At 34.1% G+C, this 122,939-nt stretch overlaps 13 protein-coding genes, 2 long non-coding RNA genes and 1 pseudogene across 44 annotated transcripts; 9 read left to right on the top strand and 7 right to left on the bottom strand.

The window, feature by feature from the left end:
* The first annotated feature begins 7,955 nt into the window (after positions 1-7,955).
* Positions 7,956-8,405, top strand: LOC106434388. Its single transcript, XM_013875247.2, has one exon. It carries the CDS (start codon positions 7,956-7,958, stop codon positions 8,403-8,405), a length of 450 nt encoding a protein of 149 aa, XP_013730701.1.
* A 302-nt stretch (positions 8,406-8,707) lies between these two features.
* Positions 8,708-10,264, bottom strand: LOC125575407 (annotated as a pseudogene).
* Positions 10,265-10,333: 69 nt separating this feature from the next.
* On the bottom strand, positions 10,334-11,429 carry LOC106434389. Its single transcript, XM_048774860.1, has 4 exons — positions 11,406-11,429; positions 11,018-11,135; positions 10,650-10,800; positions 10,334-10,569 (listed from the first exon to the last, which is right to left on the bottom strand). Exons 1-4 carry the CDS (start codon positions 11,427-11,429, stop codon positions 10,356-10,358), a joined length of 507 nt encoding a protein of 168 aa, XP_048630817.1. The 3' UTR covers positions 10,334-10,355.
* Positions 11,430-16,957: 5,528 nt separating this feature from the next.
* Positions 16,958-19,780, top strand: LOC106434392 (plant UBX domain-containing protein 8-like). Of its 4 annotated transcripts, none has more exons than XM_048774858.1 (10): positions 16,958-17,205; positions 17,446-17,507; positions 17,589-17,811; positions 17,915-18,010; positions 18,083-18,204; positions 18,317-18,509; positions 18,634-18,945; positions 19,089-19,232; positions 19,336-19,392; positions 19,524-19,780. In XM_048774858.1, exons 1-10 carry the CDS (start codon positions 17,062-17,064, stop codon positions 19,629-19,631), a joined length of 1,461 nt encoding a protein of 486 aa, XP_048630815.1. In that variant the 5' UTR covers positions 16,958-17,061; the 3' UTR covers positions 19,632-19,780. The 4 variants fall into 4 exon arrangements, with proteins under 4 accessions (XP_048630815.1, XP_022569171.1, XP_022569170.1 ...); XM_022713450.2 differs by having other exon boundaries at positions 17,589-17,820; XM_022713449.2 differs by having other exon boundaries at positions 17,589-17,823.
* Positions 19,781-19,955: 175 nt separating this feature from the next.
* On the bottom strand, positions 19,956-21,171 carry LOC111203389. Its single transcript, XM_048774859.1, has one exon. It carries the CDS (start codon positions 20,393-20,395, stop codon positions 20,048-20,050), a length of 348 nt encoding a protein of 115 aa, XP_048630816.1. The 5' UTR covers positions 20,396-21,171; the 3' UTR covers positions 19,956-20,047.
* Positions 21,172-22,301: 1,130 nt separating this feature from the next.
* Positions 22,302-28,045, top strand: LOC111212069 (dehydrodolichyl diphosphate synthase 5-like). Of its 20 annotated transcripts, none has more exons than XM_048774850.1 (8): positions 22,302-22,424; positions 22,523-22,681; positions 22,813-22,878; positions 23,146-23,340; positions 23,547-25,025; positions 26,966-27,188; positions 27,294-27,361; positions 27,424-28,045. In XM_048774850.1, exons 5-8 carry the CDS (start codon positions 24,871-24,873, stop codon positions 27,866-27,868), a joined length of 891 nt encoding a protein of 296 aa, XP_048630807.1. In that variant the 5' UTR covers positions 22,302-22,424; positions 22,523-22,681; positions 22,813-22,878; positions 23,146-23,340; positions 23,547-24,870; the 3' UTR covers positions 27,869-28,045. The 20 variants fall into 20 exon arrangements, with proteins under 20 accessions (XP_048630807.1, XP_048630804.1, XP_022569177.1 ...); XM_048774847.1 differs by having other exon boundaries at positions 23,438-25,025; XM_022713456.2 differs by having other exon boundaries at positions 22,774-22,878; positions 23,438-25,025.
* A 19,196-nt stretch (positions 28,046-47,241) lies between these two features.
* LOC125604469 lies at positions 47,242-50,210 on the top strand. Its single transcript, XM_048774861.1, has 3 exons — positions 47,242-48,686; positions 49,462-49,582; positions 49,674-50,210. Exons 1-3 carry the CDS (start codon positions 47,832-47,834, stop codon positions 50,174-50,176), a joined length of 1,479 nt encoding a protein of 492 aa, XP_048630818.1. The 5' UTR covers positions 47,242-47,831; the 3' UTR covers positions 50,177-50,210.
* A 5,014-nt stretch (positions 50,211-55,224) lies between these two features.
* On the top strand, positions 55,225-57,819 carry BNAA02G21600D (nuclear pore complex protein Nup50). Of its 4 annotated transcripts, none has more exons than XM_013837431.3 (10): positions 55,228-55,485; positions 55,735-55,862; positions 56,017-56,104; positions 56,250-56,580; positions 56,670-56,714; positions 56,805-56,902; positions 57,118-57,243; positions 57,318-57,407; positions 57,494-57,600; positions 57,680-57,819. In XM_013837431.3, exons 1-10 carry the CDS (start codon positions 55,426-55,428, stop codon positions 57,702-57,704), a joined length of 1,098 nt encoding a protein of 365 aa, XP_013692885.1. In that variant the 5' UTR covers positions 55,228-55,425; the 3' UTR covers positions 57,705-57,819. The 4 variants fall into 4 exon arrangements, with proteins under 4 accessions (XP_013692886.1, XP_013692885.1, XP_048630800.1 ...); XM_048774843.1 differs by having other exon boundaries at positions 55,229-55,485; positions 55,735-55,857; XM_013837432.3 differs by having other exon boundaries at positions 55,225-55,485; positions 57,494-57,819.
* LOC106393376 lies at positions 57,797-62,916 on the bottom strand. Its single transcript, XM_048774842.1, has 15 exons — positions 62,608-62,916; positions 61,628-62,187; positions 61,313-61,561; positions 61,112-61,227; positions 60,938-61,036; positions 60,755-60,842; positions 60,426-60,655; positions 60,164-60,348; positions 59,883-60,082; positions 59,456-59,788; positions 59,279-59,380; positions 58,896-59,193; positions 58,661-58,809; positions 58,299-58,583; positions 57,797-58,140 (listed from the first exon to the last, which is right to left on the bottom strand). The coding sequence occupies exons 2-15, from the start codon at positions 62,144-62,146 to the stop codon at positions 57,952-57,954; spliced, it is 3,042 nt and encodes a 1,013-aa protein (XP_048630799.1). The 5' UTR covers positions 62,147-62,187; positions 62,608-62,916; the 3' UTR covers positions 57,797-57,951.
* Positions 62,917-74,556: 11,640 nt separating this feature from the next.
* On the bottom strand, positions 74,557-77,809 carry LOC106396919 (hydroxymethylglutaryl-CoA synthase). The gene is made up of 12 exons (XM_048774844.1): positions 77,591-77,809; positions 76,904-77,010; positions 76,690-76,822; positions 76,455-76,598; positions 76,207-76,365; positions 76,064-76,137; positions 75,903-75,978; positions 75,760-75,815; positions 75,592-75,679; positions 75,370-75,510; positions 75,113-75,262; positions 74,557-75,019 (listed from the first exon to the last, which is right to left on the bottom strand). The coding sequence occupies exons 1-12, from the start codon at positions 77,651-77,653 to the stop codon at positions 74,825-74,827; spliced, it is 1,386 nt and encodes a 461-aa protein (XP_048630801.1). The 5' UTR covers positions 77,654-77,809; the 3' UTR covers positions 74,557-74,824.
* A 3,168-nt stretch (positions 77,810-80,977) lies between these two features.
* On the bottom strand, positions 80,978-81,961 carry LOC106382296. The gene is made up of 4 exons (XR_001276844.3): positions 81,778-81,961; positions 81,432-81,690; positions 81,236-81,326; positions 80,978-81,156 (listed from the first exon to the last, which is right to left on the bottom strand). It is a non-coding gene; the product is annotated as an uncharacterized LOC106382296 (long non-coding RNA).
* A 140-nt stretch (positions 81,962-82,101) lies between these two features.
* Positions 82,102-89,268, top strand: LOC125604467. The gene is made up of 4 exons (XM_048774845.1): positions 82,102-82,888; positions 82,962-83,154; positions 83,259-83,321; positions 83,425-89,268. Exon 4 carries the CDS (start codon positions 87,572-87,574, stop codon positions 88,382-88,384), a length of 813 nt encoding a protein of 270 aa, XP_048630802.1. The 5' UTR covers positions 82,102-82,888; positions 82,962-83,154; positions 83,259-83,321; positions 83,425-87,571; the 3' UTR covers positions 88,385-89,268.
* A 9,075-nt stretch (positions 89,269-98,343) lies between these two features.
* LOC125604468 lies at positions 98,344-100,301 on the bottom strand. The gene is made up of 2 exons (XR_007336229.1): positions 98,632-100,301; positions 98,344-98,541 (listed from the first exon to the last, which is right to left on the bottom strand). It is a non-coding gene; the product is annotated as an uncharacterized LOC125604468 (long non-coding RNA).
* A 3,946-nt stretch (positions 100,302-104,247) lies between these two features.
* LOC106390672 (YTH domain-containing protein 1) lies at positions 104,248-109,931 on the top strand. Of its 4 annotated transcripts, XM_022703739.2 has the most exons (9): positions 104,553-104,922; positions 105,376-105,473; positions 105,548-105,759; positions 105,844-106,095; positions 106,177-106,253; positions 106,314-106,575; positions 106,882-106,938; positions 107,024-107,076; positions 107,155-109,931. In XM_022703739.2, the coding sequence occupies exons 2-9, from the start codon at positions 105,380-105,382 to the stop codon at positions 107,213-107,215; spliced, it is 1,068 nt and encodes a 355-aa protein (XP_022559460.1). In that variant the 5' UTR covers positions 104,553-104,922; positions 105,376-105,379; the 3' UTR covers positions 107,216-109,931. The 4 variants fall into 4 exon arrangements, with proteins under 4 accessions (XP_013686645.1, XP_013686647.1, XP_013686646.1 ...); XM_013831193.3 differs by having other exon boundaries at positions 104,265-104,922; positions 106,177-106,575; XM_013831192.3 differs by lacking the exons at positions 106,882-106,938; positions 107,024-107,076; positions 107,155-109,931 and having other exon boundaries at positions 104,270-104,922; positions 106,314-106,864.
* Positions 109,932-113,917: 3,986 nt separating this feature from the next.
* LOC106396917 (zinc finger A20 and AN1 domain-containing stress-associated protein 7-like) lies at positions 113,918-115,284 on the top strand. 2 transcript variants are annotated; one of them, XM_022703734.2, is made up of 3 exons: positions 113,941-114,167; positions 114,426-114,494; positions 114,587-115,284. In XM_022703734.2, exon 3 carries the CDS (start codon positions 114,615-114,617, stop codon positions 115,131-115,133), a length of 519 nt encoding a protein of 172 aa, XP_022559455.1. In that variant the 5' UTR covers positions 113,941-114,167; positions 114,426-114,494; positions 114,587-114,614; the 3' UTR covers positions 115,134-115,284. The 2 variants fall into 2 exon arrangements, with proteins under 2 accessions (XP_013692880.1, XP_022559455.1); XM_013837426.3 differs by lacking the exon at positions 114,426-114,494 and having other exon boundaries at positions 113,918-114,167.
* Positions 115,285-119,728: 4,444 nt separating this feature from the next.
* LOC106396916 lies at positions 119,729-122,694 on the top strand. The gene is made up of 5 exons (XM_048774846.1): positions 119,729-120,236; positions 121,087-121,239; positions 121,493-121,629; positions 121,702-121,951; positions 122,028-122,694. Exons 1-5 carry the CDS (start codon positions 119,819-119,821, stop codon positions 122,531-122,533), a joined length of 1,464 nt encoding a protein of 487 aa, XP_048630803.1. The 5' UTR covers positions 119,729-119,818; the 3' UTR covers positions 122,534-122,694.
* Positions 122,695-122,939: the final 245 nt, after the last annotated feature.

Here is a 122,939-nt window from a genome sequence, read left to right as displayed (position 1 = left end):
TGACACATAATGTTAGAACAAAACCACATTATTTACAATCTGGATAGAGAAAGATCGTTTAAAATCTCTTCTCTTTAGTTTTAGTTAAAACAACTTGAAAAAGCCCCAAGAAGACTGAAATTGTTATGTCTTGTAAATCCCAAACTGACACAAAAAAAAACAAAGAATTACTGAATAAGAGCCAAATGATCCAGCAATCCAATTTTTGTTTACTGGTAACCGACATCGGTGGTTGAAGCTTGAGGACGCTTTTATGACGACGGTGGAAGATGGAGACCGTGGTGGCACAGGCCAAGGTGGCGGCAATGGTGGATGACTAATGGGAATCTATAACTCTAGGGTTCTTTGCGTCTCATCTTATTCATTAATGTGCGGATGATTATTTATTTCGCTATAAACTCGGGCTTTAAAAGTTATTTTAAAACTAAAAGTGATTGTTACCTTTAATGAATCTTTATATGTATAACCTATTATAGAATTAACATTAACATAAACCTATGTAAACAACGACAAGGAACAAATGCATTCCCGAACATTCTTTAAATAAATTACTATTCATAAGAAATAATTTTTCCTTCTCATTCCCTACCATTCCTTCTTTTGTAGACAAATAAAGAATAAATTAATTCTTTATTAAATATGGGATGAAACAACCATTCTTTTTCATTCCTCTAATTCAATTCCTCTACGTTCATTTTCTATTCGTTCCTCTTGTTTCCAGAATGGTCACCAGTCGAAAGAAGAATTTTATGTATGTTGTATCCTTATCTGAAAATAAAAATTTTATTCATAAAATTACAAAATTTAAAATAGAAAATGCATAATTAAATAATAATCATTTAAAAATAAAATTTTGTAATCAAATTAAAATTATAATTTTGAATACTTTATTCCTAGGTGTTCTGTCTGCACATGCGGGCATAGTGTTTTTATAGATATTTATCTTTTTATAAATATTAAATCAAAACCAACATAATAAATTATTAATTATATTTTTAAAAAGATAAATCAAAAACTAAGCTTTATATTTTATATTTTATAATAAAAAATATCATTTCAGATAAAAACACAACATATTTAAGAATTATCTTATGTTTTAGAAATATATTTTATTTTTGAAAATTTTATTATATTTACTTATAGTCAATTATCAGATATAACATATAAATAAAATATTATTAATATATATTCATTACTTTTTATCAAAATATATATATGTTTATTGTTGTGTTAAATTTTAAAGACATTCACATATATTTTAGAAAATATATTTATTTGTTCGATTAGCAAATAAATATATTTATTTGTTCAATTAGCAAATAAATATATTTATTTGTTCGATTAGCTTTAAATTATAAATTGTTTTATATGTAACTATAAACTTTATAATAAAATATTATTTTCAGATAACAACAGAATATATCTAAAAATTATCTTATGTTTTAAAACATTTTTTAATAAAATATTATTTTCAGATAACAACAAAATATATCTAGCAATTATCTATTGTGTTTTGTAAAATAATATGCGGAAGCTTAAACCTAAATATAAATGTGAAATATTTGTAACTATTTTCGGTCATACTTTTTTAACCAAAAAAATTATCTATTAAAAAGGAAAGTCAATTACCTATAAAACAATAAGAGTACTTTTAAAATTTTCTTTTAATTAGGGTTTTCAAAAAGTCATATTATTTATTTAAAAGTTAGTTTTTATTCATGTTTTTTTCTAAATAATTTATTGTACTTGTAGGATTTTACAATTCATTTTTGTTTAACATTTTTTCTTAAAAGTTAATATTTATCTTTTATAATTCTCTATCTTTAGTATCTCTTAAAACAAACATTATAATAAATAATGATAATAATAAGACTATATTAAATAATTTTTTTATAAAAAAAATCGTCTTATTATTTTAGTATATATATTTTTGATTATGAGAAAGTTGAACACATATCACATTTTCAAATATATAACTAACATTGTTACAGTCATGTAAATTAGCAACTTTGAAAAACCAAATTTTTTATAAAAAATACTAAAAATAATAACACTATTAAATAATATTTATAATTAATATGTGGAAGCTTAAACCTAAATATAAATGTGAAATATTTGTAACTATTTTTGGTCATACTTTTTTAACAAACAAAATTATCTTTTAAAAAGGAAAGTCAGTTACATATAAGACAATAAGAGTACTTTTAAAATTTTCTTTTAATTAGGGTTTTCAAAAAGTCATATTATTTATTTAAAAGTTAGTTTTTATTCATGTTTTTTTCTAAATAATTTATTGTACTTCTAGGATTTTACAATTCGTTTTTGTTTAACATTTTTTTCTTAAAAGTTAATATTTATCTTTTATAATTCTCTATCTTTAGTATCTCTTAAAATAAACATTATAATAAATTATGATTATAATAAGAATATATTAAATAATTTTTATTTTATTTTTAAAATCGTCTTATTATTTTAGTATATATATTTTTGATTATGAGAAAGTTGAACACATATCACATTTTCAAATATATAACTAACATTGTTATAGTCATGTAAATTAGCAACTTTGAAAAACCAAGTTTTTTATAAAAAATACTAAAACTAATAACACAATTAAATAATATTTATAATTAAGTTTTAAGAAAAAAAAATTTCACTATTTTAGTGTATATATTTTTTATTATGAGATAGTTTAAATATATAATTGTCATGTGTCCCGATCATGTTAATTAACAATTTTGAAGAACCAAGTTTAATATAATATTTTATAATTATATTTTCATTAAAATTTTAGAAAAAGAAAATTATATTAAATAAATTATTTTCAAATATTTTTTTAGGTTTTTGAAAAAAGAAAAATTCTAAAATAATTACTACTAAATATCTTTTAAAATATATTTTTATTATTAAATAATTTTTAAAAGTAGTTTTTATCAAAATTCGTCTTTATTATCTTATTATATATGTTTTTAATTATTATATATTTAAACACATGTCACAATATTATAAGGAAAATTATCATCAAATAGTCTTTTGCAATTATCTTTTGATTAGGATATAAAAAAGAAAAATTACTACTAAATAATATTTTAATAACTTTTTAATAAAATTTTTTTTATTAATATCTTAATATATATATTTTTAATAATGAGATAGATTAACACATGTCACATTTTTAAAATATATAATTGCCATGTGTCGCTATCATGTTAATTAACAATTTTGAAGAACCAAGCTTTTAGAAAAGGAAAATTCTATTAAATAAATTGTTTTCAAATTTTTTTTTAGGATTTTGTAAAAAGACATTTTCTAAAATAATTACTGCTAAATATTCAAACAAAAATTACTTTAAATAATTTTTAAAAGTAGTTTTTAATCAAAATTCGTGTTTATTATCTTATTATATATATGTTTAATCATTATATATTTAAACACATATCACAATATTATAAGAAAAATTATTATTCCCTCTGTTCCTAAATATAAGATGTTTAGGTAGAAATACATATATTAAGAAAACTATTTTTTGTCTAGAAAATATCATTAAAACTATAAATTAATAGTATTCAACCAAGTATAAAATAGACTATTAAAATATAATTGGGTAAACAGTTTTTAATAAAGTAAAAGTTACCTAAAAAATGAAAACTTCTTATGTATTGGATCATCAAAATTCTGTAAAACATCGTACTTTTAGGAACAGAGGGAGTATCAAATAGTCTTTTGCAACTATCTTTTGATTATGATTTTAAAAAGGAAAATTACTATTAAATAATATTTTAATTACTTTTTAATAAATCGTTTTTGTTAATATCTTATTATATATATTTTTAATTATGAGATAGATTATCACATGTCACAATCATAAAATACATAGTTGTCATATGTCGCGATCATGTTAATTAGCAACTTTGAAGAACCAAGCTTTATATTTTTTTTTTTGACAACAATAACTAATCTATGATAAAAAACCTACTGGCTCGGAAAACCAAACCGGTGGGGTAGAATCAACATAAAACACAGCTGAAGGGGAACTCCGAGCACCTCGTGCAAGCTTGTCCGCCACTTGATTAGTTGCTCTTGGTATATGTTGAATCTTGAAGGAAGGGAAGAAACACTTACTGCGTCGAAACTCCTCCATGTGTGTAGCAAAAGCTGGCCATTCGTCTGGTGAGGACACCATCTTCACCAATTGAGAACAGTCTGTTGCAAAAACTACGTCTGAAAAATCTAGGGTCTTCATGCACTCCATAGCCCATATCAAAGCTTCACATTCGGCATGTAGAGCTGATAAGCTTCTTCGGAGATTCATCGCCCCCATCATCTTCTCTTCTGATCCTACTACTCTGCAGAACCATCCCTGTCCCGTGAATTTGTCATTCTCTTTCCACGCACCATCTATAAAACAGATTCTTGACTGTCCCAATGCTTGCCATTCAAAGTTTTGTGGGCCCCAAACTTGTCGTTCTGGAATTGTATTCTGAGCCTCCGCCCATACCTCGCTCTCCACTTCTGCATATCTAAGTATTTCCTGAGGATTTCCATCTCTATTATTGAAAACTTTATTATTTCTATTTTTCCAAATGTACCACATAATCCATGGAAAGTTACTAAAATCATACTCCTTTGGCAATCGCCAGAAGAGATAATCCATATTGGTAAATACCGAATTTGTTGGAAAAACACCAGGAGCTGATGGAATTTTTGATAAAGCCCAAGTTTGCAGAGCTGGAGGATATTCAAATAAAGCATGATTAACTGACTCTTCCTCTGCGCCACAAATACTACATCGGGTATCACAATTAATCCCCCGTGACCTTAAATTTTTTGCAACCGATATAGTACATGAGAGAACTTGCCAAACAAAATGTCTCAATTTCGGGGGACATTTAAGTTTCCAGCAAAAAGCCAAAAGTGGTTTGATATTTGGACCATAAAGACCTAAATCATGTGCTTTATCTGGAAATAATGATTCAACCCTATATCCAGACTTAACAGAATATTTCCCTGACTCTGTGAAGGACCACTCATAAGAATCCTTCTTATCGTTCCGGCTTATAGCCAGGCCTCTAATAATCTTGACATCATCCGGATGTATGTATGCATTGAGCAAATCCACATTCCAAGATTTAGTCAACGGATCGATGAGATGATCCACCTTCAAAGAAGGATTTAAAAATTGGGGAAACTTTTTTGGTTTAGCTGACCTCGGGCGAGGAGCAGGAATCCACGGATCATTCCATACGAAGATGGTCTGTCCTGTTCCCACTCTTTTGATTAGCCCTTTATTAACCAGAGATCTAGCTGAGCAGATACTTCTCCAACCATAGGAAGGTGAATAAGATCTGTGAGGATCCAATGGATCAGTATTCCGAAAATATCGGCCTTTAAATACCTTTGAAAACAAACACTCTGGTTTATCTATCAACCGCCATAGTTGCTTAGCCAATAAGGCTGTATTAAAATCTTGAAGATCACGAAAGCTAAGACCTCCCTCCTCCTTAGATTTACATACTTTATCCCAAGAGAACCAATGTATACCTCTTTTATTGTTACCACTACCCCACCAGAAGTGAGAAATTGCCCCTGTAATTTTCTTTATAACTGTTTTTGGTAATCTGTAACAAGACATAGTATGATTTGGCATTGTCGACGCCACTGAATTTATCATCACCTCTTTTCTGCCTTTAGTTAGGAACCGGACCGTCCAACTGTTCACCTTATTATTTACTCTTTCATTTAAAAAACCAAAAATTTGTGTTTTAGATCCACCCAAACTTTCTGGTATTCCCAAATAATTTCCCATACCACCCAATTTAGTTATGCCCAGTTTATTTTGAATTTCCACCCTTTGTGACTCTGGTACCTTATGACCAAATTGCAAAGATGATTTATCAAAATTTATCAGTTGGCCCGACACAGCTTCATAGTCTTTGAGGAGCTTGAGGATAACATCACATTCAATCACATTTGCCTTACAAAAAAACAAACTATCATCTGCAAAGAGCAAATGTGAGACCGCAGGTCCTCCTCGCGATATTTTAAGCCCTGTTAACCTTTTATCTCTCACCTCTTTCTTAATATTTGCAATAAGAGCTTCTGTACATAAAATGAATAAATACGGAGATAGGGGATCCCCTTGTCTCAAACCCCTTTCTGGAATAATGCTTCCTTTAGGTTGACCGTTAAGTAAGACCTTATAAGAAACCGAAGAAATGCATGTCATCACCCTGGCAACCCATATTGAACAAAACCCCATTTTCAATAATAACTGCTCCATAAAGGACCATTCTACCCTGTCATAAGCTTTACTCATATCTGTTTTTATTGCCATAAATTTTTCTTTACATGCCTTATTCGTTCGCAGTCCATGAAACATCTCCTGAGCAATAAGAATATTATCTGAAATTAACCTTCCTGAGACAAATGCCGATTGGGTTTCTGATATAAGATTTGGCAATAAAATTTTTAATCGCTGACACAAAACCTTGGATATAATTTTGTAGCCGACATTACAAAGACTAATAGGCCGCAACTCCGTCATCCTATTTGACCTTACTGTTTTAGGAATAAGGCAAATATTTGTCATATTTAGCCGATCATCAAAACTTCCCGAGCTAAGGAAGTCATTAACCATATTAACCACATCCATCTTAATTACTGACCAAGATTGCTGATAAAATAAAGCCGTCATCCCATCTGGGCCAGGAGCTTTTTCAGGATGCATCATAAATAGAGCCGTTCTGACTTCTTCCTCAGAAGCCAGAGCTGTGAGCCTACGATTCTGTACATCTGTTACCAACTGGGGAACTTCCGCTAGAAAGCTATCAAACTCCGAAGGTGAGGTAGAGTGGAACAAATCCTTGAAATATTTCACCGCCACTCCTTCAATGTCAGCTTCAGAGTTAAGCCAGTCCCCATCCTCATTGTATAGACCAATAATTCTATTCTGTATACGCCTCTGTTTGGTCAAAGCATGATAAAATTTTGTGTTCCTATCTCCACATGTATGCCACAGAGTCCTACTCTTTTGTTCCCAGTATAATTCCTCATCTCGATATGCTTCTTTTAATTTTCGGGAAACTTCAACCACCTCTTCATAAGATTTCGTCATGTCATTTTGAACTTCCTCCAGAGCCTTCTCTAGGGTATCAATTTTTTCTTTCCCATAAGATGGATTATCCTTTCTCCAAACCGAAATCTCATGTCGACAATTATGGATCTTATCTACTATACTCCTTCGAACCAAGCTTTATATAATAAGATATATTAAGATATATATTAAGTATAAAATTTATATTAAATAATCTGATATAAAAATCTGGTAAATTTTCAGCTATTTATTATACTTTTATCGAATCAGTCCGTCAAAACAGCTTCTACTATCAAACTAAATACCAAAATAAAACAAGTATCCTAACATCCATAAACACATAAAAACTACAATAAAACAGAATTTAATTCTATTGGCACTTACCACCGATACCAAATATATCAAATAGCTTGCATTTCAAAATACCATTATCTCCAAATCAAAATACAATGCTTATACCACAAATATAATACAATGTGCGTGTAGCGCAGACACATCCCTAATCATTAAATATAATTAGACAAGTCAAAAGCGAAAGTGGAAAGTCAGAACTTAGAAAGAAGGAAATCTAAAATAATAATAATAAAAAAATATAATTAGACAATTCAAAAGCGAAAGCGGAAAATCATCAGAACTTAGAAAGAAGGAAATCTAAGATAATAATAATAAAAAGGAAAAAAGGAAAGCGCCTAAACGGAAAAGAGGAAATAAAACCTAATATAAATATGAGTATACTTCTCGACCTCTAAACAAGTGATTCAGAGTTCAACTCTTTCTGTTCTCTTTAAACTCTCTCTCTATTCTCGTCCCTAAACAACGAATCCAATTTGGCATTCATAAATCTTTCTTACAATAACAAATCATGGTTTGGTATGGGTACTGCGACGACGAACCCGACACCTTCATCTCCTTCGAACCAGTCTTCACCGACACTCAACATAACCTAAAAAACCCTAACTTCTCCTTTGTCTTCGATTTCGAATTGGTTTACAGGCGAGCCCCCGAACCAAACTCTGATTCAGATTCAGACGAAGATCTATACAATTTAGAAACTCGAATCCTTCGTCAAACCCACGAGTTCGATAGAGATTGGCTCATCGGTGGCGATAGGGAGCAGATACAAGCCAACGTGTTTCAGATTCTTGAGATGATCCAAGTCCCTTCTTACTCTGACATTGTTTATACGTTAACTTTCAAAATCTTTGATTTAAAGAAGCGCGAGTCCGAGTCTGATTCGCCGGAGATTGAGAGGATACGAGTCGGGATTGATGTTATCGTCCCGAGGTTTCCCGGTGCTAACGATGACGTTTGATATGTAACTTGAGCGATGAGGTGGTTGTTGGGAACGACCAAGGCTGTGTTAGGTTTTTCTTTTACTGTTTAAAAAGTGTCTTTGTTGATTTCATGTTGTTCCTTGTTTCTTTTTGTCATTATGAATATATTCAATAGAGTGTGCGACTTTCAAATTTATCAATACAATAATGTTTGACAATTGTTTGTCACAAGTGTTCTTTTCTTTTCGCTAAAATTGTCACAAGTGTTCTCTTAGGAGCAGAAATAGAAGAAGCTAAAACTAAAAAACAATGGTAGTGGGGAATAAAGGCTACTTGTCTATCTGAAGAGATAAAACTAATCAATCTTCATGCAAAGCTCTCACAAATAGTCAAAAAGGTTACTCGGCGGATCAATCCAGAGGCTCTTTTGACTAGGGATAAGTTCTAACCAGTTAAGACTTGCATTAGGCGGATTAAACCTGCTTTTATCAAAAAAGTAGGATACACAACGCTTGCGCTTGTCACCAAACCATGGGAAGCAGAGGTTGTTCCTCATCAATGGGATATTACTTCTCAACTCAGAGTTATAAGAACTGAAGAAGGTTGTGAAACCATCAAGCTTAGTACTAGTCACCTCCTCCCATTGCAAAGAGCCTAGTTTAAACACTAGTGGCTTCTCCTTACTGCATGCAAACATGAGAAAGAGCTCTCCTTTTCTCTCTGCCAAGAAAATTTCTCTCTTGTCCCATTCACCTCGTAGTTGATGATACACATATGCATCTTGATGACAAACCCATGTCCGGGAAGATGGGTGAAAAGAATACAAGTAGCCTCCTCCTCTGGTAAAGCAATAAAATTGTTCATTGAGATAGACAATTTTGCTATGCCTATAAAACGGCAAAACAGTAGGAAAGGCCTCGGTGGTCCACTCAGTTGCTCCAAGATGGCATGTGCTGATAACTATCCTTCTCTCTTGAACTGATGTAACAAAGTCTAACGCTACCAACACACAATTATCCGATGTTGGAGGACTAGAGAACGCGACTGCCTGGAATGGCAACGAGAACTTAGGCAAGCTTACGAGCTCCCGAGAAAACGGGTTGAAGAAAAACATGTCCTTGGAGCTAGAAGTGTACATAAGTAACCAACCGTCTTTTATGTAACACACGGCTAATTCAGCCAGCTCTTGCAGATGCAAAGTGTACAATTTCGATCGTACCGGATCACGTAGTTCAAACAAACTGCAACGATTATCAAAGCACAGAAGCCAAGGATGCTTTTCCTCTAGTAGAAAGTGCAGCTTCACACCATGACTTGCAAACAGCTGATGCACATATGTTGTCTTTTAAGACAAGACGAGACATTATTACTTCCAAGAGAATGGATGGAAGATCTAAGATACTCGTATTCATTGCCTCTTCCTCACTCTTAGTTTTAGTTCTACAAAACAACAATCATGAATCAGCCCCAAAGAAGCAAAAGTGAATGCTGTTATGTGTCATTGGTCAAACCTCAAACTGACACAAAAAGAAAAACAAAGAATACAATTTCCTAGAGAAAGATGGTAAAACATATTCCAATGAACTTGTCAAATCCACTACAACTGAATATTATAGGCTGTAGAACTGCTTGAGAATGACGAACCTTTTACTGGCGACGGTGGTTGAAGATGGAGACGGTGACGCCATGGCCAGAACGGTGATGATGACTAAGAGCATCATTATCCATGATACCCATTAAGGGTCTCTTAACCAATTTTTATTAGTATTTAAGGAGTTTATTAGGCTAAGAGACTTTGTTAAGAAATTTTTACTTTTATATCCTCCATTGCAAGTCTCTAATTTTAGAGTTCTTAAAAAAAATTGTGTATTTCTCTTAACATCAATAATTTTGTAGATGATCTTTTTGTGTTACAAGTTACGTTACAGAAACTGGATTTGGATGGAGAAACAATGTAGTAAAAAAGGAGAAGAAGGTTCTGAAGCATACTAATTGAAATGTTGCCTTAGTTGCATCTCGGTTTCACTTTTCCAAGAAGCGTGAGAGGATTGTCCTCTCATTCTTTTGCTCTTCTCTTTATCTTTGATCGCAGAGCCTCTCTTCTTGGCGTCCGAGTCCGGTAACGGCCGGTCACCACAAACCGGGCATACCATCCCTCTCGCGCTTGTATATGTTTTCGGCACTCCACATTGCAGACACATCCTAAAGTCATGAAAAGAAAACACTAATGAAGCTCGGATTTGATAATAGGAAAGAATATGATGAAGAGACTTAATTTATACCTTAAGAGATCTGCAGCTTCTTCTGCATTAGGATTGGTTGCAGTAGATATCCGCTTCTCACCATTCTCTGAAGATGGTGGTGGTTCATCGATATCGTTTCTTACTCTCTCATGGATCCCTACTAGTTGAGGTTTTGCTTCCACGACAACACCTACAAAACCAGCTGAAACAGTCAGTGCTTAACCGAGAAAACCAAACTAGATAGAGACAACAAACTCAGTTCCTGGTTTGCTATTTCACCATACGTATGCTTTAAGGTGTACCCAAACAAGCTACTAAATCAACCTTTCACATCTATTTTCATGTTATCCCTCTATGATCCAGTGAACCTACTAAACATGGGGATGTGAATGGCACTGGTGGGGTACCTTTAGGTTTAGCTTTCTTCTTTTTGCAGGTAAGACGCTTAGCGTGCTCAGCATCTCTAGCTGTAGCTTCTTCATCAGCTTCTATACAGTTGTTTAGAAACTCAGGTGGCCCTGATATCTACACATAGAAGCAACACTATAAGCTTTCTCTGGTAACACAACCAGTTCACACACTTGAAAATGGGAATCTATAACACTCTAGGGTTGTTTGCGTCTCATCTTATTCATTAATGTGCGGACGATTATTTATTTCGCTATAAACTCGGGCTTCAAAAGTTATCTTCTTTTAAAACTAAAAGTGATTGTTTTTTTTTTGGTAGGAACTAAAAGTGATCGTTACCTTTAATGAATATTATATATGTATAAACTATTATAGAATTAACATTACCATAAACCTATGTAATGTAACCATAACATTAGAGAATTTTATGTATGTTGTATCCTTACCCGAAAATAAGAATTTTAATCATAAAAATTACAAAATTTAAAATAGAAAATGCATAATTAAATAATAATCAGTTAAAAGTAAAAAATTTGTGAGCACCGCGTGCTAAGCTATATGCCCTTGTGTTTTGAGTCCGGGATACATATGTGATTGCAAAATTTGAGAAACTTTCTTTGATCCGTTGTATTTTTTCGAGATAAAATGCAAAAGCAGACCAATCTCCTGGTTCATAAATTATCTTCACCAACTTAAAACAATTTGTTGCAAACATCACATGGAATTGTTGTAGATTTTTCATGCATTGCATTGCTCAAATAAATGTGTGATCCGCCTGTAAAGGGGAATGGTTATTCCTTATATTTCTCGCCCACTTCAATCCATCAAAACTAGCCATGGGCATTCGGTTATTCTGTTCAATCATTCAGTTCCGCGAATATTGGATAAATCACTCTTATACCCAATAGGTACTTATGAAATTTTGGTTCGGTTTCGGTTAGGTTTCAGTTTGGTTTCAGTTCGGTTTCGGTTCGGTTTTGGGTACCCGTTTAATATATGAATCAAATATATATATATATATATATATATATAATACATTAGTTAACATGTTAATTTAAGTGGTTTAATGGTTAAACACTTGTATAATCGTGAATTCGACCAGCGGTCAAGTCACTAAAGTGTTGTTTTATAAGTATTTATTTATTTTAATATAGAAATACCATATATATATATATATATATATATATATATATATATGTGTGTGTGTGTGTGTGTGTGCGCGTGTGTGTATAATATAAGAGAGTACATAAAAGATAATGCGCTCCGGTAGTATAACAATGTTTTCACTCTTCTTGACAAACCCGAGTTCGTGTGGGGTTGATAACATTTTACTTTATATTAGAAAGCTAAAACTCATTTTTTCGGATATTCAGGTACCCTTTCGGTTCTCGGTTCGGTTCCGGTTCCAGTTCGATTATTTGGGTATAGAAATATAGGAATCATTCGGGTATTTGAGGGTTTCGATTCGGTTTCGGTTTTGAATAATTTGGTTTGGTTCTGGTTCGGTTTCGGTTCTGGTTTTTTTTGCCCAGTTCTAATCAAAACCCTTTAGTGTTCTATATTAACCACTGCCAGCGTATCTTCTTTTAAAACTAAAAGTGATTGTTTTTTTTTTTGGTAGGAACTAAAAGTGATCGTTACCTTTAATGAATATTATATATGTATAAACTATTATAGAATTAACATTACCATAAACCTATGTAATGTAACCATAACATTAGAGAATTTTATGTATGTTGTATCCTTACCCGAAAATAAGAATTTTAATCATAAAAAATTACAAAATTTAAAATATAAAATGCATAATTAAATAATAATCAGTTAAAAGTAAAAAATTTGTAATCAAATTAAAATTATAATTTTGAATACTATATTATTACAGTAGATAATTATTTACTATATTATATTTTAATGAAAATCTTTGTCGTATAAATATTTAATGGTGAGTTTTTCTTGAGTTGTAGGTTCACCAACCAATAACAGTTTACCATCTCATATTCATTGTTCTAAAAAAAAAAGAAAAGAAATTTGTTAAATCGTAATACGTTTTTTAAATAAAATAAATAAAAAATAGAACTAGCTGTCAAAAAAAGATTTTTTTTTTAACATTGTTACAAAACCATAAATCCTAAACACTAGACCCTAAATTCTTGGATAAACCCTAAATCCTTGGATAAATTCTAAACGGTTGGGTAAATCCTAAGGTTTAGGGTCTAAAATTTATAGTTTTGTTGACGGCGTTTAGAGTTTAGTGTTTAAGATTTAGTGTTTAGTGTTTATGATTTAGGATTTAGGATTTACCCCAACAATTTAGGATTTATCCAAGGGGTTAAGGTTTAGTGTTAAGGATTTATGGTTTACTATTTAGGATTTATTTTTTTATTTTTTATTTTTTACAGCAAAAAATTTACAGACTCATGTTGACTCTGTAAACCAATTTGGTAACTCTGCATCCATGTGAACGACAAAGGACGATTGTTTCCTAGCATTGCGTGCTAAGCTATCCGCCCGAAGGTTCGCTGTCCGAGGAACATGAACGATGTCTGAGTTGAGGAAACTTCGTTTGAGAAGTTTTATATCTTCCAAATAGCTTTCGAATGCTGGCCATTCTTCTAGTTCCGAAACCATCTTCACCAATTGAGAACAATCCGTCGCAAACGTGACATGTAACTGTCTTAAATTCTTCATACATTCCATTGCCCAAATCAAAGCTTCTACCTCCGAATGGAGGGGTGAGAGACATGCCCTTACATTCCTTGCCCCTAACAGACCATCAAACCCCTGTAAAGTGCTATACCAACCTTGCCCTGAAAAAGAATCCTTATCTTTCCATGAACCATCTATGAAACACCATCGACCTTGTGTTGCTAGGGAGGAATTGGTCTGTACCGAAGGCTCCCTCGTAGGGTCATTTCCCACCTGTGCTTCTGCCCAAAGTGATGATTCTAATTCAGCTACTTGAAGAGTATCCCTCGGATCAATATCCAGATTACTAAAAACTTTGTTATTTCGGGCTTTCCAAATATACCATAAAATCCATGCAAACTGATGGTCATCCATCTTTGGCTGAACTCTCCAAAAAAGATGATCCATATTAGCAAATAATGAAGTGCTAGGAAAGATATTAGGAGGCGACGGAATCTTGGATAGTGCCCACACTTGGCGTGCCGGCGGACATTCAAAAAATACATGGTTAATTGATTCTTCCGGACCTCCGCATCGAGCACAACATATATCTCCTTGGATCCCTCTTGCCTTGAGATTTTTCATTACCGATATACATCCCGAGAGAAGTTGCCATAAAAAATGTCTTATTTTTGGGGGGCACCGAACTTTCCAACAGAAAGCTTTAAGTATATCCACTGTAGGGCCATAAAAATCTGGTGGTTTCTCCTTATCAGGATAGACTCGTTCCACTTGATAACCTGATCGGACTGAATATTTTCTATTAGTAGTAAAATGCCATCCATACCTATCCTCAAACTGATTCCTACTTAAAGGAATACTTTCAATAATTTTTGCATCCGTAGGATCCACTAGAGTCCTGATTACCTGTAAATTCCATGAGCGAGATTCCGAATTAATGAGGGAATCCACTGTGAGGTCCAGATAAAAGTTGGGAAAATTTTTGTTTGCTGGTCTCGGGCGAGTGGCTGGAATCCAAGGATCATTCCATACAGAGATAGACGAACCTGTTCCCACTCTTTTAATTAGTCCTTTACAAACTAGAGATCTAGCAGAAATAATACTCCTCCAGCCATATGACGGAGAAGAAGAACGAATCGGTTCCAGGGGTGAAGCATTCTTGTAATACCGTCCTTTGAAGACTCTTGAGAAAAGAGTATTTGGCTTCTCAATCAGTCTCCATAATTGCTTTCCAAGCATTGCCGTATTAAAATCCATAAGATCCTTGAACCCTAACCCACCATTTTCTTTGGTTTCACATAATTTATCCCATGATTTCCAATGCATACCTTTAGAACTTCCTCCTGGACTCCACCAAAACCGAGCAACTGCACTTGTTAATTTTTTAACAGTAGCCTTCGGTAATCGATAAACAGACATAACATGGTTGGGCAGGGCCGTAACTACCGATTTAATAATTACCTCTTTTCCTCCTTTAGTAAAAAATCGAAAGGTCCATCCATTAACTCTATTATTTAACCGTTCCTGAACAAAACCAAATACGTGTACCTTAGATCCTCCTAGACTTTCTAGCAAACCTAAATAGGATCCCATGCCTCCTATATTTTGAATTCCTAAAACATCTCTCAATTCTTGACGATTTGGTTCTTCAATCTTATGCCCAAATTGAATTGAAGATTTCTGAAAATTTATTTGTTGCCCTGAGACAGCCTCATATTCCTTTAAAATCCTAAGAATGGTTTGACATTCCTCTTTATTTGCCTTGCAAAAGAAAAGACTATCGTCGGCAAATAGCAAATGAGAGATTGCTGGACACGCTCTTGCCACCTTTAAACCAGTAAGTTGTTTCTCTCTCTCCGCCCTCTTAATATTCGCGATTAAAGCCTCAGTACACATAATAAATAAATACGGAGAGAGAGGATCCCCCTGCCGTAAGCCTCGTTGAGGAAAAATAAGTCCTTGTGGTTGACCATTGATAAGAACCCTATATTGAACCGAAGAAATACATTCCATCATCAAATTAGTCCAACGAGGATCAAATCCCATTTTGAGAAGAAGTGTCACGATAAATTTCCACTCAATCCTATCATATGCCTTGCTCATATCCGTTTTGATTGCCATAAATTTATTCTGACATGACTTATTTGTCCTCAGTCCATGAAACATTTCCTGCGCTATAAGAAACATAATACTATTTCCACTCAATCCTATCATATGCCTTGCTCATATACTATTTAGGATTTATGGTTTACTGTTTTGCTGACGGTAATAACAATGTTTAAAAAAATTCCTTCTTTTGGGCAGCAACTACTATTATTTATTATTATTATTATTTTTAAAACATAATATAGTTCTTATTATAATTTTTATTTTATTTTAAAACATATCTCAAAATAGTCTTTAAAATGATCAAAATAGACTCTTTTAATTTAAATTGAAATATATTTCTTACATTTTTAAGAACTCATTCTACAAAATGGGTAGATCCTTTACTGAAAAGTAAACTAAAAAGAAAGAAAATGTGTTATACATAAAAGTCAGATTAAAATGAAAGGAAATAATAATTTTGAAACTTTTATTTTAATATTTATTTATCATGTAGTTGTAGATAATTGTATAATTTTATGTATACCTTTTATATGTTTAATGACTATTATATTTTGTTACTATTTTGTGATAAACCTATAACTAATCCTATTTAGGATATTATCTGATTTTAATTTGAATACTATACATTTCAAATATCATAAAAGTATATTTTCACTATTTATTTTAGTATTGTGAACGCAGATTATTATGGAAAAAAAAAAGAATAATTAAAATCTTAAAATTGAAATACTTGTTAAATACCCGTAATTTTCGGGTCTGGATTTGAATTCGAGTATTTAAGATCTGAAAATGATATGAAACACCCAAACTCCATCAAACTTAGTCGATGTTTGTCAGAAATATCTAAAATTTTAGAAAATAACTTAAATTAAACTATTAATAATTAAAATAAAACATTTTTGAACTCTAAATTTTACATTTAAAGCTTATATTACTAAAAAATGTTACAAAATAATAAAAAATATTGTTAACAAAAAAATATTTCAACTAAATAATAAAATAATATATATAAAATACAAACAAAAAATCATAGTTTCTGATATACATTTTTTTCTTATGTCGGGTACATATCGATTTTTTCCGAATCGGATCTATTCGAGTTTGTTTTTTGGGGGTCTGGATCTATCCGGATTGATTCTTTTCGGTTCTGTTTTGTTCGGATAAAAGAATTTTGGACCGAAAGATGTTTGTAAATTTTCGGTTAGGTTTCGAATGGAATAGTTTTAGGTGATTCCTGTTAGGATTTGGGTTTTGGGATTGAGGTTAAAATGCCCGGGCCTAGTCACCTATGCCCATCCAAAACAATACGAAGGAACATCAATCAATCATTAAGCAAAGTTGGACTCTAATGGCAACACCGAATCAGGAAGCAATCGACACTTTCATTAGCATCACGGGGGCCTCAGTATCCGTCGCCGTTCAGAAGCTCCAGGTTATTATTGTTTCCATGTTTTTAGATGCTCTATGTGTTGTCTGCTTTATTGGAATTTCTCGAGTAGCCAAATTGAAAGTTCGTGAGACACGATCTCTGATTGATTTTCAGAATGTTAGGGTCATTGGATTGGATGATCTGATTGAGTTAGTAGTTTTCGCAGAGAGTTAAAGTTCAAAATTGATATGTTTTGATATGTGATTGAGTAGTATATCTAACTGATTGATATTGAAAAAGCAGGAGAATAGTGGTGATCTTAGTCAAGCTGTAAATGCATATTACAGCGAGGGATGTCAAAATTCGTATGCCATCCAATCCAATCCAGTCTCACTATTTTTATCATCTTTTTCTTCTGAAAATTTATAATTTTCTTTTTTGTGCAGAGTACCTCTAGACGATGCAATGGAAATAGATGATGTGATTCCGGCTCCTCTAGTGATACCTATAGAGGTTAGGGATAGCACTGGGCCATCGGTTATTATTAATGATGATGATGATGTTCCAACAAGAACAACTAGGCAAGTTATACCTGCACCCAATAATATTCAAGATTACAATGATATTGAACAAGAGATGATCCAAGCTGCCATTGAGGCCTCAAAAAAGGAGTCTGAGGTGGTAAGCTTTTCCAAAGAGAATGACCTGTATTTTTATTTCTTTCTTGTGTTTATCTTGGCTTATCTTTTTTTTTTTTTTTTTTAATATATAGGTGTTAAGTAATCCTTTGCCTATTGAGAGGCCGCCGTCTTCGTCTCACATGGGAGATGGTGATGACATAGCAAAAGCTGTCACAATGTCATTGAAGGTCTGTGGTTGTCTCCGTTTTTTGCTTCATCTTCCCTTTGGATCTATTTTTTTTTAACATAAGTGAGTGCAGTCAGGGGAGGAAGAAATTTTGCGCAATCAAGGAGGGTTTAACGCCTCAACCTCGGAAACAGGAGTGTCTGAAACGGCTGCTGCTCAAGGACCTGAACGTAGTACCCAAGCCCTGAATGGAAGGTTTGTTGCTTCTTTTCTGTTCTGCTTTTTACCACTTTGTTATCTCTGACCTTAATATCTCCCCCTTGTCGAAAACTGAGGCCTAACAAATTGTATTTTGTGTATTGTCTAGATTGGCTGCACCTAGCTCACCATTTGAGGATCACTCTGATGATGACGATGATGAGGAACCTCTTGTTAGACACAGGCCAATACGTGTGGCATCTGGATCTCTGGCCCAACCTGATGCTGGTCGTTCCCGGAGCACGAGTCCTGAAGGAGATAATCAAGCGGACAATGGCAATAGAAATAGGTTTCCTTCTGAGGTATCAACAAAATCTGTTTCTGCTTCTTGCACAGGGACAAGACTAGTTAGTACACATGCATTACTTTTAGCGCTTAGAATCCTAGAGTAGCTAGTACTGATACTCTTATTTGTATATGCTCCAGTGGGGAGGCATTTCGTCTGAGGAACATGATGAAGCTGTCATGCTCGAGGCAGCCATGTTTGGTGGAATTCCCGAAACTGGATATAATCATCTTCCATTCTTACCTCCTCAGCAGAGGGCACCACCCTCACCTTCATTGACAGCTCAGAGGTTGATACGCGAACAGCAGGATGATGAGTATCTTGCATCCCTGCAAGCGGACCGAGATAGAGAACTACAATCCGTTAGAGATGCTGAGGCACGTCAGTTAGAGGAAGAAACTGCTAGACAGGCTTTTCTGGAGGAAGCTCAAAGAAAACACGAGGAGGAACAGGTACGTACCTCTTTCTAAGGCCTCGTTGAAACACGTTCCTTGATTTTGGATTTTGACTGAAAACTATATAGACAAGATCAGCTAAACCAAATGCACATTAGTGAATGATTATCGTATTTTCCTCTGAATGTTGTTGCATGCAGGAGCTAGAGAGGCAACTAGATGCAAAAGAAGCTTCTCTACCGAAGGAACCACATGCAGACGAAGAGAATGCTATTACTCTTCTAGTCAGGATGCCAGACGGAACTAGACATGGCCGCCGATTCCTTAGATCCGACAAACTCCAAGTGAAAAAATAATCCAATTTTCACTTTTTTTATTGCATTCACTCAAAAACCAGAGACCTAAATAACTGTCAATGGCACTGTTTTTATTTTTGTTTTTTTGCAGTCTCTGTTCGACTTCATAGACATAGCCAGAGTGGTGAAACCCAAGACTTACAGACTGGTAAAACATCTGCATCTTTATCAATAAAATCTCTCTTCATTACTAATGCGTAAAGATAGTGTAAAGCCAAATACGCTATGCTTGTCCGGGTGTTGTCCTTGGGTCTAAGTTTTGGTGTGGTGATGAAACAGGTGAGACCTTACCCTCGGCATGCGTTTGGGGATGGGGAAAGTGAGTCCACTCTGAACCATCTTGGTTTGAGCAGCAAACAAGAAGCATTGTTCCTTGAGCTCATCTGAGCACAAAATAATACTCCACCCTCCTCTTACATTCGTCTTCTGTCTTTCAAGTTACTTTTTCATCTTTCTTTCTATAAAAGAAAAAATAAATTTGTTGGGTGTTATTATAAAGTATTCGTACAATCGTCGTTTTAGGCGTTTCATTTGTACATACGTTACATTGCCTGCAGAAAAAAAAAATAGTCAAAACTGAGAACATGCGTAAACAGATAAGAACAAGGGTTACATATTAAAATATCATCTCTATTTAACCCATTCTCTGTCTTCCTCAGCCATGTAACTTTGTTATAGTAACCACAATCAATTTGATACAAACATGTTCAAAATTTTGAACTAGACAACAAGAATTGGTAACAAAATTGTTATCAGAAATTAAACCCTAGTCTTTATACTCTTTTCAAGGAAAACCCTTCTCTTCAACTGCTTGCAGCAAGCACAGCCTTCAAGTGATTAAGAAGGGACTTCGACTCTGATCTGATTTTAGGGTTACCGTTAGTGGCGAGGAATCGAAGAGAGCGCAAGGCATCTGTTTTGACGATAACCCGAGGAGTCAACGGCAAGCTTCGCATCATTCTGAGAACTTCGACGCATCGTATGGCTTCAGGAGAGACGACGTGAAACCCTTTGTCTCTTGCGATATGAGCGGCCCTTGTTGCGACGCTGATCAGTACTTCAAGGTCTTTACTTTTCACGGTTCTTCTTTTTCTGCTTCGTCTCTTGACATCTTTCGTAAGTTGAGGAGGTAGATCATCGGAAATAGCCATTGTTTCTTCAGAGACAATTTAAAAGATAGAAAGAGAGAGAATGCGGATTCGTGCGAGTGAGAGAGAGGAGTCTGCGATTGTTTATATATAGAAGATAAAGGTTTTACCAATTTCCTTTTTCTGTTCTGCTCAACAAAGACAAGTAGCTTGCGGAGCAAGTGTCGAAAAGCCCATTAAACTAACATTACTAGCCCATTTATCACATGTCGTTTTGTGAAATCGCAGTCGGTGATGCGAGTAGTGCTTGTAACAGTGTTTTGAAACCAGACCCGGTTGAATCACCCAGAAAAAAATCAGTTTGGATTTTATGAAAACTCCAATATTTAAAAATCCACAAAAACCAAAAACTTGATACCGGTTGAACCATCGGTTGAACCAATAAATAACTTTTATTTCTTTTTTTAAGTTTTTAATTATGTTTTTAGATTATGTTTTATATTTTAAATTTCTAATTAAGAAATTAGGTGCTGATAAAAAAAATGTTGGGTTTTCTCTTTTTAGTTTTATATTTGTGATTTTTAGATTTTGATGAAGATTTTACTATGTCACCTAAAGAAAATGAAGTGAATGATGGCAGAGAGAACCAAAATTAGTTGATGTGATTTGGTGTTAGTTTATTTTCGTTATTGACAATTTATTACAGTGATCTTTTACTTTTGGTTTATTTTGTATTTGAATCCATTTAATTTATCATTCACATTAGACATTTAAATTTTATAAATTTTATGTCTTGTTTTTTTTAGATGTCATACCTCTTATATTGTTAGAGAAAATTTTAAATAATCTAAACTATTTTTTGATATTTTGTATGTCAAATGAAAATAAAAATATAAAAACTATAGTTAAGTATTTCTAAATATTTTTAAATATAAAATATATAAATATCCAAACTATTATTTTATGTTTTAAAACAAATTATAAAACATTAAACTTTAGTTTCTATTTTTATTTACATAGCTGATATATTATTATATAATAAAACTAAATCATTTATTAATCTGCAGTTCATCCACGGTCGATCCAGTGACCCAGCAACCCAGTAAATCATCTGGTTCAGTGTCCAGATCGGGTTTAAAAATATTGCTTGTAACAGTGATTGCGTTTGCGGTTGCATTTACAATAGCAATTGCGCTGGAATGTTGTGTTGATGTACAGTATTTGTTTACCCCGCCGCTCCATTTTCCAGTAACTCCATTCGTCATTTTTTTCTGCTTGTACTTTTCTCAGGTACTTTGTTTAAGTTTATGAAAAACAAACTTTCGTACATTCTTTTACACACTCTAATACACTATGCCTATGCTTTTACTTACTAGGCTACTCTAGTTTAAGATAACTTATGGTTGGATTTAAATAATTTAATTTTTTGTTTGGATGGTTCCATTTCAAATAAAATATGGCTTAGCTAGGATTGCTCGTCTATTTTATCGTGTATATATTATAGTGCTTTGATTTTTGTTGGTTGTTTTACTCCAATCTAATTTTCCCAGATCATCTCAAACTTTGAGTAATAGAATAGACTTTTGATGTTAAAAAAATAAATATGGTTTTAGAAAATTTCATTTCAAATAAACTTTTATATTTGGCTTTAAACCATTATTTGAGAAGCATTGAAACATTTTAGCTATGATACTTGTCATCACTATAATGTTTCTCAAACCCTTTAGAGAAATACGTTGGTCTTGGTCTATCTGAACATGTACATTACAATTCTCATTAAACTAATCATAAAATTAATTAATAATGTACAATTAATGTTTTCATTCTTTCCTTAAATAAAGGTACAAAATTACCTAATAGCTTCTTATATAATAATGAAGTGTTATCCCTCCTGTGAGAGTGCCATATCATTAAGTCGTTAACCCACAGCGCGACACATGTTCCTTTTTTCTTAATTGGACCAGAACGAGTTGCTTGGGCTTATCGTGTTGGGGTGGATTAAGATTGGGCTGAGAAAAGTAACAAAAAACCTATCCCGAATGTCTACTGCTGGAGCTTTCCCCTCCAACAATGGTTGTTTCAGATTACTAGGGTTCTTGTCGTCGTCTTCTTCTTTATATCTCCTTCTTCAACACTTGCTTCTTATAGATTCATAGGTTCATAGCATCATCTTCTTCTTTATGTAATTAGGGCAATAGACGGTGTAGATTCTGGAGGCAACCATTACGCAAAGCACTGAAGGAACGCCATTGACGGCCTTATTAACTCTTTATCCCCACTCCATCAACGATAACGCATTCAATGCATCTTGACTCTCACCAAATCGGTATATCTCCAGCTATTAAAAAGGTAAACTTTCATCCCGTAGAACTCATCCTCAACACTCCAAAAACACCAAAACCTTATTTTCAATAGAATGGCAAACTCATCTATCCTACCAGCTGATTTAATGTCTGGCCGTTGTACTTCCACCGCCGAAGTGCGACTGCTCTGGCTTTGGGAAGCTAGAAATTTGAAACGCTGTGGTGCTGCTCCTTGACGCTAAGGTTTGTCCAGTCTCTTTTCATCTCGACTCATGCTTCTGCTTTTATTTTCATTTCATACTGAGTGCGATTTATGTTATTTTTAATTCTTCATCTAGCTTTCAGTTACCATACACCTTCGCATATTTCGTGTTTTCAATTGGCTGTGTGGATCTTAGGATTTTTTTTATAGGGGATGATGAGCATTTTATATAGATCTCTCTTGGTATATTTTGGCAGTGATCATCACTTATTGAGTGACGGTTTGGGTTCTTCTTTTCAAAATCGTAGAATGCATTGGTTGAGTTTGTGTGGACGGTGAACGCGAAGGAAAAAATTTGTAGGATAAACGTTGAATCATCTTACCATGGAGATCACATGGGCTTGTTGTGAGGTCAAGATTGAACTGCAAGGACTTGTAGGAGTTCAAGTTTGCCGGTGATGGTGCCCCTACAATTACTCCCTCGTATCTTGGCAGTAAATAAGGTATGACTGCAACCATTTCATATATGTATTCAGGGCATGGATTAATCTTAAGAAACAATTTGATCATGAAAATTTGATTTTTTGGACATATGAGCAGGAATTTAGATGGAGGAAAGTTCCATGAGTTGATTTAATACACTACTTTACTGATCATACTGTCAGGAGCACACAGATCTAACTCATTGTTACTTTATGAACTTCAATAGGTTGTGCATGCCAACACTGAGGTATGGCTTCAGTCACTTTACTCAAATGTTGTGGGCTTTAGTTTTTTTCCCACGACTTATGTTATGCTTGTTTAGGTTTCATCATCAGGGAAATCTATCAACGCTTTGAATTAAGAAACTAAATAGTTTCTCTGCAGCGAACCTAATGTCATTAGCATTGGTAGTTTCTACATGATTTGCTAGGACAGTTTCTAACAACAAAAAATTATAAAAGAAGTGAAATAAGAGAGAGTCTCTTCGTAAAGATATTCTGATACCATCATGAGGTACTCTGTTGACACATGTCAATTCTTTAATGATTGATTTTAGCTAAAACATAATTATGTAATCAATTTTATTTTTTATAATTTATGAGAGATTTGTGGAATCTCTCACCACTAATGATGCCCTTTTATACATTTTGATTTGTTAGTGGCTTACATTAACTTTTGGGATTTACATTTAACTTTTTACTAAATTATAGAAATCTATCAATATTAAATTAGTTAACAACCTTTGGAAAGATACTCTCCAATAATCATGCTATTAGACTATCTTAAATCTCATGGATTGGGGATGCTCGTAGATTGAGTATAACAGGCTTACTTTTGTTTAAAGTTGTTTTGGCTGTTTTTTCGTAGGTTTTTAAAAAATTCTAGCTGTCTTGTACATTACACAAAAGAAACAAAAAAATTAATATGAAAACTTTTATAGAAAAAGAATAAGCTATTATTTCTATAAACTAAGCAACTGCATGTAATCGTCACGAGCGTACTAAATGCTAACGTGCGTTCTTATTAGGCTCTAGTGCTTGCTTGTTTGATTATTACTTTTTATGAAGCGAACAAAAAAACTATGCATGCAAACAAATTGGAAGAGCATTACTACATATATATATTAAATTAGCTTCGACATTACTAATATCAAATTTATAATACCACAGTTTGTCTTTTGGGATACCATAATTTTTAATAGTTTAGGAGTTTTCATCATTGATGTAATTAATTAACTAATACAAAGGTTAGAGCAATCTAAAAGGTCAAAAATGTGGCCCTCGTTTAATAAGAAAATTTTGGGATGAAATCATTTGGTGATATTCAAGTGTCGTAAACAATAACCTTAATTCAGATGATCTGTCTTCCCGTAAAAGAAAGAAAAAAATGATCTGTCTCTCCGTGGCATGAAGGAAAGACAGAGAGCAAGAGAGAGAGAAAGAGAGTTGCGTTGATCATGTGCGTCATTGAACCCAGAGCCCTTGAAGTATGTATAAATAGAGAAGTAACTGATCCGTAAATACAAACCATTAGTAACAAATAAAAAAACAATGTTGTCTCTACTCTCTATTGTCTTGACTTTTCTTTCTCTTATTATCATGCCTTGTCTCTTCGTCTCTTGGCGTCTACGTGTTCCCCTCTCCATTACAAATATCCGCAGATTCATCAAAACCACAGCTTCTCAATGCAACGATAAAGAAGAGAGGTAGGGTGCTTCTGCTAATCTTAGTTCATTGTACATGATAATATTAATAAAAATTAATAATATTCTTAATATTTTGCTAAAAAAAATGGTATCTCTCAGTCAAATCTGATAAGTATTAACTAATCTCAGAAACTACAACCTAGCTAGCCAAAAATGTCCGTCCTCAACCAACCTACGAAAACTATTAGACTATATAGATAAAGTCATTTGGTGTATCTTGGGATGTTAACATGGATTCAACTTTAAAAAAAAAAAGGTTAACCTAATCATATTGGAAAAATATTTAATCCCAAAACACTTAGTTTTTAGTTACAAAAAAAAAACACTTAGGTGATGATTGTTTTAGTAGTTTTTAGTTTTAGTTTTTGGTTTTTGGTTTTTAGATTTTAGTTTTTGGTTTTTAGCTTTTGGTTTTAGCTTTTTGGTTTTTAGATTTTGATTTTGGTTTTTGGTTTTGCAGTATTTTTTTATTTTTCAAAAATTAATTAATGCGTTACTTTGAAATAATACAACAAAATAAAAATAAATATTTATATTTACAATTAAAATTATCAAAATATTGTGATAATTATTTTAAAATAAAATACAATAACATATTTTAATTATTATAGTTTTATAAAAAATTATATTATAATAAAATATTTATCATAAAATTTATATAAATTGCAAAAAATTAAAAATATTTAAAAGTTTGAAACTATTTAGAAATTTTTCTTATATAAATTATTTTTAATTTTATAAACTTAATAAGCAATAGTTTTTCTTAAATATTATAAATTATATAAAAATAAAAATACTTAAAATTTTGAAACTAATTATAAAATTTCTCATATAAATTATTTATATTTTCTTAGAATTGAATGGCTATTTTAATTTTTCATGACTAATAAAATATATTGTATTACTAAAACATATTATGTTTTTATAACTTTAGTTATTTTTAATGTGACTAGTAATTATTAAAATTATTCTATTATTTTATATAGAGAAATTAACAACTAAGCTTTAAAATTAATTCATATTATTTATAAACTATATAAATTTATTTTACAGATATTAAACACAAATAAATATCACATTATTGTTTAAATTATAGCTAATGTACCAAAAATTGTATGATTATTTATCTTTATGAAAATATTATTTATTAATTATTAATTAATTAAATGTTGTAGTTTCTACCCAAAAAAATCAAAATTTGTTTTTCCTTTTAAAAGCTCACAAAAGTTAGTTTTTGGTTTTTCTTCACAAATTGGTTAAACTTTTCAAAAATTAGTTTCCCTACATTTTAGGGAATCTATTTATTAGAAATCTTGATTAGCAAATCAAATGGTTTCTACAAAAACAAAAACTAAAAACTAAAATTTGATTGGATGAAAAATGGTTTTTGCAAAAACAAAAACCAAAAACTAAACCAAAAACCACAGACAATGGGCCGGACATAATTCATCTTTAAGAGGATTAAGTTTTTGCCCATGATTTTTCTTCATACAAATTATTCAAAATAAAACTGAAATTCAAAAATAAACTAAAACAAAGATTTCAAAAATATGTTTTTCTCCCAAAATAGCAAATCGATTTTCCCGTTAAAACAACAAATTTATGTTTCTCGCCAAAATCCGGTCCATATTGGATAAACCGTTTATTCAATGTATTCTAGTGCACAAGTTCATATTGCTAAATTAAAAAATTGACATTTTACACTTTTAAGTTTATAATTTTATAGATAACCGGGACTCATGGACTGATAATTAACTGATAGAAAAAACCTCTTCGAAATATTATAATTTTGTTTTGTATAGTAAACTCATATATGTATATATATATATATATATATATATATATAATATTTTTCTTGAGCAAAATATATATGTGTTGGATGTCAAGGAAAACGGTTTTTGCTCAATGTGTTGCTTTCTTTTGTTATTACTAATCTGTAGCGGTACAACCGGAGAGAAGGAGAAAGGAGGGAGAATGCCAAAGCATGTGGCGATCATATTGGACGGAAACAGACGTTGGGCAGAGAAACGAGGACTCGGGCCATCGCAAGGTCAAGAAGCCGGAGCGAGAACTGTTATGGAGAATGTTAAGGACTATTTCTCAATGGGGATTAACACTGTTTCACTCTTTGCTTTCTCCACAGAAAATTGGGGAAGACCCGGGGTAATTATAAAAATATGAGAGACGGATCATTTTGTCATATCATTTCAAGATTTTTCTTATATTTTCCACCAGGCTAATCCTTTTAGTAATCAATTCTTTGATCAGGATGAAGTTAAGTACATAATGGACATGTTTGAGAAAATCGTCAAGTCTGAGATGCCTAACTTGCGCAGGTACTGAACATGTTTTTATCCTTTTTAAGTGTTATAAGTTAATTTTTCCATTCTTCTTTTAGATATGGCGTCAAAGTCTCGGTCATCGGAAAACGGACGAATATTCCGGAGTCACTTCTACATTTGATAGGAGAAGCAGAAGAAGCTACAAAGAACAACAAAGAGAAGCAACTCATTGTGGCGTTAGACTATAGTGGAAAGTTCGATATTTTACAAGCATGCAAAAGTCTTGCTGAAAAGGCAAAAAACGGGCTTATCAATGTAGAGGACATCGACGAGAATCTGATGGACAAAGAGTTGATGACAAGCTGTAGTGAGTTCCCAAATCCTGACCTATTGATTAGAACAAGCGGAGAACAAAGGATTAGTAACTTCTACCTATGGCAATCAGCTTATACAGAGCTTTACTTTCCTAGTGTTCTATGGCCTGACTTCGGAGGAGCTGAGTATCTCGAGGCCTTAGATTGGTATCAGAAGAAGCAGAGGCGATTCGGTCTAAGGGTTTAAACTTTCAGTTTTTTTTATGTATTTATTAATAAATGGTTTAACTACTCAAAACTGTATGCGTTTGTTTTCACGTTTACTAGTTCAAGATGCTACTTCAGTTGTTATTGTTTCTAGTAAACATCATTGTAAGTTTATAATTTTAAAATGTTATTGTGTGAATAATATCGTATTAACCCATGTAGGTAAATGCATCAATTTTATGTTTGTTTACTCAAAAACATCCATCATGCAGGTTTGCATACATGGACAAGCACTAACACAAACAAAGTACTAGGTAGATCACTACATTGTGCTTTGAACCGTCGATATATAAACATAATATTATCTTTAATTATTGGGAAGTTAACTTAATCATCCTACAAATTAGGTGAAATGACCAAAACCATGTAAAACTTTTTTTATTACTACCAATTTCTAAATATCCATTGTGTCATTTTATTATGTCATGACAAAAAACTAATTACAAGAATGCTATTACTTTTTAAAGCCACGTCGAAAAAATCGGGCGCCACGTACGAAATCGCTAACGTGTATTAATGAACTCAGCCGTAAAACACAACGACGATATTGATAACTGAGTTACGGTTACATTGCAGCTGATTTATAAAACTCGGCTGACTTATGAGATATGGACTGACTTCCATGCATAAATCAGCCACACATGATGGTTGATTTACAGAAATGAGGCTGATTTATGAGATAACGGCTGACTTACGAACATTTGTTACGGCTGAATTATACATCGGCTAGCTGATTTCTCGAAAACTTGGCTGAGTTTTAGATAAGACATGGATGAGTTGTGTTTCTCTGTCACGCCCCCAATCCTGGAAAGGATTGTCGGGACAGCCATGGTTCGAGGAAACGTACCAGCCAGTCTTAGGACATCAAGGCAAGCGTTCCATGGTCAAGAAAGAAGGTTAAGGACATAAGGAAACTTAGACTTAACCTTATTTAAGCTAAGAGACAGCTAGGACAAGTAAGACGGTAGCTAGGAGGAAGTGGACGAGTAGCTCGGCCAGCTCAAGGAAGCTAGGTTCAGTTCACTCCAGCTCAGTCCCTACTAAGTCAGCTCCACTAGCTGGACTACTAGCTCACTCAGCTGAGGCCGCTGAGAGTCAGCTCATCTCAGCTAGACGGACTGTCCGGGCTTTAGGCCGATGGTCCGGGTCTGGGTCAGTGGCGGGCTGGGAGGTCCGGCCATGAGGCCATGGGCTGTTGGGACCTTGGGCAAGGCTGTGGGCTGTGTCCAGAAGGCCTAGGGCGTGGGTTGGGCTTGTGGCCGACCCCAAACCCAATCAGAAAGGGCGAAGGGATGCAAGTGGCCGAAAGGGGGCAACTCTTGGCCGATGGTGCCCATTCGCTAGCAAGTCGTGCCTGTTCGTGGGGCAAGACTTACCCCCTCGTTTTCTATAAATATGGGGGCTCTCCTGTCGATTTCATTATCCATTTCCAGAGTAAAATACTCAGAGAAAAACGTAGAGAGAGAGAGAGAGAGTCCCGGCCAAGAGATCGGCCGGAAAAGGGCCGGTCGTGGTGGTTTAGTATCTCCGGCAAGGAGAACGGTTTGGGAGAGAGGAGGCCGTGTGGTTATGAATACCCAAGGCATAGAGAAAGGTCTGGAGAAGGACTCCAACCCCTTGGTTCAGTCAGATAGGGTCAATGGGGTAACCACCCACTCATCGGCTAAGACCATCGGACAGTCCGAACCGGTCTAGCCATGGGCGTTTGGATTGTGTCCTATTCTTCTTATTCTTTTCATCTATTTCTTCTTCTACTCCTTCTGTACATTGGCGTGGCCTTGTTGATGTGTTGGGATTGGTTATAACCGTGGTTCTGGTTGAGTAATGCGGTCGCGGTCCATAACCGATGAGTTAGGCGCGTGCATGGTCTAAACCGGCCTCAGGTGATCCGATTGGATAGGGGCGGTTCTGTTCTGTTCTGAACGGTTGCAACCCTTCCCTGAACAGTCACAATGGTTCATGACTTGTGTAGGTTAAGGCGTGGTCCTTTGGCCATAGGCCGGACACACGCACGGACCAGACAGTCCATACGGACGGTTAGGTCGTACGGTTGGAACATCTGAATGGGTGTGAGATGCCAAGGGTCATGACTTGCCAAGAGGCACGTGTGTCCAAAGGGTACTAGTTCCCAAAGGGTGTGAGTTCCAAACGGTTCCATTGGTTCAAGGCTTAGGCCGAACCAAGTGGACAGTCCGCGGCTACATAGTCGAACGGACGGACGGTTAGTTTAACCGGAGTGTTGTGTCGCAAGTTCTGATCGGTTGCAAGGCAATCCGGTTTGGTCTTGGGCCTTACTCTGTGGTATGGATCCAGGCTTTGGGTCGGATCAGGTAAGAAGGTCCGTGAGCCTTTGGGCCGGACTTATAACTGGCCGATCGCACCTAGATCTTAACTAGACGGTTAGACGGGACTATGGACGATCCGGCTATGGTTGGATGGTTCTGGCCGCAAAGGCTAAGTGGGATATCTTACAATCAACTTTGGGTTGGTGAGTAGGATAGGCGCCATATGTCTTATGTAGGGAGTAGACCTACAAGATGGCAATGGAAGGCGGTTATATCAGTACATGCTAAGTGGATGATGGCTTATCAAGTCTAGTGGTCGGATCATGTTTCATGACGATGGTTCGATGGCCGAACACTAGTATGGATAGTCACGTTGCTGGAGTAAGAGTATTGATATGATGCTTCTAGATATCAACTTTGGTGTTGATAGCTTCGAGATTGGCTAAGAGTCATGACGAAGTGTGTGGCTAGTACTATGTGTCGTAGACCATAGATACTGAGCCTAAGTGCGATTGTTCAAGGAAGGCCGTGTAAGATCTGATCATGGTTGAGTATGGACGACCTGACCTTTGAATGATGGTTCAAGGTGTCGGTCCTAACCTGATTAATGAATGCATCGGTTGGTATGAACAAATCATATATGTTGTCTGGGTTAAGTCCCAAGGCCGGTCAGGCCAGATGATGACTCATCAGTTCCAAGTCATGTGAGGATGGTTGGTTGATTGACTTAGGATCTAATGAGCTTTGTCAGTCCAGAAGATGGACTTGGTACTGTTGCCTATAAGGTAAAAGGATTTCGGATTGTGCATGAGCCGAGAAAGGCCAGATGCAAACCCTTATCCTTTCAAAGACTTCTCAAAGGTTACTTATGTCTGTGGGGATGGTTGGTTGAATGACTAAGTACCTAGGGGAGCTGTTTGATGCAGGGACAAAGATAAAGACCAATAAGAGACTCAATGAGTTGAATGATTAGTTCGAGTCAATGGAGGACCGATGAGCTAATAAGCTCCATAGATGTGGCAAAGGTATGATCTAGCATTTACTTATGTAGATCTAGATAGAATGGTTTAGGGGAATGGAACCTCAGAATCGTATGGCTTGGTTTGGGTTTAGGATTGACCTTTAAGCTAATTGGTAGTTGAGTAAACTGACCAAGGCTAAGGTGATTCGACCAGACAAGTGTTAGATTGGTTTTAGACCATTGGTTAACTAGAGAATATTCCGCTGCGTATCTGTTGAAAGGATCTAGGCTATTAATGACTAGGGAAGTCCTTAGCTAAGATTTAAGTTAGCCCTCGCATTTAGGCGATATTATAAATAAAGGGAAAAAATTAAGAGGTTCGGCCAGGAAGTGGACCGAGCGACGTGAGGCATCGACCGCGGCCTAGGCGGCCGGGATCGGATCTTACATTCTCCAACTGATTTAGTGACATTGGATGGCTGAGTTATTTAATGTACGGCTGACTTATTGGAGGTAGTTATGGCTGGTTTTCGTATTTTCAGCTGTAATGAGTTGGATTAACTGTAAACTCAGCTTAATTACGGCTGACATATTAGTGAAATATTAATTACTAGAATAACATTCATTTGACAGCTGAGTTTATGACGACACAGCTGACTTAATGTTTTACAGCCTTGTCTCCGCTGATTTATTAACGGAATATTAGTTACTGATATAGTATTCACGTTGCGACTGACATACATTTGTAGTTATGGATGATTTATTAAGGCTGAGTTTTAAGTTCGTTTTGTGGCTGCCTTGCCGATTTTCCATGGCATCAGCTCCTATTTTCCATGTCATCATCATTTATTTTCTAAGTCATTATTAATGTTACGACAGTCAAATTAGAGTTTATGTTAAAGACGCCATGTCTTGTTCTTCTTCTTCTTCATCTACCTTCTTCAACCCTTGTTCTTTTGTCTCATATTTATCCGAGATCATATGGATCCGGTTATTATTGTTTCCGGTAATTGGATCAAGACAAACAGATATGTATTCAACACCGACGGTATAGGGTGTAGAGTTATGCATATAGATGAGGAAGCAACACAGGAGGAGCTTGCGGAGTTGGTACTCGATGATTACGGATTGAAGGATTTAACCCATCATATTCGGTTGACCTACATGTTCTCGAATAAAGCTTTGAAAACAATGGCACACGATACCCCACCAGTTTATGTCTCCATTACTCGACAACTGAATGGTGTTTTTAAGCCTAAGGAAAATCGAACAGCTACATCTATGTGTGGAGATTACTGAGAAAAAGAATAGCGCAATTAGTGGGAATGACAGTGCGAGAGATAAGAAGAAAAGGTTATTCAGTGTAGAATGCTCAGAAGTAGAATCTAGATACGAAGATTACGATGGGGGTATTGTAACAACCCGCTCCCGGAGTATTTTAATTTTGAAGAAAATAGAATCGGAGAGGTTTTATTCTACAAGTAGCATATTTTTCTAAGTGTAGAGACACTTGTATTCATGAAGACTAAAAGAATAAATGTAATGTTAACTAAGTGTCGGATCTTCAACGAGCCCATGGAAAATATTCAGAATGGGTTTAGCGATGGTAAACCGATCATGGAACGATCATAGCATACATACAGAGAGATCAAGACCGCAAGACCTATTAAACAATGTTTGGTTGTTGGATAATGCGGGTTCTAAGTAAGGAAAGTTTGACTACCATAATTGTGGGGTAAAACAAAAGGAAGGTCGGATCTGCGGGAGTCAGCTAAGGAAAGAATCAAAGATATCAAGTCAAGCCATTGATGGTGATCTTTGACCAAGCCAAATAAGGAGACTGACATTAAGTGCCCGGTTTGGTGAGAAAGTTTGGGAAATCCTATATAAGGACCCCTTGAGCTCTCATTTTTTCACACAATTCAAAAAGCAAGATTAGAAAGAAGTTAGAGAGCAGAAACAAGTTGGTAAAGAGAGAAGTCCGAGAAGAGGGATTCAGCAAGGAGGAGCTAAAGAGTTCATCGCTTGAAAACGCTAGGTAGTTCAAAGTCTTCGAATCCTTGAGATTCAACTAAGGTGAGGACGTGATTCATGGCAACTTAATAATTTGTATTTTGGTCATAGTTGTTTTGTTAGGATGAAGATTATGTGTTTAGGGATTTATTTATGGAAAGTTCGTTCTTCGATATGGTTTTGGTACCGTGAACTCTGGTTGAAGTTACTCCTCTGTCCATTTCCATAAGATATCTTGTATCCACTCTGATTTCCAGGATTCTAATTCTGAAAATCAGTACCACTGATGAAGTTCATATCCTCTTCTAAATCTCTATCATTGTTGACATCTACAGCTTATTCATCCTTTGCAAAGCTAACCTGCTTCTTGAGAAGCTTGTGAACACTGTCCAACTTAGCCTTAACATCATCCAACTACTCCATTCCTAGGGTGCCTGTTTTTCTCCTCTAAAAATCAGTGTTCTTGGTGCTATTGTTGGATGCCAAGTTCTCAATCAGTCTCACAACCTCTTCTAGATTCCTAGTGTTGAAGTTTCCTTCACTAGAAGTGTTCAGATCCATCTGATATGCCAACGCAATGACTATAACGAAAGTGATGAGCAGCTGCACTTCGTTGAATCCATGGTGTGGACAGTCTCTCTGATAGGACTTGAATTTGATTTAGGAGCTTCTGAATGATTATGTAGGTTCATGTGTGTAGCAATATTGCTCTTTAAGTCCTCAACTCATGACTCATCAAAGAAATTGCGCAGGAACGCATTCTTGATTTTAGTTCAGGATGTAAGAGATCTTAGTGGTAACAGCTTAAGCCAGCGCGAAGTGTCGGTCGACGGATTTTATAGGATCGGTCGACGTTTTCTGAGAAGTGTCGGTCGACGAACTGAAGTTGTTGTGGATCGATGCAGTTCTCTTTTCTTTCCGGATCGTGCGTTCCAAGAGTGCAAGGTCTGAGAATAACAGTGATTTTTCCTTGTTGTTTTTGGTACTACTAGGCATGCACTTGAAAGAAATTAAGAATTTTTTTTATCAGTTTTCTTGAATAGCAGAAAAACCTAGAAATAATCTAACAAGATAAGATCTAATGGCGATCAAAGCTTCGCGGCAATAGCACCAGATTTGATATCACTCAAATTACCCTAAGGAGTGATTTACTCTCTCAAATAAAAGGTTCAGTTATATTACTTAGGGATCAAATCCACAAGGAGCTAGGGCATACAATAGATCTTAATCAGCAGTGATTAAGCTAGGTAAATTATGAAAACAGTAAATAGCAAGCAAAGCAAACAAGACAGTTGTTCAGTTGATTGCTTTTGAAGTTTGTAAACAGTTAAATGAAAGCGCTAGATCTAGGGTTTCTATTCAAGCAATTAGGACTATAGAGGTATAAAATACTTAGGCTGTCAATCGTAGAACTCGACTTCTAGTGTAAAGATATCCAGCTTTCGAATGTGATTCTTATGTTTTGACTAAGTCAAATATCTCAGTTGTCTCTTGTTGATACAGATCGAACATCGATCGATGTTATTGTAAAAACGTCGATCGATGTTCTCTTAAACAGGCTTTAGCGAGTTAAATGATAGGTTCACTAGTATTGTCTAAATCAACTTTCGTTTGTTTCTAGCAATACTAGCTCAAAGGAATTAGTTCTGGTGCAGAACATACCGTCGTAGTTGTCTACAATCCTAAGTTCAAGGTTATAGTTAACTACTCTAGAACACATGCATCAATCACAATTATTTGAAAGATATTTATCACCTTAGCAATTCTATATTATGGGCTAATTCCTCATAACCTATTTGAACCCTAAATATAACAGATGAATTACTGAGACATAAAAAGGAATTCATAAACATAGACAGAATAAAATGATTAAATAGAATAGAGTTAGATATACTGGAGTTCCAATACAAATCTCTGAAGGAGTCTTAGATCTTCTCTCAGAATATACTAAAAACCCTAAGTATTGTTTGCTGTGAAAAGTAGAAAATTTGAGAGCATATGTTGCCTAGGACAATGGCAGAGCACATAAATATTATGTTAAAATTGGCCAGGGTATTTCTGTAATGTGTTGTGACTTGGGACTTAAGTCGGCTGAAAACCTACTCGGAACTTGCGCGTTTCACTGTCGATCGACGGCACATGATGTGCATCGACCGATGTTTATCTCTGATTGTCGACCTTCGGATTGGCACTGGTTCGATGGTCAGCTACGGGTTTCTTTTAAATTTATCTCCAAAATGCACCAAAATCACAATTTTCCTCTAAAACTGTAAATATACTAAAAAGACTCCAAAACATAATAAATAGTTTCTAAAAAACTTATATATCATGGCTAAAAATGGGTAAAATCTATGGTATATCAACTAACCAAAGGTGTTTATTGTAATATACTAGGGGTTAACCAACATTTGAATAATATTTAAGATCTTAAATATTGAGTTTAAATAACGATCTCCTTTTCTCTCTCTTCTCAAAAGCCATGTCTTCTCGCTAGGTAAACAAGACCATCTCCATTCGAGGTTCTTTAATTAGAACCCCACCACTAAAAATAAAGAAATAAAAAAAAGAAAATAAGAGAGAGTGTGAAGAAAAGTTCTAAAACAAGTGTTTTTAAAACCACTTCAAAACTTTAAACCTTCCACTTGTCTTGTATTTAGCATTTTAGAATTAAAAAAATAGAAAATTTAGTTATTTAATTAAAATATTTATTTTTTATTTTTTTAGAATCCCACCTAGTTTCTAATGGCTGGAGGTGCTCTAAGTGGTTCCATTTTGGTTGCTCCCATCTTTACCAAATGTGCTTTTAGTCTTGTTTATGAATTTGCAGGTGGTCTTTCTTTATCGTGGTGTTGCTGCTCCAGTTCCATCTTTCCCCATCTCAAATGTTTGTGGTTAGTGGAATCGGTTGTGGTTTGTGTTCGCTCCTTGTGATATCTCAGCAGATCTGATCGAGATCTGATTTTTTCGTCAAGCTTTTAACTGGGCATTTTCCAGTCATTTATTTCCAATGTTTCCGTATTAGAAAAAAAGTTAAGGAAGTTGTCATAGTTATGTCTTTCTGGGTTTGAAACACAAGAATATTCAAATTGTTTGGTTTATTCACTATGGAAGTATCATGTCTTCTATCTTCGCGAAGATCGACGGGACGCACCATGGGCGAGGGTTTTGGATCAATTATTTAAGATCAATGGACTTTTAAATAATTGTATGAAGTGAAAACGAAATGGGCCTCATGGCAATAAGGAAAAGCATATTGGCTTTAATGAAGAGATATGGTAAACATCCAACATCAGGGAGTAGCAAGAGAAATGAGCAATATATATAAGCTCATGTGCTATGAATGTGTAAGCATCGGCCGGCTCGGGTCGGCGTGACCGTTGTTCTTGGGTGTAGGATCTCCGACCCAGTAAAATTCTTTTTGGACTAAATTGACTTTAACATTTTGCCATTCATTTCGGGAACAACATGCAATTTTATTTAAAACGACAAGTAGTTTGTCTAGAAAATAAAAAACGTTATGCATTTTATCCTCTCGGAAGTTTTAAACGAGATAAGAGAGTCTTGGGAAATAAGTTTCGCAACTCAACTTCTCTCGATCTCCGCAAGATTCTCGCCCATGTGCAGCAACTGTTGCAGGAAGTGGGTTTTCTCTGTCTCTTTAAATATTGCATCTCCTCTTCATTCATTTCTATTTTTTTTTTCGTATCAAAACCAACAGAAAAAATCCCTTAGTGTAAGTCATAAATACGAGTGTTTCGTAGAGTTTATAGTTCGATAGGGCGATCACGAGTGAGCCATGATTCATCTGCCATGGTTGTATCCTGGGACTCTATATTCGTACAGTTCCGACTCACTAACGGAGCGAATATTTTGAGTTAAGGAAATATATCATATCTCGACTCAATGTCTTTTGCGAATACAATTTCTTATCGTCCTCATATTTGTTTTTTATATTCATCTATTTCCTTAACTTCACTTTTATTATATCGTTTACATCAGTCCGGTTTACCGGCTTCTACAATCTTAACTCAAAATCGCTTTATGGTTAATGCTCTAATTGGGTTGAGAAACAATTAATAAAAACGGGTTTTGGAATCGTGTTTGCGATTTGCTTTCTAGCACTTCCGCGAAACGTTTGTTCTTCTCTCATAATAGGGTTTGCAATTTGCTTTCTAGCACTTCCGCGAAATGTTTGTTCTTATCTCATAACTGTGTTTGCGATTTACTTTCTAGCACTTCCGCGATACGTTTCTTATTTATATCATAACGATTTGCGGATTGCTTTGTAGCATTATCGTGAGACATTTTTTATATACGATTCTTGAAACAAAAGTATACGAATCATTTCCATAACCGCTTTCTTAAGCGACTTTATGAAACATTCTAAATCTATACAAAACAGTTTTTGCGAACACTTTTCTAATCGAGTTTGCAAAACGTTTTTCCAGAATAATATCTATATGATTTGGTTCAAACACCAAAAATGACCATCGATTTTAAAACCATTATTTTTCTTTAAAATAATATGTTATGTGTTGAATGGAGTACTGATTCGCCTTCATGTTTTCTTCTCTACAGGAAAAATAGTGACGAACGATAATAACACCCCACCACTCAACGTTGCAGCAACTGATGCAACAGTGACAAATGTTGGAAACATCACAGCGTCAACCGCTGCAGAAACAACAACAACTACCCTTCCAATGGGTAATGCTGCTGATGAAACCACACGCCATAGCCTATTCGGTGATGGTCTTTATCAGACGGATTCAGTTTCAGGAACCACAAGTGGTCCAGTGGTAGTTCAAACTACTCCGTCTGTACCTAGCGTGTTCACTTAAGGACTGATGCCAGACAAGTTTGAGGGCAAAAGCCTCAAAACGTGGCAGAAGAAGATGTTATTCTTCCTCACAACACTGAAGCTGGAGAAATTCATCCAGGAGGACAAGCCTCTTGTCCCTTACGGGATTGATGATGTGCACATTCTCGCAAGTGTTGATATCTGGGTGCATTCCGAATTTGTCTGCAAAGGATACATCTTGGGTTGCCTCATCGATCCATTGTACCAAAACTACTGTGAGATTCCCACTGCGAAGGAGCTGTGGAGATCAGTGGACAAGAAGTATAGAGGTGAGGATTCTGGCGGCCACAAGTATGTGGTTTCAAAATTCCACGGCTTCAAAATGGTTGACTCAAAACCCATCATGGACCAGGTGGAGGCGTTTCAGTTCATCTGCCATGAAATCGCTGCTGAAGGAATGTCCATCTGCGAGACATTCACAACTCTCAGCTTCATTGAAAAGCTTCCGCCAAGCTATGCGGATTTCAAGAACTACTTGAAGCACAAGATGAAAAAGGGTTCTAAGAGCTCATCATGAGGCTTCAGATGGAATGCAAAAAACGAACTGCTGACAAGGTCACTGCTAAGGAGCATAGTGTCTACATGACTGAGCACAAAGGCAAAGGAAAGGCAGACACCCATTCTCCTGCCAAGCCTTCCAAAACTGTTGTAGCCCTCAAAGGCTTCTGGAAAAAACTTCAAGAACAAAGGCATTAAAATCAATGATGCAAATGTGGAGAAGTTCAAGGGAAAATGTCACTACTGTCACAAAGTGGGACACATGACTGCTAAGTGTCGTAGTAAGATCAAAGATGAGAAGCATCAAACGAATCTCACTGAGGAGGATCTCGTTGCAATGGTGACTGAGGACAACATGGTTAAAGGCAGCAACCCCAAGGAATGGCGGTATGACACAGGAGCGACCACCCACATTTGCACTGATAGGGCGATGTTCAACACTTATCAGAAAAACAAGACTCTGGAGAAACTATTCATGGGAAACACTGCAGTCTCCAAGACTGAAGGCCACAACAATGTGGTTTTGAAGATAACATCTGGACGTGAAGTCACTTTGACGAATGTGAAGCATGTGCCTGACATGAGGAAGAACTTGGTATCGGGTACCTTGTTCATCAAGAATGGATTCGCCACAAGTCTTGAGGCAGACAAGCTCGTGATTAAGAAGAATGGGATGTATTTGGGAAATGGGTATGTTAAGGATGGACTTGTCAAGATGAATTTAATGACAGTCTCTCCGAAAGTTATAGCTCCAAAAGTTTCAATGAATAAGAAAGAGCCAGTTGTTTATTTGGTTGAGTCTTTTAATATATGGCATGAAAGATTAAGCCATGTAAATTACAAATCTATACAAAGATTAATGAATTTAAATCTAATTTTTAAATGCAAAACAAGTAAACAAAAATGTGAAGTATGCGTACAGGCTAAGCTCACAAAAACACCATCACCTCGTGTTGAAAGAACTAACAAACCTCTAGATTTAATTCACACTGAATTATGTGCTTTAAAATACATACAAACTAGAGGCAGAAAAAAATACTTTGTGACCTTCATAGATGACTGCACAAAATATTGTTATGTATATTTATTACATAGCAAAGATTAAACCTAAGAAAAATTTAAAGAATTTAAACTTGAGGTCAAAAATCAACTTAAAACAACTATTAAAATAGTTAGACGTGACAGAGGAGGCGAGTATGATGGTCCATTTAATGCATTCTGTAAAGAACATGGAATAATCCAAAAAACTACAGCTCCTTACCCACAAGAATCTAATGGAGTTGTTGAACGCAAAAATCGAACATTAAAAGAGATTATGAATGCAATGTTGCAGGAATCTGGGTTACCCCAGAACATGTGGGGGAAAGCGTTGCTTACCACTAATTATATCCTCAACAAAATTCAACACAAAGTAACTGGCAAAAATCCATATGAATTATGGAAAGGTAATTTACCTTCGTAGGGAGGGGGTGCTTGGCAAAAGTTGCGGTACCGCCACCAAAAATGGTCACTATAGGACCTAAAACTATGGATTATATTTTCATCGGATATGCACATAATAGTAATGACATAAATCTGAAATATCAGACATTCATGAAAAAACAGTCATAAAATCAAGAAATGCATCTTTTTTCGAAAATATTTTTCCATACAAGGAAAAACAAGGTTCAAAACGAACTCGAGAAGAAAGAAACAATGACAAGAACTCAGAAAATAAGACAAACGTCGAGATTTCTATAAATGATATTTCAGAAATATGAAGAAAAAGATGAACCTCGAAGAAGCAAAAGAGCTCGAAAGGAATAAACTTTGGGTAAAGATTTCCTAATGGAATTTTTATTCGAAAATGTTCCAAAAACTTTGACAGAAGCCATTGCTTCACCAGAAGCTCCATTTTGGAACAGAGCTGTCAGGAGTGAATTTGATTCTATCATGCAAAATTATATATGATACATAGCAGATTTACCACCTGGCTGCAAAGCATTAGGAAATAAATGGATAATGACACGAAAACCTGGTGGAAAATACAAATCTAGGCTTGTAGTTCAAGGATTCCGACAAAAGGAAAGCTTTGACTATTTTGATACATATTTTCCAGTAACGAAAATAACATCAATAAGACTGATGATAGCAATCGCAGCCTTAAGAGACCTAGAAATCCATCAAATGGATGTAAAAACCGATTTTCTAAATGGTGATTTAGAAGAGAAAATTTTCATGAAACAACCTGAAGGTTTTGTCATTCCCGGAGAGGAAGACAAAGTATGCCGACTTGTGAAGTCACTTTATGGGCTTAAACAAGCTCCTAAACAATGGCACAAAAAATTTGACAATACAATGATGTCAAATGGTTTCAAAATAAATAAATGTGACAAATGCATATACTACAAAACAACCAAAAATGTGTATGTTTTGCTATGTCTATATGTAGATGATATACTCATTATTGAAAGCAATAAATAAATTATCAATCAAACAAAGAACATGCTCAAAGGGACATTTGAGATGAAAGACTTGGGATTAGCAAATGTCATTCTCGGGGTTAAAGTCACAAGAAATTCAAATGGAATTACCTTAATCCAATCTCATTATGCTCAAACAATATTAGAGAGATTTAAAAATTACTCTAATAGTACGGCAAAAACTCCGTTAGATCCCCAAATGCACTTGACAAAGAATTTAGGTGAAGCGGTTTAACAAAATGAGTATGCATGTGTGATCAAAAGTCTCATGTACTTGACCAATTGTACTAGACCAGATCTAGCGCATGCAGTAAACGTACTTAGTCGATACACAAGTAATCTAGGTCATACACACTGGAAAGCTATAACGAGAGTACTCAATTACTTGTGCTACAACAAAGATTTTGGGCTTCACTATGGTAAATAACCAGCAGTTTTAGAAGAATACAGTAATGCGAACTGGATATCACATTCTAAAAACTCAAAATCCACAAGTGGATATGTCTTTACACTAGGAGCAGCAACAATATTATGGAAATCTACCAAACAAACAGTGTTAGCCATATCCACTATGTGATATGAGTTCATAGCCTTAGACAAAGCAGCAGAAGAAGCTGAATGGCTTAGAAATTTTTTGGAAGATATTCCTATGTGGAAGAAACATGTGCCAGCTATACGCATACATTGTGATAGTCAATCAGCTATAGTTCGGGCTCAGAGTAATCTCTACAATGGTAAATCTCGTTACATCAGAAGACGACATAAAACCATTAGACAACTTATCTCAACTGGTGTAATCACAATAGACTACATCAAATCGGCTAAGAACCTAGCGGATCCATTTACAAAAGGTTTGCCACGAGATGTTGTTGCTAAATCATCAAAAAGAATGGGTTTAAAGCGTATAACGAATGAGGTTGTTTGATTGCAACCCTACCTATCATGACTGGAGATCCCAAGATGTAGGTTCCAAGGGAAAACAAAATCAAACTGAATCTAACCAAAGCACTTGAGACAAGTCTCTTCCCAGCTCTTAAGATGATAAAAGTGCTAACAAGTGTGAGAAGGATAAGCATAAGCTTTTAATGATTCCATAGCTTCCAAAGCAGAGTATTACTCAATACTTTTCATGGTCAATCACCTAATGAGTGTGAAATGGGGCCGTTTCTAGGAGAATGATTGCAAGGCTATATTCTCTAAGTTCACTCATGAAAACCAGGAATAGTTCAGGGCCACAATGGACACAATAGAGAACTAAGTTCTTCGAGAAAATAAAGTTGTGTTATGCTTGTTGTCTCGGTCTACATATCGGTTGGTTCAAGACATCATGTTCATCTTCTGGTAGAGTAAACCCGACATATATTAACTATGACTGGTTTAAGGTTTAAAATGCCACCAACTCAAACACAGTAAAGTTTTTGCAAACACTCTCGATAAGTCTGTCTAGTCTAGTCAAGATTAGAATAAGTAGAGTTTTAAAGAGTCTATCGAGTCTTCATATGTTTAGAGTCATTTATATTCATGTGGGAGATTGTTAGATCAATTATTTAAGATCAATGGGCTTTTAAATAATTGTATGAAGTGAAAACGAAATGGGCCTCATGGCAATAAGGAAAAGCCTAAGGAAAAGCCTATTGGCTTTAATGAAGAGATATGGGAAACATCCCACATCGGGGAGTAGCTAAAGAAATGAGCAATATATATAAGCTCATGTGCTATGAGTGTGTAAACAGCTTGGAGAGAGGTGAAGGCTCTCCACGCGCGCGCCGCTGCCGCTGTCCGGCCGACTCGGCTCGGTTCAGCGTGGGCTTGGGCTTGGGTCTTGGGTCTTGGTGGAGGGCCTCCGGCCCAATAAGATTCTTTTTGGACCAAGTTAAGCTCAACGTTTTGCCTTTCATTTCAGGAACAACATGCAATTTTATTTAAAACGATAAGTAGTTTGTCCAGAAAATAAAAACGTCATGCATTTTATCCTCTCGAAAGTTTTAAACGAGATAAGAGAGTCTTGGGGCATAAGTTTCGCAACTCAACTTCCCTCGATCTCCGTGAGATTCTCGCCCACGTGCAGCAGCTGTTGCAGGAAGTGGGTTTTCTCCGTCTCTTTAAATATCACATCTCCTCTTCATTCATTTCTAACTTTTTTCCGTATCAAAACCAACAGCAAAAATCCCTTAGCGTAAGTCATAAATACGAGAGTATTTTGTAGAGTTTATAGTTCGATAGGTCGATCACGAGTGAGGCGTGATTCGTATGCCATTGTTGTATCCTGGGACTCTATATTCGTACAGTCTCGTCTCACTAACGGAACGAATATTTTGAGTTAAGGAAAGATATCATATCTCGACTCCATGTTTGTTTGTGAATACGATTTCTTATCGTCCTTGTATTTGTTTTTTTATATTCGTCTGTTTCCTTAACTTTGTTTTTATTTTACCGTTTACGTCAGTCCGGTTTACCGGCTTCTACAGAGGAAACAAACATCAGTCAAAAGACATTAAAGCAAGTGTTCCACGGTCTCGAGAGAAGAGTTAAGTTTGGAAATAATAGACCTTAGTGACTAGGTCAAGGGAATCATAAGAATGAACTTGACTGAGTTAAGGGACCAAGCTTGGCTGGCAAAACCAGCTGGATTGAGCTCAAGTCTAGTTCAATCAGTTGAATGTCTAAGCTCAGCTAGCTGCAGTAGCTGCTAGGAAGCTCAAATCAGCTTAAGCCTATTAAAATATAATTTTAATTTTTTATATTTTCATAGTATTTTTTTTTTGCAGGTGTTTTCTTTAATGAATTTCATTTTTCCTCTTCAGAATTTTAAAATTTAGATCTATAAATTTTAAATGTATTTTTTGTGTTTATATTTAAATAAAATTATAGATTCAAACTATGTTTTGCTTTGCTATTTTAACGTAAATTTAAATTTAAATTTTTGAAGGTTTCAGATTTTGATTGAAATTTTTTACATTTTTTAGATATATATATAAGTTTCAGATTAGAAAATTATCTGATACAATAGTCTACTAATATTATTTTAATTTTTTTCTCTTGTGTTTTTTTCATAATTTTGTCTTACCCTCCCAATATCTGATACAATAGATATTAATTGCAACTTTAAATTATATTAAACTGAAATTAAAGAAACTTAACAAATTTCTACCAACTTTGAGAATATCTTTTCATACTCAATATTTACAAAATATTATCCAATATATTATATATAGAAGCAAAAAATATATGTGAAGTAAAATCCTTTATCAAAAAAATAATATATATATATATATACTGAACTGTTTATTATAAAAGCAAATCTACCAAATCTACACAAGATCAGCAGACGACCACACTCATTTCTCGAACCAATTCGACATTTGATCACAATAAGTCTGGACTAATTTTTCTCTTGTTTTACTCACATTTTTTTAGAAAAATTTCTTAAGATAGTTTTTTTAAGTTTATTTTCACAAAAATAGCATTCAGTGACCAAAATAAAAATATATTTTTATCTTAAGTTTAACTAATCTAAATCTAGGGTTTAGAGTTAAAGGGTTTGATTTTTAAGATAGAGTTTCAAAATAAAATAAAATAAAACTATTTTGGTCATTTTTTTCTTAAGCTATTTTTGTAACAAAAACTTAAAAATAACAGCTATTTTTATAACAAAAACTTTAAAATATCTATTTAAAAGAATTTTTCTTTTTCTTATAAGTTGTTGTTTTTTTTCAAACAACTTGGTTTACTGCTCTAATCCTTTCACAATTCTTGGTGTAACACAGCAACGACATTATCGGTCACAATACCTACTACTAGAGACAAAATCGATTATAAACAAATCAGAAATTTATTATAGTTTCGATGTAACAGTTGGTACCTGCTAATATGGATCTGGAAAATACACTAATAGGTATATATTAAAAACATAAATTGTCGTAAATCTAATAGAAAAGTGTGTTGAGGAAAGGACGTACACTACAAGAAAACACGCCGAATTCCGACGGAGGTTCTGACGGACTACAATGTCGTCGGACGTTTGTGACGGATTTCTGACCACTTTCCGACGAAAACAAAAAATTTGAAGTCGTCGGAATTCCGTCGGTCATTTTCGACGAATTTCCGAGGAAAAATGACTCGTCAGAATATTCCGACGACTTTTCGACGACATTCCGATAAAATATATAACCGGTGTAGTCGTCGGAAATTCGTCGGAATATACCGACGAACTTCCGACGATATTCCGATTAACATATATAACTGTTACCGTCGTCGGTATTCCGTCGGAATTTTCTGACGAATTTCCGACGAACCATGTTTCCGTCGGAAATCCCTCGCAAAATACCGACGACATAGCGACGACAAAGGGTTCCATTGAAGTTTGGAAATGTCCTCGGTAATTCGTCGGAATATACCGACGACATTCCGACGAACTAGACAAGTTCGTCAGAATGTCGTCGGTATATTCCGACGAATTACCAAGGACATGTGTTTCTAAAAAATTTCAAACATAAAAATCTATAAATTTAGATGCCAAAACTATGAAAATAATACATAATAAGTGTTTAGCATAGTATTAGATCGCAACCGTTCAAATATAGCAACTCATTAAAATATTTATGTATGCATATCATTGTTTTCATAACATCTCATCTTAACACTCATATACTTATACAATCATATTCATCTAATCTTACACTACAAAAAATGTTGTTGTGTAAAATCGTGTTATAAAAACATTTTTATCGATAAATCTTTATGCAAATACTATATATATTATCAAAGATTTAGATTTTGCATTTAGAAACTTGTAATCAACCCCTAAACACTATGTCGTCGGAATTCGGTCGGAAAAGGTCGTCAGTATTCCGTCAGAATATACTGACGGACACCAACTCCGTCGGAATTTCAATTTACCCGGGAAAACCAAACCGCGTGAAAATTTTCGCGAACCGCCAATTGGTATATATTTAATGATCCCGACGGAATACTGACGAATCTGTGTCCGTCGGAAACGTTAAATATAATTACCCTTCTTCTTTCTTCTTCGTTATTTCCGCCTCCGCCTCTCTCTCAATCCTTTCCGCGATTTCTCTCCCTTTCACGGCGATTCCGACCATTCTCGAGCTCCCATCACCGGCGAATCCTCTTCTCACCCTCATATCTCTTCCCCAAACCCCAAATCATGTAAGAATCATCCCAACCTTGTTTTATCTCAATTTTTTAGGGTTTTGGAAGTTAGATCTCGGATTTTAGGTTGTTTAATTTAAAATTTTAGGATTGAATGGATAGTTTAGGATATATAAGTTAGGATTGTTGTTTGGATTGTTGTTTTAGTTTTGGTTTGGAATTATTTTGTGTTTTTGTCAAAATTCAAAACGTTTTACTATTTTTAAAATGTTTTTTGATTTTTAAAAACGTTTTTCAAGTTTCCAGTAATAAACTATGTATAATAAAATGTTTTTTTTTAATTTAAAAATATTTAACAACATTTTTCTATATTTATAAAAAATTATAATTTTGTATACATATATATATATATAAATCATATATAATAAAAAAATTTATAATTTTTATAATTTTTATAAGTTTCCAGTAATAAACTATGTATAATAAAAGGTCTAGTAGTTTTTTTTAAAACGTTTATAAAACCTTTTGTAAATATATAAATGAAAACATTAAAAATAGAAATGATTTGAAAAGATTTTTGATGTATTAATTTTTTTTTAGGTCTGAGGATGTACCCCGCCCCGCAGCCCGTCTTCGATGTATTTCGGTGAGCAGTTCCCGTGCATCGGGATCGTCTCACGAACAAAACTCGGTTCCCGCATATATTCCCGCTCCAGCTCCCGCTCCAGAAGAAGTTCAACGCCGAGATAATGCAGAAGCTAGATCGTTTGATGTCTTTGAGTTCTTAGTTTTTTTCTGCTTTTTAAAAATTTCTGAATGTTTTTTTTCTATTTCGGTTTGTATGAATTTTTAACTTTCTGAATATTTTTTTTCTATTTCAGTTTGTATGAATTTAAATTCTATAATATTATTGGTTTTAAATTTCAGATTTTATTTATTTATTAATTAATTTTTAATATAAAAATATATATAAAAATGCAAAATTAATTCGTATTTAAAATTGATATATTCCGACGAATTGAGGGCATCAGACTATACCGACGAACGAAGTCCTCGGAAAATACCGACGGAAATGGTTCCTCGGAAATTCCGACGAACCATTATCCGTCGGTATTTTCCGAGGACTCGGTTCGTCGGTATTGTCCGAGGGGCGTGCTCCGTCGGTATATAGTTTTTTCGATGAACTCTGGTCTCGTGTGTCCGCATCGGAATATCGTCGGAAGTTCGTCAGAATGACGTTTCTCGGTATTCGTCAGAAAGTCGTCGGAAGGTCTGACGAAATTCCGACGAATCTTTTTTTTCCGACGAAATTATACCGACGGACTGGTTCGTCAGAAATTCGTCAGAATCAGTGTATTCCGACGAATTTCTGACGATTTCGGCCATCAGAATCCCCATGTTTTCTTGTAGTGGTAGAGGTTCGAAATACTGGCGTGCACACACACACGTGAGAGGCAAAAACTGTATTTTAGCCGCATGAATCTCGTCTCCTGTTTTATTACAAGGTCAACTTCTGGTCTCTCTCTCACTTCTAAATCTTACTTAATTAGTAGATTCTGATTTCAAATCTAAGCCAATTAATAATTAAATAAACGTAACTTCAAATTCAAATATTAATTATAAAAAAAATTAAAAGCCTCGGTTTTATGATCACACACCTCACATAGAAGCTTCTTCAGACTTCACTATATATCTTTTGACTGTTTTCTCAATCTCACCACTGAAAACAAACACAAGAAGCTCAAAATCGAATGGCGTCGATTACCTGTTCCTCTGATCAACGTCTTTCCACAAGCAAGAGACGTTTAAAGCCGTTGATGTTAAGAGATTACTTACTCGATGACCTCAGCTCTTGTTCATCCAACGGCTTCAAATCGTTCCCTCGTCGTCAACCTCCTTCATCATCATCCACCGTTCGTCGTCTCCTCGACGCTGAGATCAAACGGTCAGGATTGAGCCATCATCATCACCACAAGCCACGTCTCACTAGAAGAAGCCGTACGAGTTGCGGAACGGCCATAAGTCACGCCGTTCATAAAGCTTCGACGGCGTTTCTCAACGCCGTGAAACTTATACCATTCCATGCAACCGTTACGTCACGGAAAGGAGATCAGAAACAACAAGGCGTTTTCTCTAGAAGTTTCTCTAAACGGCTCTTGAGCAAACGCTTCTGGAGAAAACCGGTAAGTCAATCTCGCCGTCAAGTAACGGTCGAACTCGGAGACGGAGAGATTCAATGGTGGATATCCGCCGCGTTTTTCCCTGACGAAGAGAATTTAGATCAACCGCCCGATCTGGTTTCTCAAATCTCCGCCGTCGCCGACGAGGCAGCAACATTCTCGGCCTCCGAAGCTGCGGCGGTCATCACCACCGAGAAACTTATCTCCGGTTGTGACTCGTCGAGTTCCGGTAGCGTGTTTTTCACGAACTCGTCGTCGTCGGAGGCTGTGCAGTCTTCTTCTTCATCGGTCTCATCAACGACGACGAGCGGTGAAGCTGAAGAAGTGTCGACCAGAAACGACGCCGTGGTTGAGAGCGAAGAGAGTTTAAACGCACGTGACTGTGACGGATCATCTGTCAACGGCAACAGCATGTGTAACAGAGAGGTTAGTTCGTTAAAACATCGTTTTCTTTCGGGACTTCAGTGTACAACTGTACAGTGTGAATGCATTTGATTTTTTTTTTAATGATAATTAAACAAAAATAAAAAAATAGGTCATATATTGAAACTTGTCGGGTAACGCGTGCAACTCACGTGTGGTGTAGGATTTAGTTTAGTGATGAAATCGAGGGCTGAGATTTTTCATACGTAGCTTCTAATGCGGATTATACGGCACATGATCCCGCGAGTTTTTTTTCATGGTACTACACGTACGCAATTAATTACTCTCAAGGTCAAAAATATTCGTACACAATTTCATAAGAAACTATTATTAGTTTGGTTATTATGCATAAATTAACACATTTAAGTTGTAATGCTTATAATATCTAAGAATGATTCTTAATTTAGCACCCACGTTCATGAAATTTATTTAGAAATCTTCGATGATTAATTCTTGGATTTGATAACACAAAAATGATATTTTCAAATATAAAACTTATAATCTCAATCAACTAAAAAAAAAAACTTATAATATCAATCAAGATAAAAGGCAGGATCCGACCATAATTAATGTATGGGGGCAGAGACAGATAGGTAGAGAGACATGATGTGGTCATGGCAATGGTTGACTCTCGTCACCTTATTATTGCCATATGATTTTGTTTCTGTTGTGACTATTTTTTCTATTTTTGATATTTTTTTGTAATGTTTTTTTTTTCTTTTGTAATGTTGTGTGATCAAATTTGAAACTAATTTGATTTTAATTGCAATTTTTTTAGGAAAGTGTGAATGAAGAAAAGGAACAACTTAGTCCAATATCGATTCTGGAGTGTCCTTTTCAAGATGATGATGACGATGATGAAGAAGATGCAATCACTGATCATATTTCCCACCAAAAAGGTAATTTTATCAATAATCTATTCATCAAATATGTTATAAACTACATGAAAATATGTTGTTAGAACTAACTTAATAAGCTTAATATTCGCAGATACATACGAGAAAGCTGCAAGAAAAAGCAGGAGGTTTAATGGTTTTGTACGTCTAGAGCCACTAAACCTGGAAAAATTCATAGAGAAGCAAGTAGAGAGTGAAGAAGATGAGTACTCATATCACACTCAAGAAACAGAAGAGGACGAATCAGAAAGCCGAGCAAACCGCTTGTTTGCTCTGGTGAAGTTAACAATCGGTGAAACAAACAACATACTACTGGCTTCTAACGTAGCGGATAATCTATTATTAGATTATTTTCAAGAAGATAATATTGGGCCAAAAGAAGAGGCGTTAATGGTGAAAATAGTAGAAGATTGGGTGATGGATAGACAAGATGAGATGTTTATGAGCTGGGAAGTTAGAGAGATGAGACAAGTTTATGTGAAGGAAATGAAATGGGGTTGCATTAATGAGGACGAGAGCGAGTGTGTGGTTGAAGATTTGGCTAATGGACTCTTCACTTTGTTGGTGGATGAATTTATGAGTAACTTAGCTTCGTGATAAATAGTTTTTTATATGGGGGGGGGGGGGGGGGGGGGGGGGGGGGAGATTTTGACATTTTGTTGAAGATTAGATTTCATAATGTATTAGAAATATGTTATATCGGAATAAAACTATATGTTGTTTGACATAAGGGGAATGCTTATACATTTGTTTTTCAAACTTAAGAGTCTAGAGTGAGAGTTAGAGTCCGTAGTCATTATGTGTTTAGTTCATAAATCTTTTTTTTTATTTTCCTATAGTATTTTACACAATCAATGGATGCCACCTTTTCCTAAAGACACGATTTCAGTTTCTTAATGAGCCTATGATTATTTATTTCAACAAGGAATTGATCTGGACTTTTTTTATTTCACGGCAATTTCGTATATTCCACGCTTTAGTCTGGTAAATTGCATCTCACCATAGGACTATGCTGATCATGTTTGATTCACCACATTCTTCCATTGCCGACTGTATCTCCATCCGTTTATCTGACTAGATGTCTGTTATTTAGAACATGGATTTACACCCATATATAGTGCTAGCAATATCTAGTTCCGGATTTAGAAGATTATTTGGACTGTCAGACACCTCCTGGTTAAAAGAAAAACGAAACATGTGTTTAACATAAGAATAGTCAAGTGATGTCTATTGTACTCATATAAATTATCAATGTTCAAAAACCCGTTAGGTGGAGATTAGGCGTCTTATAAAAGATTATCGGATTGATGTTTAGGAAGAAGCATAGACCAATTTTTTGAATGCATCGTTTTGTTCACATTCGAATTACTTACAAGACGGAGCATAGGCACCACTAAACCTATTTTTAGAACACTGTAAATTACTATCATCAACCTTTTTGTAAAAACCATTGACAACACTTATCATTGCCACTATATCATGATATTATTGATAGCTAAAACATCTTTTTTTTTGAAATGTTGAAATAACTAAAAGAAAATGTTTTTTTCTATATTAAGAACTTATAATTTGAGATGGTTAATTTATCACAAATTCGAAACTGAGGTTTTGAATGGGAAAAGGAACTAAAGATGGTTCTACTGCAAGGTGGTTGAACCATTTACAATTTGAGTTTGAACGTTTGAGTGAGAGATGAATAATTAGTGGAGGGAACAGATATATTTAGAATCCACTTTTTTTCTCACCATTCAACAAAAAGGTAGTATTTCTGTGAAAAACGTAGTTAGACTGTTTAAAAAAAAACTTTTATTGTTTGTTCTAAATTTTTAGATCGCAAGTGAAGCATTTTAACCACCCATATTTACAAGTAGTTAAGTTTATCCGCTTGTACTATATATAATTTTTAGAAATGAAATAATTTTATGATGTTATTTAATAATCTATATATAGGTATATTATCTTGATAAAATTTCTTCTATCCAATTAAAAATAATAATAACAATACTAAATTAATATTTACACTTAAGTAAATAATATTTTCATAATATTAAATAAACTAAATTAATAATTCACATCAATATTAAATTTACACATTGATATATATATATATATATATTTAATATCTATAAGAGTTTATATATTATATTCAAAAATATTCAATGAGGAGATATTTTGAATTAGTTATGACAATATATTTTATTTATTTATTTTTTGTAATATTCAATGAAGTCAAAAACAACTATTTTAGAAATAATTTAATTTAATTCAAAATTAAATAACAAATCAATTCCTTGAAAAATAATTTAAAATTTATTTTACACGACTTTTTTAATCAAAATATATTTATTTTAAAATCATCCAAAATCAGATACATGTTTAATTTTAAAACTCAAAAGAATAATATATATTTCGATTTTCTATTATATTTTGAATATTTTTTATAAAGTATTTTTAATTATGAAATAAATAGTATTATAAAATTTTATATGTATTACAATACTTTGGACCACTTTTATCCACTTTCACCATTCAAATATATGTTTTGAACTGTTAGATCCGCTTGATCCACACTTGTACCACTCGAAACACTTGATCCACACTTATTCTGCTTGATCCGTTAGATCCACAACGCTGATCCGCTATCTCCAGTCGGAGCATAAATGGTGGATTAATAAGTGGTTTTCATGCCAACATGGATGCTCCACCTAAAATTTCCCATTCTAGAAATAAATAACAAAACGTGTGTTCTAAAAATATGATTTACAAGTGGTTCAAATGTGTGAGCAAGTGTAACAAAATTAATGAACTGTCCTTAACAGTAAAACCACTTCAAAAAAGGTGTAATGACGGTCAATATTTTTTATTTTTGATTATCTATTTGAAACATTATGATCTCTTAATGTTGAATAAGTTTTTTTATTTTAAACTATCTACTATATATTTTTATCATTATTTAAATTAAGAAACCAAATCACATAAAACATTTCTTATACATAATGGTTAAAATATTACCCAAATTATAATTATTTTAATTCATCCAAGAAATATATATATAATTATTACCCAATAGCGGATTCCACACCTGCCACCGTTGTAACCCTTGTTCAAAAACGCGCCCGCCTGGCCGATTCCGCGGCCGAGTAAACGTGATACGGTGGGTGAGCGTGGCGATTTGCAACGATTCGGTTGTATTATACGGAAAATGATTTTCTTAGGTTTTAAGTTCGAAATCTGATGTTTTTAAGTAGATCTAGTAACTTTACCGCATAAAACGAAGGAAAAATGGTGAAAAACGATAGAAAAAAGCTTGAAAACGCCATGAAAGTGTTGCAGAAACTCGATCTACAGATTGAAGAAGAAGAGGGTAAAAGCGTAATTTAACACTTATTAAAGAAAAACGAAAAAATATAGCAAAATACCACCACCTGCTATTCGAACCCGGGTTCCTTGGCCGAAGATAGACGACTCAACCCATTAGGCCACGCTATACATTCGTTATTACTCAACATATTTAATATATATACGCATCTATGGCTAAAATATCAGAAAAAAAAAATCCCCGAGTACTCCCCGATTTATTTCCGATTTTTGGATAACTCGCTAGGCCCGGGTTCGCCGCACGCGTAGCGCCTAGCGAGTTTCCGAACAAGGGTTGTAACCAATGAAGAAAATACTTGACTCCTCGTATCATCCCAAGAAATGGAAAATACCAAAAAGTTCGAATTCACAGCTAATAACATTGATTCAATTGGCATTGACATAATAGAAATAAATTCGTCCATCTTATCCACCAAAATATGCACTTTAGACTCATGTTTGTCATAAATATATACTTACCCTGTTTTAGAATATATACTATAAAACAAAACATCACCAACCCCCTAAGAAATTGTCAAAGAAGCAACAATTTTCATGTAATTGATAGTCACTTAAAATAAGTATTTTCCGACACACGACCTTGAAAATGAACGAATAAAAAACATATAACAGTACTGGCACAAAAAGAAAGCTGCTCAGGCTCGTTCTTTTCAAAAATCTTGTAGCATTCTGCATTGTTTGTTGGGTATGCATAACCATGCACCACCCTACAACAAATGTGGGAGAGTAAATCAACACTAACTAACCTATCCAATATCGTTGAGAAACAAACTAAAAGGTAACAGGATTTTGTACACGAAAAGGAGTACACCTCCTTAAGACAACATGATAACTCAAAAATGAATAAACTCTCTTAGATATTTCTCCAGGAACTTAATCAGCAGAGTAAGATAAGTCTTGGACGGTTATACACAATATAGCGTGTGTGTGTTAATGTCATTGGACGGTCAATCCTTGTATCCACCTGGAAGAAGGATACCTAATGATTTTGTTGAGCTTCGATAAATTTCTACTTCAACCATGGTTACAGTTCTAAACCGGCTGCAAAACAAAAACATAGAAAGCGAAAGTTAACGGTTTATGACTGTGTTTTCAAACTTTTCATATTGATTAACCGTGGGTTTTTCTTGTTATCTCCTCCCTGCCTAAGAGCTTGATCCTCCATTCCTCCTGAAAAGACATTGATGCTCTGTTTATTACGGCAAGGTGGCACTTTGAAGGTGATTTGCTTTGTGAAGGGTTGGTCGTCGCGTTGGCCTATATTTTTGTAGATCTTACCATTTAATTATTTAGAGTTTGTTAGTTTTGAAAAAAAAATCTGAGAATATCTGTTGTGGGAGACATGAAACATGAACATGTGATTGATTTTCCTATGTTAGCAGATTTTGTAATGATGTTCGTCTAGCTTACCTTCTTTTTTCTAACGGTTGTTTGGCTTAATAAGTTGTTAGTAGCTACACTCTTTGCTTTTAGAGCGACCTGAAAAAAACTGAATCCAATGTATCTGAAACGGATTCAGATAATAGTACCCAAAGTAATTATATTATCCGATTTGGTTCAAAAATTTTGTATTCAAACTATCTAAAAGTACCAAAAAATAACCAAAAATATTCATTATATACAGTTTTGTTTGAGTATTTTTATCCAAACTATCATATTTTATCCGAAAATACATAAAAGTATTGAAAATAACTAAGTCTATTAATAATTTTTTTTAATATTTTTGAAGTACTTATTTATATATTTATTAGAATCCTAAATTTTATATTCCAAAAACCCTACCCCACCCCTCAATTCTAAACTCTAAGACCATCTCCAATGGTTTACTCTATTTTTTACTCTAAAATAGAGTAACTCTATAATAGAGTTTGAGTTTGCTCCAATGGTACTCTATTTTAGAGTAGAAAATAGAGTGATGAACAAAAAAAAAACAAATTACTCTATATTTGGAGTAAACATATTTTTCACTCTATTATAGAGTGAGAAATAGAGTACCATTGGAGCATTTTTTACTCTAAACTCTATTTTAGAGTGAAAAATAGAGTGAGGTTGGAGATGCTCTAAGTCTAGATTAGTTAACCGTAAGGGTATAATTGTTTTTTACTTTTCATTAAAAGTGAAAGTAAAAGTGGTTAGTATAAATATGAAAAGTGATATTATGAATGTGTTATTTGTGACAATTTCTCAAAAAAATATTAAAAATATATATAATAAAATTAAAAAAATAAATTATAAATATTTATTGAATTGTTAATAAACAACATTTTAGAAAATCTCACTTTGGCCAGTATTGAACAAGGCATATTTCCTGGGGAAAAGCATCCGCAAAAGATCATCTTTTCTTGTTCTTCTCTTTTTTAAAATTTGAAGAAAGGCACAATAAAACCCTAAATAAAATTCCCCCATTTACCCGCTGCCTCATTTTTGTTAGATTCTCCTTCCGCCGAGTAAAACGCCGTTACTGAATCATGAGGGGACTCAAACGCGCCGCTGTTTCCGAATCGTTTCCCGAAGCCAACCAATCTCCCGTGAGCTTCTTCCTTTTTTTTCTCGTTAACAAGTCAGATTAAAAAATTAACACTTTAGGTATTCTTGATTAGTAACGTTTTAGCAAGCTCTCTATAGGTATTGGGTGACTTGTATGAATATAAAGTCTCCATCTTTCAATCCAAGTAGTAGCTGAACCAGTTGGTTTGTTTTATTATTTAATTTTTTCTTTTAATTTTAAGGGTTAGCTTTTATTGGAACTGAATCTGTGGCCTCAATCTCATATTCAGTTTAAGAATGCAAAACCAGTGGAAGGAACCTTGTTTGGTACTACTCAGCATAGTTCGGCGTCATTGGATAAACAGAGAGCTGAGTTAGCTAGGAAGCATGTCAGAGCTCTTAATAATCAATTTGTAAGGTGAATTTTTGAAAAAAAAATTAAGTTATTATCTTTGTACTTGTTGGGTGTTCTATATAGTTAATTGAAACATATTACCCTTTTTTTTGTTTGTTTGTTTCGTTATATGACTTGAACAAGGAAACTAATTATGCTTCAATGTACAATCAATCAGTTGGGTGCAAATGCAGCTGAAGAATCATCCTGATGAACTCTGGGAAGATGGGATGAATGACTACATTAGCCATGCTTCCAACATTCTGGTAATAAATATTCTACAGTTACATCATGATACCTTTTTTTTTCACAACATGAAAAGTATAGTTGGTTAGGGTATGGTTTTGTCTATTGCTGTGTCGTGCTTCTTTTGGTTACTTCACTACTTCACGTCCATTTTCTCTCTTGCAGGAAAAGTTTAAAGATGTTGTCAACTGGCTAAAACAAAGTAAGGGAAAGGGGGATAATGTATCCCCTGAATCTACTGGAGCAGAGAAGAAACAGGTGGGTGAAGTCGAGAATAACGACGTTAAACCAGCTTCAAATAACAGCCTCTTTGCTTCAAACACTCAACCTGGCATCTTCTCCACCAATCAATCTTCCAATTTTTCCAGCAGTCCATTTGGTTTAGCATCCAATAGCCAAACTGGATCTTTTAGTAGTGGCCAGTTTGGTCTAGTCAAAAGCAATAGCCAACCTTCTTTCTCATTTTCTAATAATCAAAGTCCTTTTTCATCCGGAGGTATCTAGATACTTTTGCCATTTAAAGAATCATTTTCTGGACAATAGTTATGTCACAGAGACCTAACCTCTAATTTCCTTGTTTCCGAGTGTCCATACCTACAAAGCGGGATTCCCCAGAAGATGCAGACGGTGGTGAGCTTATCACTATTCTTCCTGCTTCATAACCATTCGTCTTTGAAAAATTATGCTGTGAATTACCTGTCTTCTTTCTCAAATCTGCAGAAGATGAAGAACCTCAACCGAGCAGCCCATCTGTCAGAAAGACCGAAGATAAGGGTGTTACTGTGGTCCATGAAGTCAAATGCAAACTTTATGTCAAGGTAATAATCAAAGTAATATGAATAACCGTGAAGAGGATATGGGCATCACGTATATATGCAAACAATTAAGGGTGTCATCATCAAAGTCGTCTTAGGTGTCAGTCATAGGCTTGTATAAGAGTTTATTCTCTCTACTTTAGTTACCTTGATGATCTGTTCTTGCTGTGACTGTAGTAATTGGTTGTTATAACCTGTGTATCAATGTTATTATGCAGTCAAATGACCCAACAGATAAAGGTGCATGGAAAGATAAAGGAACTGGGAATCTCTGCATAAAATGCAAAGAAGGCGTCGACAAGGGGACAAAAGAATCTAAACCCACAATTCTTGTCCGAAACGATGTATGATTTCAATACACATACACAGTTAACTTCCAACTTTGGTCCATAGATTCTAAACTGATTTTGTTAACTAGGTCGGGAAGCTGCTTCTTAATGCTCTACTGTACACTGGAATCAAGACGAGTGCACAGAAGAACGCACTAGTTGCAATATTTCACTCCTCGGTAAATGAGAATCTGCTGAAGCTTTTTTCTTTAGCGTTTTCATGGTGGTTTGGTAGTTTCTCTCATTTGTATCTGACCTGCAACAGGAGGATTCCAACGACAATGTAACACCTAGAACCTTTCTGATAAGGACAAAGACAGCAGAGGCTAGGGATAAGTTAGCAACAGCCATCCAAGAATACGCACCTTCTTCGTAAGAATGCCCTAACCCTTTTTTATATCTTGTGGAGCCATCCACTATATTTTTGTTCTCACTTGATCTGTAATACTAGGACGGGTCTTAAGATAAGGGCGTGATAAGATTGTTGTATTGATTGAGAGAAAGAGCCAAAGTTACTTTGTAGCTTATTAGAGAATGTTGTGGCACTTGTAACTTTAAAACCCAGAAACAGTAAAATCATTTCTTTTTATATATCACTCGTCTGTTTAAGTATGATAGAACCTATAAAAGCCATATATATGTATTCCATCAATCTCCCATTCATTCACTACATTTCTAAATTTATACATATAAGAGGGGAACAATCAAGGAACTGAACAATATCTAACATTCTCCGTTTTGGTTCTGTGATCTATGAATAAGGAAATAATCAACTACTTTCACGGTAGCAACAGGGTCTTGTTGCGCTGATGATGCACACCATTTACTTGGAAACTCTCTCTTATGGCTCATCACCCCACTCTGTTTCGGCTCTGCATCCCAATCTTTGTCCAGCTTCCAGTCTTTTGGCACCTAAACTCATATCAATACACACATCACTCAGCATTAAAATTCCTTAAACATGAATTAAATCAACAATGACATGATACATAAAGATTGGTTCTTGATAATCAACTTAGCATAAGCACTATCAGTTTGGTGCAACTGTAGAGTGTTTTCTTTTTTTTTACCTTGTCAACCGCGAGAGTGAATACTTCAATGTCTTTATTCTCTTTGATGTGGAAACGAGTGAAAGATTTGTAATTGGCAATGCGGAGTGAAGAGAAAGCTTCATCAAAGTGGATGTGGAGCCAGTTGATGCAGATATACAAGTAGCTTCCAAACACCAAAGACACCACAGGTGTTGAAAAGACCCAGAAGTAAAGGAAGACAGAAGCATAATATATTACAGCTCCGCTTCGGGACAGAGATTCCATTCCTTCTTTGCATATGTTGGTCCGGGTAACCGCCATCACCTGATGAAAGCACACTCAAGATCGGTTTTTCACATTGGATTATCGGTTAAGACACAAAACAAAAATACAGTAATTACCTCAGGAACATCAAATGCTGACATAAGATACTTGATACAAGCTGGATAAAGGCCAAACGTCCATTGTTCGATACGGGCTCTAAGGCCAGTAGGGTCCGGGAAATGCTCGCTTTCCACTGATTTGTACCACTGATACAACGTATGATACCCTGTGTGAACAAAAGTGTCACAAATTAGACACTGCCTTTGTCATTGAAACCCCAAACAACTCAGTATATGGTGAATGGAGACTGACCAGAATTTGCAAGTAGATTATGTTGAATACAGATCTCTATGCCTAGTTCCAACATCAACATGAGAATCAGAGCTGCCATCAGGTGCGCAGTAACATGGAGAACTCCGATTACCACTCTTTTCTTCCGAGATATCTTTGAGGGCACAAATATGATTGCAGTGATTAGCAACACCAGGACACCCGTAAACGACACGTATGATTGTTCCATCACATACACAAAAGCGTTCCACACTGTTCCTAAGAAACTCTCCAGGTGTCCAGAAAACGAATCACCTCGTAAGATGTGGGCTAGCTTACACTGAAACCAATTGATGAACGAGAGGGAATAAGATATCAATTTTCTTGTGCACTGTTTAAATAGGAAGACCGAGCTTAAAACGCACCTGAGGGAACAATGAAAAGACCAAGATAAAGTATATAATGCCACCTATGAAATCAAATTGCCAGTTCTTTTTCCGGAACTTCAAAATATTCCCCAAAGCAATCTGCAAACAGTAGAAACCACTCCCATTTAACATCAGAACGCATAGTAAAGAAACTGGAGGAATAAAAGTTTTAACCTTGCTAGAATCATGAAAAGAAGGGTAGGCAGCCTTGCTTGCATAGGAAGTCCCATAGTACTTTGAAAATTTGCTGAACACATGGGTGGGATGTAGAAAAGCTCCTCCACAGCCATTAACAAGAAGATGTTGGACATGGACAGGCGCATCTGATTGAGTACATGAATGTCGCATATAATGATGCAAATCCCCTGCCATTCTGAGTTTACACCTGTACTTTAAAACGTCGCATATCAGATGCCTCACGTTCTGCCCTGTATCGCTGCTCCAGTACCAATCAAGAAGCCAGCTCGGTTCATGCGTGATAATGATCACTGCATCATCCTCCTTAACCTAATTGAGAAAAAATATTTATACTTTAAGAAAATTGAATAATCTGAAAAGACAAAGCCACTATAATCTAGAATATGATATAAAAAAAAGTTACCTTCTCCTTCACCAATTCGGAGAAGAATTTGAACTGGTCAACATCAATATCACCATGAAGTGCAAGATCCAAACCAAACACCCACCATCCCTTAGGTAGCTGCAACGCAAAATAGCTTTTCTTCTGGGGCATTAACCAGCCGCCTAACCAACTCTTATGGCATATATACCTCATGAATGTATTGAGTCCGTCAAACCAGTCTAGGAAATAAATAAACAAAAATGGTATAGTCAGAGGAAATGGGAGAACAAACCAAAATGAAGGTGGGGCCTGGAACTCACCATGGTTTCCAGGGATGAGAAAACATTGGGGACCATCATAATCCTTTAGATCTTTCACTCCCTCAGGTAATTCTGGCTTGTCAACGGCAATAGAGTCATTTTTATACCAATGGGGAGGCTGTAGCGCATACTCAAATGGACAAAAGAGACGTTTTTCATATGTAAACGCTGATGGATTGGGGTACCTGAGGTACAACATCGAAAAGACATCAGCGGTTACATTTATAACTGCCGAAAGCTAGAGAATATGTAAAGCACTTACGCAAGATCTCCTCCAATAAGCAGTACATTACCCCGAGGCAACGGTCTAGTTTCACCATCCACCGAGACTTGGAGAGTAGGCTGAGCAAGAAGTTTCGCTACAGCGTATGATGAGTTCCCACCATCACCAGTGTCCGCCATGAAATCAAACCAAAAATCGTCCTTATTAGCAAGGTGGTCATATAAAAGTTCTTCCCTCTTGGTTCCATCACAAGATTTGGTCATTGCAGCCTAAACATTTTCCAAAAAAGAAAGAAGCAAAAAAGTAATTATCATAAATGTCTGGCCGCAGAAAGAAGAATCAAATTACCATAAAGAAAAGAAGTATACCTGCAGCATCCGCATGTCAAAGCGGCCAAGAAAGACCGTTACTGATACGAGGAGGTCAAACACAGTTTTAAACAAATCAGCCGATGTTCTGAAATATATATAATTAGAGGAATCAGCACCTGCTCAAGTGTCTTGCTTTTTTCCTAAGCAATAAAGGGAAATATTAGTTTGGCATAGACATACCCTGAATACCAAGGAACCATATCTAAGAAATTTGGTTTCATTTGCTCCTTCTTCAGCTTCTCAACTTTGTCTACTGACAGAGGGTGTGTCAGAGCCCACCTAAAAAGCAAAACAGAACTTATAGATAAAACATGCCCATGGGAATGTAAGACCAAAGTTGCTCATGCAACTTACCCTGTTGATCTCTCCACTACATAATTGGCAATGTAAAGACCAATAAATGTGGCCCACAATGAGTATATTGGAGAAATTTCGCTAGATGAATCAGGACACGAACCATTGCACGCAATCTGAAAAGAAAAAAAAACAAGGTAGGAACATGATTTGAAAAAGGGGTGAACAAATAAATCATACTCAGAGCTTAAAAAGAGATACCTCTCCATAAATGAACCATTTGGATAACAGTGGATAGTCACTTGCAGATCCAACAGGAGCAAACCACGAGGAGCACACTTGGTCTTTCAGCTTATTCATACGAATTAATTGTGCAATCCATGTATTGTGCCTATGTTCTCTTTTCCAGAACGAAAACAAGCTAGAATACTGTCTTCCAGGAGGCTTTTTCCTGAGAATAGCTCGATTACCACAATGGCTGTAAAAGATGCAGCAAGCCATGCTAAGAACCTGCAGGGATGAAAGAGAGTAAATTTTAAGTTTAAGGTAAAAACTGCATTTAGTTTGCGAACTTACAGCGCAGTTTTGAAGAATGGTTAAGATCTCAGGGCGTCTTCCAGCCACGCGAGAAACAAGACCAACATACCAAAGGGCAAGAAAAATGATGTGGAAGACAACAAGGAAGACTATCGAAGAAATGTAAATTGTCAAAAACAAGGACAAATTCATCCTCAAATCCAAACCCATTGACTGAAAGTTAGGAAGATGATACAAAGCTGCAACTAAAATCCAGGCAATGTACCACCGACTGAAGTTGGAGTAGTTTGGTCGGATGGTCTTGCCAATAAAAGGAGAAGAAAAGAAGTAGAAGAATCCGAGCAGGCATGCGTACATGGACCACCACTTGAGGGAAAACTTTTCTATGAGGGTGTGCATGTTATCGGAAGAAATAAAGAATAGGCAGCCGAGAAAGACAGCAATGATAGCATGGCGAGAATGCTCATGCGGGTAAGGGTAAGTATGGGTTAGAATCGTTCTGACCCTCTCCATTTTGAGGGTATTCAATAAACGAGTCGAGTGTTTGTCAGGGCCCATATCATGTGGTTCTTGGTCAAAGCTCAAACAAAACCTTGTGCCTAATCAAAAAGAAAAGAAGAAGAAGAAGATATTTAGGACATTTTGATCCACTAATGAAACAGTAAGTTTTGATAAAGCAGTCACAAGTTATATTGGATATTCAAATTTCACTTGGAGGAGAATCTAAAACTGCTGTCTGAACCCGCCCTGAATACCACTGATTGTAAGCTTCTAAAAGCAATTTAATAGCCAAGAACTCAAGTTTCCAAAGATGTAGTAGTAGTAGTAATCAACACACAAACAACCTGGACTTGTTAACTCTGAGTACATAAGATGAGAAAAAACTCTGACCCATCAACAAAAACATTCTCAATAAAAGCTGTAAACATCCAATTTCAAAAGCAATTATGAACTTAGGTAAAAAAAGGCGGAGACTTTTTCGTTACTTTTTAACTAAGAGATACGAAGACTAATCATACCTGTGAATTGGGTACGAACTGCAACGAATCAAGGTGAAATCTCGAAACCCCTTTGGAGCAAAATCGAAACTATCGGATTTGATTTTGTCAAATATCAATGCGGTGGAGCTTACGCCCAAATACACACAATAACCCTAATTTTGAAAAATTGAAGCTTTACAAAAGAATGATATGTGATGAGTCAAGCGTAGAACGTGTCACGTGGCTCTGCTTCTTTGAATAACTTTTTTTTTTCTTCTTTCCTTTTGGTGTGTGAGAGAGGGAGAGAAGAGGAATATATGAAAGAGGCGGTTTCCACACTGATCGCCATTTTCGTCTTCAGTTTTTTTTCTAATATATAAATAAAAAGATAAATAATAAATAAATAAAATAATATAAATGGATTGGAGGGAATCAACGAATGATTCCATTTCTTGCTCCCTTCAAAAATGTCCGAATCTTTTCTTAGTTACAGATTATTTGCGTGTACATTTTTGTAATCGAAGTAATGTAATAATCTATTAATTGTTTTCTAATCTGATATTTTATTTTTTTATAATAATAAACTAAGAGACTTCTCTTTTCACACAACTCTTGGTGGCAAATCCTTTAGAGAAACTTTAATAATAGAGTTTCAGAAAATAAAAAGTCTATAGGATGTTTAGATAAACGAGATGGAATATGGTAGCAGTAGTGGGATATGGTCGGCTTGGGTGAACCATATCAACAATGTCTTAAAGAAAAGCGAACCAAGTAAGAAAAATGATATATTAGGTTTTGTTATTTGAATATGGATTGTTGAATCTTTATGGTTAACAAATTAAGTTTATAAATAATAATATTAGGTAAATAAAAACTTATACAAAAAGTGTGTAAATAAGTTAATTAACCTTGTGAGTCAATAGATAAACGTGTTAGGTGAATAAATGCTAGATTTCATAAACTCAAATACACATGCAATGTCTTTGAGCTGTGCACATTTATTAAACCTACCCCAACCACAATATTATTATTTTCTTTTCTTCTAGTTCTATCTAGTGGATGTTGTTTATTTCTCATTTTTTATGTTGTGACTTCACATGTTAAACTACAAATGTTAACATCATTTTAAAACCAAGGTGTTTTTTTTTTCTGAAACACAAAACCAAGGTGTTTTAATGCACATATTATTGGCTTTAAAAGTAACAAAATAATTAATAAAATGAAAAACAAAGGTCTAACAGTACCATTTACACATAGACTTCTTTGGAATAGATGGTGAAGTTTTTCCACAAAGGAACATAAATGGCAGCTGCTTTATTATTCAACTAGGGGAAGAGGAAAGTGTGAGTATTGTAGTGGACATGGTCGGCTTGGCTAAAAATGGTCGGTTTGGCTAAACCATGTGTGAATCGTGGATACAAGCTAACTTTTTTCAATAACTATATCTTTTCATTATGTTTCTAAAATATATATATATATCTTTTCGTTATACTTTCTTTTATAAAAAATTGGGATTTTCGTTACATAAGTAAATGCATAAAGAAAAAAAAGTACAAAACTCCAAAAAAAAATCTAATGGACTTGGATCTAAAAAATCTCAAAATGGACTAAATCCACAAAATAATCCAACTACGAAGATTTCCAGAAAATCTAGCTCCGATTGACCAGAGCTTCTGCCGCAAGCACACACTCACCGGAAGCGAGAACCGCCAAGGCTACCACGAAAGCGAGGAGAAGACAAAGCACAAGAAGGATTTGTACAAGCTCCATCGAAAACACAACCTGAGCGGAACCAAGAAAAAATGGAGGTAAAGCACTATGGACAAGAAGACTCATCGAGAGGGAAAAAGGAGATGTTGGAGCCGGTCCGTCCGTCTCCTCCCGTTGTCGTAGTCAGCCACTGCCGTAGACCCTTTTAAGGCCACCGTCCTCTAATGGCGACCTTACTCATTGGTCCCAGCAGTTCAATCTCTACCAAAACCAGTTCACAATAACGATTCACCACTTTCCCTTCCACCGTCGATTAAAATCTCGAAAGCTTAAGGGCTCATAGAGATGGATAGGTACCACACAGCCAAGTGGAAACACACAACCGGGTATTGTCCTCCCCAGATCCAGACATGCATGACCTCCGTACCAAGAACGACCACCAAACGAAACCGGAATTCCAAAAAAAAACCCAACACCGCCACATCAAAACCAGAAAATATCCACTAAATCAAAGATGAAACACCATCCAAAAATAGAAGGATGTGTCCCTCACGACACCGGCAAGAATGCCGGAAACCAGAGGGACTAAGCGTGAAGAAAACGAAAGATTTCTTTCTTTAGAGAAAAGTTATAAAAAGAGAAAAAAATGTACCAAGTAAAGTTTAAGAAAATTGATTATTTGGTTAAAATTTGGCTCTCTAGTGGAAGAAAAGCAACACATTTGGCTAAATTAACGTGAATGTTATGAATATTATGTGATGTCCAATATATAGAAAGTAATAGATTTACTTGTTCATCAATGTTTCCTTGTACTTGGTCTCCAAGTTAAATCTTCTTATTGTATAATATATAAAGAACTCATTATTCATGGAATAAGACGCACCAATTTCTATTTTTTTTTTCTACTTATAATACGTTGACAGCACTAAACTCTAGTCGCTAAGTAAAGTTCAAAATCCCAGTAGACATAGCTTTCACTCCGTCCCTTGCTTTTTTTCTTTCTCTCGAGCTAAGTATCACTTGTGCTTTAACCAATCGTAATTTGTTTATGCTCTTCTTGCTTTAATACATATACATGATATATGTATGTTTACTTTAGATGTGATTTAACATGCTTGAATATTAAATCGAGTCATGCTTTGCTGAACGTATCAATATTTTCAGTAATATCTAGATGTCATAATTGTTTCATAAATGGCTGCATAAATAATTTCATGGCATGCTAGTTCATGTTGGTTTTGGGACAGTTTTGTAACCTTGCACACCGCGATGTTTAATTTGCTTAAATGCTTTGTTGATTCATAAATGTGGATCTGCGGTGGATTGATTTCGTTTAATTTGGTTGTGCGTATTATCCTCTTTACTACTCTTATGCTTTGGTAAATACTGATCTAGAAATTTGTTGGGTTAAAGTGGTTTGTTTAGTCGAGATTCATATTTGGTTAACATATTGTTTCATTAGCTTTTTTTTTATACTCGACAATATCACAATATAGCTTTGAAATTAAAGAGATAAATGGCTGAATAAACTCGTTTGTAATTAATCTGTTTATTTTTAATAATTGGTCGTCTGTTCGATTGCTTGCGTATTGATATAAGTATTTTTTTCATGCATTATATACAAGGTTAACTGAAATTTGATTAGATAAAAATAACTTATATGAAAACTGAGAAATGGATACATATATATATATATATATATAACTTAAATTCATTTCAAATCAGAAATATTTCTCAAGGAAGTAAAAATATAGTTGAAAAAGTGTTTACATCCTCTTATAGATTGTACTGCACAAATATTTGTCAAATGGATATAAACATATATATAACCAGAAGTTTACAAAATATTTGGCATAAACAAGTTAGACCATTCTGTTTCAGTAATGATGCAAAAAGATTATTCCGAATGATTTTACATATGTTGCTTGCTCATAAAATAAAATAGTAGTATGTTTTTCACCAACCTAAAGAAGTTGTTGGCATGAATAAAAGAGATGTTAGTGGACTGATGATCACCCACTACGTATCTTTGTAATATTGATGAGTCCACAATAAGTATTTGATAATTATTGCATGTTTATTGGTTTAAGTACTGAACATTTTGAGCAAGATAATTTTCATCAAGCCAATAATTTATAAATAGTTCTCCCATCACTAGTATTGAGTCATAAACCAAACATTCCCATCTAAAAATTTTGAATGTGTATTGCTCCACCACAGAGCTTTGAGATAAGTTTTTTCTAATGAGTTGGGAATATATGTCGAGTAAGAATCTCCATTGATAGTTAAGTTTCTAGAGCCATCCCAAAGGATAAAAGTAAAGCTCCATGTGAATGCTAAAATTAAAGTAGTATTTTCAACATAAGCGTGAGAAAATAAATAGCTGGAAAATAAAATAAGTTGAAATGAATTATCATTGATCCTCGGACTAAAGAATATGTCAAATAGAAGTCCAAAAAACAATTCAATTATAATGCTTAGTAAAACAGTTGTCAGACACATTTGCAGACGCCAAATAAATATAGTGATCAAGTCACATAACAACTGTAAATGCTCTAATAAGAATATATGTTCTAGAAGAACAATATCAAACTGCTTGTCACGCATGCAGCGTGGTAGACATATTGGCTCCAATAAAAATCTTCGTACACGAAAAAAGCATATATTGATAATGATCAAAGTGAAGCAATATAGTTTTGAATGATCTCCGGAAGAGACTTTAAACATGACTGAAAAAAAATCAGGTACCTGATAAAATGAAGAGATATCAATATGTTATGTCATGTATGAAACAAAATGGAACTTATAAGCAAATCGACGTCGATGCTATTTATGCATGCAAAGTAGCAGTTGATATGATAAACGAGAAAGAGGAACATGAAACAAAATCTATTGAAAAATGTACACAAACAAATGATTGGCCAAATCAGAAAGAAGCAATAGATAAATATATAAACTCTTATGAAAGAGAAAAATATTTGGACCAGTAGTTCATACACCAAAATGTGTAAAAAAAGTGGGATATAAATAAGTAGTTGCTCAAAGAAAGATCAATATGGAATTGATTGTTGAGATATAGTCTCATGTGGTAGATGCAACTATTTTCAAGTCTGACAACAAAGGAAGAACTTCAATTATACAACTCATTGGAAACTGATAATCCCTAAGAGATAGAATCCTTAAATGATAGAATCCCTGAAGAACTGATGCTATCAAAATCATGTTTCCGAGAACTCTAGCTATTCGATCGAAATATGTTATATGGGATATATGAAATATTTGAAGTTAATCAATACATCTTTATTTATCAAGAGATTATATCATATTGTCTTTATGTATTTCAAACTGGAGATCTAAAAATGGGATGTTATCAAAAATATCCTTAAATGATTTTATTTAAGATGCTCATATATGTTTGGTCTTATGTTTGGTCTTGAAGTACTATATTTAAAGTGTTATTCAGCAAATTACTTAGCTTTTCATAATGCATATTCTGAAAAGATATTGGGCTTGAAATCCAAATAGACCAAGAAAATGTTGTATATGTCAAAAGAGAATTATAGACGAGAAGTCTAAAAACTCTAAATATTATAATATAAATTAAAAGAGTTTATTCTGCTAAGCTCAATTTCTTAAAGAAATCTATTTGTCCGGAATGCATATCCCGAAGATACTGCTTCCAAGGGAAGAAATGTAATAATATGTGTGGTTGTACTATTGATTTTTATCCTACTGGATTTTTCCATGACAATGTTTTAACGAGGCAACAAAGAACACACAAATGATAGACACCTAAAAAGAATGTTACAATTTCAAAAATGAAAGTCTATCATCATTCTAAATCCTTTAAGATTATGAGTCTTATCAAGAATCAACATGAATCATATCAAGACATGCAATGTAGAAGAATGGTGATGTTCGTGTCCTACAAGTTCGTTCAAGTGACAATTCTGCTGACTTATTCACCAAGCCGTTAACCACTGCTACTTTCAAGAAATTAGTTCTTCTGATCGAACTACACCGTCTCATAGAACTCGATGTATGTACACATGAGGGGAAGTCAGTACATGTTACACTCTATTTCCCTTAACCATGGTTTTTCTCATTGGATTTTCCTTATAAGGTTTTTAACGAGGCGACATCTACAGCGTTTTGAAAACACTTTGGTATAATGGACATCAAGGAGAAGTGTTATGAATATTATGTAATGTACAATATAGAAAGTAATAAATTTACTTGTTCACCAAGGTTTACTTGTACTTGGTCTCCAAACTAAACCATTATATTGTACTAGGGATTAACCCGGGCTACGCCCGGGATTTTTATTTTTTTCTAATTTAAGTTGTTAATTTATTTATATTTAGGTTATGATATATATTTATATAAATGTTAAGATGCATGTCATAATTAAAATTTATTTTTAAATTTTAACATGTTAAATTAACATATTTTTTACTATTTAAATATTTTTTGTAATTTTGTTGGCTATCTAATTATCATATTTAGCAAAACTATCTCTTGAGTGTTAACATAAATGTTTTAGATATTAAATTAAACTGTAGAGTATTTTCGGATCGACCACATGCTCAACAATCAATCGATCCGTAAAAAGATGGTCGATCTCCTTGGCCAGGTAAGTACAATTTTAGCAAAAATATCTTTGATTTTCAGATATTAAGTATATAACTATTATTTTAAATATTGTTTTAATTGTATTTTTTGATCAAATTATTGTATTATAATGTTTATGTAAATATTTTTGTGATATTTGAATTTGTGTTGTTCGTATACTTAATCTAGATGATATTGATGTTTAACAATTTATTGTTTTCTGGAAATAGAAAATAATGATATATCAAAACGTATCTAATACTTGTTAAATGATAGTATAATGTAAATTATATCCATTATTTGAAAATAACCATTTGTTGTTTTTTATTTTCTTTTTTAAATCAGAAATTATTTTTATTTAAAAACATTATTCATATATAATATAATAGTTTAAGTTTGGAAGATTAATCTATATATATAAATTATGTATATTTTTAAAAAAATAATTTAAGATATTATATATTGAGTAACTGAGTAAAAGCTGAATTTCTTATCTTGAAAATCAAATATTTATATTTTGTCTTCATGTTATACTCACCAATCCATCATTGATATTTATAACTCAGTATGTTTTTAAAATAACTTAGTTTTAAGTAATAAACGAATTTAATAATTAAATTCATCACCTATAATGTTATATAAACTATATTTGAAAACTCTCTAAAATTATATTTTAAGCATAATATTACTATTATTTAATTTAAGTTATTTTAAGCATAATATATGCTAAACTAACTTCAATTATATTTACAATAGGACCATCCTAAACCTGTTAATAAACCAAAAACAATACTAAACCAACATGAACCAATACCTGATTCGGCGTGGAATGAAGTGTTTCGGGATAAATGCTTGAATGGTTATTAACTGTAATAGTTTGATCATGAAATAGTTAGTATGAATATTAACAATAAAATGATGGATTAGATTAATTTAAATTTGTAAGAATACCTTTGAGTCTATGAAAAGCAATTCAATTCCCATGAATAAGTTTGGCTTTTGGAAGTTGTGGGTTTCCCAACAATGAATTCACCTAACAAAAAGTTCGTTGTTATAAAAAATCTCCTTCAAAGTCATTAAGGGTTTTTGAGACGGCAATAGTTGATGGTAGAACCATTTTTTTGCTCGAGTGCTTTGAAGTTTTCCTTGATAGTGTGAGGTTGATATTGATGGAATAATGAGTTTTATATGGACTTTCTTGACTCCCTCTGTTTCAAAATACATGAAGTTTTAGGTTGGGACACAAAATTTAAAAAACTTGTTTTTTATCTAAAAAGTATCACTAAAATATAAATTAAAAATTATTTAACCAATCACAAAACATACTACAAAATATAATTGGTTACACAGTTTTTGATAAAGTTAAAAGATACCTTGAAATATGAAAACATCATCTATTTTGAAACATCAAAAACTCTCTAAAACATCATCTATTTTGAAACGGAGGGAGTACATTTTAATTTTTGTTTTGTTTAATGTGGTATTTTCATTTTTATATAATTTACTACCATTTTAAGATATATGTACATTTAAGATAGATGTTTAAATCTTAATGTATTTTTTCTATTTTTTTTTAATGTTTATTTCCATTTCTTATATTTTTATTTACGTAATATCTATATTTTATATTTTAAAATAGATATTTAAATCTTAATGTACTTTTTCCTTTTTTTGTAAATTGTGTATTTACTTATATTATATATTTTACATTTTAAGATAGATGTTTAATGCTTAATGAACTTTTTCCATTTTTTTAGAAAAATTATGTATTTACTTATTATTATATATATAATTCATATATTATAGATTTAAATATTTACTTATTATTTATTTTCCTGTATATGTATTTCCATTTCTTGTACTTTTTATTTACTTAATATCTTTATTTTACTTTTAAAGATAGATGTTAAAATCTTAATGTACGTTTTCCATTTTTTAAAAAAGTATATTTCTATTTGTTATACTTTCTATTTACGTAATATCTATATTTTAAATTTTAAGATATATTTTTAAATCTTAATGTAATTTTCCATTTTTTAAATTGGGTATTTACTTATATTATATATTTACTTATTATTTATTTTTATTTATATTGTGTATTTCTATTTCTTATACTTTCTATTTACTAATAATTTTATATTTTAAGATAGATTTACATTTTAAGATAGATGTTTAAATACTAATGTACTTTTTTTATTTTTTTTAAATTGTGTATTTCCTTTTGTTATATTTTCTATTTGCGTAATATCTATATTTTATATTTTAAGATAGATGTTTAAATCTTAATATAATTTTTTCCATTGTTTTTAAGTTGTGTATTTCTTTTTCTTATACTTTCTATTTACTTAGTATCTATATTTTACATTTTAAGATAGATGTTTAATATTTAATGTACTCTTTCCATTTTTTTAAATTGTGCATTTACTTATTATTGTATATATAATTCGTATATTTATATATTTATAATATTTACTTATTATTTATTTTTCTATATATTATGTATTTCTCTTTCTTATACTTTATATTTTATTAATATCTATATTTTATATTTTAAGATAGATGTTTAAATCTTAATGTATTTTTTCATTTTTAATGTAAAACGGCAATGTTTTATAGAAAAACTTGGACAAATAGTCAAATAGTTATATTTATGTTTTTTTTATAAAATGGTAATGTTACATTATGGAGATAAACTGTTTTTTTTTAGTGAAAAATAGTAATTTTACATATGTTTAATGTAGTTTTTCCATTTTTTTCATGTTGTATGTTTACATATTATTTTATTTTTAAATGTAAAATGGTAATCATACATATGTTTAATGTAGTATTTCCATTTTTTATGATGTATGTTTACATATTATTTATTATTTTCGAAATTATATATAATGTTTTTTTTTACAAAATAGTAATGTTACATTATGCAGATAAGCCGTCTTTTTTTAGTGAAAGATGGTAATCTTACATATGTTTAATGTTTACATATTATTTTTTTAAAATAAAAATGTAAAATGGTAATCTTACATATGTTTAATGTAGTATTTCCATTTTTTATGTTGTATGTTTACATATATTTATTATTTTTGAAATTATATATAATGTTTTTTTTTTATAAAACGGTAATGTTACATTATGAAGATAATCCGTCTTTTTTTAAGTGAAAAATGGTAGTCTTACATATGTTTAATGTAGTTTTTCTATTTTTTATGCTGTATGTTTACATGTTATTTATAATTTTTGAAAATTAGTAATATTAAAATATAAAACTATATTTTATGCCACGTGTCATCTTTCGGAAGAAGTTTTTTTTGCTGATGTGGACGCTCTATGGAGCTTCAAAAGGTCCCTTTTATTAGTAAGGATTCCTATGTAAAGAACTCATTATTCATAGAATTTTTTTTGTCAACTGCCCATCTCATTATTCATGGAATAAGACACACCAATTCTTTTCTTTCTTTTCTACTTATAACAAAGAAATAATAATATCCTAATGTTAGTTACCTAACCATATGTGCATATCCAAAACCTTTAATCAACTATACTTGTAGTCAAATAATATTAATCATCTAACCATACCATACTTGTATATAATCAGCTACACTTGTGCGAGAAGTCAACCACATCATCACGTAATATTAGACTAGAGTTTTAACCCGCATTTTATAAATATTTAATTTTGATATTATTATATAAATTTAAATATACAATTAATATATTAGTGTTATGTATTTTATAATTTTTTAATTTTATTGTTTAGGTTTCTTATTACTTTATTAATATAAGAGTTTGTTTTATACATTTTACCCTTTTTATTATGTTTTCGAGTTTTCATAATTTGAAATAATCAAATAAAAAAATATTCTTCAACATATGATTTTTGAAATTATATAGTTGTAGAAATAAAATTTTAACATATGTTAATAACTTCATTTGTATAAAAAAAATATGACATAATTAACAAATTTTAACCCGTTTTAGTGGTAGATGATAATTTATTTAAATGAAAGTATTATATTACTTAATTACGAAATTAATTAATGTAATATTTAATAAAAATTATTTAAAATTTTAGTAGGATTTTGTTAGATTTTTCTCAACAGATTTGTTATAACTGAAAATAAAATTCAAATCTATAGTTAAAATTAATTTATTATTAATATTCCTATTAATTGTTATGTCATGTTATGTGATTAATGAAATGGTCCTAGTAAACTTCTAAATAGTAGATAAAAATGGTAAAAAGAGAAGATGTGTCCAAATGGATAAACCAACTCAAACCAATCTATATCCATATGAACTAAATCATTTATGGAATTCATCTAGATTAATGGGGTAATAATTTTAATGAGTTAACTCATTAATAAATATTATTAATATTACAAATTAATTAAAATAAGTAAATAATTATGTAATTTTTAAATGATAAAGTCATTAACGTATATATATGATTATGCAAATTTAGAAGTAACAAAAGTAAAACGAATGGAATTAAAAAAAACGTAAAATTAAAACAAAATATTTTCATTGAAAACAACACTATGTGAACATGTCCATTTCTTTGTCTTTATATAGACCTTCATGTAAAAAACACAAATATAGAAACTAATGAATCAGTTAAAAACTTGTCTCAGTGCACCAAAGATTATAACTCTTTATTCTTTAATATGAAAGAGGAGACATATCAACAACTTTTTGAATTAACTTCTTATTTTCTATTTCTGGTTTCTCGAAAACTCAGAATCTATCTGGACCATTTGTAATATATTTCAGACTCTTAAAACTCAAATTAACTACAATTAAGACTTACTCTTTTGGTGGATGTGTGATGATGTCGCTTTGGTTGTTTACGGATTGTTTCTCCACTCCATTCGGACCTGATCGAATAATAATCAGCTCGCCGTTACCATTGTACTACAATACATAAGCCAATAGTGTTTGCAGTGTTAACATACATCATCAGTTAACATTAAACCAGTCATGCTAATCAATAGGAAATAATACTTATAGCTTAATAATTAAGCATGTAACCATGTATTCAGAAACTAGCACAAACTAAAGCTTAGACATTACAGGCAACAATCTACTCCAATATTTTATTATAACATAAGATCCAATATTAAGGGAATATTCAGAAGCTATCATCATAGTAATAGAAATGATGAGCACGTTCATTGCCTTAGACCAAAAAGAAATAGAAAATAGAGTGATACTCTATTTTAAAGTAGAAAATAGAGTGATTAAACAAAAAAAAATTACTCTATATTTGGAATAAACCTATTTTTTACTCTATTATAGAGTGAGAAATAGAATACCATCGGAGCATTCTTTACTTTAAACTCTATTTTAGAGTAAAAAATAGAGTGGGGTTGGAGATGCTCTTATATGTTAGAGCGTCAAACTCATTTCAGTCCAAACCATTTTAATCCAACATATTAAACCTACTAATCCATTAACATCCAAGTTTCTAACCCATTAAAATCTATAGGTTGGACTGGTTTGGATTGATCGATTAATTTAAACCTATTTTGACACCTCTTCCTAATATTAGTCATATAACCATACATATTTTTACATTATGTTTAAGCATTTACCATAGTAAAATTCACTTATCATAGTTAAAAATCTAAAATTGACATACGTTCAGATAACAAGTGAGCAAACCAAAGCAAGAACACCATAAATAATCCACATGATGAATAATTTAAAGGTTTATTTTAACATCTTAATAATTCCTAAAATTAACAGGCTTATTTAAAAAACACACTAAGAAAAAAAAAAGCTTCAGAGAATCAATGGCAAATAAATAAAAACAAGAGCATGCAAACTGTCCCTAAATCAAAGTAACAAGAACCTTATAAAAACGTCTAGAATTTTGGAAAGTAAAACATAAAGAGCGATGAGTAGACACAATCTTTCAAGTGATTTATGCTTTCAAGAATCAGTGTCCATTGGTTATGGATCCATCGTCTCCTTTCTTGCCATAGAATCTCCGGTACAATGAATCAACCTCTTTCAGATAATAAGTCCCCGGAGCCAAAAGGTCTAAGATACCTTCCTTGGTCGTCACAAACTCCTTTGCTCCGTACCTATGTTCCATTAGCTTCATTGTCTCCACAAACTTCTCAGGTGCATACTGCAAATTAACAAGGCCAAGAAGGAGATACAACTCACTCAAAGTGTTACGGACATTCAAGATTATGCACCCTTTTGTTTTTTTTTTAGTTACCTCATGTCTAGCCTTCAATTTACCGCCAACATCCATTACAGAAGCGATGTTTGATAAGCTGAAAGGAGTCTGGTTCTCGCAGAGACGCAATGAGAACATTGTTGCGGTTGAACCACTTCCATATGAGAACATAACCACCCGCTTTCCCGCCTATATATCAAGAACGTCCAAACACAAAGGTAATAAATATCAAAACCAAATGTAAGAATGGGTTTCAATAGGGTTCGAAGAAGGGAAGTTTGTTTTGTTTTAGTTACCAAATCGCTGTGTTTGTTGTGGACGAGGGAAGCGAATGCTGCGTAGAGAGAAGCAGTGTACATGTTACCGACTTGTTTTGGTACTAAAGTCGTTGGTTGCACTTTAGCATCATAATACGTTTTTGCTAGTTGTTGTGACACCTGCAAAAACAGACCAAAAGATTGAGCTATATTATAACTCACCATATCAAAAACAATCAGAAAAGGAAAATGATGAAAAACCTTTTCAAGATCACGGCTTTGGTAACTCTCATCGAGGGACAAGGAGGAATAAGGAGTGAACTTTTCTTTGGCAGCCTCGTCAATGGAGCTGCAGTATAGAAACAAATATGTTACTCATAAATATATACAAGTAAAGAGCTCTTTGTTCGAAGAACAAGATTGAAGAACCTTGCGTTTCTCAAGAAGTCGTTGTACAAGAGACGAGCAAAGCTTTTCTGCACAAGCTGCAATAGCAAAGACAAGAAGATTGGTAAGTGAATATTTCAGGTAGAAAGAACAAAACTAGTCTACTTGGAGGATTCAGATATTACTTTGTTGTATGGAGAATGGAAGACAAAGTAATCAGCATCATTGATGGAGAACTCTTTGCCCTCAAGTTTCTCAAACCTAGTAAAAATTTGTAGTAAGCCAATACAGAACACCAGGAGAAAGAATCTGAGTTTTGTAACAGTAAAAAAGCAAAAATACTAACTTGTTGCATAAATGTTTATAGCAAGAGTCAAGTGCCATAAGGTAGCATGTCTGTGAAAGCTTACCATCAACAACCTACAAGAACACAAATAAGAATTTTCATTCTCTGTGCCAAACACTTGAGATTATGCATTGAAGATGTACCGGGTACTCGCTAGCAAGATTTGGCTTGTAAAAGTCATAGACATGAGCCATGTGGCTTCCTCTCAATTTGCTCTCAAAAACAATAGGAGCATCTGGTCCTATCAACATAGCAATGGCAGCTGCTCCTCCAGTGGGCCTTGCGGGTCCTTCTGCATAAACCTGAAAGCACTCAAATATATAAGCATGTGAAGATTTATGCAAAAACTCTCAGGGCATTAAAAAAGTGTTTCTATGGTTAGATGTTATACCGCACTGTCAGTACAAATGACAAGGCCATAGCGTCCATCCCAGGAGTTACTCTCAACCCAATTGACACAGTTTAGCAAAGCCGCAGTTCCACCATAACAAGCATTGGTCGAGTCAACACCTTCTACATCAGTGTTTCCACATTTCTGTTCATTCACAAAAAAAAAAAAAAAGCAAAAGAAAAACTTTAGCCGTCTTTTTTAGAAAAAAAAAGAAGCTTGAGCAAAAGATAATTACCTCAAAGAGTTGCATCAAGAAGGTTTTGATGGACTTGCTCTTGTCAATGACAGTCTCACTGCCTACTTCAAGACGCCCAATTTGTTTGGGGTCAATCTTGTACTTTTCAAGAAGAGATGTCACCGCATTGAAACTAAGAAACACAGATCAACATTTAGAAACTCAGTCTTTGCATGAGAGTAATACTTAAGCAAGCCAAGAAAACACTTTTTACCTCATTGAGATAACATCTTCAAGCTCAGTGCAAAAAGCTAAACAATCTTGACCAAGTCCAATGGTGTATTTCCCTTTGCTTGCTCCATCATGAGCTTCCAAAGCTTCCTACAATATAGATATTGATCTAACTCATCAATCATAGTTTCAAACCTGAAATCAAGAACTAAACAAGAGAGATTGAAACAAAATGTTGTAGATCACTTTTTTTATATTAGCTGATAAAATAAAAGATCTACAAGTAGATGGAAAAGAATCTCAACTGAATAAGAACCACAAAGTTGTATAAATCTCAAGATCAAAGAACCTTCAAACCTCTAATGTCAAATCAAGTAGATACCATTTAATCAAAATAAAATAAAAACAATTACAGAGGAAAAAAAAAACTTTAGCATCTTCTGACTTGTACCACCACCAAAACTCAGCGGCATTACAAAACCCAGAGACAGAGAACAAAACATAAGTCTTGTCTGAAAGCTATGAGATCTTCCCTAGAAAATTCTTCTAGAAGATGTATAAGATTTCGAAATCATGTTTGGAAATTTTCATGAAGATTTATGAAAATCAAAACGTCAAAAGGCGAGTTCAACTATGTTCAATGTTTTTAAAAAACAGAGAAAGATCGGAAAGAAACAGAGTATGAATTGAACTATGTACTAAACCAACGAAAATAAAATGAAAGCTGAACCTGTTGAACACAGGTGGGAGGGAAATAGATGTCCATAGCCAATATCCCTACGTTCTTCGCCATTGTTGAATCAAAAAGGATTGAACTTTCTTCTCCAGAGAATGAGATCGAAGGTTCGGTCTTTGAGAGAGAGAGAGAGAGAGAGAGAGTTTAGAGAAGCTGTGTATATCAGAAAATATATGAATCTGTTGAAAACAGAAATGAAACTCAATTTGTTTTAATAAACAACTCCGGGAGAAATATTTCGCTATTTTCTGTTTAAATTAATTTAAAATTAGTTGTGCTTTCTTGTTTTTTACGTCAGCATATTACTTGTACAGTTCTACTTAATGAATTTTTTGGTTTCAAATATTCAACTTTTGTTGATTTAATTTATCCAATATTATGTAAAGTATTTTATATTACTAAAAGTACATTTTCAAACGACAGTTGCATGTTAAACAAAAAAAAATGTATAGATTAAAAAAAAAGAAGAGAATTTATTTGATAACAGTTGAGAAAAAACGAAGAATTTATTTGAAAATTAATAATTAAATACCTGGAAACTAAGAAAAGGTTTGTTTGTATGAGTGCGTGAGATTGGGCACGAGGGCAGGGGACTGTTTCCTCCGGGTTTTGGACAACACAGGGTTCGTGACTTAGCTCCTCTCCCTCGTGCTTCTCTTTCTTTCTTTATTTACTCTTTTAAATCTTGTTTATTTGCCATTTTATTGATTTTAGTTTTGATCCTTTTGGTTTTAGTTTTTGAGTATAACTCTCTAATATTGATCATTTATAACTTATGCACCTAAGCACCTACCGAATGCTGAGATCAGCTTTTAATAAATATCCAAATCCGTTTCAAATACATTTGTTATTTAGATATTTTTAGGTTCATATACATAAGAACCAAACTCATCAAGATTCAAAAAAACCCAACTCAAAACTCACACGTAAATTTATAATATTCAAGCGGGGTCTAGCTTAAAAAAAAGATAGTAAAAAAAAAAACAATCCGTACCTAAATGGATAGGCAATATTCATGTATAACTGATTCTATAAAATAATAAAAACTAGGGGTTGGCCCGTCCTACGGGCGGGTGAATTTACACTAGGACTATTAATTTTATAAAACATTTGAAAATTTACTTTATAGTCTAAATAATAGATATAATATGTTTATATAAGATGAAATCGTAATATTAAATTTTACTGGTTTACGTTGAAGAGAACCACTAACATTGATTTTTGTTAGAGAACACAAAATTTTCAAATTAAAAGAAATGGAAAATGTAATGATTTATATTTTTCCTTTTTGATTTATATTTCAATTTGATATATAAGAAGAAAATCTAAACTATAAATAACTAAAAAAAAATTATTTCTAAAAGTATCAGATTTTAATAGTATTACAATAGGTAATTTTCTCACGATAATAAATTAATACACCCACCTCCAAACAAAATTGAAAATCTAATATAATGTGATAAATTATAAAATTTATATTTTGAAGTAATATATAATAGTGTCAATAATGTCATATATAATAATTAGTATATATTATGCTACACCAAATGATGTTTTATAATATATGTTTGTTTCAACTTATATTAGATTTCCCAATTTACGATAATATATGATACGTTAGAGGTAATAGTGCTATAAGTTCATGTCATTTTTAGAGGTAGTAATGATATGGACCTTGTTAATTATTAGAAATAATAATAATCGATTATGTAAATTGCGATAAAAATTTTGATCTTATAATTATGTATTAATTATGTTCAATATGTTTCTCAAAAATTTGCCTGAAAACCATAGAGGATGTGGCAAAATATTGTAAAGAAGGTATGCACTTTGTAATTTTCTGTTTTTTTGGAAGAAAACACCTGTCTGTAAGAGATCACTGTTTATAACCTTTGCAAGTGTTAATATGTTTACACCCGCCTTGGCGGCTTCATCACATTTCTTTTTATGAAGGCACGAAATAGGGAAATTTTCTGCATAAAAAATTTTGCATTAATAATTTAAACGACAACCACAACATGAAGTTATAAAACAAAAGGGAAATAGAATTAAACAAAAAGTAAAAGATACTAAAAGCAGTAGTCGATAAGAAGTTGACGAAAATTAAAAGATAAGCAGTAGTCGATAAGAAGTTATGGTTGTCTAAGAGCTAGTAGTGGACTCATTCCATACGTGCTTTCTTGCGGGCATTCCTATCAGCAGTAACTTGTTCTTTGGCCGATGCAGGACGTCCGGCAGTGGAAGCATCAGACGTGGATGGCTCTCCTCTGCCACATTGCAAGTGTTGGCATCTTTCTCCTCTGTTCCCGGTGCCACAACTTCATGCAGTGCTTCCTCAGGAGCATTTGCACCTTCCTATTAATAAGGTAACAAACAGGAGATTATATATTGGAAGTAAAAGTAGATGTAGAAAATTAACGTTAAGAAACGGAACTAAAGGTATGACAAAGGCTGGCATAGGTGCAAGCTCTCGCTCTGGAAATATGCGGGAAATGGTGAAGGTTTGATGCTTCGAAGCAAAATTGAAATCGTTCAGTTTATGGAATGTGTAGGTTTTCCCAACAATCTCAGCAAGGGACCGATGCAACTCAGTATCAACCTGAGCATGAACACCTATCCCCTGCAACCCAGAAACAACATTTTAAATGTTTTAGGATCTATCTAAATAATAGGACCACTTAATTGTTACCAAAAAAAAAAAAAAATAGGACCACTTAATAGTTAACTGGTTGACTTTAGGAAATACCAGTCTATGCAGCCTCAGAAGCTTGGATGTTTGTCAGTTTAGCAATCTTCGTAACAAAGCAAGGAAAGATGCTGAATCAGTGTCACTCGGTACCTGTTTTCAGAGAAAGGACAGCAGTACAAAATAAGTGACTGGAACTATATGACAATTGCTTTCAATATGCAGAAAGTATACAGTTGTGAAATTCTCACCTGAGCACATGTGAAGGAAGATATCTCTCGGACAAGTTTCTTTGAACATCTGAAAAAACCAATATAACAACAACCGTCATCTTGCTGGATCCCGGTCACTTAGCAGTGCAGAGGAACTCAATAATCTGTCAAGTGTAGAAGAAGTAGGACAAATTTCAATACTCCTTACTCAGATGATTAAGCTCAAAGTGTATCAAATTTAAATAGACCACATTACACCTGAGAATCAGCAGTGATAATAAATTGGTTAAGCTCTGAAATGGTAAGTGGCTCAATCTTCTGTGCATGAACCATCTTGGATGAAGACGCTTGCTGGTCTGCTCCTTGACCTGGCAATGAAGGAGGATGAACATGGAAAGACAGTAAAACAAATAGGAAACATGTTTACAATATTTGGAAGTTAGAAAAATTTGTGTTGCTATAATTAGAATGAGTTGACTTGCCTGTCAAACACTTTTTTTACTGCTTCTGAGAAAACAGTAATATTGCCGGCCTGAGAAAACATATGCTCATGATTTATGCTCGTGACAAGCACAATTTTTGGCTCTGACCCATAGCTCTAAAATTTGTCGTGGAATGCAATAGCCAAAGAGTCAAACATACTAACCCAGACTTTAACAGCACTGCACAGGGGAGATAATCACGTTGGTTATACATTACAATTTCTATTACTACAAAATCAGATTTAAAAAACAAAAATACCTATCAAGACGCAAAGTAAGCATTATGCGTTTTGCACCAGGAAGATTGTCGTTGATGGTGCTCCTTATTGCACTTAGCTCACCAATAATGTCTAGGAAATGATTACATGTGAATAAGTTAAAAACATGCTATCAGAAAATCCAACAACATTACTCAGATTCAAAAAAAAAAAAAACCCCAGCTCCTAGTTACATACCAGGAAATTGTTTGTTGGTGTTTGCCAGTGCACGTCGGAACCGAAAAAGTTCAGTGGGTATGACTTTATTGGAATCTGTGAGATTTTCAAAAGAGGTTCCATCATTGAACCGTATGAAGAGGAGGGCATCAGTCAACCGGAAATTGTTGTTACTGCGCGTTACGTCAAAACAGCTTAACGTGTACACAGAGCCTTAGCTGAAACGCTGTCTGAATCTGAGAAGACGGTTTGCACTCAAGGATCCTTGCACAAGTGTTGACTGTTACAAAAGAGCAAACCGATAGATTAGACAATAGAAACTGATACAATCATCGAGATTATAAATTGAGAACAAAGGTTCTCTTACATTCTCATCAATCAGTGGCATGTCAAGGCTCACCGCCTTTCTTCACATTCCTGGGGCTGAAGACGTTACAGTATTCAAGTCGGTGTTCTTAAGTTGCAGAGAGCCAAAAAAAAGAGAGAGAGAGAGAGAGGCGTAGAATGTGGTAGAGAAGAAGGCGATTAAACCTAATTAGTATGGACTTCTCATTTTTTCCTTCAAGCCCACATAAGTTCAAGAACCAGAAAAAAAAAAAAATCAACGCAACAAAAACGAAATATCGGCAGAAGCCCACCAAACATAGAGGAGAAGCGAATTTGCATTTGTTTGGGTGAAGCCACGTGGCGGAAAACGCCCTAGCCTTCTTGCTGAGCTGGATAGCCTAAGGAGAGAGACAACTCTCCTTTATTGTTATGGAGAGAGACAACTCTCCTTTATTGTTATAGATACTCTTTCTATATGTTTGGCTAAATTATGTAAAATAGAAATAGTTTTTTATTTAGTAAAATAATTATATGAAGTGAAAAATTAAGTATCTTTTGGGTACTCTTTGGAAATATGTCTAGCAATATAAATGAAAATTGTTTGGAAACATGGATAACAATATTTTTAATACTTACTTTTATGAGTATTTGCATCATATAGCTACAAATCATAAACAAATTAAGTAAATGGCATAGCTACAAAAATAATACTGTACATATTTCATATTCCCCACAATGCCCCTACCATAACTCTGAGCTGAGTCTGACACACTAAATTCTAGAGTCTATGATCTTGTAATTATTACCTACTCTACCCTATTACACGCAACCGGTTAACAGTGGAAAGCTAAACAATATTCAAATCTGTAATTACATAATCTCTCTTATCTCACTGTCTCACTTACGTTCTCTTTTTGTTCTTCCTATTTTTTCTTTGTGCAGATTTTGATTCGATTCATACTATTATATTTTCCCGATTCGGATCTCCTTTTCTCCTCCCCTAACTGTCTGACCAGGATCTGAGCAAATTCCATCTCAAGAAAGAGCTGACTGAAAAAAAAGCTTCTCGAGTTATACACGATCTAGGTACCTCTTCATCTTGGAGATCCCCTCTCACTTCCTCCAGATCTATCGCCCGGTGTGCAGAAACGGTGAGTCATAAGGCTAACAGCGCTCATAAAGTCCCGACTCGATTATCTCAGAATTGCGTATGGGTCTTGACAGGTGACAAGCAATAAACTCCAATATCCTATGGATTCTCATAGAGGCTTCTGACTAGAAACATGAGGCAAATTGTAACAACTAGTAACTCATCATAAAAAAACTAGTAACTCACTGAATTCATGTCGGAGGAGCTTAGAAGAAGAAAATGTCAGTATTACAAGTGATGAGAAAAGGGTGGCCTTCATTATTGATGGTACCAGTCTCATATGAATTTCTTTTCTTTCTTTTTGACTATGCAACTCTTCTAAGTGGCATGTAAATGATCTGCGCACTCTGTTGTCTTTTTGCTCCCTTCAGAAGCTGGAATCGTTGCACTTGTAAAGAACCGGACTTTTGACATGACCATTGCCATTGGTGATGGTAATGAGACCAGTATTTCTTTCTGAAAATTAGTCTTTTCTTTCTAAGCAGCAACCAGGTTCTTATTTTGTTCCCACCTTGACTTTGTTTTGGATTTTGACAGGTGCCAATGATGTCTCCATGATCCAAATGGTTGATGTTGCAGTAGGGATCAGCGGCTAAGAAGGTAGGTAAGCTGTAATGGCACCAGATTTCGCAAGGGGACAGTGTAGATTCTTAGTTCCACTACTGCTAGTCCATGGACACTGGAATAATGGAAGAATGGGATACACGGTACTGTACAATTTCTACAAAAGCTGTTTTTGTTCTAATTTTATTTTGGTGAGTACTTTTTAACTGTCTTTCATATTTCGGATTCCGGATTCACTGTGTATTATCCGGTTCTAATAAGCATTCCTGATATGGATACATGATGTATTTTCTGGATATTATCTTTTAAATCCAGATTATCTTCGGTTATAATACACATTCATGAATATCAGTCTATGATTATTGGAGAGGAAGAGGAAGCTGCCGTGCTGCTCATGGCTCTCTCGTATGGATCAGTCTATGATTATTGGTTTCTAGATCCCATCATTGTAGACGGTGGCTAATCCTCAACAATTATTAGGGAGTTCATCTTTAATCCAGATAGCAATGATGATTACAAAATTTACAAACATATTTTTTTTGGTTAACTGCAAATTTGATGCTAACTTTGATTAAATCTGGATATTTTTGTTTGATTAACTGAAGCTAACTATGATTTAATCCGGCTATTTTTTACCCATAGATTTGTAGAGTTTGTTAATGGCTAATAAGTCATAATATACAATTTGTGTATGAACCATTTAATTTGGATGCTAAACGACAATAAATTGGTATTGTAATTTATAAGCTACATAAATATCTTAAATTAGTCTTGTTTTATCATAAGATCTACAATAATAATTATAAATACGTTTTATAATCGGATAATAAATAGATAATATGGATTATGACAGTAATAGTCGGATAATAGGTTTTTTTGTCTGTAATATCAATGCGTATTATAACCGGATTAAAAATCATGTTCTCGAGTTGATTAATTATAAGAGATGAAGTAGTATGTATGTGTGAGTTTTAACCGGGTATTAATTAGGAAGTTAATCCGGATAAAGCTTGTAATAGCCAACAATATCATTTGTTAGCCGAAATTAACATGTGGTATACCTTGATATGTATATCATCTTATTTTAGTTCATTGAAGTGGTTTTGTGATGCATTTAGGTGTATACACTGCATTTGTATGTTCATTTTCATTGATAGGGGCTAAAGTTAACATTTGAAGTTTTGGGTTGAAACCTTAAACTTAGTTCTGTAATATAGTAAGTTTCGGGTCAAAAATAAAAACTATACAGAGATCAGGGATCATTTGTTCATTTGTGTGGAGGTCTAGAATGTACAATCAATATGCTAGGGATTAATTCAAGAAAATATATGTACAATTCAAGAGTTTGGAATCAGAAACGAAACTATGAAAAATCTTAGGGATCATATATGCAAAAGAGCCAAAGTTGTCCATTGTTGTCTCAGCAAGCTTTTGGAGACCAATTGGAGTCGCGACTTGCGGCGGTGAAAGCCACCAACTCCAAATCTAGAGCATGACAATTGCGGGAGAGGAGCAAGGTGATGACGGCGGATACAGACGAAGACACACATCAGAGTGTTCGACAAGACGCGGAGGTAACGCAGTGCGGAGGAGACTCAGATTGAAAAACCCAGAAATACAATAAAACAGTGGACCAAAGAACCAAGTCTCATCATGAAACAAGGAACCAAACCGAAAAATACAATGAAACAAGGAACTAAGGAAATAAGAAGATCCAAAATTTAGCAAAAGAAACAGAAAAGAAGAAGATCCAAAATTTAGCAAAAGAAACATGAAATAAGAAGAACCCAAAAAATACGGCGAAACAAGGAATTAGCCAACCTCTTAATGTATCTTTCACACAATCTGAATTTGACACCAACTGACACGCTAACTGACACAAGACTACCCTACCTAAATCCACCTACAGCATAGACTTCTAGCTCTTCTCTCACTTCGCATGGACATAAAGGTAATTTCATCGCCCCTTACTAACCGGATACGCAAATACTATTTTTTATGCATGAATAGCTAATTACCAAGCTGAATATGGATATTGAGCTAAATGACTCTACTTTTATTTACACATTTAGCTATTGTATTTACAATAAATTAAATACTTCCTTTTTGTATTTATTTTTATTTACAAATTCTGCCACTACATTGAAAATTCATTTAAATTAATTAATTACAATTCCAAAGATTATCTAACCAATTTTTTTTTTAGTATTACCTTATTTAGTTTAGTCAAATATAAAAATTCGAGAGTTCAATTTTCAAGAAATAAAATATCATAAAAATTAATAATAATTCATAAAAAACTAATGCAAAAAAATTATGAAGTATTGATTTATGAAGTATTTGGTTATACAGATTTATAAAGTATTTGGTTGTTTTTTGAATTTGGCTCGGTTTTGGTTTGGATAAAAATGTTATGAACCATTCAATATCCAATAACATTTGGATCCAATTTGATTCTGATTCGGATTTGGTTTTCGGATAATTTTGGATAACTCGTTAAAAACTGATTTTTGGATTAACTATTGTGTAAATCGGATAAGTTTAATATTTTAAATAAAATTATTCAGGTAATTAGGATAATTTGAAATATTTAGATTAAAAATTGGATAATGTGGTTTATAAACAGTATTTTCAGAATATTTGATAATTTTAAAATTAAATATAATTAATAACTCTAGATATATATAATGTATTTTAGATATTTGGGTACCTATTCGATTTTGGTTTAGTTCTCGTTCAGTTTTGGGTTTTTTTTGGCAACAAACGGCGATTCTATTACTTAAACTTGAGGTAATCTGCATAACTAGACCGGAATAGAACAACAAATAAAGCAAAGAGATCTATGAAAAAAATGGGTATTTCTAGGTAGCGAATCATCAATTTCATTTTGCGCCCTTGGGAAGTAGCTGATTTTGAAATCTGGAAAATACATTTAGAGAATTTGAATGACCTCTAGCTCAGTTGAGAAGTTTGACCAAGCTTGTGGATCCGTTATCATTGCAATCAGGTCCTTACGATCTGTCTCAAATCTCTGACAGGTCGAATGTTGTAACAGGCTCTCCATTGCCCATCTTAGCTTTTCCAGTTCCGACTATAATACTGTCTCACGCCTCCTTAAGTTTTGTGTCTCCATAAGTTGGATCTTTCTCATGTTATCCTTCCAAACCTATCCAATTCCACTGAATTGATCTGTGGAGATCTATGAACCATCCACCGTACAAATATTACCCAAGCTTAAGGCTTGTGTTTCTTCAACAATTTGTGCTTGTGGAGGAGCATGTATAATATCCTTTGCATTGTACCATGTCTGACACTCACTCTCTGCATACCTGACTAGCTCGAACGGATCCATGTCTATACCTCTAAATAGCTTATCATTCCTAACTTTCCAAATGTACCAGATTATCCAAAGATAAGGGTCTCTATCATCTTCTGGCTCCATAATATTATTCTTCCTCCAAAAAAGATAGTCCATATTGACGTAGATACTTGAGATAGGGAAATTTTGAGAACTGACGGTGTTGATGATAATGCCCATGCTTGTTAGGCCGATGGGCATTCGAAAATCGCATGAGTAACAATTTCGTCTAGCTCTCCACATCTTGGGCAGTAGTTATTGTTGGGAAAAAATATCCAGATGTTAAATTTCTCCAGACCCGGGCAGGACAGCGGCCTCCGGATCCCCGCTAGGAGACGTTCCAGGTCCCCGCTAAGAAACGCCCCGGGTCCGACCCTTGCGATCATTCCCTCCTCTGCGAGAAATGGAAATCTTCCGATACAGGGATCTTTCTATATTTCTGAATATGGAAGAGTTTAATCCTATTGGCCGACTAAAACCGACGTAAAGATGGCTATATAACGGGAGCCCAAACCCTATAACAAGGGATCAACACTTGGAGACTAAGAGAATAGAGCTAGGCAGCCAAAACTAGAGTTCATACACAAATCTATTGTAGCTCATGCTCTTTGATCAAATAAAACATCTCTTTCAATCTCTTTACTCTTAAATCCTTACCAAATACAAAGCTTGTCCATCATCTGTGGTACTCACAAAGATCCTACACAAAAATTCCTAACAGTTTGGCGCTAGAAGGAGGGGAGTAATCTAAACTACGTGACGATGGCGGTGGATGAGCAAAACGAGCTACCCGAAGCTACCCGAAGCTACCCAAAGAGAAGCCGAACTCCAAAGGCACTCGATGGTCTGCAAAGTCAAGTAACCGAGCTGCACCAGGCTCAAGAAAAGATTATGGAGAATCCCGAGCTCTCCTCAGAAGTCCAAAGCTTGAAAGAGAAGCTAAACGATCATTCCAAGCAGCTAGAGCTGAGTGCCGAGAAGCTCAACCAAATCGAATCGGAGAACCTTGTCCTTCGAGACAAAAATCAAGCCCTCAATACGTCAGGTAACAAGAAGCGTCGCTTTCGGACTCAGATCAGATCCATGCCAACTCTTGAGACACCTAACTCCGAAGGAGACACGACTCGTCCGTCTACGGCGTTGAATGGAGACAGAGCAACACACGGGAAGGCCAAAGGTACTCAGACCTACGATGTAGAAGACAGCGATTATGAGTTGGAACCCGATAAGGAAATACCCAAGGGAGGAACGGCGACGAGATCCTTTATGACCGCCTACCTGGAGAAGATGTTCTCCAAGAGGCTCGACGCCATGCAATCCATGGTGGAAAGGCTCCCAGGGGTAGCTCCCCCAATCTGGAAAAGCGATACCGACTCCTACGCCGATACTCCTTTCACGGACGAGATCACCCTGATCGAGATGCCGAGGAAATTCTTCTTTCCCAGCATAAAAATGTATGACGGTACCGACGATCCAGATGACCATATCGCCATGTACAAACATAGGATGCTCCCTGTAGCACTCCAAAAGGAGTGGCGCGTAGCTACTCTGTGCAAGGATTCGGTTCAACCCTGACTGGACCCGTCCTGCAATGGTACATCAACCTACCTTCCAAGTCCATATCCTCTTTTGGGATTCTTAGCGACAAGTTCGTGGAGCAGTTCGCTAGCAGTAGAAACCTGGAGAAAACTTCGAGGTTTGAACCTCCAGCATCGGGCTGAACCCTTGCGAGGCTATATAGCCCGCTTCAATCAAGAGAAGGTGACGATTCCCGAATGTAATGTCCCTACTGCAATCTCTTCCTCCAAGAGAGGCATGCTCCCCGACGGGGACCACTATAAGGAGCTAAACAAATTACCAGTGCAAGTCCATGGAAGACGTCCTGTCCCGAGCATGGGCACATGTAAAATGGGAAAAAGTTGTCGCAAGTTGCGCTAAGGCACAGAAAAAGCAAGAACTAAAGGTGATCGGGCCGGACCGAAACGGTCGAGACGAGAGACCCTCTCCAAGATCAATAAAAGATTTCGGGAACAGGAACTGGGGCAGATACCAGAACCGACCGCTCGATAAGGCATAAGGGATGGAAGTGTCCATGTAGCCAGAGATCTCTCACCTCTCTATCTCAAAGCCGGAGCTGGTCAGTGTTCTGAAGCAGATGGGCCAACAGGTCAAGTGGCCTCAGAAGATGAAAGCACATGATTCCTTCCGGAACCCTGGTCATTGGTGCGACTTCCACCGCGACCACGGTCATAAAACGGAGGACAGCGTCGCATTAGGGATTGAGGTCACCGAACTACTTAAGAAAGGATATCTCCGGGAATTCCTTTCCGATAAGGCCAAGGGCCACCTAAATAAAGAGCATGGTTTTTTTCAATTTTTTTAAAAAAATTTACATTAAAAAGCTCCCAAATTTTTTAAAGCAAAAATAATTTTTTAATTAAATATTTTATGGCCTTTATAATTTCAGGACCGCCATGGATTCGTCTCCTCACACAGCCACTACAACAATGTACTTTTTTAGATCTCGAATTCTCTATAATCTATCTATATATATATATATATATATATAAAGTAGACTTGTCTCTCTTCTTTTGACATGTGGAAGAGAGGTTTAATGACATGTGTCTTCATATTTTATTTTTATTTATATATATATATATATATATATATATATATATATATATATATATATATATATGAAGTCTTTCTTCTTTCAAATTACTGCAATTTAGCCCGCTATGTTCTAATTGTGAACTATCTAAACCTTCTTGCACTAATCATCATCACATAAAATCTCATAATCTATTTTATTAATCATTAAAACTCAAGATGAATAAAAAAGTAAAATATATTTTAAATATTTAATTTAGCACAACTATGACATAAATTTTCATAAATTATTATTTTTTACTATTTACTAATATTTCATTTACAAATTATATATTTATTTTACTATTAAAATTATAAAATAACCAAAATAAGAAGAAGAAACTAGAGCAAAACACATAATTTAAACCTAAAACCTCCAAAGTCACAGAAAAAACTAAAATCTCATAGTAACACTAATTTAATGAATGTCTGGAGCTGAAAAGAGATGAAGAACGGAATCTAAATTACCTCACCACAACAAACAGAGGTTAAAAAATGGTAGAAAGATAAAATCTGAGACAAAGCAATCCCCAAACACAAACACATGAAGCATCAAGACACATGCCTAAGTCACCGAAAGCACAACCACCAGCTAAAGAAATATAGACAAGTTGGTTGTGCATGCCATCAAAGAACCACAAAGCTCTTGATAGAAGGGACCAAAACTCCAAGAGATTAACTCCACACGCCTATGCCTAGACCTGGGTGTTTGGTCCCCCGATCGGGTATGGTTCGGTTAAAACGGGTTTTTGGATTTCCGGATCTAAGCCTAGAAGTCCCATTCGGGTTTTCTAAAATTTTGGTACGGTATTGGTTCGGAACCAACCGGGTTCGGATCGATTCGGAACAGCCACTGAAGATCCGCATAAATCCGAAGTTGAAATGGGTTCGGTTCGGTTTCGGGTTTTGATATCAAAATAACCAAAAAATTCCGAATAAAACTGAATAGTACACATTAACACACCAAAATTTGAGTCTAAAACGTGTTAAAGGTAACAAAATCTAAAGTCACACAATAGCACCAGTAGACATTGCAAATCAAAATGTTCAAACCCCATACATAAAACGTAATCTTAAACTGTAGAAGCAAATCAAAATGCTTAATATTGTTCTAGGATTGTTGCATCACCACACTCTGAAATAGTGTTAGCAACTTAACATTCATATTGCATACTAAGCTAATATAAGCTTGTGCGATGTGATTAATAATGTTACCTCTTTCAAGCTTGTCTACATCTTCAAGCTGATGTTTAATCCATCTGTAAACATGAAAAAACATATGTAAATGAAGAACAAAAACGAGCAATTACAGAGATTAGCGAGAAAGGAAACAAAACACATGCAAAAAGAAAATGAAATAATGAGAAAAATAAATAAAAAACGACATGCAAATAGAATACATGCAATTGATTTCGAATCGACTACCAAAGTTTCATAAGAACCAAAGAATAATAAGTACAGAAGAAATAAAACAAACGAACCTATAATAGATTTCTCTAATTCTCGGATGTAGTGGAGATAAAGAGACTAGTAGATTGTTTCCAATTAGTTGTAATTATTAAAAGATTGAATCAAGAAAGCTTTTTTGGGACTAGGGTTTGCTCAATGGAAGGGTATCGGAACATGTGAGATCGTGAGAAAAGTACAAAGAAATATCTAGTATAACTATGTATATAAAACATAATCGGTTGAATCAGATGTTTGGTTCGGATCTTGGTGCATAACCAAACCGACCTGATGTCCGAAGTGCTTAGAGCTAAAAACCCATTCGGTATTTTGCCTGGTCCTGTTACCGAACCGGACCCGTTATTTCAGTTCGGTTTAAGGTGTGGACTCTGGTTTAAGTTAAAAACGCCTAGCTCTACCTATACCAAGGGAAGGAGGGGAAGAAGAGAAACAACCTGAGGAGAGGGAGAATGGGAGGCAAACACCAAGAAACCAAAGCCTAAGATTGAGATCAAAAACAACCTTCTAAGCCTACAAAAAATACATAGAGTAAATCACTATCCAAACCTGAACTGGCAAACATGGCAAAAGGAAGAGCCACCAGAGATGCAAGCACTGATGAAAGCTGCAACGGGATAAGAAAACAGAGACGACAGAAGGAGACGAAACAAAATCAGCAAACCATGAAATCGTCCTCGAGCTATGAAAGAGAGCATAGAAGTCAGATCACCAAAAACCAGATCTTGAAAACTGAGACTAGTAGGAACTATCAACGGCAGACCAACGATGAGGAAAACAACATCAAAGACGACGAAACTCTTACCCAACCTAAGGAGATGCATCTTCTAACATAAGCCAAAATTAAAGGAAGAAGAGGAGTGTCAATATTGACCAGAACAGCCTACACCATCGTGAGAAATAACCGCACAAGTGGGAACTCATAAACCCGATCTACAACAAATACTAGATAATCTCACAGGAGAGGAAGGCGAAGAAGAACAAGAACACGAAGGTGAGTCTGGTGATGGTGAGAAGCATCGCACACACCGTTTCCACTGGAAAGGTAAACGAAATACATAGATGGTGACATATCAAAGTCAAACTATGGGGAGAAGGTACAAAACATCGTATGAAAATAATGTTCCAAAATATGAAAAATAAAATGCAATTTTGATGTTGAAACCGTTAATGTTAGAATCAACAAATTCCTAAATGCAAACTTATTGAAATTCAATATGTTTTACATCAGAGACTCACTTCACCACTAACAAGTGCTACTATACACACAACAAAACATTATTGAAAAAACAAACACATAATATATTAACCTATCACCTATCTAACACATAGCACAATAAAATACCAAATAATGCTCTTAACAAATAAACATGACCACATGAATACATCATCCAAAAAATCATATGTAACAACACTGAAACAATATTCCGTGCGAAGCGTGGACAAGCCCCTAGTTTATAATAATTTGATGGTTTAGATGACAATTCTTGTAGATTGAATATTTGCAATGATATCTTCTATATTATTAAAACTAAAGTACAATTGAGAATTGTTTGGAAATATGGATAAAAAGAGTATAATATTTTTTGAAAATATGGATAACAGTATATTAAATAAAAATTATAATGGCTTATGTTATTAAGAAAAATTAGAAGTACATTTTATTACGAGAAATTATCTATCTGAGCCAGCTTTATAATATACAAAAATGGTCCACACTAATTACCTAAAAACATTTTTTGTCTAAAATAATCATAAAACAAAATTTATACTTTCTATACATATTTCAAACAAAATAATAATTTAAATTTATTTATATCAAAAATTATTTCAAAAATATACATATATTAAATTTTTGATTTTTACTAAAATATTTTCCAATAATCATTATAATAATATGTTTCCAATATTTATAAGAAAAATACAATACAAAGCACAATTTCAAATACCAACTTAAATTATAATTTTCATATTTCACATTAAGTTTTTAAAATATTAGATACGTGATTATGTATATAATGGTACATATAAAATACTATTAATTTTTTTTTTGTGATCAAAATAAAATACTATTAATTTATGATTACTTATATGATAGTACATATAAAATACAATTAATTATGCGATGATACATGTATGATATATAATAGTGAAAGTCTAGTTGTAGTTAGAAATTGATATGTTAATTTTGTCATTTTAAAAATTAGAGAAAAAGATTTTCCTATTTTAAGAATTTGTGTAAGCATATCGCTTGGTCATTGTATGCCGGTATATTCGTGAAGTAGCAATAAGAAACTCAAGTAGCATTAAATTGATTATATCAACGCTGAACCAACTCAACACCATGTAGTAGTCATGAATCACACCGATTCTATTTATCAACCTCTTAACCAATTTTTTTAGGTTGTGAAAGTATTTATTATCTTTGTTAAATGGATTATTAATACGTTGACCGGATTTATTATTGCTTCACCCGGGAGGAATTTAGCGCATAGTAGTTGTTAACAACATGGAAAAACCAGGTTGACGTATGAGAACAACATAAGTTATTCACACAATAAGAAACAACAAAACGTTAACTAAAGACTGGGGATGTATTATTATTTTTTTTTGATAAACGGAGGGTATTGGAATCCGAAGGCCAGACTAATCCTGTAGAGGCCAGCCTACCAATGACAACCAAAGCAAGCCTGGTTGTTCGACGTGAGAGTTTGATACTCATGTCACCTGGCTATACAGATGAATAAATTTAAGTGGTGAATTTCAAATCTTGGGCGTTTAGCACTTTTTCGAATCCACCGTACTATCCTACCGCATCCGCGTGGTTAAACAATAAAATTTTAAATAAATATGGATGTATTTATAACTATAAAACTTAGGATAATTGCTATTAAGTGAAATGATATTATCTAACTATTTTTTAATTTTTTTCCTAAAATCAGTGTTATTGAATTAATACTTCAAGACTATAATTTCAAATTGACTAATACTGCAAAAATTGTAAACATCGGAATTTAGTAATTTAAAGATGTTTTAATAGATTTTTTTTGTTGCTAAACATACAAAGATCTACATTTGGTAGTTTTGTATATAAGATAAAGCATATAACTAATTAATTTTAAATCATCAAAAATTTTATTTAAACAGAAATATTTTCAGATTTCATATTAGATACATCCCTGTCTCAATTATTTCTTTGGTTCTAGCTTAAATGTAGTTAACAATATTTGTTTCAAAAATTCCTCTTACAATATGGAATATTTTTAAAAAATAATCGATTTCATAAATTAAATTGAAATATACAAATAAAATATTTAACTCTCTTTTCAATAAAAAAAAATATCAAAATAACATATAACATTTTCTCTTTTAACAAGAGTACTTAAGTTAAGATTGAGAAAAAGAGGAAAAAAAAATGGAATAGTTTTTTATGTGTGTGGTAATCTGGTGTGTTCACTGGATCAAACAGAAAATGGTGGGATTCAGTGAGTTTGGACTTCTTGAAGTATGTGAAACATTGTCTTTTTCTTAAAGCTGACAGTCTCCCTGAACATTGGAATCTCCGTCACCGTCCGATTAAGATCTATCGTGATCTTCTGTGGTCCGATTTAGTTTTCAAATTTCTGAAACATTTTTTTTCAAGGGTTTTAGTAATTAAACCATTCAACTAAAAATGAATCGCAAAAAAATCTGCAACTAAAAATCATGTGAAATAAATTCTCAACTTTAATTCTGTTAATATATATTATCTTCCATCTAAAAAACCGTGACAAATGGTGACATACGTTAATAGTTTATAAGTTGATGGTTTATAATATTGAAAACTTAGTTGACGAATTTTTTACGATTCAAAAATAGTTGAGAAGTTTTATCATTAAAAATCATTAAATGGTTTAAATTTTTTTTATCATTTATACATTTTTTTATATTGATATAAGTCCTTAAAACTAATTTATAAATTTTAATACATTACATTAGAACCGATTTATAAAGCTTCATAAATATTTTAATACTTTTACATATGATTAATCCGGTAATTTCACAATAATTTTATAAGTTCGTACAATTTCTGCTATTTGTTAGGATAAAATAATCTAACATTCTTCGTGATATTAGTGAAACATAAAGTAATACAATAAATCAAAAATAATATATCAAATATATTATTTTATTGAACAAGAAAACAAAAATATAATGTATTTGTTTAAAAATCAATGAGAATAAAAATAATCATGCATTATTTGGGGGGGGGGGGGGGGGGGGGAATAGCGGGAAAATATGAGCCTGAAGGCAAAAATCATGAAAATAGAAAAAATGTGTCATACTCTAAATAAAAAGATTGACTTCATGGATAAATTATCTTCAACACTACTTAAAATTTAATATAACTTAGAAATTTTAAATTATTTGATATTTGACAATGACGATATAAACTAGGGGTGGGCGTTCGGGTATCCGTTCGGGTTCGGGTCGGGTATTTCGGATTTTCGGGTATTTCGGTATAGAGGTGCAGAACCCGTTCGGGTATTTCTGTACTTCGGGTCGGGTTCGGATAATTTTAGTTCGGGTTCGGTTATTTCGGATCGGGTTCGGATATTTAGATTTTGAAAAAAACAAAATTAAATTTTCATTTTTCAAATTTCTTGTATTTAAAAATATAACTTTCACTTCACTAATCTTTTATTTTTAATAGATTGAATGGTTAATAGATTTGGACATAACATTTTGAAACTAAAAAACATTAATTTGATTATTGTTTTTAAATTTTGGATGTAACTTTTGTTAATTCTTAAAATAAAAAATTTGACATGTATTTTAAGTGAGTAGCAAATCATTTTCTCCGTAATTGTATGTATATCTTATGAACTTAAAATATGTGTAGTATCAATATAAATACTTTATATAAAATGAGAGATGTAAACTAGAAATATAAGGTTAATTATACATATGTTCGGTTATTTTCGGATATCCATTCGGGTTCGGGTATTACCCGTTCGGGTTCGGATATCCAATCTCTCTTAATTCAATACCCGTTCGGATATTTTGCTACTTCGGTTCGGATTTCGGTTCGGGTTATTCGGATCGGGTTCGGGTGCCACTTCGGATATCGGGTAAAGTGTCCACCCCTAATATAAACACACAAATTTTCTTATATCACTATTGCCAAATATTAAATAATTTAATATTTTGAAAGTATATTTAGTTGTAAGTATAGTTGAGAGTTCTTTACGAGTAGGAGTAATTTTTAGTCGAGGAGTTTAATTAGGAAGAACTCTTTTTTCAGTGCTGAAACATGATTAAAGTGTGTACTACCTATCAACTACAGATCGTTAGATGAGTCGGATTCTGACGCCGTCACGATTTTGTGGGACCAAACTTAAATAAACACGATCGATGGTACAACACAAGACTTGTGGTACACGTGAGGTTGTTGGTAGGTTTCGATATTTTACATCACTATGACACTATCTACAGTTATTGTATAAGTGACACTTGATATTTATAGACAGGGATTATAAAACTGTAACGACCCGGTTATCCTAAACCAAATTTTAATTTGGATAAATGATTTTGTTGCTAGTAACCGCTTTGGTTTGCTCCGATAAATTATTTTTATTACTAATCCAAAGCCTTATCGTTCTTATAGTGTACATGTGTGCAATTATACCTAATTACTAGGATTTGGTCCGCCCTACGGGCTGGTTTGTAATAACAAAATAATACCTAAATATAACTTACTTAAACATAAGGTGATATTAATTTTTATTGTGTACAAGATATGAGCCGTTGCGTTGCAACGGGTTTTGTTTGATATTTTAATTTAATAAAAATTACAAAATAATAAATCATTTTATTACAATTTTATGATTATATTTTTTTGCATATGTTGTTTGAGATTTATTTTATAATTAAAACCTGTTTTCGCACATAAGTTCAAGCTAAAATTTGTATTTTATAATCATGGTGCATAGATGAATTGTTATAAATTTTGTACTTTAGACTAGAGAAAATACTATACCTAAACATTTAAATTGAACACAACCCGAAATTGAATGAAAATTAAAAAAGAAATGAAAGTCAAATACACCAATCGAGTTAATGACAACATTATACATGTTTTTATGTACTAATTTGATGTTATATTAAGTAAGTCTTTAAATTTTTATTTTGCTAGGGTTTAAAAAAAAAAGAAAACATTATATTTTATAACTCTCCTTTTATTTATAATAAAAATATATAGAAATAATAAATACTCTATTACAATTTTGTTTAAGATTTTAGAAAAGGAAAATTATTTTCATATAACCTATTATAATCATATTCTATTTAAAATTTCAGAAAAAATAAAATTGTTATCAAATAATTATTTTTAGTTATTAATAAATAACTTTAAAATTACTATTTTGACAATTCATATCTATACTAATTTTACACTTCTTTTGTTAATTAAATACTTTTTAGTATCATGTTCATCACTAAATACTCTCTTAAAAATATTATCAAATAAATTTGTACAATTCTCTTTTGGTTAGAACTTAAAAATATGATACAAATTTATTTTTGTTTAGGATTTAAAAAAAAAATAAAAACAACTATCAAATATTCTTTTATAGTTTTTTTAGGATTTTAGAAAAGGAAATTAATATTACCTAATCTCTTACAATTGTATTTTTTTCTAGGATTTAGAAAAATAAAATTTCTATCAAATAATTATTTCCAGTTAATATTAACTATATTTAAACACATGTTACAATATTAGAAAGAAAATTCGTATCAAATAATCTTTTGCAATAATATTTTGATTATAATTTTGAAAAATAAAAAATACTATTAAATAATATTTATAATTCTTTTTAATAAAATTTGTTTTTGTTAATATCTTAGTATATATATTTTAATTATGAGATAGATTAATACATGTCAAAATCTTAAATATATAATTGCCATGTGTCGTGATCATGTTAATTAGCAACTTTGAAGAACCAAGTTTTATGTAATAAGATGTTTTGTTATTCTTATCATATATTATGTTTATCTTAATATTAACATGTTCATGAATACATAATAATTTTACATTATGCTTCAAGTTCAAAAAAAAAAATTACATTATGCTTCGCGCGGGAATATTATATTTGTTGTGTAACATTTTATATTTTTAAAAAATTTAAAATTTTATTATCTATCTCAGCTGTATTTTCTATTGAAATACATTATTTGCGTGAGATTATTTGTGTATTATTATATGTTTTACTTAATTGTATATAAAAGGTTCAAGTTTGATGGTGTTAAGTCTAGAACAATTATATTTGTTTTTTTTAAGGCTTATATTGTTTCATATCGCCTGAGCTATATTGGCAGTACGTATCATTGGGTTTTAGTGTGTTTGTTTGAATTGTCAACGGACCATGAGGGATTTTGTGTAAGAAATATAGTAGCAGATGCGTAAACATATATGAGAGTATTGTGATGCAGTCGTAAAGAAAAGAAAAAAAATACAGTCATAGCGATGCTGCGTGACATTATGTTACCAACAGAGGTTGTGAATATTCTTATATTACTTTGAATGCAATTTTGAGTAATGACTTGTTCTTGTTGGTTAGGTGGGTCAACTCCCACCGCTGAAAAAGAAAAGAAGTTAACCATAATGGGAAGTTTTGAGTGGTTTCTCAGGAGATAGGTGTAAGGATTATTTAGAAAAGACTACGTACGTTGGTTTATTCGGTGATGCTGTCTTTTACGCCGATGTTCTTTCCTAATTGAGGCATACACAGAGAAAAAAGTTCACTGTTGTGTGGATGCCAATCTATATCTTTTCCCCGTCTCTTCTAATCTAATCCTACCAGATTAGCCATCTTAAACATGGTAGCTGAAGACCTGCTTATAATCGTGGTAATTGCATTGAAATTTAGATACTCAAAATTTCATCAAAGTAAAAGTCAAAAAAATATAACGGTTCATGAGATTCATAATTTGTCCATCGTGAACCTTGTACAAACATACATTTTACAAACACTATCTCAGCCAAATATTCTATAGAAATTTGATGGTACATATAAGCAATTTTAGATTTCATGGACTAATTGGGATAAATGAAGATGGTGCCAAATAAAATTCCATATTAACTTGCTACAGATTTTAAATCAAGGAGCTCTATAAGCCAATAACTATCATACGTAATCTAAGGCAGACATACCTTCAGACTGAAGCTTCAAATAAATGAGCCACTCCATCCAATGCACGGAAGAATAACCAAAAACCAAGACAAAGAAAAGAAGAAGATTAAAGTGAGTAAAAGGTACTATATTAGATGAGCTAACTTTGTCCACTGTGCTTATGCATATAATTAATTTTTTTAAGTAATTCAGACCAACACTTGGTAGAACACGATACGACATCAACTCATCATCTCCATTGAGCTTTGAAAAAAAAAAGCAATAGGTTCAGACGCAGTGAAATGCTGATATGTGGAAGATCGACCAAAAGAGCCAGATTTTATATTGGGCTTTACCTGTTGCGGTTGTCCAGAATCGGTCAATCACCATACCTTGTGAAAACAAAAAACACAAACCAAGACTAAAGCTTGTTAAACATATGATCCCAATTATAAGAAAGAACATGCGTTGAGATTAGTCGAAATCAATCTATCACTAGATTGTGAAGCAGAGCGTCTTTCTCCGGGTTTGTTGTCTCCTATTTCCGATTTTAAATCATATTCACATCTCTAAAACATATGAAATTGAGGTTACGATGTTTCTGAGCGATTTGTTCATCTGTGATCATGAGTCTCCGTGGTCGCCGACTAAGAGGAGCTCGACGGACTTTCGAGTGATGCTGGAGAAACACCGAACCGTTTCGATGAAAGTGTGACCAGATGGAATCAGCATAATTGTCTTCCCGGGGAGCTTGACGGAAATATATGTGGAGGAAACTCACTGTGGGTCTATATATATAGAATGATAGTGGTGTAGAATCAGTATAACCAACACATAGATTCAGGGGGTTACAGTAGAAACGAAGAGATAGATCGAAATTTTAATGTGGGAGTTGTGGACTAATGAAGGGATAACCCAAATTAAATGACGGATTAAAGAATTTGCGAAACGTTACGGACTCAAAGGGCGTCGTCTTTAGTTGGGGCTTGGTTTCGTCGGCAAAGAATCAGCTACAAGAAAAAGAAGGAAGAATAACCTAATACATATGGGCTTCAAATAAGAAGCGGACTCAATTTTTAAAAAAGATAAGCGAAGCCCAATTAGAGAAAACAGAACTTCACCGTAACAAACGTCATGCGCGTGAGCGTAAGAATTTTTTAAAAGAAATAAATGCGTGAGAAACACCGATACACTACCGAGCCACCACGTGTCCAAAAACGCCCCATCCTCTTTAGTGACGTGGACGCCTGAGAATAGAGCGCAAGGCAACTTTATATATATAAAAGTGCGACCAGATGGAATCAGCATCATTGTCTTCCCGGGGAGCTTGACGGAAATATATGTGGAGGAGACTCACTGTGGGTCTATATATATATAGTGGTGTAGAATCGGTATAACCATCACATAGATTCAGGGGGTTACAATAGAAACGAAGAGGTAGATCGAAATTTTAATGTGGGAGTTATGGACTAATGAAGGAATAACCCAAATTAAATGACGGATTAAAGAATTTGCGAAACGTTACGGTTATCAAAGGGCGTCGTCTTTAGTCGGGATTTGGTTTCGTCGGCAAAGAATCAGCCACAAGAAAAAGAAGGAAGAAGAACGTAATACATATGGGTTTCAAATAAGAAGCGGACTCAATTTTTAAAAAGATAAACGAAGCCTAATTAGAGAAAACAACACTTCACCGTAACAAACGTCATGCGCGTGAGCGTAAGAATTTTTTAAAAGAAATAAACGAGTGAGAAACACCGATACACTACCGAGCCACCACGTGTCTAAAAACGCCCCATCCTCTTTGGTGACATGGACGCCTGAGAATAAAGCACAAAGCAACTTTATATATATATAATGATCTTTTTCTCTCGATGGCAAGCCGCCATGGTCGTTGCTTGCACCACCCATGTCTTTCTCTTCTTCTCTTCCCTCACGTTCTCTTTGTTTCTTCTTCATTCCCACCTTTCTTCTTCTTCTATGATTGTTGATACATTTGTATATGGAAGAAGGAGCGACCAAGCAGGAGCGTTGCCGAGTTCGTTTCCGTTCACCACCACCGGTTGTGGATCTATACCGCAGTGAGCTGTGCGTCAGCGGTTGGTGTAGCCATGTCGTCGGAGTTGTGGTTCCGTCAAGACCAAGTGGTCTCAAGGTTTTAAGCGATGTCTTGCTCTTAAGCTATCATTGAACCTTAGGTTTGATCACCTTCCTCACGTTCTTTTAAATGTCACGTGACATCCCAACTTATGTGCTAATTTTAAATGAATTTTAAAAATTTATGAATAACAATTAATTGTAATTTTGATACAAATCAATTTAAACTCTCAGTTAAATATATCCTTAAGTAACTAAGTAAGAGAGAAAACACTAAATACACAGTATAATGCAATTGGGAAGATAACGTGAATGAGTGCCAAAAAGCATAAAGATCTTCTTGAAACTTACAACTCTGATAAAGACATCTCTATTTATGAGATAACATCATATAGGGTCCGAATGGTAATGTGCAGGAAAGCTGTGGAACATCTGTGGTGTGGTTCTAATAATAAAAAGAAGGGGAAACATATAAATACATATGTATATGTATAAATTTTAGTTACTATTGACAGCGGTGGGGACGGTGCTGTCCATCACCATTTGGAGTCATAAATAGAAGCTTACAACTCTGGTAAGACTAGTGTGTTTACACAAGAAAGTCAAGATAAATTGACACATCAAGCAAAAGATTTAGACTAACCTACCTGTCCACCTGGTGAGACCTCAATGTAAAGTGCGCGGAACATATGACCCGTGAGAGTTTGTAACTGTAATAGAAAACAAAAATATCAGTCATTAAAAATCGCAAAAGTTAGCAAGAAAGAGACACAAGTATTACTTCAGATATTTTTTGAGAAAGAATTTTACTATCTAAAAATGAGAATAAAAAGTTTTTACAAGGCGATGTTCAATGGCTAAGAGCATCTTCAAAAAAAAAACTATTTTAAAGTTTGTAAAACTTCATATTTTGTGCAAAATTTCATATTTGAAGTTTAAAGGTGTTCTTCTCCAAAACCAAAACTTCAAACTTAACTTCAAAAGTATTTATATTTTATATTATGCTCCTTTATATTTGTCATAATTAATTTAAATCCATGAAAAATTAGCACATATATAAAAATACTACAACAATTTTAATTAATAAAATGTACACTAAATATAGAATTTTACATAGTAATACATAATTTAGTTTTAAATTACAAGTAAAATATCACATTATTCTATAAGCATGTTATTCTATAAAATTATTTTCATAATACTCCCATATATAATCAATTAGTGCATTTGTTAAGTTTCTTTGGTAATTATTTTTTATCTAAATCTGGTTTCAAAATTTTTAAAATATTATTTTAAAAGTGTTATAAAATGAGTATTAAAATGATAAACAACAATATATTTAAGAATCATAAAATGTAATATGTATCGTAAGAACCAAAATGCAAATAAGAATATGAAACATTAAATTTGAAATTTTGAGTAGTGACTACTCAAAACTTGATATTTGAACTTTCAAAATTCATTTTCGGAGAACAAAAAACTTCATATTTGAAGTTATAGAGTGTCTTTTGGAAATGTTCAAAATAGCCCATGTTTAACATAATAGAGAAACCAACTTGAATCACATGCCAATAGTAATGATAGATTAAGAGCTCTAGGTAGAGAGAACCTTGTAAGTAGTCAAGAGAGTTCGAGGTTAGGATGGGAAACTGTATTAGTGTGTAAACCAAACATGCATCAAAGCAGAGGAGAACGCTAGTCTATCATTGTACATGCTGGAAATCATGTTCTTTCGACTGTGATCTTGATGTCTTTGACAAAAGAGGGAGACGAGGTGAAATGTTACCGATGAAAACGATTATTACTTTCCTTCCATAACATGTAGATAGTTTATTGCCAGATGAGTAGAATTAAAATTTTGTGGAATTTTTGTCCTTTGAAACCAAATAGTCAAGCGAGTAACAAGTTCTATATTCTCTCAGGAGAGAAGTAATTGGTAGAATCAAGTCTCTCTCAAATTGACCAAGAAAAGTTACAAGTGAAGAACATATGGATGGATTCCAAGTGAGTGTTGCTTAAAAGACCACATGGGTCAGTATTCAGCCCCCATTAGAGAAGGCGGTCACAAGTTAAGCACAACACGCCATGTTAGGAATTTATGCTTTAGAATGCCCCCTGAGAACCATACTTCTTGATGCCAGTCTACATCTGGAAAAGGTTCACAAAGAAGAGTGTAGATTTGATCAGTCAAAAATTAGGAGGAGTTAACACCATTTGGTAACCAAAGAGTAGGATTGAGGTGTCTCATATATGATAAAAGGTGAAAGGAAAGATAGAATCCCTACCTGCTTTTCTGACCATGCTGGAGGGGGCATCTACGAGTTGTTTTCCCACAGTTCAACCAGAGTACAATCTATAGCAATAGGGAGACGATGATGATGGTTGAGATAGGCATAAAGATTTCCATAAGGTGCCCAGTTCCATGTTTAGAGGTAGCAAGTCTGTACATTCTCACGATTTTATTTAATCTAGGGGTAAGCTAAGGACCCTCATCTTCTTCGTTAGTCAAGAGTGTTTTTTTCTTAACACTAATTAATAACCCATAAATTATTCAAATTCCTTTTTAGCACCTCACAAATAAACAATGACACCCAAAGCACAAAATGTAAATCAACTTTTAAAGCGCTGTTTCACACAGTTAGATTTCTCAGTCCAAAACCACCTTCCTTCTTTTCATTACAACACGATTTCCATGATACTTTTGCCGAGGCTTGAGCTTCATAGTTACTTTTCTAAAGGAATTTTCCACACATGGAATCTATCTCATCGGTTACCACCTTAGGCATGATGACTGTGCTGGACCAGAATTTTGTAATCCCATTGATAACCGATGGACGGAGCTGAAGTCACCAGCATAGGATAGAGTTTAGTTTTCCAAACGTCTATTTTTTATTATTTTATTAACACATAAATGTCAGGGCCAGCTCAATAGTATCATGGACTTTGGGGTAAAAAAAGATTTAATTTCCAACTTATTATTTTTCTTTAAGAATCTTATAAATATATGTTTTTTGTAAAATACCAGAAGTATTTTACAAAATAAATTTATGAAAATAAAAAAAATACTTTCATATAAAAAAATGGACCCCTTTTCTTATTTTTAATATAAAAAACATGTATTTTTAGATCTTTATTTATTAAGAAATAAGAGGATAATGGATTGGGTCCAGAGCGGTGTGACCGTTCGTCCTCCTGTCTAAACCGGCCCTGATAAAGGTACACCTATATACCGGATATGAAAGAACCCAAAAGGCAGACTAGTCTGAGCTTGACTCTGATCCATCTTGTCCTGTCTTAGCCCATAAGCGAATACACATGATTTATGAACACTCATAGCTAGCTAACCTTGAGTTTTCCTCAAAGTATTTTAGGACCTGGTTTGGCTAGACTGGTTGGTTTGCTTATCTACATTTGAAGGCCGAACAGGTGAGCCTATTAATAGAGTGGGCCGTCTATACAATACACCACCAGCGGTATAACCAAAGCCTGATAAACCGTTAGATTTAAATCTTCCATCGGATCCTGTCCGTTCAATTTACACCTTTCCTCACCTACACGTTACTCTACCATAATTGAGAACTACATCGACAGAAAAAAAGAAAAGAAAAAAACTGAAAGAAAATAAAAGAAGAAGAAGATTAGGGCTTTCATTGGATTTGAGTAAGAGGAAAAAGAGTTCGTGTCTTCATCTTCTTCTTCTTCACTTGGGTTTCTCTCATTCCCTGTCCGAGAAGCTTTTTAGATACTATCAAGGTTCGTTTTTGATAATTACAGTTAACTGTTACTTTTGTTAACTGTAAACGTCGTCTGTTAGAATTGATCTCGTTGCCGTTCTAAGAATTAAAGTGTCGTTTTGTATCGAAATGGCTTATTGTTTTTTTTCTTATTTATTAAGGTTTCTGGGTTTTTGTTTGGTTCTTGTGGACAATTACTGTCGAACTTCCTTTAATTTCTCTTTGTGGTAGACTAATGATTACTAATTAAACTTACTTATTATTTAGTAGTGCTATTTGATTTGGTAAAAAGCTTACGAACTACACTACTTTCTCATTCTAGTAGTCGATTTTGATTGTGTCAACATCTCTCTGGTTATGATTTAAGTGATGCACTGAGCAAACTCTTGTTCTTCAAAGTGACTTTTTATTTTGTGGTGGTCTCTTTGATCAGTGTGGATTGATATTATATTATTGTTTTGTGGATATACAGAGGCATGTCTTCTGATACTACTGCCAAGGAAAATGTATCTGTTGTCGATTCTTCTTTGACTGATTGGAAACAAGATATAGCAAACTCCGATGATCCAGGTGTCTTTCTTTTTAGCAGTTTATTCTCATTTTCTTGTTTTGTTTAACTGTGTTTCTTGAATTACGATGGACAGAGAGTTCTTGCTACAGAAGCAAAGGAGATCGTCAGCCCTCCAATGCTGAACGAGGTCACTTTCTTGGAAGTAAGAACAAGAGTAAACCAGGGTATCAAACGAGATACTTCATCATCAAAAGTCTAAACTACGACAATATTCAACTCTCGGTTGAGAGAGGGATATGGGCTACTCAAGTCATGAATGAGCCTATCTTGGAAGGTGCTTTTCATGTAAGAAACCTCTTAACTAGAGAAAAGATTAAATATAAATGATAACATTTAGTGGTTTTTGATATACTGATTCTTTGTTGTTAGAACTCTGGTCGAGTGGTTTTAATATTCAGCGTGAACATGAGCGGATTCTTCCAAGGGTATGCAGAGATGCTGTCTCCTGTGGGTTGGAGACGAGACCACATATGGAGTCAGGGAGGTGGTAAGAACAACCCTTGGGGACGCAGCTTTAAAGTGAAATGGTTGAGGCTGAGTGAGTTGCCTTTTCAGAAAACACTTCATCTCAAGAATCCTTTGAATGATTACAAACCTGTTAAGATTAGCCGAGATTGTCAGGTAACACCTTAACTTCTAAGATAGTGTCTCTCTCCTAAATGCTAGAAAAAATAAAGTATTTTTAATGTGTGCATTCTCTAGGAGTTGCCGGGAGATATTGGTGAAGCACTTTGTGAACTCCTTGATGCCCATAGCTGCGATGACGGTTTGCTGAATAGGTATAGTTTGGTTCTTAGATCTCTTTATATCTGCTTGTTCTTGATATTGGCGTGTGACAGCTCTTCTAGGGATGATTACTCAACAAAAAGGTCTCGCGTGGAACCTCCATCTTCCTCGGGAGACGAAGAGTACAATAACAATATGTGGGGCCATTACCCTCCTGCGGTCTACTCAAACCAGGATGACCTCAGCAGATTCCATCTTGCACAGCAGGGAGGATATGGTGTAGAGCAAGAAAAGTATTTACAATTCAACTCATGGGGTTTGCCTTTGGAGAGCCCTCTAGCGAGTACCCTAACCGATGATGATTTTCTTAACATGGTAGTGGCATATCTGCTTGTAACATATCTGTTTGTAAATCATATTGTTGGTTTGGTTCAAAGATGCTTATGGGACACAACTGGAAACTTGGTGAAAACATTTGTTGTTTTATTTTATTTTTTAACATCCGGGATATTTGTGATCCATATTCAACTATATTACTTATATATGTCAGGGTTTAGCTCAAGTTTTTCATTAACAGGGGCTTCCTTAAGAAGCATCATGAGCTCTGGTTTTGCTGTTGTTGTTGTCTAATCTTTGACAAAGTGTTGTGATTGCTTCTTTTGTTTGTTGTTGTTTTTGCAGTCTTATGAAGAATACGTTGAAATCCACAGCAGATGCATGAGACAACTTGGTCTGCCTGTCAGTATTGTCCATCGTTGTTTAATATTCACTTTTCTAAACCTATGGCTTGACTTTCTTTCTTTCTTTCTTTCTTTCTGTGCAGGTGATTCCACAATCGCGTGCCACACAAGAGCCATCAAGTAAAACAGATGATGGGTAAGCTTACTAAACCTGCTACTGAATCAAGGGCAGCTTCATTTTTCTTAGTTTGTCTGTTCCCTGGCATTTAATCAGAAGCAATGGTTCTTCGAAAGACCGGTCATCATCAAGAAAGAGAGGACGGGATTCATCCTAGTGTTCAAGCTCGAACCTCTACCACTAAGATTGCATCAAAAACGCCCAAGAATTTGTCCATTTCGTTAGCATGGTGATGGAGAAGTTGTCGTCATGCTGTATTCATGTTCATTTATTCTGGTGGTTTACAGAAACCAGGAGAGTGTAGCTAACCAGTTTCTTCTTTTTTTTTTTTTTTTTTTTTTGCCAAAACTTGTACAGTTTTTAATATGGCAACGCTTAAAGCTTTTGGAAATCTAAACCCTGAATTAGGTTTGTGATTTCGTTTTAAAGATGAGTTCTCAAGCTGTCATGGTACAAAGAAACAAAGCAAGAACCTTACTGATATAACTTTACGAAAAGAAAACTCCTCTTATCGGAAATTGACTCCCTTTGTTCTAAGTTCCTATGGAAAGGAAAACTGGATGGCAGTGGGGCCTCCAAAGTTGCTTGGGACAAGGTCTGTGCTCCAAAACAGGAAGGAGGTTTGGGGTTTGAAGAACTGGGTCTCTTGGAACACCGTATCTGCCATAAAGCTGATCTGGCTACTCTTCTTCAAGCAAGACTCTATTTGGGCTACTTGGTATCTCACAGAAGTCCTAGAGTGTTTATCTACACTCTTCTTGTATGTAACCTAGCCGTGGCATTTCCCAGTTCGCCGGCAAAGTGTACAGTTCTGATCTCCCATTTTGGTGCTGATTAAATTAATATATCATATTTTAAAAAAAAAACACCAAACAGAAGAACTCCTGGCTTGCTAACTATTTACTGTTGCACCGTCTTTGATTGGATCAAACAAGTTATAGGAAACGGCGAAACTTGCTATTTCTGGTCGAGTAACTAGTCACCATTTGGAAACATCTCAAAATACCTTCGAGGCAAAAGCTCTCGCAACACTGGAATTCCTGCGACGGCGACCTTGGCGGAACTATGGGAGTTAGGCAATTAGAGACTACCACCTGCGAGATCAGAACCACAAGTTAATATTCTATCATATCTCGCTACCTTATCACTCACCAACGACATAGATAGGTTAGAATATATGCCTAATGAAAAAAAATACGAATGTCTACTCAACAAAGGCAATCTATAACCTGCTGTGTGTGAGGCAACAACGAGTCCCTTGGTGTAAGGAGATCTGGTTCTCGCAGGGAATTCCACGTCACAAATTCTTATCTTGGTTGTTCGTCCTTGACAGATGCCCTACCAAAAACAGAATGGTGGACTGGAGAATTGACACTGATCCAACTTGCATCCTCTGTAATTCGGATCTTGAATCAAGGGACCATTTGTTCTCCGCTTGCTCTTACTCTTGGGAGGTTTGGCACTCGATCGCAGGAAGAGCGGGTTTCTTTACACCAAGAGATTGGAATGTATTACTCGGTAATCTGGAAAGGCTGAAATCACCGCAACACATCAGACTACTAACGCTTTTGGCTTGGCAGGCTACTTACTATCTACTGCATTTGGGCAGAACGGAACGGTCGACTCCACATAAACAGATTCAGACACCCATCCGCTATCATCAAGGAAATTGATAAAACCATCAAGTTAAGGATTGCGGCAATTCGAATTGAAGATCAACAATTCTCTTCATCTTTGTTCCAAGCATGGCGCCACTGATTTCTTCTTCACTGCCTCCTAGGGCGATCTGCAACTCTATATCACCCATCCTCTCTCAATCCTCTGTCTTGTTTCTGCTAGCTAACTAATTTGCTTGGGCAAGTAAACTTTTAGTTGGGCTGCTAATAGCTTCAGGTTTGATTATTTGTAAGGCATTTGCCACTAAACCAGGCTTTGTAAACTTTTTTATTCTCATGCAAGTTAGTAGAATATAATTTAGCAAAAAAAGAAAGAAAAACTCATCTTATGATATAAGAACCTTACTGATATAACACATTGTTCATAGATGAGAGAGCTATAAAAAATGAAACTCTACAAAATGAATCATTCGTCTTATGAATTAAATAGAAGTCTGTAACAGTAATGGTTGTAAATAGGGTGAAAGGAAAACAAATTTGAAATTGGATTTTGGAATTAAGGTTTGTAGATTTGGAATTGGGATGGACGGGCCATCACCGTGTTTGAATCTGAAAGGTGGAGGACAAGAGCTGTGTGACGTCGATGATCAATTTCACACTGGCAATTTGCTTTGGATTGGGTAAGGTATAAATCTAATAAGAATAAAAATAATTAGTGTTGAAGTATCCGTCTTGATTGCTTTGCTCTTCGATTGATCTAACCCAATCTATAATTCTCTCTTTGTTCTCTCTCCCAGGTACTCTCACGTATGGTCAGTTCGCGACTCCAGTCACTAGTGTGATTGCTAAGAACAGAGAAAGCTAAAAGAAGAACACAAGACAACCAAGTTTTAGAGGTCTCCTATGACCTTGGGTATATCTCTTTCAGAATGGTAAATTATTAATTCACTATCTCTCTTTATTGTTTTGCACATAAGCTTTTTCTCTTGTAACAATGGTGGATTTGATTCCGTTACAGAGAAGAAACAAGTCGTTGGAAGAAGAAGATCATGTTGTTACGGTCAAACCTTCAACTCGGTAACTGCGGTTTGAGCGGTGCGGCACAAGCGGTTCAACTGCGGTGCGGTTTTAACAGTTATAAAAACGTATAGATATATGGTATATGTAGAGATTTTTGTTACTGTTAACTGTGGTGCGGGGCGGGACGGTTGTAAACATTCGAAGCCAAATTTCAACAGGATAAATGGTTTTTTTTTTCTGGCAACGAATGGCTAGTCTATTACTCAAATTTAAAGTAGTCTGAATAACCGACCGGAATAAAACAACCAACACAAAAAGTTTTCTATGAAAAGACCTCGCAGTCCTAGCTAAAGAATTTGAAATCTGATTTTGCGCTCGTGGAATATGAGTAATTTTGAAATCCGGGGAGCATATCTTCAGAGTCGCTATCCTCTCCAGTTATGTTGCAAAGCTTGGCCAAGCACGAGGCTCCTTTATCATGGCGATCAAATCCTTGCAATCCGTTCCAAAGCTCTGACATGTCGAATACTGAAGCATACTCTCCATCGCCCATCGCAATGCTTCTACTTCGGAATGCAGGGCAGACTTTCGTCGTATATAATTTTGTGTCCCCATAAGTTAAACTTTCCCCAAGCTATCTATCCAACCCATCCACACCTGCTGAACTATGATGTGGATGTCCATGACCCATCTATCATGCATATATTACCAAAGCTTAAGACTTGAGGTTCCTCAATACTATGGCCTTGTGGAGTTGGAGTCACCATCTCGTTTGCATCAAATCAGGCCTGATACTCAATCTCGGCATAGCGCACTAACTCCAAAGGATCTCTATCAATTCCCCTAAAAAGTTTATCATTTCGGACCTTCCAAATATACCAAATTATCCAGGGATAATGATCTCTGTCTAGTTATAGCTCGACAATGTTGTTATTTCTCCAGAAAAGATAATCCATATTAGCATAGATACTCGGGCATGGAAAGATATCTGGACTTGTTGATGTCGATGATAAGGACCAAGCTTGTAGAGCTGGCGGGCACTCAAAAATGGCATGGATAACATATTCTTCAGGTTCACCACATCGTGGACCATAGTTATCGCATCTTATGTTACGCCGCACCAAATTTCTCGTTACTGCCACATGATATGTTATCAGGTGCCATATAAGATGGCATATCTTATGCGGTGTCTTTATCGTCCAAGCAAAGGTTTGAAACTTAGTAATACTTGGCTCTAGTACTTTTTTCTCCTTCTCAGCTTTCAATATGTTCTGAGCTACCCAATATCCTAACTTAACCGTGTATTGGCCATTCTTAATGTAGCTCCAGCAGAATATTTCACGGCAATGAGCTGAGCTGGTGGAAAAACTTCTTATGAAAAGTATATCGGCATGGAAGATGATCTAAGCTGATGGCCAAACAGAATAAATGGTTATATAATTAGAAAATAGAATTGTTATGAATCATGGTGGAGATGATCTAAGCATTATCTACAATAAGATTCGTGGTTTTGCTAAAAAGAATGTCATATCTGACAAGACCAATTATTTTGTATCTATAAAATATTTAATGATTACCTCATTTGTTTTAGCATTTTCTTCTGTTGTTGATTTAAATAATAAAAATATAGAAATTTGTTTAAACTATAAAAAAAATTCTTTTTCATAAGAAAAAGTTAAATGTTTAAGGCAAATGCAGTGTTTTTAAAACAAGACCGGCTAGCAAACCAGAATTTATTTGGGTCATGGATCATTGTGGTTCGACCGGATCTGAACCGAGTTTACTAATATGCATAGTTTTTTTAAAATAATATGCATAGTTTTTTAAACTAAATTTAATGACATTTTATAAATAAATTTAAACATTTTTAACTTTTAGTTGATTAAACTAATTTTAATGACATTTTATAAATAATATGTATAGTTTTTTAAAAATAGATCATATCAAATAAAATGTTTAAATAGCCATAATGTATAGAAAACTTAAAAAAAAACAATGAAAATCTAAAATCAATATGAAAAGCACATTTAAATTTTATTTGCAAATCTTATCTCTCTAAATCTTCATCACCTATAAAAAAATTATATACACAATAGGTAAGAGTTATATTTTGAAATACAAATTTCAAAAACGTAAATAACTCAATTATTTAAAGTCTTCAAAACAAGTGATCGTGAAATAAAAACTTAAACAAAGTGAGAAGTAGACAAAAACAATATCTTGACGTGAATATTAAACTTTGTGAATCTTGTAATTTATGAATTGTAGAGACGACAAAAAAAAGACGAGAAACGATACTTTATTAATTTTTGATAAATTTTATTTTTACTTAAAAAAGTTGAAAAATTAATTGTTTCGTTAACACAAATTTAGCTTATATACGAACCGGGGTTTGGCTGCTCATTGAATCGCCGTTTTATAGATTTTTAACGGTTCGATTGGGGTTTTTAACTGGTTTGATTTTAGTTGGATTTTAGCATTAACCCAATCCGGATTATTTTCGGTTCATGGTTCAACCAGGCTCCACCGCCGGTTCGATCCAGGTTTAAAAACACTGGGCAAATGTAAACCAGCCCCGTAAGCAACAATAACCTCACTTTAGTTTTTATCTTAAACAAGCCAAATCAATCAAATATATCTACGAGAGGTCAAAGTCAAACTTTTAAGTTTTACTTTAATCTATACTATTAAACGATAATCCCTAATAAGATATTGTCTTTAGTTTTATAATTTATTTACAATGGTATGTCACTCCTATATTTATGGCTAACAATATTAATTATTTTGATCCATAACTATATATTCGTATTGGTTAAAACTATCATCATTTAATTGTATTTAACTGTTTCTATTTTATTTCATCATTTAAAACTTTGTTTTACTTCTTGCTCTCTTTAACATCTAGGCCTTTTTTTTTTCAAACATCTAGGCCTTTTTTTATTTCCATAATTTAATTTTTCGTATTTTATATTTTGAGATTGATACATTTAATCACCGTTTTCGTTTATCATTTTCTTCTTCTTTTGTTTGTTCCGATTTCAATCAAAATATATACAGCAGTTATAAAAAAAACTATGTGTACTCTGAAAGTTAATTAAGATATATATACAGCAGTTATAAAAAATATACTTTACATATTGCTTTTGTTTATTAGGCCATCTTTACAGAACAAAAGGAATACATTAATTAAATATAATAACTTAACTTAAATATATTTAACTATTTTCCATTCAGGAAACTTAAATTTTAGTACATTAACAAAATATATTTGGTAATCTTTAAAAATGGTAACTACCAAATATTCCAAAAAAATTACATATAATTGTAAAACAATATTACAGGTTACATACATTATCTTATATAACTACTAAACTTAATATTTTGAAAAACACATTCATCACAAATGAATGCTTAATGTCTTCAAATAATATTATAATCAGAAAGAACAAATAAATCATATATTAGATTTCAAAATATGATCAATATACATAGAATTAGTGTATAAAATTATATACCATTTTGATAAAATTTTATAAAAATGTATATTATAAAAATATAAAAAGTAAAAAAAAAAATTTAATCAAGGTTTTAAAATTTTATTTGGACACTGAAATTATTTTCGGCCACTGGATTAGTGGATTGACATTGGGTGAACCGTATGTAAATATTTTAATCAATTTAATATATAATTATAATAATAATCTGGTTTTCTCAGTTTGTAGTTATTTTTTAAGTTTTAACATAATATTAAATAATAAATATTTTTAAAACCGAATTTGATATACCGGATTCTTAGATTTATCGGTTCGACCATGAATATAAGCCGACCACAAGTCTTGATTGGTTTTAAATACACTAAATACGAAAAAATTTAAATATACAAAAACCTTATAAATTAGCAAAACATTTGTAACATTTTAATGGAATTTGAATCACAATGTATTCTGCATTTTTAAATCGCGGATAAAAATCTAGTTATATTATATGTTAAACAAACTTATCCTTTCTAACCTCAATGTTACAATATATTACGTTTATACCCTTCTCTACGTGAGCCGTTCGATCATAGAAGAGCAACGTCACATAAACGTCAGTCCTACAGATCCAACGGCGTAAAACGATTGAAAAGCACGGCAAAGCTGACGTAAAGAAAATAAACCGAAGACCGACATAACCGTGTTTTGTACTCAAATTATATAATATAAACATAGGTTATATTTGACCCACACAAAAAAAAACATGGGTTATGTTTTTTTCTAATCAACCATTTGTTATTGTTGCGTGTTTGTTTGTCTCTCTCATCTCGCTCACCTAAATTTGCAAAAAATGTTCTGATCAATATTGAACAGAAAACCAAGAAACCCACTTTTTATTTCTTCTTCGAAAGATCAGAAATATATTTTATTTTGTGAAATTTCGTTGAAGAAGCTTTGAAATTAGAGGAAGAAATTTCATTTGATCTGCACGTTTCTGGTAATTTTTCCTTTTTGAATTGTTCTTTTCATTTTATTTGTTATTTGACGGATCTGAGTCTTGGTATAAACATGTTTATTAGTATTTGTAAATCGGATATTTATGGTGCATCGGTTGAATCTTTAACGTTCGGATTTGGGGAGATTCGACGCGATGATAGATCTTGTTTGATGCTAGGTTTTTAAATCGAAATGAATCAATTTGATTATATCGAATCTGGGTTTAAATCGAATTGATTTTTATTTGATGGTTATATAGGACCTGTGTTGAATCGAATTGATTATATCGAATCTGGGTTAATTGATTCTATTTCGTAGCTGGGAGCAGGTGATTCTCATCTTTAAATGTTCTGAAACGACAACCTTAAAAAAAACATTCTTCTGTTACTGTCAGAATATAAATTTTAGTTTGTTTAATAGATTTGAGAAGAAGAAGAAAGGAACAACAATGAGCTCTGAGCAAAACAACAGCACAAGCTTCCCACCAACTGAGCCAAAACTCTGCGACAACGGATGCGGTTTCTTCGGGTCACCTTCCAACATGAACCTCTGTTCCAAATGCTACAGAAGTCTCCGAGCCGAGGAAGATCAAACCGCCGTAGCAAAAGCTGCTGTCAAGAACTCACTTAAGCTTCCATCTTGCAGTCTCATTATCACACCAGAGCAAAAACAGCCTCTTGAAACCAAACCAGCCTCTGTTGTTGTAACCGCTGAGCCGTCTTCAGTTCCTATAGCCACGGGACAGGAGGAGGCAGAGCCGTCGAAACCTGCGCGGACGAACAGGTGTTTAAGCTGTAATAAGAAGGTTGGAGTTATGGGGTTTAAGTGCAAATGCGGTAGCACGTTTTGCGGGAGCCATAGGTACCCGGAGAAGCACGAGTGTAGCTTCGATTTCAAAGAAGTTGGACGTGATGCAATCTCAAAGGCCAATCCTGTGATCAAGGCGGACAAAGTCGAAAGGATATGAAAAATATCAAACCTTTTCTTCTTATAAAGTAATTTGGGGTTTCTATTTTCTCTGCATTTGATCAACTTCTTCTTTGGATGTCGATGTGATGTGATCATGTTGGATGTTGGGTTTCTATGAATCAAAATGAAAATTGCTCCTCTTGGTTTTATCATGATTGTTTTCAGTATTCAAGTCTCCATAATCGTAGTCTGAACTTGTTTATTAGATTGTTCTTTTTTTTTATTTTTAAAATATTATGTTATATTAAAATAAGAAAAATTACAACTTATAACCAACAAGAAAACAATTTTTTTTTAAAATAACCAAACCTCCATTCTCTATTTCTTCCTATCTCTCTACCTTCTCTCCAAAATGTAATTTTATTTTTGTTTTGGTTATTTCACCAATTCTTCCTTCAAATTTTAAATGGAGAATTCGATACAAACCGACTCGTACAAAATAGTCTAAATCAATAATTTTCTAAATAGTTTGTTCGACCATTACCCCAACAACTAGTTCAGATTCAGTGTTTTAGCGAGTGCCCCGGAAAGATGAGTTACCTCATTGTCTTGGATCCATAACTTTTCAAGTCACTTCTGGTATAACTTGCTCCCAGTGAACTTGTCAAAGCTTGTAGTCATCCCCACCACTGAATCTCCACGAACAAAGGAGAGAGAGGACAAAGCAAACCAACTGAGAGCATCCAAAAGCTTAAGCAAGAACCGCCTTCGTCGCAAAAGTCGAACGCAAACTCAACGCAAAACACTTAAATGAGAGACTAACGACAACGCAAAACACGCAAAAGTATCCAAACAACACTACCAATAACAGTTATAATGACCCACCACCAGCACTAGGATGCGAACTTGACCCAAATAAGACACCACCACGACCAGATAAAGATCGCGACGCCATTTACCGACTTCAAGGACTGAAAAAACCGGATACATGTGACTCCCAAAACGATTCACCAGTGTAAAGGGGAGAGCAACAAAAGAACTACGAGACTCAACCTCCGAGAAGAGAAGGTCGTCGCCGGCAAACGGAGAGACCAGAAATAACAAGCACAAATTAAGAAATCTTAAATAAAGAGAACTGCCAAGAAGTACTCACGTGGCCACAGACTTCCACCCGATATAACAAACTCGACTAACTCTCACAAGCCAGAACCTGAGCCGGGAACCATTGCCTGCCTCCAACACAGACCCACAGCTCACCTCCAAGGCAACAAAAACCACTGGAGTTTACTTGGCTTGAGCGTAAAGGAGGCGAGTATTAATTCAGCAAGGAGCTAGGGAACCTATTAAATCTAGTAAAGTTATTAATTCTAAGTATTTGTTATTTTATGGGTTTAAAAGTAAATAGCAGTCCTAATTGAACAAGTCTATTGCTCGACTAACAAAATGATTGGGGGTGTAACTTATTGGAAGATATTAGATGCAGGGTTTCTATTCAGGTGTTGGAGATTATAATCCTATAGATGCCTAACAGTTGCATGCATAATATATTAGAACTCAACTCCTTAATCACAATGATCAGCGATGGCAATGTTTCACTGGTTAACTAACTATGATCTTGGATCTCAGCTGTCGTCTTTTGATCACAAGAAAGTGTGGATCGATGATCCTATAGGGATATCGATCGATACACCTTTCGCAAATATCGATCGATTGTCAGAAGACAATATCAATCGATGCTTCTAGCTAAGCCCTAGGCGTGGGTTGATAATGATCACTAGTCTCCTAGATCAGCGGTTAACTTTCTCTAGCAGTTCTAACTTGACAGATTAGATTCAGGACAGGATGATCAAGGATGCTTGACACATGTTAATTCCTAGGTTCATGTTCTAGTTAGCAAGGCTAAAACAAGCAATAAGAATAATCAATCAATGAATATCACAACTTAGCAAATCTATAGTTGGGACTAATCTCTCTAACCTATTTGAACCCTGAATCTAACAAGTAAACTACTCAGACATATTTAAAGTCTTTACATAAGAAGAAATTAAAATGCTATATATATTTCAAATACTAATGTTTTCATGTCATTTATTCTCCGTTCTTCAGAATCGTACTCTTCATTTGTTACCTTATAAGTCAACGTCTCGAGAGATAAAGCATGAGAGAAGTTTGTCATCCGTTTTATCTATGTCGTATGATATTAGAAAGCTTTGTTCATACATTATCTGTTAAGTGATAATAGAAAGAAAAACAAAGAAAAGTGCCTTCTTAGATGTTTACATTGAAATATTTGATATTTCAAAGGTAGGATATTTTCAAGATTAAGCACATACAAATTTGCTGTCATCAGTTACATAATCATTTGATTTTTATATTACCTTATATCAAATAATGAACCATGGGCTAAGTATGCGTTGTAGCTAATTTATTTCTTGTAGCACACGAGCAAGCTCGGCCCGAAAAATGTAAATGCTGGAAGCAAAAAAATATTTTGGGCCTATTATTTAATAATAAAAAATGATAAAGAAAAGAAAATATGAATGTAGCTGGGAAGATTCGAACCAGCCATATAGAGTAGCCTAAATCTACTGGTAAACCAACTTTGCTACGGGAGATTTTGTAATTATAAGGCCTAAATAATACTTAAAATAAAAATGGCCGGAAGCATGTACTTCTGTGGCTTGTACTCAGGACCGCTACTGCACACGAGAATCTAGTCCTGGGCATTTAGCGACAACCAAAGTAAACCAAACCAATTGAACCGAGCTTTTTTATCTTTGGTTTCATATCTGGTTTGTGGCTAAGAACCGACCGATTCTCAGTTCGGTTTGGTTTGGCAAGCAATTAGTTCAACAAATAGCAATCAAATAAACTAAAGAAACCCAATTTTCTGAAATTGACTTGCACCATACTTTAGTTAATCTTTTTTCATCAATTTAAATCAATAATTTGAAATCTGTATAGAAATTGGTTCAGATTAGAACACAAGTAATACCTAAAACGAATTGAAATATAGTTCGGTCAGTCCAACAACATTTAACAAAAAAAAACAAATAATGAAGTAACCGAAAATTTGAAGGGTTTATTTGCCAAAGAACCAATAAAAAAAAAGAAATTTAGATTTGTGATGAGAGGGTAGAGAGAGATAGGAAGAGAAAGTAGGAGAGAGAGAAGGTTTTTGGTTAGTTAGTAAATTGTAGTTTTTGTTGTGTATACTTAGCCTAATTTCCCAATGCCCTACACAAATCAATGATTTGTGGTTCCCTAGGCTTGGACAAAAAAATCGAAACCAAAGATCCAAACTAGAGGTAGACCAAAATATTCAAATAGTTTTTATATTTTGTATCTTAAATAACTGGACCGAGAACCAAACTGATATCTGAATATATAAAAATATTAATTATATATTCATATAACATAACAAAATATATATTTATAATTTAAAAATCTATTAAAAGGTTTCAAAAATATTTTTTTTAAACTAAATTATTACAAAATATCCAAACTACCAAAAATATATGAAAATATCTTGATATTTGTATCTGAAATATCCAAGATTTTTATCAGAATAATCCTACTTATTTTATATTTTACCTAATATACCAGATATTTAACCTTAATTATCCAAATTACCCGAAATAACTAATTTGTTACCATAATCAAATGAGAGCCCAAAATTTTGGGTGTTTTTTTTGTGTTCTTAGTTTTACTATCCGAACGGAACTGAATCCAAAACTATCCGAAGTTCGTTCCAACCGGTTGTTAAGCTAGATGGGCTTCCAACCTAAAACTAATTGGTGATAAGTAGATTGACCAATCTATCTTATATATTGCTTAAGATCATTTTAAAACTACTGATGTGGAACACTTTGTGTCTAATACGCTCTTTAATCATTAATCTCGAAATATTATGGCAATGATCGATAGGCCAACACTGGACCAAATCGATAGATCAGATTGGACTGCATGGATTGGGCTATATATCATGTTAAGCTACATGAGCTTCTAACCTACAATCAACTAGCTACAATCAACTAGCGGCTATGTATTCTAAACTACCAAAATAAGTCAGGTAATAAATGGATGGATCCTTTAATCATTTATCCTAACAACCTGATACCTAAAATACCAAAACTAAACCAAAGCGATATTTAAACTGCTCAGATGTACTGGTGTCAATAAATCTTTATTAATAATAACTCGATCGTGGAAGCACCGTAACCTACTGGTTAAAGTTTAAGGCTTCGAACCCCAGACTATGCAATTTTTTGGAGAGTTTTTAAGTCCCGAAGAAAGCGATTTATTAATGAAGAAATGTTTACAAAGAATCTTCAACATGATGCAAGTAAATATGGTCAGGAATAGATCTTCATAGGAGATGCAATTAAGCGTCGATTTTTATAAGACATGTAGTATTATCGGTTGTAAAATTGTCTATATAATCTTTCTCTGTAATGTCATAATAAATCAGCGTTAAAAAAAATAATAACTCGATCAAATCCGCTTCCCCAAAATAAATTTTAAAAGGTCTAATTGTTGGACAAGTGTCATTGTATAGTTCTAATAATAATAATAATAATCTAGTAAAGAATAAAATCTCTCGGTGCCAAATACGACTTTGTATGGTCTCATAAAGATTCCGCGTATCGAATCACTTCCCAACAAAACACATTTTATAAGCTCGTCTCTTTCTACTTCTCTCTCTCTCTCTCTCGCTCTCGTGCAAACCCAGTAACATCGCCAATGGATCGCACCCACCAACCCGAATCCACGACCCGACCCGGAAACACCGTCGTCCTCTCCATCGACTGTCTTAAAGGAAGCTCCAAAAGCGACGAATGGAGCGGCGATATGCTTCAAACCGGAGACATAGTTGAAGAAATCCGGATCGGTTCAGGACCCGGTTCGGCTATTTTCAAAGCTCCGTTTAAAGGAGGTAAAGCTTGGTTACAGAAAGTTCTACACAACTCTTACAGAAACAAAGATACTTCGATTGTTGTAAGAGTCAGACGTGGCTCCCACGATTTATCCGATCTCTCTGCTTGTATTGTTCCTAACGATTCCGCCGGTAAAAAACAGTACATGCTTAGATCCATTGATGACCCGAATTATACAGTCGGGTTCTCGGATCGGACTGAGTCCGATTGCCTCGGTATACAAGGTGAGTTAACTCTTTATCTGTTTTTGTTGACTTTTCTGGCTTGCTTGTTGATTTTTGCTTCATCATCAACATCATCATCACATCGTGCTTCCCAGCTGGTGAAATTCAATTTGTTCTGCTATTAATAGTCCTTTTTTGGATGGAATCGTACGGAATTATTGTTTTTCAAATCATATAATATTTGTATTTACATCTTAGTATATGATTATATTATTATCATTAATTATAAGAGAGACGGTTATAAATATTCAAGAGGACAATTTTGATTCCAGTAGATGATCTTTTCACATATTCGCATACAAACATGTTTTGAGTTGCAAAATATCAATGTGTTATAAACGGTCACAAAATATTTCAATTTGTTTCATACATATTGATTACTACTACTTAAGATTAAGTACAATCTTGTTGATCAAAAAAAAAAAAAAGATTAAGTACAATCTAAGAACTTTTTATGGTAAAGCCATTTCTCAAAAAAAAAAAACCCTTTATGGTAATATTCTAGAAATTTGACAGAGTTATGTTTTTCTTGGAAGACACCCATTTATATGTACACTTTATTATTGATGATATTATAAACACTAATTAGTTAACTAAGAATGTTTCGTCTCGGACATCCAATAGAAGAGATACTTTTTCTCTGTATTTTGAAGTTGTATCTTTTGGATTTTTCACAAATTTGCAATATCAAATGTAACCACGTTAACCTCATAATTTAAGTAAGATTTACAGTATGTTGAATTTTAATTAGAATGTATAAAGCTGGAAATAAAAATAATAATTTTACATAGAGTTGGAAAAAAAAAATCTAATGACTATTTCACTATTTTTTGGTTAAAATGATATGCAGCATCAAGAGGATCAAGAATGGTGGAAGCATTGGTGAGAGCAAAGCTTCAAGATGGTTACGTTTCGTATCCATGGGAAAGACGAATGCAAGAAGCCTTGCCAATCTCCGGCTCAAGCAACTTCCTCTCCATTCTTTTCCTTCCCAAAGCTTCTGGTAAGTAACAATACCGAAACTGTTTAGTCATATAATCATTATATTCAACTAAACTATGTATACATATATCCCCTGCATATATCATATGTATGTGGTGAAAATTAACAATTTATAAACAAAATTTTAGCATCTGGTAATTAACACTGTTGAAAGATTCATTCAATTAAACTTTTTTTGTGGGGTAAAATTCAATTAGATTTTATATACATATATCATATACGTGAATATTAACAATTTTAAAAACAAATTTTAGCTTATGGAAGGGCTGGTTCTCGGTATAACGACTTGGAAGACACACTTGCTCGTGCAAATGCTTGGCTAAGTTGTTCACAAGCCAATGGCGTTCCTATCGTCTTCATGAATATTCAGACTGAATCTTTGCTTACCAAGGTCAGATGTCTATACTTTGTGTGTAGGTAGTTTGAATATGGAAATGATTATTAATTTTCGTTACATGGTAAGATATCTGGAGAAACCGCCTCGGCGACAGTTAATACGACATCGCTTTCTGACCTATCGAATCTTGCAAACGCCAGTCTATATGGGTTTGAGGATTATCATGGAGTTGATATAGGTGTGGTTAGAGCAGTTCGGCTTTGGTATGCTCCTCTTGGCGTTGAGTTGCCAATCGAAATCAAACTCAGAGATGATGACACCAAACTAGGGTTCTCCATCAGCCGCACTGAAGAGGTATGTATCACTAATGGACTAGGTTTCAATTCAAATCATGTGTCTGAAAATGCTCCTGTAAACTTTGAATTTTGAAATGAAATATATATCTTGGACAGGTTTCATTTATGTTTCGTCAGTGACGGACCACGACGACGAGAGTGCACCAGCTGCAAGATCCGGCCTGAGCTCATTATACAGAGACGCAGCCAAAGCTTCGCGTCGTCTGGTGGTTTCACGTGTCGGTAGCCAGAAGGTATTGCCGTGGATGGTTTCATCCACAGGAGCCATTCGCTGCTACGACACCGTTTCGCTCAGCCAGAAACTGTCGCTTCACCGTCACGCAAAGGTTTCCATCGTCCTCCACGTCATTCTCTGGGATTCCTCCGCCACCGCTGCATTCTCCTCACCTCCCAGGAGCAGCACCCACTTGTTGTTTAGTAACGAAACGCTAGATTCGATGGAGTTTTCACAGCTTCGCGAGGCATTGCCACCGCGACAGGTCGGTGACAGACAAGTGATGCCATTGGCGGATGACCAGGATGTGTTCAGGTTTGAACGCGAGAATGCGGGTAATGCTTCGTTCAAGTTCCAAGAGATCCCTTTTACTAACGAGTCCTTGTGAGTGTGCGATGAAATCTCTTCTTCTTCTGTTATATTTGTGAGTTGTATTTTTTGGGGGATATGGATTTTATAAGTGCATGTAACTAATTGGAACACACACACCAAGGTTAGTTATATTTAGTTTGTTCCTTTGATGCTTGTACGTTTTCTTTGTAATGGAGGGTTTCTCTGAAGCTGTACACATTATTTAACTCTACAAAACTCACGTTTTAGAGACAATTGTAATAGAAAAGGAGTAAGCTAGACAGTTTCATTATATATTCCAAGGATATGGATTATCCTTAACATACCAACTGAGCAAAGTTGATTCATATATTTACATAGAATGTTTCTTATGGTCTTCCAACTGTTTTAGGAGTTCTCTATGTTATACACTTAGTCATTGACCCACGATGAATAACAAGAAA

Source organism: Brassica napus, unplaced genomic scaffold, assembly GCF_020379485.1.
Source record: "Brassica napus cultivar Da-Ae unplaced genomic scaffold, Da-Ae ScsIHWf_55;HRSCAF=95, whole genome shotgun sequence".
Taxonomy (NCBI): Eukaryota; Viridiplantae; Streptophyta; class Magnoliopsida; order Brassicales; family Brassicaceae; genus Brassica; species Brassica napus.
The sequence above is the reverse complement of the archived record's forward strand: the minus strand, read 5'-3'. Positions and strand labels throughout refer to the sequence as shown.

What these genes read in the sequence shown, in the direction of transcription:
- LOC125604469 (XM_048774861.1), top strand. Translation starts at nt 47,832, where the DNA reads ATGGCGTCGATTACCTGTTCCTCTGATCAACGTCTTTCCACAAGCAAG. An exon ending in ACAGCATGTGTAACAGAGAG is followed by an intron (nt 48,687 to 49,461) that starts GTTAGTTCGTTA and finishes CAATTTTTTTAG; the next exon opens with GAAAGTGTGAATGAAGAAAA. An exon ending in TCATATTTCCCACCAAAAAG is followed by an intron (nt 49,583 to 49,673) that starts GTAATTTTATCA and finishes TAATATTCGCAG; the next exon opens with ATACATACGAGAAAGCTGCA.
- BNAA02G21600D (XM_013837431.3), top strand. Translation starts at nt 55,426, where the DNA reads ATGAGGGGACTCAAACGCGCCGCTGTTTCCGAATCGTTTCCCGAAGCC. An exon ending in GCCATGCTTCCAACATTCTG is followed by an intron (nt 56,105 to 56,249) that starts GTAATAAATATT and finishes TCTCTCTTGCAG; the next exon opens with GAAAAGTTTAAAGATGTTGT. An exon ending in AAGTCCTTTTTCATCCGGAG is followed by an intron (nt 56,581 to 56,669) that starts GTATCTAGATAC and finishes CTTGTTTCCGAG; the next exon opens with TGTCCATACCTACAAAGCGG.
- LOC106434389 (XM_048774860.1), bottom strand. Translation starts at nt 11,429, where the DNA reads ATGGTTACATTACATAGGTTTATG. An exon ending in TTACATTACATAGGTTTATG is followed by an intron (nt 11,136 to 11,405) that starts GTAATGTTAATT and finishes TTCTATGTGTAG; the next exon opens with ATATCAGGGCCACCTGAGTT. An exon ending in GAAGCTGCAGATCTCTTAAG is followed by an intron (nt 10,570 to 10,649) that starts GTATAAATTAAG and finishes TCATGACTTTAG; the next exon opens with GATGTGTCTGCAATGTGGAG.
- LOC106434392 (XM_022713449.2), top strand. Translation starts at nt 17,062, where the DNA reads ATGCCCATCCAAAACAATACGAAGGAACATCAATCAATCATTAAGCAA. An exon ending in CAAAAAAGGAGTCTGAGGTG is followed by an intron (nt 17,824 to 17,914) that starts GTAAGCTTTTCC and finishes TTTAATATATAG; the next exon opens with GTGTTAAGTAATCCTTTGCC. An exon ending in GAAAACACGAGGAGGAACAG is followed by an intron (nt 18,946 to 19,088) that starts GTACGTACCTCT and finishes TGTTGCATGCAG; the next exon opens with GAGCTAGAGAGGCAACTAGA.
- LOC111212069 (XM_048774850.1), top strand. Translation starts at nt 24,871, where the DNA reads ATGTTGTCTCTACTCTCTATTGTCTTGACTTTTCTTTCTCTTATTATC. An exon ending in AAAATTGGGGAAGACCCGGG is followed by an intron (nt 27,189 to 27,293) that starts GTAATTATAAAA and finishes TTCTTTGATCAG; the next exon opens with GATGAAGTTAAGTACATAAT. An exon ending in GAGATGCCTAACTTGCGCAG is followed by an intron (nt 27,362 to 27,423) that starts GTACTGAACATG and finishes TTCTTCTTTTAG; the next exon opens with ATATGGCGTCAAAGTCTCGG.
- LOC106390672 (XM_013831191.3), top strand. Translation starts at nt 105,380, where the DNA reads ATGTCTTCTGATACTACTGCCAAGGAAAATGTATCTGTTGTCGATTCT. An exon ending in AGCAAACTCCGATGATCCAG is followed by an intron (nt 105,474 to 105,547) that starts GTGTCTTTCTTT and finishes TACGATGGACAG; the next exon opens with AGAGTTCTTGCTACAGAAGC. An exon ending in AGATTAGCCGAGATTGTCAG is followed by an intron (nt 106,096 to 106,176) that starts GTAACACCTTAA and finishes TGCATTCTCTAG; the next exon opens with GAGTTGCCGGGAGATATTGG.
- LOC125604467 (XM_048774845.1), top strand. Translation starts at nt 87,572, where the DNA reads ATGGCGGTGGATGAGCAAAACGAGCTACCCGAAGCTACCCGAAGCTAC.
- LOC106396917 (XM_013837426.3), top strand. Translation starts at nt 114,615, where the DNA reads ATGAGCTCTGAGCAAAACAACAGCACAAGCTTCCCACCAACTGAGCCA.
- LOC111203389 (XM_048774859.1), bottom strand. Translation starts at nt 20,395, where the DNA reads ATGGCTATTTCCGATGATCTACCTCCTCAACTTACGAAAGATGTCAAG.
- LOC106434388 (XM_013875247.2), top strand. Translation starts at nt 7,956, where the DNA reads ATGGTTTGGTATGGGTACTGCGACGACGAACCCGACACCTTCATCTCC.
- LOC106393376 (XM_048774842.1), bottom strand. Translation starts at nt 62,146, where the DNA reads ATGGGCCCTGACAAACACTCGACTCGTTTATTGAATACCCTCAAAATG. An exon ending in ATGGTTCCTTGGTATTCAGG is followed by an intron (nt 60,843 to 60,937) that starts GTATGTCTATGC and finishes TATATATTTCAG; the next exon opens with AACATCGGCTGATTTGTTTA. An exon ending in CCGAATTGGTGAAGGAGAAG is followed by an intron (nt 59,789 to 59,882) that starts GTAACTTTTTTT and finishes TTTCTCAATTAG; the next exon opens with GTTAAGGAGGATGATGCAGT.
- LOC106396919 (XM_048774844.1), bottom strand. Translation starts at nt 77,653, where the DNA reads ATGGCGAAGAACGTAGGGATATTGGCTATGGACATCTATTTCCCTCCC. An exon ending in GAAGATGTTATCTCAATGAG is followed by an intron (nt 76,823 to 76,903) that starts GTAAAAAGTGTT and finishes TGTGTTTCTTAG; the next exon opens with TTTCAATGCGGTGACATCTC. An exon ending in TATAAACATTTATGCAACAA is followed by an intron (nt 75,979 to 76,063) that starts GTTAGTATTTTT and finishes AATTTTTACTAG; the next exon opens with GTTTGAGAAACTTGAGGGCA.
- LOC106396916 (XM_048774846.1), top strand. Translation starts at nt 119,819, where the DNA reads ATGGATCGCACCCACCAACCCGAATCCACGACCCGACCCGGAAACACC. An exon ending in TTTCCTTCCCAAAGCTTCTG is followed by an intron (nt 121,240 to 121,492) that starts GTAAGTAACAAT and finishes AACAAATTTTAG; the next exon opens with CTTATGGAAGGGCTGGTTCT. An exon ending in ATGTATCACTAATGGACTAG is followed by an intron (nt 121,952 to 122,027) that starts GTTTCAATTCAA and finishes TATCTTGGACAG; the next exon opens with GTTTCATTTATGTTTCGTCA.